The sequence below is a fragment of the Argiope bruennichi genome, chromosome 10, assembly GCF_947563725.1.
Source record: "Argiope bruennichi chromosome 10, qqArgBrue1.1, whole genome shotgun sequence".
NCBI classification, from domain to species: domain Eukaryota; kingdom Metazoa; phylum Arthropoda; class Arachnida; order Araneae; family Araneidae; genus Argiope; species Argiope bruennichi.
This window is the reverse complement of record NC_079160.1, coordinates 124,308,343-124,452,521: the sequence shown is the minus strand read 5'-3', so window position 1 is coordinate 124,452,521 and position 144,179 is coordinate 124,308,343. Positions and strand designations below refer to the sequence as shown.

Genomic DNA, 144,179 nt, shown 5'->3' with positions numbered 1-144,179 from the left:
AATTTTTAATTTCTAATTTCTATTACTGATATAAAAAAAAGAAGATAAAAAAGTGAAGAAACTGAAACTGTCATTGTAACAACAATTTCGCACTGTAAGCACGAAAATTTGCATGAACCCTTGATTTGCTGCTACTGTTCTAGGCGTAAAAGGGATAAAGCTGGGAAAATGTCATCCTTGTCAGTGATGGCTTCGCGCTTTGCTTGTGAAGTTATTTTATAAAAACAAAGGAAATGCTGCAGCTACACTTCGAGAGTTTCGTCGACTTGAGAATTTACGCAAAGGACCAGGAGTTACCAAAACATGCTCGAAAATTTTGTTGTACCCCGAATGCAACAGCGCCAATGTCTTGATTCAATTACCTTTATGCAAGATGAAGCGCTTCCACACAGTGGACTCCGAGTGCAGTCGTTTCTTCGGCAACATTTTATTAATGTTAGAGTAATTATTTTTATTAATGTTAGAGTAATTTATCGAGTTAGAGTATCGTGCGTTTTCGGCAACCTAACTATCGTGTTCTACACATCTTAATCCCTACGATTTTTGTTTTGGGGGATACTTAAAAAAATCTTTTCTTATCTCGAGGACGTTCGGTAGACTTCTCACTCTTTATGTGAGAAGCATCTCAATCGACCCATTACGACCCGCAGTTGAACAAGCTATCAACAGAATGCAGATTTTAGTTCTGGAAGAAGAGAACCATATTGAGCAGTTTCCCCTGCTTCGATAAGGTCCTTGTGATTGAATGTTTAGCGCGTTCGAATAAAATGTGTTACAAATGTGTATTCTGAGTCTTTTCAGCATATTTTTTATCTATCGGTGTGTCTGGAATTAATTTTTCCCCGTAATCTATCTCCTCATGTCTGGAATAGTATGTTCAACAATTTTGGTGCCTTTCCACTGAGTAGTTCGCTGTACAGAGCTGAGAGTCCGGGTGTTTTAATTTTGACCACCTTGTAGTTACTACATTAGAAATAAAGGTTATTCATTTGGCTCTTCAATATTTTATGAATAGTAGTTACTTAATCCATAATTTTCTCTGAACAACTGAGTGTTGGGAAATCGCTGAATATATTAGCACTTCGCTGTTTTATCAGAAGAAAAGCTTTCATCGTCTGATCACGTTAGCAGTGCCAACAATGGATGCGTAATCAAAGCTGCCAGATGGGCCAGTGATTCTTTTCTTGTCCGACTTATTACAAGGTCGCGAGAGCGGTTGTCATCCATCGGTAAAAAGAACAGTTGGACAAGAAGATGAACTATGATCTAAAATTCTTTCAAACGATTCTTTTAAACAGGTGATTTCAAAAGAGTTTCTCTTGAGCTATGACGGGATTCAAACCTCATTCATAATTTTTTTCTTATCTAAAAGATATTAATATTTCGAATTGTAGTTGCCGATAAGATTAATGATTAATTTTTAATGAGTAGATTAAACTAATGTAGATTGAATTGACGAGTTTGCTTCCTATGATTTTCATTTCTTTCAAAGTTTTGCTATTTTATACGTAAGTTATGTTGCATATGACTTAAATTTTCTTCGTTGTTTTAAAATGAACATTACGAAACAAAAATAGTAGCAATAACTGCAACATTTAACTATCAGTACTATTCATAAAAGAAAGCCTCAGTGAATATTAATATAAGGGATACAAACAAAGCTCTCACTTTTCTCAATTATGTATTTTTATTTGATATATAAAACATGTTCTTACTGTTTGTTTTATGCACTAAAAGCATAAGTGTTGTTATTTGTTTTAATACAAAATTGTTAGGCAAGTTAAAATTTCAAAATTTTAACAATTGTGAAGATTATAAATCCTTATACGGTAACTTTTGTTAGTTTAGATGTATTAACGTCCCGTTTTTAAAGCAACACTAGGGCTATTTTGGGACGGATTTCGTAATTTTAAACCACAGTCAGAGGTCGTGGACAGCATCTGGTCAGGCACGCCCCCCGCCCTTCAAATTTCCACACCCGCCACATCAGTGGAAGGACGTTTGGCCCCGACGGATTTAACGTACATCAGACCCGATTATATGACAATTCTTCGGTGGAATCGAGTTTCGGACATGAAACCCTCTGGTTCGGAGGCCGAGACCTTACCACAAGGCGACCGTGACCCTTTCATTATAAGAACTGTTATTTTCAGAAACATGGTACATATCAAAATTAGAAAAGTATTTTTATGCATACAATTTGTAGCTTATAAAATTCGTATCCAAATTTGTTATTTATGGCTGTAAGTAAGTAGTCTGTTTGAAATTTGAAACCGTACCTTTGATACCCGAAATCCGTAAACATTGTTTGTATCTAATAAAATGATCAAAATTTTAAAAATTGTGAAATTCTCTCAGATTCAAACTCCATTCTTAATCTGAAATATCATACACAAGTCTAAATTGCCTGTGTAAAATGTCTGAAATACGACACTCATTAATTCGGTCGTACCAGGCTATATATGTATTTGCCGTAGCTGTGCAATCATTTATCTTCAAGTAGTCTATGCTTATTTTTCACCATCGCGATTCCGATGTGAAATGTCTATAATTGGCGCTGCAATTAATCATGACTTCTGGCGCAATTTATTCTCATCGCCAAGTCCGTGATTGCGGATGTCGTTGCGCATTCAAAACAGCTTGACGGCTCTTTATCAAACTAGCTGCATGAGTGCTGTTGGCGATGGATCGTTAGCAAGAGCTGACGAGAGGCCTAATAGAACGGTAATGAATGCGGACAAGACCTTGGTGACTATTTCGTTATTATTCATTCTGAATTTCCATCTTCCTTTTAAAACTCTTCTAGCTTCTTAAAACTTAAACCAAATTTCTCAAAAGTTAAAAATATGTGAATCACTGTCGTTGGATTTATTATTTATAAATGAGCCAAATATTATTTGCATAGTGAAAGTCAGGTATTTTCATGTCTGTTCAATATTAAGTCGTTAAAAATATTAAATCTTGAAAATATTGAAACTGCATTTAAATATACATAGATGTTGCAAAAATAACTATATCCATATTTTAATCAAAAAGCCGTGATTATGTTTTTAGTAGTTTCACAAAATTTCTTTCTTTTGGCTATTCTCAAATACAATATTTTTAGTGAATCATTTTTAGACTTTTTTTTGTAGGGTCAGGATTTCTTCTTTTGCATCTTTTCAAAGACCGCTTTATATTTATATCTCATTAGACCTTCTATTGAGACTTCTTTCAAACAATTTTAAATCTCCCTCCGAGTGCATTTTTTAGATTTTTTAAAAATTTTTTTTTGTTTAATTTCTGCGCTGCTTAAATGTAACTTTAATGTTACTTATCTCGAAAATGTATGATAATATCGGAGAATACATTTTTCAGTTTCAGGGCGAACCCTTTTGTAAGTCATGGAAAGTTTCTCTGTCAGTTTTACAGATACCCACATTCTCCTATTATGGAGATTTTTCTAACTGGACATTTTAACCGATTCCGAGTTACTTTTGGCAACTTCCATATTTCGCCGCTAGAAGCGCTGTAACATGCCAAAATAAATTCACCAGAGCCACTTTACTATAGGTACACGTTACTTTCCTGGCTATAGGAGACGCCTTTTTGAATTTAAAAGGTTTAAAAGAACTTTCTTAACTCCAGTTGGAGTCATCTTAAGGCTTTGTTTTCTATTTTGGGAAGCAGATAGGGAATATAATAAATTTTTGCAGCGTGACAAATTTTCACATGTTTTGTTTTAGTTTGATATACTTCATTTAACAAATATATTACAAAATTACTTTGTTAGTCTATCAAGGTATAATATTGCAATTCTCACCAGGTTGTAGCATCGCCATCAAGAATTGATCTTATTATTTCGTGTCATAAACAATTTGAAAATTTTTATGACAGAAATTCCTTAGTAATGTTAAAAATAAGTGTAAAAATATATTGTGCGCATATGAAAAAAATTAAGAATTACTTTTAAAAGTTTAAATATGTTTTTAAAGGTATAGGTTATCAATTATTCTTATCTAAAATTATCTGAATTTGTTTCATAATTTATGAAAACTATAATTAAATTTTTAAACTCACTCTAATCTGAAAATGAAAAAAGTTATCCTAGAATATTTTTCTTTAGAAATATTGTATTTTTTTTTTCAAAAAACCTGATTGTCCTGCAGACTCTCATTCCAACATATCATCTCCAATAATATGATCATATTGAATATATAATTAAAACATTAAAAAATTTACTAAGTAAAATGCAATTAGACTCTAATGATATTAATACAATAATGAGCATACTTTTGCTTTGGTATAAGTTCTTTTGCCGTTATCATATAATCAGTATGAGAAAAAAAATGCATTATATTTATTTTCAGGACGAATAGTTTTTAAAAAGCTTTTAGAATGGCAATGAGAAATTATGATGATTTTAAAAAAACGTGACTTGGGATTTGTTAAATGTATCCTGTTTTTAATATTTAATAACTATTTCATGGATGTTTCAGAATGGGGCTTTCCATTTTAGTACCATATGAGTATTTCGTTTGCCTTTGTTAGTCACCTAAAAGTGACAATTTGTAAAGACCACAGATAGCCAATTTTACAATATATTTTACCGTTCCGGAACAATCAGCTGAAATATTGAGAAAGTATACGTAAAAATATAACTTTAATTAATTTTATAAACATAAGAAATTAGTTAATATAATGCTCGAGTTCTTCCAAATATCGTCTGGAAGGGGGAAAAAGAAAAATACAGGCAAAAAATTTTATAATAACATATCAAATAGCTGAAATATTTTCTTAGAGGGCAATTAAATTTTTGTTATTTCCTATATTTTTGTTATTGGTTCTTTTCTGACAAATGGCATTCTAGTTTTGAAATGTATTCTTAAATGATACACGTGTTTATATTTATATGGTATTTTACATGTATAAATAAGTTTTATTTAATCAAAATAAATGTTGATATTTTCTAAACATCAATAACTTTATTTCATACATATATACCGACCTATTTTTATTTAATCATCAAAATTATAGTGATGATTGGGAAAAAGGATTCCATATAGAAAAAAAATGCCTGTATTTTTTTTTTTTTTTTTTTTTGTTAGTTTGCTTACTTTGCATAGAATATGAAACTAGAAATTATTGATCGATTTTGATAAGATAAATTTTATCATTCTTCAAAAATTTACTAAACAGCTATGAATTTTTTTAACAATAATGAAAATTTGATGATTTTCTGCACTTTTTATAGTTTTTAAGAAACACGTGAGATGAGTAGATATATATCAAAGTTTTTAGTCATTATATTTTTTTATTATTTCGCATCTTGTCCGTGACTTGCTGATATTAAAAACAAATTGGTCTTTTTTTCCATCCTCCATTAATATGAAAAACAGATTAAATTTAGGACTTTCGTAAAATAATTAGAAATATCTTTTCGATTAATATGGGAATTTTCGACAAGTAATTGAAAATGCTGCTTGTTATATGTAAAAATATCGTTAACTATAAAAGAAATTCTCTATCTCATTAAATCGCATTTGTCATGAATAACCGAGACTTAATGAACTGGAAGAGGATTTCATTTAGACTCGGACATCGGAGTTTTTACAACTCTTCACAAAGAAATCTAACAACTTCATTATCGGAAAATTGCAGACGCCGGTAACGAGGAGAAGAGGCGACTGATGGCGAATCTTCGTTCCTTATTTGCTGATAGTTGTTCAAGTGCATATTAGATAATTTCGAAAGAATTAAATTGAGAAAATCGCATTGGACGTGGTCTTTGTATCATACTTCTTTAACATGAATTTGATCGCGAAGTTTTTCTTTTTAGAACTTCGTCCGGATTTTCCTTGGTGATATCTAAGTTACTTCGGTTTGTCAATTTAGAAACGACGAGTGCTGCGTAAAATTTTTCTAGACACATATAATAAAAATTACTTCAGATATTCCAAAATTTTAATTTAAATATTCTGCAAAAATATTATTTATTATTTGGTATTAATTCTCTAAATAGATAAAAGAAAAGGGAAATAAACATATTCAGTCATAATTCACAGTATTTAGTCATATTAAAGTATATCTATTATGTGAAATCGCTGGAAACGTAAACCCAAAAAGAATAGCTTAGACAAGAACATAAAAAAGAGAAATCAGATTTACTTGGAATAATTCATTGATATGCATTTCCTACTTCATTCTTTGTTTAGAGTTATATTTTAATTTACATTTGTTTTACATCCAAAATGCAAGTATTATTTTTAACTAAAAAAGGCTGCATTTATCATTAAATAATTTTAATTATCTTTTTATAAATTAAATAATTAAGATTTTAACATTTGAGCTAATAGTTGAATAATGTAATTGTTGAATAAAATTAATGGTTGAACTTTTTGAAAATTAAATAACTATATGTTTTTTTCTAAACTAAGCAATTACATCAGATTTCCATTTTAAACTAATTCAGCTATTAAAACAAAATAATTAAACGTAAACAATATTGGAATTTCATTTGAAAGTTGTTTTTTCTTCTGGGAATTTTCTTTTATGAAGAATTCAAATACTCTGGCGGAAAAAAATACCAGCACCAAGAAAGACTTGTGATATATAAACAAAATTTGGTAGGCGTGTTTATACAACCTGAAAGATGACATTGATTCAAATTTCGTGCTTCCCGCATAAGTGTGGCGCTAGTAGCGTCACTCAGAACTTGCATATCAGGTTTCATTTAAAAACGGGCTTTAAAGGTCGTGAGCGTTATTTATCGTTGAAATTTGACGTACTGAGTTGATGTTAGCCAAGAATGCCTTTAAGAAAAATGCCATTATCAACAACACCGAGTTTGAACGAGGTCGTGTAATAGGGCTACGAGAAGGTGGACTTTCTTTCCGAGATATTGCTGAAAGACTTGGTCAGAATGTATCCACTGTGCAAGACTGTTGGGAACAGTGGTCAAGGGATGGTACTGCCTCAAAAACACCGGGTTCCGGGAGGCCACGTGGCACTACTGAGAGGGAAGATCACCGTATTCGGCGTACGGCTGTGATGCATCGTACTGCGTCTGCAGCAGAAATTCGAGTTGCAGTTGGTATCACAGTGACCCAACGAACTGTTAGAAATCGCGTACTTTAAGGACAGCTCCGAGCCAGGCGCCCTGTAGCGTGTATTCCACTGACTCCAAGCCATTGCCCTTTTCGACGCCAGTGGTGTCAAGCCAGAGCTCATTGGAGGACTGAGTGGAGATCTGCTGTGTTTTCTAATGAAAGCTGGTTCTCTCTTGGTGCCAGTGATGGAGGTGTGTTGGTCTGAAGGAGACCAGGGGAACGCCTGCAACCAAACTGTCTGCAGTCTAGACACACTGGACCTACACCTGGAGTCATGCCCTGGGCAGCTCTATTTCCTGTGACAACAGGAGCACTCTCGTGTTATCCCAAACACACTGACTGCAAATTTGTACGTCAGTCTGGTAATTCAAACCTGTAGCGCTGCCATTCATGAACAGCATTCAAGGAGCAGTTTTCTAACAGGATAACGCTCGCCCTCGTGCTGCTGTTGTAACGCAACGTACTCCACAGAGTGTAGACATGTTACCTTGGCCTGCTAGATCACCAGATCTGTCTCCAATTGAGCACGTATGGGATATCATTCGACGACAACTCCAGCATCATCCACAGCCAGCACTGACCGTCCCAGTACTGACAGAACAAGTACAACAAGCATGGAACTCCATACCACAAAGTGACATTCTGCACCTGTATGACACAATGCATGCACGTTTGTACGCTGGCATTTGAAATTCTAGTAGATATTCTGGCTATTAATGCAACAGCATTTCACATTTTAAATGCATTTTCGTGAGCTTAAATTAACCTGTGACTTTGAAAATTTAATCAATTAAACATGTTAACTAAAAAATGCATTATCCTAATTTCATTACTCTACAATAATTTTTTTCTTGGCGTTGGAATTTTTTTTCTGTTAGTGTATAATTTTTGAAAGAGGTAGAAAGATCGATTTTGAGATGATATATAAATTTTGGTTTAACAGATAATGCTCCTAAATCTTAAGAAAAGTAACTTCAAATCAATACTTTGATCATCAAACTGAATATTGACCAAACATATGGATTTTTGAAAATTTATTTAACTAATATACATGCTCTATTAGCACACACAAAGTGCTTGTATTGAACTCTGTATATTGTAGACTGTAAGATACGGCTTTTCATAATTTACGGTGATAATTATAATTAGCTTATCAGAAAAATTTGTGAATGGTTGGACCTATTTTCAATAACCCAGTAAATAGAAGTCACGCCCCTCTCTGTCTTTACACCTAATTTCTCTCGTTACACTTTACCTTGCGCCACTTTTTCACCATACATTAAGACGGTAAATTCCATGTTATTTTAATTTTTCTTTTATTTCAAAATTGTAAGCAAATTTTTATGATATGAATATGCTCTGTGCCTATAAATTTGCGTAGGCAGTTATAAAAAAATACCACGATAGATAAGTAACAGAAAATGAAATGAATATGTTTTTGAATGCCTTTTTACCAACTGATTGCAACCGAAATTAGAAATTGAACTACAATTGGAGTCACTAGATCACATACCAAATCACACTCATTTAAGTCACTGCAACTACATCCAGGCGAAAGTACAAACCGACATATGGTCAATAGTTAACAGATTTATTCCAACATTTCAATCAAATTTCATTTACCTAAATCGTTAATTGTTTGAATTGTTGCGTTCACATGTACGCAAAGATACAGATTGACAGACGGCCGGTCGCTTGAGGAATGTGGCTATAAATTTGAATCGAATTTACATTTTAAATGCTAAACCTAAGGACCAAATTTTATCAATCTAATTCTTTAGGTTTTATTATGAAAATTTTTTCTCGGACAGAAAAACTTCTTTTAAATGCATTTCCTTCAAAATTCAGCAGAAGTCTACAAGTTTGGTGTAAAGTCCACTTTATAATTTTCAGTTTTAATTTATCGTGTTTACAATAGACATAATTAAAAAATTGTGTTTTCTGGTCTCAGAAATGAAACGTTGTGATTCGAGATTAAATATTTTTTCCGATTACATTTCCTTTTCTTTCTTTGTACTTCCTATACCAGAAAGTAAAAGAGAACGCATATTTCAATGATTCTACTACTCCTTTAATTTACGAAAATTTAAATAAAGATTGAATTGATTGCAAATAATCCTGATATAATGTGAACCTATTTGGAATTTAAAAAAAAAGAATATATATATATAGTAAAACTAACCAAATAGTAATAAAAATGAATGTGTGTTCAATGCAAGTCAGGGTTTCAATGTAAAGGTTAGTTCTGGAATTAAGAGAAAAAAATGACAGAAACCTCCTGAAGCTAGACTTATTTTCTCTGAAAACCAAGAAAAAAGCCTCGCTCAAAAACTGGTTAGAAGTATGGACAAATGATGCCAGTCAATACATTTGCCTTTTGATATCTCGGCAAATTTTGCAGAAAAATTGGTCTCCTTTTCGATGAATTGAGGAAAAATATTTTACTCATTGACACTTTTTCTGTGGAGGGGTCTGTAAAAAATTAAATTTTTTGTAATTTTTTTTTGTTTGTTTTTTGTAGAAGAAATATTTTAAGTCATTTGAGTAACTTATTTCATGAAAGTTTCCAATTCAAAGTAAACATATATAATTGCAATATTTAAAGAAATAATGCTAGTTTCACTTTTTTGAGAATACCTGTATACGGTAAAATGGAAAAATGTTATTTTGAATTCTTACATTGAAGTTGAGTTTCCTTTCAGTTGTAATAAGTTATTGTCCAACGAAAAAATTCATTTCTAAAGAAATAAAAAGTTCTATATAAAAATTTCCAAAATATGTAATTCTATTTCAATTAAACACTAAATTCCAATTCCATTTTTCCCCACACTTCTTCGTTGCCTAATTCTTGTATGTTCTTATGTCTATCTGCGACTTATGGAAAGGTGTTTAATTTTCCGCTCACATAAAGTGAAATAGAAATTAATCTCTTTTTTCATTCGCAGTGTTGATAAATTGGATTAATTTTATCTACCCATGAAAACTCTAAACATACTTGCAATGAAAAGTAATATTTATATCCATATAATTCCTTTAGATAATAACATCCACTTTTAGCCCCCATTGGCATATATTCGATTGTTAAGATGGTAATAATTATCATAGTATTTCAGTTGTTATCGAGCAAAAAATATTTCAACAGTCATTTCTGTTATTATTGTCAATAGCACTGCAATTGTTTGAATACTCAACAAAATTACAAGATGCAAACAATGTAAAAGAAGGAACAATGAAAGCATACACTGTTGCTTTCTGTTAAAATTCATTGACTGTTCTGCAACCGAACGTTGTGCGACTTTTTCTTCTTCTGAGAATGCTTAGTGCGTTTCTTGACTGTTTCAATGAGGCCACGGCCATCATTGGTCTCATCGTTTTTGTGACTCTTTGGGAATTGATAAAATATTCCCTATTTCCCCGTTTACCGTCTTCTGGGGATTTTGTTTCCGATCCTGATTTGGATCGATATGCGGAAATACCATCTCTTTCGCTTGAACCGCGAGTTGCTTTGGTGCGCTCGAATGCCGTGTTTCGATTTTGTCAGGCATTGGACATTCCAGCTGAACTGGCTCCTACTCAAGTCCAGAAAGCTGATGTTCCAGTAGTGAAATCATACATGGTTTATAAGATGTGCTGTGGATTGAACTTGCCGGCCCGATTGGCTCCCATTGGTGTCCCGAATGTGGAGTCTAATAAAATCTATCTGTTTTGCTTGGCTCTGGATTTGCCGGTGGAATACCGACAGCGGTAAGAGGCAGTTTAACATCGAAACTGTCTTGGAATACTATTTATGACTGATCCAAAGATTTTCTATTGCCAAATGTTCAAAGGCCGCTGTCTGCTTCGGATGCTGGTTCAAAAACTGTCACGTGCTTGGGGAAGCTATTTAACATCATTTTCAACATCAAAAACCGTGGTCGGCTGTCATATAAAGTTATGAAACAAGCATGTTGTCAACATCAAAAAAAAAAAAATATTATCATCAAAAAAAAAAAAAATGTCGGCTTCAGCGATGAAGGGAGGATTGGTGGGTGGGGAACGAGAGTAGCCCACCTCCACGTGGTGTTCCCCGGGCAACGGTACAGTTCATTGGAACTGCAACGGCTAAGAGGCTACTTATGCATGAAAAATAAAAAAAGATGTTTTATTTCGTCTTTTAAAACTGCTTAGATACCATTTGTTTAATTCTTTTTCATTATCTTGAATTTTTTTATAGGAAACCAATAATTAATACTTGAGCATTAGTTTCTGCATTTGTAGCCTGTTAATGTTTATACATACTTTCTACATATAATTCGTGCAAAAATGTATTATTAAACATTATTTAAAACTTTACTGTAGGTCGAATATTTTACCTCAATTTAGCAAATTCAGAAGAAGTTACTTCTAGGGCTAAAGTTTACATGTATCAGATTACTCGAAATAACAGACGATATAAAAAGTAGAGGCAGCGATCTCTGCAAAACTTACTCACACGTTCTCTAATAAAGCTGACATTCCTCTGACCCTGCATAATTACGTGCACCTTGGGTAGGACCACAATTACCTTGCATGTCATTGGCGAATTTTAATAAGGAAATGTATATCATTGGGTTAAATCTAATATTTGTATTGAATATACTGCCGAAAGATAGTATTTTCGGCGCCTTTTTTCTGACCGATTATAGCCGAAATGCAGCACAAAAAAATTGCATTCGCGAGATCACTTTACCGAATTCCATTTAAATCATTGTATTCATGAATTATTGCATACAAAAATACATAGAGAGACAGTCAACCCTTTGAAAGATTTGACTCTAAATCTAATTAGAAGTTATATTTTATATGTTTACCAAATTTTATGCATCTAGCTCTTTATGCTGTTCATTTATCAAGCTCGTTTGCACTCCGGACAGCTGGAATGGCATATTTCCCCTGAATGGATTACCTTCAAAATTTTTGTAAAAATCTACAAATGAAGTGTCAAGTCCATATACTAAATTCCATTCGTCTTTCTCAAATCTTTTTCATCATTTTTCGGAGATAGATTAACAGAACGATAGCGAGACATATTTCCAAAAATGTGCTTTTCCGTGGAGATCTGTGAAAAATCCCGAGTTTGAAATTCTGGACGATTATAATATTTTCTCTATGCATGACATCGCATTCAAGAAAGTAAAAATATAATCATTTTTTTCAATCTACGTTGTGATAAATTACAAATTTTACAGTTTTTTACACATTCTCGGTTTTTAGTTTTTTTTTTTAGTCCAAATTAGTAATATGACTTTAAATCTCTATGATTTTAAATAAAATGAAAGGTCCTTTCTATTGCGACTAAAAATGGGTGAGATGAAAATTTGAATATTAATAGCTTATAAAATTGCGAGATCTTTTACTAATTCCTTGAACATCTTTAAGATGGTACGGAAATTAATGCCCGGATTTTCTCCAAGACTAATTTACGTAAAATTATGAATTTTGATTGGCCTAAAATACTGATATTCAAAATTTTATAAATCGGTTACCAAAAAAATATTATTTTCAGTTTCTATTTAAATTTTGCAATGTCAAGAACTTTTCATTTCATAATTCCTTAAAATTAAAATTTAAGAACGATAGATTGTAAGGCCAAGTTATTTTTAACAGTGGCCAGATGAAGAGGATGACACCTGAATTTGCACCGAGCTCTCCAAACTTCCACATCTCACCAGCGAAAGGGCGTTTGGTCCTGACGGATTTAACGCGCACCAGACCCGCTTCCACGACATTTGTTCGGTGGAATCGGGTTTCGCACCTTAAAACTATCCTGTTCCGAAGCCGAAACTTTACCACCAGACCACCATGGTCTGTGACGTTCGTTTCGCTGATAGCTTTGAGAATGTGAAAAGCAAGTGTTTTCCTTAAGAATACTCAGCAGTGGTAATGGTCAGTCAAAACTACTAATTGCATTTTTTATCATGACATTATAATTTTAATTCGGAACAAATTAAAATAAAAAGAAAGTAATTTTGATCGTCTTTCAATAAGAATGCAAGATTACACCATAATTTTTTCTGTTGCATCATTCATTAAGTAATTGCACCAGCTAAGCGTTACAAGCATGTCAAAATCTTGCTTGGTGCATTTTCATTGATTTCTAATCTATAATTCTCAAACGATGGATTTACAAAATTTTCTTCTAAAAATAACTTTAAAACAAAATTCTAAACTATAATAATTTAAAAACTCTTACCAGGAATATATCCTTTAACAGAACATTTGTATCACATTAAATTTTATCGTACTATTTTTGCTTGGTTTCTGCTAGAACCAAACCCTCCAAAGAGAATTTACCTTAGCAACATAATAAATATATGATGACACACATATAGTTGCCTGAAGATAGTCATCATAATGATATATATCTTCCGTGGCATTCATTCCGCCATGCCTCGTATCGTTTTCTTCGCACATGACAATCCCAGACTGCTTCGCTCGTGCACAACTGTAGGATCAATCTACCAGATGGGTTGGAGGCTGATTACCCCCAAAACTGCACGCGGTTCGGATCGAATCTAGGGCTGGAGGGCATCGCACGAGCTGTGTTCCGCCGTCTTCGATTCACGGTGCTTGTTGAAGAAAATGAACTGAAAGCTGCCAATGTTCGCGAATCAATAACGCCGAATTCGGAAGACATATTTTATGGTCTCTCTAGCTGATACCCGGCGCATTGTTGCCGCAGAAGGAATAATTTTGAAAATATCATTTGTAATTTGAAAAAGCTGTCTTGTTTAATTAGGAATGATAGAAAGGATGATATTTATTTTCTGGTCGATAATGAAATAATTGAAATTGAATGATATGTAAAGGAGGAGTATAAATAATATTTATTCTTTTTTTAACTTTATTATTCAAGTATACTGTAGGATAGACATTATTTTTTTTCCGTCTTCAGCAAAAACAAGTAAATTTCGTGGCTATTCAACTCGTGGGCTCTTTATATCTGGCCATGAGAAAACTGGCCAGTTGAATTCTTGGAACAACATACTGGCCATGACGCTCTAAAAAAATAACAACTATACAGTCCCCATTGTGTAAGATCAGGGATAAATCCCTAACTCCCAACACATTTCTTCCAAAGATATCTAAGATTCTATTTACTGAATCGGCATATGTCAAAGAAATTTTTATAAAAATCCCTCAGTAAAATGAGCTGAGGGAAAAACTTGACACACTTTTCCTCGTGTATCCCTGTTCCGTGTTCTTCATCGGTTATCGCCGTGTATAAATTGTGCTCTCCCGTGGAAAAATAAATTGAAATTTTAATTCCAAAATTCTTCTCTTGTCTTCCTGAGATCTGAAAAAATGTGTTATATGTGCGTGTTTAAAACTATTAATATTTTTGAATTAGAGTTATCGTTTTTTAAAATATCTTATGAATCATCAATAATTAAAATATGTTTCCTAAAAGTATTATAGTAAAATTTTTAAGTGCCTCCTATAAAGTTAGTAATACTGTCTGTTCTTGTAATTTTGAGATATAAAGGATAAAACGTTCATTTCACTTGAAAATAAAGCCAAAAAATGCCATTTTATTACCCTTTATCTGTTATTTGCTTTTTAATAACAATTATTTCATTTTGAAAAGGAGTTGTTCATTTCATTGTTTATCCAAATTTTGTTGAAACTTGTCCTAAATGGTTACTCACGGAACGATCCAAAATTGCAGCGTATATTCGCCTGTTTATCGTTGTTGTTAAAATATAAAAGATAACATTGTAAAAAAAATAGCTTCCCCTCTCTAGTGATATTTCGGAGAAAAAGAGAGAGCTCCAAAATCAGTTTTTGTAACTTCAGTTTCGAGAAAATGGAATTTTAAATTCATTCTTGAAATTCTTTAATAAAATCAGAAGTTTTTTAAAAGGATAACTCGATTCGATTTGCTGCCTGCCGCTTTTCGATCGTAGTCTGGTAAGTTTATAATATATATTATAATTTTTTTCATAGCATTTCTTATCTTCCTGAACAAACGAATTTCATTTTCACATTTTATATTTTATAAAGTGTCAAATTGCATTTTGTGGAAAGCAGAACTGAAAAATTGAATTTAATTTTGCTTATTTCGCGAGTCTTCATCTATTTCTGTTATTTCCTTTTGAAAACTCTGTTTCCAGGACACTGCTTCTTTTATATTAAAATAAGATTTCTGGAAAATATGTAGACAAAAGAAGAGTTCCTTGCCATGTCATAAAGTCATTCATTTTAAATTCAGTTTGGTTCGTTTGCCTAGTTTTCATTTTTATAACATATATTTTAGCTTTGATTATAATGTTTCAGTTAATTCTCTTATTTATAGTTTTCACGAATATGACAACGGAAAATTATTGCATTTTCCTTTTATTTCATTTTGCTATTGATTGTCGTTTATTGCGCAGCAAGAAGATAAAACCTTAGTATTGAGTTTATCAAAGCAATGAGTCAATTAATTATCCAATCTGATCTGTTTTTTTTTTCTCCCTCTGACAAAAATATCGGATCATTCTGATGATTGCTTTTTCAAACAACAAGCAAAGTAAAATAGTTACAACATTCTCCACTTCTTACCCGATAATCGTAAGCAAACACAATGGCCTGTTTTGTATGGTCAACCCAAAATTTAAACCATAAAATTGCTATTATCCTGTATTTTATTTCACATTTTGATATTTTTCATGACAATTTGATTTGACTAAAAGAGAGAATTTGTTTTTCTGTAAAAAGACCGAGAAATTAGATTATAACTTTGTTTAGGTCTTTGACAGCCGTTTCTTTAATTGTCTGTTTCTCCAAAACTATTTTGAATGAACTAATGCTGCTGATATTTTCAATTCTATAGTAATAATTACGGGCAGGATCCGGAAAGATTACGTAAGCACAGATATGTTGTTCGAATTGTCCAGCTCAATATTTTTATTAATGTTGAATCCTCTTCAAAAATCTCTTGTTCTTGAGAAAGAATGAAAATAATTTTCAAAACGTTTTTCATGTTTTTGTTGGAATATATAAAATTATTTCTGAAAAAAAAAGCATCTCCTCCTCTTCCCTTCTAAATGACCAATTGGAGTTGGACGATAATGATGGCTATGAAAGGGATATATTTTCCTCATATCACTATTTCCTGATATCGAGGAAAACTCTTTTTTCCCTGACCTCCGGACACATCGGCATTCAACAATTGGATTAATTCTTTCTTTTTGTTAATCTTGAAAAGAAAAAAAAAGCTCTTTTTAAGGATAATTTAGAATATTTCACATTAGTATTAATTAATGTATGTAATTATGGTTCACATTAATTAGCAATAATTCAAAATATTACACAGTTTTTTTTTTTTTTTTTTTTTTTTTTTTTGTAATTCTTATTTTAAATGGCGAAAAATGTTAGGAGATTAGATTCTTGCAACACAATGCCCAATTTTTAAGATATAACAGAAAATTAAACTCTCATTTAAAAAAAATTCTGCCAAACTAACTGTAAATTAAATACATATTTAAAATATGTTTTTTTTTACTAAAAAATTTATTGCAAATATGAAATATAATAATTCTATTTCTTTGGTAAAATCCTAAAAATAAGCATTGCCAACCTTCAAGCACATCTTTAATCTACTGTTTCATCAAATTTTCACTTTCTACTAATTATTGTTATTGTTTTCATTCAATGTTCTGCGCAGTGAAATATAAAGCATAATCTTATCTTCAAACTTTTAATCACACATATTCCAACATCAAATTAATACAAACTGTTCTAATAAAAAAAATCATTTAAGATGTAGATTTTAAAAACATTATTTAAATAATTCATAGTAAAATACATAATTTATTTCACAAAATTGTACTCTTATCATCATTTTCAGGAAAAAAAAGGAACATTTCATAACATACAAAATCATTTAATAATCATATTTGCTATGATATTTCAATCTTAAACCCTCATTAAGTTTTACATAATATTAAAATGTAAATTAAGAAGAGAAATTCTTTCACATGTAATACAAAGCCATTCAAAATTTAAATGGAAACACTATTGTTTACAATATCCTACTGTAAAATGCTGCTGTAATGTGTTCCTTAGTTTATTAAACATATTTTATTGTATAAAACTTAGTTTATTAAACATATTTTACTGTATAAAACTTAGTTTATTAAACATATTTTATTGCATGCATGTGAAAAATTTCATCATATAAATGAACTGAAACTATATAATTAGTTCATAAATATCCAGTCAAATCTTCTACAAAAAAACTAGGATATTAATTATCTATGACGTAACAATGGTCCCTCTCAGTTTCAAGGCATTTTATAGAAGGCCTTTTTTTAAAAAAAATATTACATAGCCAAAAGTCTAAAATCTATTCTAAGTTCACTTATTGAGTTCTTTCTTTAAAAAAATCAATGTGCTTGAAATTTCAAATAACTTCTAAATTGTAGCAGATGGAAAACTCATGTTTCTTTAGGACTGTGTCTATAACTGTTGATGTTTGTATGCTCACTTCCTTTAATGATCTTGAATTCATTGAAGTGAGCAATGATTATCACTTCAAAAACAAAGGAGCGCGGTAAAGAAAATGTTTCGAATCAAAGAATTCGAATTTTTCGGTAGCTTTGAAAAATTGAGCACTAATTCCACCGAAGAATCACCGTGTTAATATGTTTGGTACCCGCCACATTCGTCGGGGCCAAATATCCTGCTGCTGGCATGTTGAGGAAGTTGGGGGGTGGGGCGTTGGCTCAGATATTGTCCTAATCATTTGACTGAGGCTGAAAATTACGAAGTCCTCCCAAAATAGCCCTAATGATGCTTTAAAAAGTATGCTGATATAATAAAACTGATCTAAACTACAAAAATTTCAGAGTGTATATAATCAAATTTCCAACTACGACTGCAGTGCAATGTGCTACATTATATGTAAACATACCAACAATAAAAATTTGCTTGAACCTATGACAAATTATAAATACTCACAATAAAAATTAGTGTGTGCTGGCGCTGTTCTAGTTAAATCATTTGACCTACAGCTACCAAATTTGATACACATATATACTTGGAAGGTGGAAATAAACATTCGTTCCATTTTTTTTTCTTTTTTGAAATTTTAATTAGAATTTAAATTAATTAAAAATCTGACTGATTTTTTTTCCACGATAGCTTTAGGAAATATCATATCACGAAATCAAATTTTACACCTTTTCAAAATTTGTCTGTTTGATTATACCAATTTAAAGAACGATGTATTATGGAATTTTGGCGATTTAAAAGAAAATGTCATATATCCAATATTATTACTCTAAAAGTAAAATTGTTATCATTATTGAAATAATTTTCTTCCATTGTTAAAATGTAAAGAAGAAGGTTTAATATGTGCACATCATAATATAAGGAAAAAAATTATAAAATATTGAAGATAGATAACCGGATATTTATATTTTTAATAACGCTAATTGTCTCCATTTCAAAGGTTCATGTACATGATAAACAGAACATAAAAGTAGAAATTAAAATTTGAAACAACAGAAATCTTATAAACAATTAAAGAATAAAATTTAACCAAAAGAAACTCTACTTGTATAATATGTAAACTAAAACTGCATATCATTTGCGCAAAATAGAAATCAAATCTGTATAAAAGAAAAAGTAATAAAACCGTACGAGTAAAAACAAATACCGTACGAATAAACCTAGCGAAATAAAACCGTAGAAATCACCTACTAAATGAAATTTTCAGAAACAAATGTTAGAAAAAGGCACTGTTTTTCTCGAAGCACTACGCAATTGATATCAGAAAAATATAAAAGTTGAATACATTTAGAGCATTAAAATCAAGTTAAAATGATTAAGTCGAAATTATAAATCATCAAGGAGTTCATTAAAATTACGAATACACCCAGAATGATTTTATTCTTGGCTAGTTCGGAACAAAGAGAAAAATTTCCGGCGTTTCAAACTAATGCGATGCATGTTGAAAAGTTGCTCGAACAAATGAAAACCAGCGAAACGCCCAATTCTGAAAGGAAATGGCTTTTAACAGCGAAATACTGCATCCTTGTGCAATTTTGTCAGATTACTCATTAAATTGAAAAGTCACTTACTGACGGGTACAGTTTAAAAGTACAAGTGCAACTATAGCAATCGAACGTGGAGAACAGCAAATTTTAATTTAATAAAAGGATGGATCTAAAATTCAATATAAGCAGGAAATTTGTCACAAATTTGCAATCGTTTCGAGCACACTATGCAGAGTTAAACAAATTCAGCAGATCTCTTTTAGGGTAGAACTTATCCTTTACGCACTTCCGCCAACTATATTCTGTTAGGTGTCTACCAGAAAAAGAGCCTTCCTTTATTCATTGTCTTTAAGAATGAAATCTATATATAGATACATCTTCATCCTGTGTTCTTTGCAGTGCAATATTTCAGAGAAAATTAATTTTGAATAAGGAAGACAGTATTAGAAAGTTCAACAAAATTATCGCATTTTTTAATGCTATGATTGGAGTGGTTAACATTTTAATAGCAACATCTTTTAGTATGCAAAAGAAAGAAGTTATTTTTCTGTTTTTACCTACAGTGTTCTTGACTATTCTTTCAACAATATTCCGTTTCCATCTTACCTTCAACATAAACAAGATGAAAAACATGGCCAAAAGACTCAATCAATTCCATTTCAGCAAACCCAAACGCGACAGAATGTGGTTGACAGTTTTTCTGGCAATCAGTACGCTATCTCAAATAGTTCTGCTCCTTTTTAAATTATGCATTAAAAAAGACTATTTTGATATGTCACTTTTCATTTTCGGTTATTCGTTCCAAAACAAAATTTACAATGACATAGCTTCAATGGCTTATGAAATTTTCGTGCTTTTCAATATCACTTTACCATTCATATATTTTTCATCCTATTACATATCTATTTGCTGTGACTTGAGAGATATCATACAGAAATGTGCGCTCATTTTGTCTGGAGAAAGTGCATATGAATATGACATCCTTCTGCGATTGTATTCTACCATCAAATCACTTGCAAGCAGAATCGATGACGAATTCTGACCCCTCGTCTTCATGGTCACTATGAACAACATGCTCGGGATATCTAGGTGGCTGTACCTAATGTTCCATCCAGAAATGTTCGACCCTCCGGTGGTACAGCTGACAGTGTACAGCGCTTCCCTCACAGATTTCTGCACATTCATGGCCATGGTAGCATCAGCGTCGACGGTTACTGAAGCGTCTTCAACAGTGGGTTCCAAAGCACTGACAGAAAACCAAAAAATATCAACATTTACCCGGCAAAAATCCCTTATGTGTACTGAGAAGGAAATTACTTTGACCGTATGGAAGATTGTTACTATAAACAGAAATGTTTATTTTAGTATTATGGGTGTCATCTTCACATATGCCATGGTATTGCCAAATGTAATTAGTTTGTTATGATCAAAGGGGAGTTGATTCGCCCCTTCTTTTGATTGATTTTGACGGAATATGTAAGCAATCATTTCATTTGAAATAATTTCTTTTATAATTTATTTTCTCAACCAATAATTTTTTTTTCTTAACTAACGTAATTAAACTAAGTTTAGAAAGGTAGGTTTTTCTGGAAAGGATTTCATTTATTACTCCAGAATATAAAATCTAATGTCATCGTACAGAAAGAATAAATTTATATTAGAGAAGAATTTTAAATAATGAAAGACGATTGTAATCTACTTGCAAAAATCTGTTCTTGCTATCTATCCACCCGTCTATTAAAAAACCAATTCTGAAACTAAATGTAAGGAATAAGCAAATTGTAAAAATTATTTCTAAAAGATGAATCTATTAAAAAAAGAATTTTTTCAAAACTAGTAAACTCTTTCATTTCAACTGGAAATAATGCAAACGAATTTGATTCCCAAAAGATATAGTCTTCATTATTGATCTCTGAGACAAGTAGTTGGATTAGAACTTGATGTAGAATTCCATATTTACTAGCTAGAGTAGACACCAGCTAAAGTAGTGTCCCCAAAACTTTCACGCATATTCTCTAATAAACTTGTGATGCCAGAAAACTCCTTGCATGACATTGTCCTATAATAGTTACGAAATATTAACTTTTGGCATGAACTTAGTATTTTTTCCGAATTTATCATGTCATCCTTGGCGAATTTTTAGGTGATTATTCACTAACATATGGTTAATAGTATCCAAAAATCGAATCTGTGCTTTAAACACGTTTTCCTCAATCGATTAAAATAAAGATTTGATACAAAACTGAACTTGTAGTCAAAAAATCCCATACCTATATATTAAAGTCATTGCGTTTTTGAATTATCGCGTTTACATATTTCTGAAAATAAAAACCGACAGACAGTCGACCCGTTGTTGATTATTTTCGCTTAAATATTGATAGGTGTCTTCACTATGGATGCTAAATCTGTGTACCAAATCTTATCTATCTAGCTCTCTTCGTTATGTAGTTATCCTGTGAACTTATATTGGAACAGCCGGTTATATGATTCTCCTCAGAACCGATTTTTCTCAAAATTTGATAAAAATCTGAAAATTTGGTGTAAAGACCGTGTACCAAATTTCAACCGTCTAGCTTCAAGCGTTTTTGAATTATTTTTGTCGCAGACAGACGGAGGGACATTTTCCAAAAATGTGTTTTTCGAACACAAGGAGGTCTAAAGCGCAGAGATTTGTCAAAATCTCGAGTTCGTATTTTTTGACGATTTCTATACTTTCTCTATACTATTTCTCTATAGGAGAAAGTAAAAAGGAAACACTTAGAAATTTTAATTTGCATTTAGAATTTATTTATGTTTTTAATATATGTTATGCGTCTTTATGTAAGCATGTTGTTTATTCTATTGGTTCGTTAGAAATTATTGCTCCGTACATCGAATTTCAAGAATTTTTTTGGAATGCTTCTATGGTTAATTCGCAAAGAAGAAATGCTTGAAAATTTTTTGGTATTTGAAACTGCTGGAATAATCCAATCCTCAATTATGTTTCTTCTTATATATTGCCCAGAAGGAATTAAAAAATGCTCTAAGTGTTACGCCTTTTGCGCAACAGAAAAAAAAATATGTAACTTTCGTTCAAAAATAGCCCAGAGATAACTATGTATAGCATTTAATATCAGAATTTGTTACATAGGCGAATTCTTTAACACGGAAAGAATAAAGCCTTAGGAATGAAATACATCAATTATTTAAAACGAATAATTATATTTTCTGAAATATCGTCAAATATTAATCTAAAATAAAAAAGAACCAATACAAATATTTTTAAAAAATGAAATGTCGGAAACGTGGGAAAAACTTAGGAAAAAATCATTGTAGCCTGTTAAGTACCTGTTATAGATATAGAATCATAAAAATATTTAAACTTTACTCAATAGAATGAGGTCTCATTTATTATCATTTATTTTTGTAGTGTAAACTTTTGAGAAGAAATTATTAAGATTTTCTACTCTTCAGCAACAGGTCAGTCAACAACAAGCAACAGGTCTTCTGGAATAGTTTCATTCAAATCGTCATCTACGTTATCTTCAATCATAGATGACTGGATTTCATTGTTAATCTCATTACCGATGAATCGCTTTTGCCGACCAGCTGGTTCACCGGTGATATTACTTGTATTTGATGTAATTTCTTGCTTAGAGGTAATTAATTTCCTGTCCATGATTTCTTCATACTGCAACACATTAAAGCACACATTTGATTCGTTTATTACATATACACACCTCTCTAATGAAGATTATTCTCATGCCGCCATAGCGTTATTAAAAACACACGTGTGGTTTTCCTATCTTCTAAGTTACGCGGTATTATAATACTTTTTTATTCGTCTTGAAAACTGCATAGGTATTAAGCATAGGTATCTTTAGCTTTCAACAATGGAAGAAAAGCATGCGATTAAATAATGGATGAATGAAAGCTATTTAGATTTCATTCATAACAATGAAAATTTTATTGTAAAATATATTTCAAAATATGCTTAAAAGTTATTAATTTTAATCTAGAGAATTTTATAGCATCTAAAAAATACTTTAATACTTTAATAAATTTAAATACTTTAATAAAATAATTTAAAATAATTAAATAATAATTTAAAATAAATAAATTTAATAAATTTAAATACTTTGAAAAGGGTGAAAGAAAAAATATTTGTGCGGAAATATTTTTAGATGTTATAACGAAAAAAACATCAAAATCTAACTTAAGTTTTAATTAATTTTTTTAAAAAAAAATCGTTTTGAGGTGTATATCTCTCTAAGTTAAACAATCTGGTCTATAGAGAGCCAATACAAACACACATACGTTCATCTATATTACTATAAGAGATGACTCATCTATTGGCATAAAGGCAGAATCGTAGTTTTTATGTCGTGATATAATTTCACCAGTATTTTCAAGGTGTTTTGCTGCATCTATTGAATAAGAAGCTTTCGCGTCCGGATCCTAATGAATGGCAAGTAGTCCTCCTCTTTCCCGCGTTTCGTGAAAATTTGGATCTGTATGATTTCGTTTTCGGAGATCACGAGCAAATAAATGCATCGTATTATGTGACTGATCCTCAATATTAATAACCACAAGATGTCCTGCCTTATCAAATTCGTGATTATTTACAACTAGAACTATGATTTTTTTTTCACGCGACTCGTACTGTTTTCTAGAAGCAAACGCTCACTCCGTGTTTTGAGTTAAATGGTGTTATGAATTATCAAATCGTGTAGTACATGGCTTTTGAACTAAATAGAAATACTATTTTAGTTACCCTATTTGTTGCTCTCCTCATTTTAAAAGAAAAGTCGTGGGATTTAAGAAAGGAAATGCTCTACATTAAATATTGTCCTGTCAAACAATTACAAAATAACAACTATAAACAAATTAACGCAAAGCATTGGAAATAAATGAACATCGGAAAAAACTTTTATAAACGGATGAAAAGGCTTCTTCAAGTAAAGGATTCTTCATTGTCAAAGTATATACAATAGACGCAGAGAGACATAGATTTTTTTTTTATTGTTTTAATTATTTTCTCGTATACATAGTATAGAGAAAGTGTATGAATTGCCAAAAAAATTGGAACTCAAGATTTGACGAATCTCTACGTTTTAGACTCTTTGAGCTCGAAAAACACTGTTTTGGAAAATGTCCGTCTGTGACAAAGATAACTCGAAAACACATTCAGATAAACGGATAAAATTTAGTTCAGGATATTTGCACCACATTTGTACGCTTCTATCAAATTTTGTGCAAAATCCATTCAGAGGAAGTCTGTCTCTCCAGCTGTTTGAATTTAATTTTACACAATAATTACGAAACAAAGAGAGCTAGATAGATAAAATTCGATACATAGAATCAACATTTATAGTATTGACACCTGTCAAATTTTGAGCCAAATCCAACAAAGGGTTGACCTCTTGTCCGTCTGTGCTTTCCAAAAAATATAAATGCGATAACTGAAAGTCGTGATGACTTAAATATATCAAATGAAGTACAGGATTTTGTGACTTCAAATATAGTTTTGCGTCACATTTTTATTTCAATCGGTTGGAAAAAACGCGTCTAAAACACAAATTCGATTTTCGGGCACTACTGACTGCATGCCATGAATGAATCGCCAAATAATTCGGCAGGGGTGATACGACAGATTCCTTAAAAATGCTAAATTCACCCCAAAAAATAGTTCGAATATATTGTACGTTAGTGCCATGCAAAGTGTTCTCTGGCAGAATACCTTCATTAAAGGGTTTGCGAGACCAGTGGGTGACCACTCCCACTGGTTTATATTTATGAATCGAAAATTTTGTGTATTATTTATTAGGATATTAGGATATTTTAACTTAAAAAGCGATGATGAAAATAATTCATTTAAGCATATTCTGCAATGAATGTGTTGCTACATTTTCTTTTTCTTTATTTTTTTATCAGTTAAAAAGTTTTTGCCATGTTAATAATGACTCTTTAGAACCCAATAAAGCATTGTATTGCCATTTAACTGTTTCTAAAGGATAATTTGAAATATTTAAATAATTTATTCATGACTAGCTGGTACCCGGCACGTTGCTGTCGCAGAAGATATAATTTTGGAAATATCGTTAGAAATTTAAAATAGATTTTTTAATGAGGAATGATGTTTATTTTCTTGTCGGAAATACATTCATTGAAATTGAATGATATATAAAAGAGCAGTATAAAAAATGTTTATTCTATTTTTTTTTTATATTTATTATTCAAGGGCTTTAGGGCAGACAGTATTTTTGGTTTTTCCGTCTTCTACAAAAACAAATTTCTTGGCTATCCGTCTCTTAAGCATACAACATACAACTGGTCATGTGAAAAACATGGATTTTCTAGGTTCAATTCGCACACTTGACGTGATTGACCTTGCGTCTTGTTGATGGTCATCGAGAATGCAAGTCAAATGGGGAACGGCAGTCGTTTGAAATCAAAAGGTATGTGGGAATAATGGGAATGCGTAGAATGAGCACATCTTCTTCAATCAAATTTCCGTTAAGAATATTTCGCTTCTCGCAGCATGTTGATCTTGAGATTCTGAAGCACGTGAATTTTCAATTCGTAAACGATCTGCTGCATTGCTCTCTTGTCGTTCCTCGTTTGTTTGAGAAGCTCGAATTGGCTTATTTCTAAATACTGTCTATTAAGTGACGAACGTTTCGGGACATATGTTTAGTCAAAGCAATCAACACGATATATGCTTGTATAACCATAATATCGTTTGTCGATTCACTGAATAAATAGAAAAATTGCTGTTTGCACTGGAAAATTCCCATCATATATAACTTAACTTAATCAGTATCGATAATAATAATTCTTTTTTTATGTATGAAATAAACTTTAAATAATATGTGCGGTTTGCCGCAGACAAAATATTGTGCACGCTGAATGACGACCTCCTGTATAGATGATTATTCATTAATGAGAAGAAAAATTCTGTAGTTAAAATAATCTATAAAATCTATTAAAATATATAGTGCGCTTGTACTATATATTTTCGATTTCTTTTCACTCAAGTTGATGGGCATCAATCATAATAATTTTATTTTGTTTGATAAATGTGCGATTAACTCCGAATGACATGTGCCTTTGTCTTTTGTCAATTCACCTTCGTGGCGCAAGAGCAAGCAATAAGTTGACTAAGTTTTATCGCAATCGGATGAACCTGTGCGGCAGCACATGAGATACGAACAAACAAAAATTCATTTTTATATATTAGATTTTAATGTATTATGAAAATATTCAATCAATGAAAAATCGTCACAAAATTTGAATATAATAAAGTTATAAAGAAAATACAATTATTTTAAGTGCATGAATGCTTTATAAAGTGATGACGAATTCGATGGAAAATAGACTAAAATAAATGATATTAAATCTGATATTTTAAAAAAGCAGAAGATTTCACTGTTTCTCAAAATCAATATAAATAAAATAAATTTTTCTGAACAAATTAATAACAGCAAATTTAGTAACACTTCAATGCACCACGGGCAAACCCCGTCATCATTCAAAAGTATCTAAAAGCTTTGATCCTGTTTAGAATAGAATAAGTAAATATGAGTAATATATTAATAATTGCTCCGTTTCCTTAAGAAAAAAAGCCTTCATTTTTTTTAAAGAATTCATATTATAACATGAACTATATCTGCTTGTCATTCTCCGTAAGTTAGCACAAAATTTTCTATAGCAACAGAACATATGTAACAACTAATTGTAAAATATAAAATGACTGTTTGTGAGTTATTACAAAAGGATGTTGTAGGTTTTCAGTTGCTGCATAAGTCAGACTATAACAGTTTTATATCAAGGCTAGAAAATCCTCCCTAAATCCTTTCTCTTAAAATTTAATTTTGAATTTTTATCGAAGGAGCTTTGTGCACTATATGTTCGAATGGAAAGAATTAAATTCCATTATAATTACATTTTTGTAATATTTCATTTTGGTGCACTGTTTGAGATGAAGCAAGCGTCTAACAAGAACATTAGTGCTCAATGTAATTCTTCGTTTGTTTAATGCTTTATTAATATCATCTCAAATTTCAATAGCAGCATCTGTGTGGAACCGAATGACAGAGTTTCCGCTTTTAGCAATACTTAAAATATTACTGATGACGAACTTGGACCTCTGATTTTCATAACCACTTTATACAACACTCTAGGTATGTTTGGTTTTTTGTTTCTAATGTTCAGTCCTGAACTGCTACAAAATTTTGTTCTTTTCTTTACCACTTTCTACGTGCTCTTGACTATGATAGCAACAGCCATGTAGGGTCGCAGACACGTCTTCGGCTGACGGTCGCAGAATTTTCGTCATGCCAGAAAGTAGAAAAATATCGAGCATTATGCAACAATAATTTCTAATATGTGCTGAAAAAGAAATAACTATGGCTGTATGGAAAATTATTCCTATAAAAAAGAAATGTGTCATTCAGTATCACGGGTGTGATCTTAACATACACTATGTATTTTATTCGCTTTGTAATGCTCAAATTAAAACTGGTTGCTTCGATCAAAATGTTATAGCTATTTTTGTAAAGCAATTCACAGACTTTTTGTACTTATAAACTCTTTTGAGGTGAAAAGAAGAAATTATTGCATCACTTCTGTTCTATGTACAAAAAGTTCCCTAAACATTATTTTTGTAATATAAAGGAAACCAATAATATCCTTCAAATTTATCAAAAATATATTCATTGTTTGATTACATAGAAAAGAAAAAATGTTGCAATCAATAAAGAACCAATTATCAATGAAGCAAATGAAATCAATTCTACATGGAATAAACAATTCACGGATAGCAATACTTTAAGTTACGTGAACTTCTCAAATTTAGTACTACAAAAAAGAAAAGAAACAGTATTAAAAAGATTTGTATAATGCGCAAAATTTTCTAATGTTTAAGAGTTATTACAATAAAATATTCTGCTAGACGTTTTTTAAAGAAAATAGCGAATTATTGACGTGAATGCTATATGCACATCTTTACATACAATAGTGGTTAATAGAATATAATCCATTTCATCTTTTTTATTTTTATCTTTCAACGATTGACTAGAAAATATCCTTAGATTTAACAAATCTCGAAAATATTATGTAAAATTGAACATGAGCAAATACAGTATCTGACAGACACAATTCAGTTCCTTTAATATTTCGCTCATTCAATGAATTTTTCTGTTGCGAATTGTAAATCTGGGAATTCCGCATTAGGAAAATTTGAATATTTGTGCATAAGTTTTGTTATGCGCTAACATCGTCTGCAACACAGCCATTATATCGGAGTCAAAAGGTACATTTATAAAGTTTCCAAATCATTACTCTAATGGAGTCCAAATCACCAAATCATTGCTCTAATGGCTCGCGCGAATCCATAACAAATAATATAGCAAAGCATGATAGGGGCAGCATTAAATTCTAAACCAAAAATCATTTGTAAATAAGTTTTTTCAATAAAATAAACCATGTCTTGGAACATATACTAAATCTCCCTGAACAAACATCAGACCTAAAGCATTATTACATTGATGAAGGTTGTTTTAAGTTATGTTTGCAGTGCGATCAAAATTATAATTCCATCATGAGCAACCACCTCTCATAAATTAATCCTATCTTTAAGTCAAAAAGGGCTGTTGATAATCCCCCAAGTTAAAAAAAAAGAGTTTAACAGAGCAATATTTTCGAATTTGGTTCGTGGAACCAGTAAACTGTGTAGTCACAACACACCTTTTTGCAAACGCCTCACATAATAATATGCTATCAATAGCTTATTTCCAAACTCGCTTTCTTTTAACGTCTATTTTCACAGGCTGCAGTTGTGAAGTTATGTTGAAGTCTCTTCTGAAATGGCTTCATTATTTGTACTTATTGCTGTTTGTGGTTACAACTGATCAAATTTCTTCAGAAGGAACTTTCTTAGGTCTGCAAGCCAATTATTATTTTAAACCTGCCATTTGTTCCACACTTTTTGAAACCAGAAATATGGATTGTTTCAGTCTTTGAGAGTGTAGTCTTCCATTTATTTCTCTAAGATCCTTTTCTTTCACATCATTTCAGATGCTAAGCAACAGAAATATATACTTTTTCGAATCTTAGAAAAATCTTAGTAAAAATGCGCTATTAAATTTTGATTTAAATTTTATTAAAAATAAAAGAACGAAAACACACACACACACACACACACAGGCCAAATTTTTTTATCGTCCCTTGGCAACAGCTTGCTCGCTCAAACTGTTTACATGCTTGCCTCGATGGAAACCAGGCTATTTTTTGTTGAACGCTGGGATGACAGCCTTTGTAGCTAAAAATCCCTTAATCCCCCTCATTCAAACATACAAAAAAAGGGCTATTTTTTTAGTTGGATAGTACAAAAAAAAGTTATTATTAACTTATTTAAGTGTCCATTATAATATAAGTGTCCATTATAAATTGAATAATCGAAAACAAGAAGTTAGAGCAAATGAAAGTGTGGAAAACTCATTGATATGTACGTCCAGGGGTAATGAAAGAAATACAAATGGAAGCGCATTTCTGCGTACGGAGAAAAGTTTTTGAATTGCAGAAACACCGCCAATTCATTTTGCCTTCTTTGATATGATATTAAAAATTATTACTTTGCATGCTGAGTAAACAGTTAAATGAAAAATTAATATTCTGAATGTTTTTGAAAAAATAATTACTGCTGCTTTATCTCATAACTAGAATCGAGACAAGTTTCTTTTAAAACTTAGATCGTTTCCTATCCTTTCATTCGCAAAAAAAATTATTGCTTTTTGAATTTTTTCAGTAGAGAAAAAAATTGAAAGCAATGAAAAATTGACAAAATGACTTCCTTGTAATTTCTCTTTCTTTTTTTAGTTTTACATCATGGAAAGAGGAGGTGAAAGTTTCTGTTTGATAAAAATCTTGGCACTCTATAAAAAAAATCGCAATGCTATGAAATCCCTTATTCGATTCGTTTTTATTATAAAAATTTATTAGCATAAATTGGTTAATTTCCAAATCAAAATTTAGAATTAAATTATATTGGCGTTCAAGAACTTTAGAAGGATTCTACTTAGCTCTTATTTCTTTAAGGAATTTGCATAAAAATATCGATTGATTTCAATACAATAAATCAAAAATAATTTATTTGAAACTATATATTTGACTTTTTTTGATAATTTCCTATTTAATTGAAATAATTCTTCTAATAATTCTGAACTAAAATGATGTAGATATTCCAATGCTGATGATGGATGTAGGTATTCCAGTTTTTGTTCTTAACATTTTTTTTTTTTTTTTTTTTTTTTTTTTTACGAAAATTGAAAAAATTTTCGAAAAAATTTCTTAGAATTCTGAAAATAGCATTAGGCATCAAAAAAATTTTTTATTAGAATGACAACTAATCGTTCTACCAGAAAAATACTGTATTCAAAAACTCGTAAAAAGATCATCCAAAACAATATAAAATATTGAACAAAAAATAGATTGAGTTATTTGACTTTCAATTTACATTAAATTCTTACTGCGATTATTACTGTACTAAATTCCATGGCTGTATGATCGATAGATTCATATGGACACATCCAAGCAAACGCTTCCACTTATAAATATAAATGATTTTTTTTTTATCGGAAGTCCTTTGAATGTCATTGTGTCATTCCTTAATTACGTCAAATTTTCGAGATTATAATTTATTCTAAATCTCAATGGAACAGTTTCAAAAAAAATGCGCCATTTTGTAATCTAATCAAAACATATTTTAGAAACATTCGATAGTTTTTAGAAAGCCATTAAAATGAAATTGCGTGCCTTCAATTCTTCCTCTTAAAATTGGAAGTCGACTAAATTTTCATTAATGAATATTTCCAATATAAAAAACAACCTTAAAACTGCTTGAACGTGAAAAGCTAATTACGATTAGAATAACTATTTTTATTGAATGAAAATTTCTGCTCTCAGTTTATTTTAAGTACTACTTTCAGGAAATTAAGAAAGTGAAACTTCAAGGAAGTTTTTCATATTTTAAAGTATATTACACATGATATTTGTCTGCAAGTGATCCTTTTTTGTAATTTAAAAATTTAAATAAATTTTGATCAGTAAAGAGAAGAATCATAATTCAGTGAATATTTTTCAACCTTAGAAAATTATAATAAGCGGCATTTCTATGTATTGAATTTACAAGCCGATACGGGGTTTCCCCTTTTCTAACCACATCTGACTTTTTATCTTCCCGCATTATTGCGTGTGCAAGCACACTCAGCTATACGTAGAAAAGAAACGAGACAAGATTTTTTTTCTCATTCAGATAAGAGTTTCGATGATTGATTCATTCGATGTGGCTGAACTTGAAAGCGACTTTTGTTTCGTATAATTGAGTGGGAAGGCTTTCATTTTGAAGCAGGATGTCAGTTTCATTTACCCGTTACTTGAAAACTAACGTAATCTGAAGATTATACTGTATTAAAACAGGTATGTACAATTCATTTAATGTTCTTAATTTCCTTTTATTTTCTACTTTCTTGGGGAAAAACAGTGTATTGGAAATTTTGTCACCATAAGCTTGTCTTAATTTGTTATTAGTGAATACATAATATATATTAATTTAATTTTGGCTTTTGTCACTAGTTTTAAAAAAGTCTGCTTTTATTTCAGCGTTTTATAATAATCATTAAAACAGTATAAAGCATGTCGCTGGACTTCGTGTCAACTATCTTTTGAAGTGAAAGAGGAGAAATAAATTTAATTTTATAAATAAGAAAAATAATTTTAAAAAATGAGTGAATAAAGCAAAGTAATGGTTGTTTTATAAAAAAAATAGATTGCATATAAAAAAGGCAGTATGTTATTAAATTTATTATTATAACAATAATGTACTCTTTGAAAATATTATGAGATTTTGTGTTTCATTTTAAAAATAATGTAGTTATATCTTTTTATATATTTATTCTACCCACTGCAACATCTAAAAATTATGGTCAGTTTTAAAAATAATAAATTGTTGGTCTGAGTGCAAGGAAAACGTCTTAAAATTATAATTATGGATGTAATACACGCCATATTTTTTTGGACAAAAAGATAATTCAATGAAAGTTAAAAATATATATATAATATCCCTGCAATTAAAAAATATTGTGCATTAGAGTACCAGAACTACCTTAATTTTAAATCTAAATTAAGTCGCGTTCAAAACTAATAAATAAAAATTCTAACTAAATATACATATGTAATGGCATTTTTAAATCTAAATTAAACCTATATTAAGAACGACTTTGCCAAAATTTCAACATGTTCTTTTTTCGAATTAGTTGCAATAAATAAATAATAGATTAATAATAATAGATTCTCTTGGTTTCTTTTCAGGAAACTTTCAAGGGCACATGAAATTCCCATAATAAAAATGAATGATATTTAAAAGCTGCACAAAAATTGTAGAGTTCTATGATATTTTTTCCATCTAACGGTATTTGGAAAAACTCATCTTCATCAAGATCTTGAGGATCTAGACAAATCTGTACAGTACCATTTACTTTTAAATTATAGCTAACTCATTTCTTGGGTTTGTCTATTTTAATAATAATATTTTTATCTTTTAATTTCTGAAACTTTAATCGCTTTCGTTTCATAATTAATAGTAATTTATGATCGTAATAGTAATATGTATCGTTAAATTTTTCTCATACTTTCAAATCCCGGGTGATCCAAAAGTCTGGAACAACTTTAAAAATTAATAATTCAAAAACGAATAAAGATAAAAATATGCGGTTTGCACCAAATAAATGATAAAGAAATCGGATTTTATATGACGCAATAAAAAAATTGCTCTGTTTTCCACTAACAGAAAGCGCTGTAGGGTTACTGATATCGGATTAAGCAAGCAACACAAATAATATAAAAAGAGCGGACTCATCAACTCGTACAAATTGAAGGCATTGAAATGCTATCTTTAGTGGAGAAAGCCGTAGTTCCAGTCTGGCATTGCGAGCATATCGTAGCATGAAAGGAATGCGAGATGGTAAAGGACCAATGACATGCTCTGCATTGACCAAAATGATTCAGAAATTTGAAGCAACAGGTTCTTTGGCTTCACGCCCGAGAAGTGGCCGAACTACAGCATCTGCTACTGCTGTCCCGACAGTCGAACATAGTGTTCAATCGATGTCAGCCGTTTCTGCACACGGGGAATGCAGCGCTCGAGAAGTGTCGAGGCAGACAGACGTGTCTTACGGATCTGTCTGGAGAGCATTGCGAATAACACTGAAACGATATCTGCACAAGCTGCAGCACAACTAAGAACTGAAACCTGGCGATTTCATCTGGGACGAGATTTTGCGAATTGGGTATTCATTAAAATGGAACAGCAGCACGACTGGTTTTACACTGGGCTTTGGATAGATGAAGCGCATTTCACACTGTCTGACAGTGTTAACACACATAATTGTCGTGTGTGGAGCACAGAAAAACCCACATGCATTTGTTGAAGAACCCCTGCATCAACCAAAAGTGTGTCTGGTGTGGTTGTGTCAAGGTTGATTCTTTAATCGGTCCATTTTTTTTTCGAGGGAGTCACCGAGACGGGTTTAAAAACGATTTCTGTCACTGGTGAGCGATATGCAACATTGTTGCAGAATAAGATTATTCCAGAATCGCAAACACGTCAGGCATTACAGATAATCGCCTTTATGCAAGATGGAGCACCACCGCATATGTTTGTGCCAGTGCAACGACTGCTAAGCTCAAAATATGGGGAGGATCACATTATCAGTCGAAACGAATGGCCTCCAAGATCTCCCTATCTAACACCTTGTGACTTTTGGCTATGGGGTTACTTGAAATCTAGGGTATACCGCTACAAACCGCAAACATTGGAAAATTTGAAAAAAGCCATCCGCCAACATATTTCTGCAATACTAAAGGAAATGTTGTTGAATGCTGTTAACTGTATTGTTCCCCTTCTGACAGCTGTGCTGCTGAATGATGAACAGCACACTGAACAGTTGTAAATTTCAGCTACTTGTTATTTGAGTCAGAGTTCTGTTTGTCAAATAAAAATTTCTAATATCATAATCTCCTTGCATAATCCAATATCAGTGACACTACCGCGACATCTGTTAGTGGAAAACAGAACACTTTTTTTTTAATATGTCATACAAAATCCGGTTTCTTTACCATTTATTTGGTGCAAATTGCATCTCTTTTTATCTTTATTCGTTTTCGAATTATTATTTTTTAAAGTTGTTCCAGATTTTTGGATCACCCGGTAGATTTATATTTCTTTGCCTAAGTCACAAGAACTTTGCCTTTCTAAGTCACAAGAACTTCTAAAGTCATCTTTAGAAATTCTTGTGACTTATGGCACTTTACAAGCCCACTGACAGTTGTCTGTCAGCGATTTAAGCAGAGAGCGTATCTTGTTTTTTCAGTAGCACTAGGGCAAAGAGTACGACTTAACTACTTCATGCGTCACATTCGCTTGCACAACACCTTTTTACGGGGGGGGGACATTCACACTACTCACAGATAGAACACAGAAGAAGAACCATGGCCGAACCGCGACTCGAATCCGAGACGCCCGGATCACAGAGAAGACGCTCTAGCCCTATGAAAGAAAACAGGGGGGGGGGGTAGTAGTAAATGACGCATTTATATAATGATCTGATTTTTTTTAACTATGAGGTCAAGATCATTATCAAAGTGAATGAGAGGCAATTTAGAGCATTCATTAATACCGAATAATTATTTCGTCTGTGGATTTTATACTATAATAAAATCAATTATATTATTAACAATACAGTTTAAAGAATAGATACAGGTTTAATTGCGGCACCTCCAAAAGCTTTTAACATCGCACCGCATTTACTCGTTATGGATTTTGAGGTAAATGGATTGAAAATACTAAAAGCCAACATATTCACTTCAGCACCAGTGTCTTTTTGAAGCGTTACGAGCTGTCCTTCGATGGCAAGAGCTTTATTCCACTCTTTCAAATTGGACGCTGATTCGCTTAACTTCCCAGTTCGTAGAAAACTTATAGGGTTTACATAATAATCCCTTTTGCCTTCAGATTCATAAAATTAGCACAATAAAGTTAGCTCTATAACTTGTTAAAGTGTAAAGTTAGTAATATAACTTTCACATAGTGTTAATGGATTAAGTATATCGTGTGTATAAAAATGTTCAATTGAAATTTAATTTTCAATTGTGCATTTCATAAACACTTCATGAAACTTTTCATATCACAATCTAAATAATATTTAATAATAGTAACGGGCATTTTTTTAACTTTTGATGCACCATACTTTTTTAGAGTTATAAAATAGCACAGTTGAAAACTTTCAAATGGTAATTAATTCAGAATGTTGCTAGAATATTGTCCACAATTTAAATAATATTTGAGTATAATTTAAATAAGTCCAATTGCATATTTTTTAGTATTAAATAACCTTCAAATTACAACAAAAAAGTCGCGGAGGCTCTACACCCTCTAAAGATGTAACCCCCCCCCAAGCAATTTCTTACTTTGCCTATTTAATAATCGGATGTTAGGGATAGGATTGCTTTCATGAAATTCTCTCAATCTAAAGGCAATAAGAACTCCTTTAGCCAGTTTTTTAATATATCGAAATATTTTTGGATATTCTACAACTCATTTTTGAATATATCAAGAAGTACATACATCTTCAAGATTAGAATTCTAACCGCAATTGAATCGAAAACCTGTGCTTTTGCTTATCAGACACACAATTAATATTTCATTTTTTTCAGGTCTTAATTATATGCTGTTTATGCATAAATCTGTTTTTAAAAAACCACTTAAGAAGGCGATAAATTTTCTACACATGTTCAAATTATGTTGAAAATGGCTACCTGTCTGGAAAGTTTGGAATTCAGTGACGTCGAAATCGATGATGTGCGCCTGAACAGGAATAAAGCCCATTACGGAGAAGTTCCCGGAATAAAAACCCGAAGTTTAAATGAACTGAAAAGTATGCTTGCAAGTATGTATGGCTTATCTGCTAGCGTAAAAATTGTTTAGTTTCAGTATCATTTCAGCAACAGTAGAAATGAACAGAAATTTTTAAAAAGTAAATCAACGCATTTCGAACTAGCTGACATTACTAAATACAATAAAAAGGAAATAGTAGTTTTTTAATATATAATATATGGCGGTTTTTTTCTTTCGTTATCGTTATTTATATTACTTATTCATCTTTATTTCTTCGTTTAAGTTCGTTTTAGTAAAATTTCCTACAGGATTTTTTTCCGTTCTTTTATACCCCAAAGCATTCAAAATAATTGATTGGCACATTACATTTTTTTTCAACACTCTAAAAATACAATAATTCATATGAGCCATATCTGGAGATTTAACTGGACTGTTATTAAGTGCTCATACTTAAATCGATAGTTTGTATCCCTTGTCTTTTTATTGGTTTATGTCGGCTGATGTGTTGAAGTAAGTTTATTCACTTCTCGACGAAGAAAAATTGCATTCTGAAAGCCGATGAAGTAAAATTAGAAATATTAAAAAAAATAACTCAAAATATTCGGACAATTTATTTTTATAAACATCACATTTTGTATTTTAGGAAATTGTAATAAGATATGTTAGCGATGTCATAAATCCTTTACTAAATTACAGCACACATTTCAAAACGAAACATACCCAATTTTCAAAATGTCGTATATCAAAAATTCTATTTGAATGGAATCCAATAATCGGTACTCGTTTGTATCGCCAATAGAAACAAAGTCGCCAATGCCAAAAAGGAAGACGGCTGCTTAAGTAAACAATGTAAAGAATGTATCATGTTTAAAAATTAAATCCTGAAGGTTTAAAAGAATGTTCATTTTAACGGAAGAATTCATAGATTTTTTTTATATTTTATTTTTGATATTTCAAAGATTGTGTATGCTCTGCTTACTATATATTTCGCCGTAGAATGCGGCAATCATGCTTTTTTATTTCAGCAACGTAACTTGCTTTCGCAGTACGAAAGATTACTAACTATTGGATTTCAGCTAAATAGAATTTTTAACATGCGGTCTTTTGCAATTTAAATGATGATACTTCTTTTGAGATTCGTTGTCATTTAAAATGTCGACCCTTTACTGTGTTATACAAGTGTGTTTTAAAATGTCTATATACGGTTCATAAATTGTGACAATATTTTCCATAGTTATCTTTTATCATCTCATCCACTTCCAGTACTCGATGTTTCGCCTTTCGTTCGTCAACATGTCGAGTTCAAAGCATTAATATTTTGTTCATTTAAAATATCTGTTAGTAATTGTTTTATAATCAAAGCAGAAGTGTTCTATAATGATACAGTAGCTTCTTAAATTTTGCTGTTTTATGTTTGGAATATTAGAACGGAAGTTCTGAATGTTTAATCTTCAATTCCATTTTGGGGTTTCTTCTGCCTAATTTTAAATATTAGCATTTCTTAATTTTAAATAAAACAAAATTACATTTATTTTATGCTCCGAATTTTGCAAATCGAGTCTTGTTGCTTTCCTCAGTCTGCGAAATGCAAGTAATTCTATTCCAAAATTACAAGAACTTACCTCCTTTGCATTCGCGATAACTTTAATTTCAACGGAGAAGATATTTCCGACAAATAAAAATCTTCTCACTGGAACTAGTTTTTCTTCTGTGTTGGCCAACTTATTTCTTCACTTCTATGAAATCCCATATGTTCTAAGTAACTCTGCTTTCCTGTGACATTGGCTATCTTATTATATTTAATTTCCAAGATTTTATCTCTCGTTGCAAAGCTATTTATCTAGAGAAACTAAGAAGATCCTATAATATTATTACGGGAACTCTTCCGTGGTTCTTTTCCGATTTTTTGGTCTATGAAGAAACCACAATCAGCAGGCCTCAGTAGAAAACACCGACGACGTTTATTAAACACGAAGATACTAATATACAGCCGAGACCAACACAGGCAACGTACAGCAGCACACTGCAACAAACAGTAGCCTAAAAGTAGTAATAACAACCACAGCATACAAAGCCGGCCAGGCAGAATTCAGCAGAAGGAGAGAATCTAAGTAGATTTTCTCTACGGTCTCTCCAAATGTCTACAATTCTCCACTGTTTCCTCACTTTAGCTATATCCAACTGCCGACTCACTACTACACTACTAGATGCTATTTCCAAACACCAGGACTCGGCACACAGATCAATTCAGCAAACGCTTGAGCTCCACACAACGTTTATGCTTCGAGGGATTGATCCAACTATTCGCCGTCTCTTTCCATGACTCGTTTCATGACTACCACTGATTTCGGCTTCGATCTTCGATGGTAGGCTTATCGGGGCACCCGTCTTTGGAATAGGACTATCCCCTTAATGACATAACTGGCTGATTACACTTGAGTTTTAGGTATGATGGCATGAACTGTGGTGGTTCCTGATAATACGGTGGGAGGAGAGAAATTGCCTTGATTCTTCACACGAAATTTGCTCTTTGCAGGTGAGGGAGAGTGGGAGAGATGTCTTGGCCAATAGAAAAGCAGGCTGTCAGGAGAGTAGGAGAGGGTGATGCAGGACGGTTTTCTGAGTTCGGTGAGGGATAAACTATTGTTCTTAGGTGACGAATCAGGACGCCGGGTTATTGCAGAGGGATGACTTTGCTTTTGGTGGGACTTAGCCGATCAGAGCGTTGAGGATAATCATCTTTTTCTCTTCTTTGTTGTCTGTTTTCTTTGCTAACTTGGCTGCTTCTATTAATTTAGGGAATTCTTTAAGTACTTCTCTTAGTTCTTTTAGGATTTCCAGGGTTTCTAGGAGGGAGGGGAATTCTTCATTAGCTGTCAAAGTAGGCTCCGTGTTCTGTTTTCGAGGTGGGGAGATGGGTTGAGGTTCTTGATTTCTTTGATTTTTTCTCGTTATTTCTGCGTAGGAGGGTCTTCCATTTATTGATGTTATCTTGGGGAATTTGATGCAACCTTTCCAAGCAGCTATATGTCCTGTTTCTTTGCAGTTTACGCAAACTGGGTCTTGGATTTTTTTCTGTTATGCTGCAACTCCTGGTTGCGTGTGTACCACCGCATTTAATACACTTGGGTGTTAGTATACAGTTCCTGGCTGAATGATAAAAGCCTGCACAGTTATAGCAGATGGTTGCGGTTGTTTTTCTTCGGTAACTTTCAATTTTGATTTTTAGATGGAGGAGGGATTTTTCGTTGTAGATATTGAGAGCACTTCTAAACTTCTTGATTTTGAGTAGGAATATTGGGTATAGGGTTTTCATCTTGTAGTTTCTAAGTTGAGATATTCTAATAATTATGTAGTTTCTTTCTTCGAGTTCTTTAAGGATTTCTTCCTTATCTGCATTTAGGGGGAGTCCTTTCAGTATAACTTTTATTGGCCTTTCTTCATAGTTTTCGGATAGAATGAATTCTTCCTTTTTCTCTGTTAACATTTCAATGATTTTAGTTCTTTCTTCTTCATTAGCTGGTTGGATTGCAATCATATTTCTGATCAGTTTATTTTCCGTCTGGGGGAATTATCTGTGTATCTCTTGGAGTGTGATATTGTAGTTACTTGTGAGTTTAAGGTTTATAGTAGCAGGTCTATTGTTGGTAATTTCTTGGGTATCTTGGTTTTGGCTCAATGCTTTCGGGTTTTTCTTCAGTTTTCCTAATTTTAGCAGCCTTTTTTGGGTTTACTGGTTGAAAGTTAACATTGTTTGTATCATCTTACTTTAGGTTTACTTGAGATGTGTCGTCGATGTCCATTTGTTTATCTTCATTTACAGCTAGGTCTATTTCAAAGTTGGGGTAATTGTCGTTGGTGTTTTTACTTAATTTATATTATTCCATCCATGCTTCTATTTCCTTTACATATTTGGTATTAATGAATTTAGGAGGATTCTGTTGGGTTTTTTTTCTTTGCAGTTAGAATAGCTACTTGCCCTGGGAGATGCAACAGTACTTGACTTGTTGTCCGTTCCCGATGGTACTGTGTGGTTGTATGAGTAGTTAGTTCCCCTTGGGGAAGGATCAGCGTTATCATTGAATCCTACTCATTTAATTGACGGACAAGCGTCTTTACTGCTCTTAGAAAAATTACTTGAGCATCTGCTCTCTCTCAGAACGTCCGTTCCCTTCCATGACTGGAGACGGAATGAGAAAATGAAAAAAATGTGACACTGACTTCGGCTTGAGACTACCGGCCTTTTATAGCTCCCGGGAGTTAGGAGGAGAAGGTTCTGGACCAATCAGACATATATCGGTTCCTTTTGGCTGAATCGCTAAAATTTTGAAAGTTTCCAGTATTATCTATTTTGTCACCAAACTCTGAGATCATTAACTCGGCACCCGATCAGCACCCAACAGAGCTGATCGTAAAACGGTCTTTCCAGTGATTGAACTAACCGTGCAGGGAGGCAACATTACAGATTTGTAACAATATTCTAATTATAGAAGGTAAAGAAATTTTAAAATGCATGTTTATAACAAAATTAATGAATTCAAACTTACTGTTTTTAGATACTTTTTTTAAATCTATTATCTCCTTCCAAATTTATTATTAGCACGATAAATCAGATTATAAAAAAGGATTAATATGTTACGGAACGAATTCAATAAAAATTCAAATCAAGAAATGAAAAAAATAATCTTATTGTTAGTAATATCCCTGCTCTGTCTTTGAACCCATCTTAATGATTTGAAAATATAAATAAGGGATTGCGTATCAAAGCGATGTGCAATCCCTTTTGCGAGACTTTGCAATAACGGAGACCTCAAACTGCAATTGCGCAATTGCAGTTTGCGGAAAGTCATCTATATCAACATGGTCTATTACGAACCTCAAAATACAAAATTTGGCCTGAATATTTCTTTTCTTTCATGATTTTTTTCCAGCCAACTTTTATACAAAATTTAATGTTTGTTTTAATGTTTTAATTAACTTGTTTCCTTATATATATTTTTATACCAAATTATTTCTTTTTATTTCAAACTTAGTTCTTAAAAAATTTCTATCGTTATTTTCATTGCACATACCCAATAGTTTTTACCACTCAAAGACGCCAAAGTCTCGAAATTTGATACATCGTAAATATCCAATAAACAATTTCTCTCAACACGTAAGGAGGTATGTTCTTTGTACTTCTCTTTTGTATTACACTTTTTTTTTCTAACTTTTTCATATTGCATGTATCCATATTGAATTTACTCGGTTTTTTTATGTAATCAAATAATGTAATTTTGTGTAATTTTAAAAGTATTATATTGTATCTCAGTTTTGTTTCGGATTTCAATCTTGTCTTTGATTTAATATAGCATTTGGGATGAGCGCAGTATCTTGTCTCTTAATTGCTCAATACTATTTACAGAAAATACCATAATCCCGTTTAAAGTACAAATTCATTCCATTAAGAATACATGTGTTGATGACCTTGAATTACCTTTTGTTTTTATGATTTATGAAATGTATACATGTAATATTTTAAAATATAATTTAAGTCTTAATTAATTTCCTAATTTTTATCTTATTTTTTATCTTAATTCTAAAATGTTCTCACAATTTCTGATCCAATTCCGCATTTTTTTTATTAATTCCACATCCAATTCCCTCTATAAAGATGTTTACTTTTCTGTTCTTCTCACGCTCCGAGTGAAGGGATAAAAATCTCTAATGCTTAACACATTCTTTTAAAGATACCTAAATTTCCCTATCCTAAATCGACACATGTCGAAGAAATCCCTATAAAAATCTCATTATAAAATCACTTAAGGGAGGGGGGGAGGTCTCTTCCGCTCTTTATTGCCCCTCTGCTCTTGTGTCGCGATGTAAACTGATGAATGTTTTACCGCTTTATATTTACATGTAAATTATGCCTCCCGAGGTAAAATAAATCGAAGTCCAAAATTTCAAAAGTGTCTTCTATTCGGCTACGCAACTGCTAAATTATGTTCACATATATACGAAGTGATTTTTTGTGCTTTAATAAAAGAGGCATTAAAATAATTTTTATGAAATTTGTTTAAAAATTTTGTTTCTTGAAAAATCTTAATTGGTTTTTATTAGGTCTTCTAGACAATACTGGTTTCCGACCTTGTCTTGATGACAATTTTTTGCTTCAATTTCTCATATCATCGAAGTATCGTCTCGACATTGCTCTAAAGTGGCTTAAGACATATTACATTAATCGGAACCTTCATCCGGAAATTTTCCGAAACTACCTTCCAAGTAACACTTTACCAGCTCAAGCACTTGACCACATAAAAGCCCTTCCGTATAGAGCTAAAAATTTATCAGCTGTGGTTATTATTAAACTAGGTGAGTCTCAGAGTATTCATTAAATTTGGCAGAAACAAACTTTGGAATATAAGAATGGGTTTCGGAAATCTCTTTTGGAATATTTTTTAGTTATAATTATACGATAAAAAGTTATACGAATAATTCGGAGTTTTCTTTTTTAACTTCGGAATACATTACAGTACAAAAATTATTCTGACACCGTATAAAATTTTTTTAAAAATTCTTTTATTTGATATCAATTTAGTTACCGTACAATTTTCTTCTTTTTAAAAATATACTGTACAGCAATACTTTTCATTGCTATAAATAATTATAATTATTTCCCATTGCTATAGCGTTCTCAGTCTTTTTTTTATTATATTGAGTAAATTGCTTGATAAAGTATAGTTTTAATAAAGATGTTGACTTATTTTAGTTTTAAACTTATATGTAATCGATGGTTTAAAAATCCTTTTATAGCTTATTCATTTGTCATCACGACAACTCATTTTTCTAGTATAATTTGACGTGGAAAAAATGTATTACCCTTCTTTAAACTTGATGTGATGCTTTTTTGTTTTTCTGCATTAAACTTTTACTTTTTGAATCAGTAAACCAAAATTTTCTTAAAGTATTATAAAAATTATTCAAAATAGCGCAAAACATTTGGACGTTCAATGATTTTAATAATTCCATTTCCACACAGACAACTTCCTTCTATCGTCATTCGTTAGATATTTATTGAATTTTTAAATGTCGCTGAACTTCTGAATCACCCTGAACTTAAATTTAAATTTTCAAGTAAAATTAATGAATAAAAGAATTTATTGCTTTAATTGATATTTCTTTATAAAAGGAATTTTCGAATTCGCAAAAAGACAAAAATATAAAAATTAAATCATATGATTTGATATATTCACAATGATGGCAGAAACGAAAATGTATAAATTATGCAGTGTAAGATTAATTTTTAGAACAGCTTCATTAAACATTTCTTCGTGTATCTCAGGGAAAGTTGACTTCCAAAAAGTACCATTTGTGGAATTAATACGACTGGAACTTATGGTGTTTGAAACCCTGATGCAAAATTCTGTTACACAACTCTGCGGTATAACTGTCATTGTTGATTGCGATGGTTTTTCTCAAGCTAATATGTCAGAAATTATAACATGCCTGCCAATTTGCTACAATGTATTTCACGTAAGTTTTTTTTTTTTTTAATCTTTAAGACCATTGTTGAAATTACGTAATTAGGTACATTGATACGTTTATTTTCCCATGTTGTTCAGTACTACTATTTGAAGTCTGTCATGCTTGTTAATAAATCCTATATTTCTTTTCTAATAAACAAGGGAAAACTATAGAATATGATGATTCACCATCATATTTGAAATGTGGACGATGCAGTGGTAATGACTGCTTCAATTCTTCAATATGCTATCTTATTCAACACAACAATTTATTGTATACATACTTGCGAGCCTTTTATAAGTTCAATTTTTATATGATTATAACTTTTCTGTCATCTTCAGTTGCATCAAGTAAAATTCCTTCAAGCGATCTCTTCTCGTTTTGTTGATTGATAACATATATATTTCTCTGATGTTAAACAATCTTTTCGCTATTTTTTTTCGTTTAAACATAATATAAAAAATATCTTATTTCATGTTCTTGTAAAACAATTGTATTTGAAAATAAATTTGGATATATGCAATATACTTGGATACATGGCAATAGCTCTGGGGGGAGGGGGTGTTGATTCGGTTCATAGCTCCACCCCAAACACTTATTTTTCGTCTGCTGCTCGTTCCTCTCTCTTCGGGCCATCGTCTCCATGATCATTGGGGTCGACTTCAGACCAGAATTGGCAGGTCATCCTTAATATAGTAGTCATTTTTTTATTTTATATCTCTTGAATTTGCCGCATCATATGCACCGTCCCATTAGCTAGTCTGACAAGAACTGATATGGTATATGAAGGATGTCCACTTAAGTCATGTGCAAGCCCTACAGAAAGAAGGCAGCCATTGTTATAAAAGTTGTGTCTAAGTGTAGTAAAATGTCTATGATCTATACAATGCAACCATTTGCAATGGCCGAGCTCCAGCGTTAATTTTCTTATAATCAGAATGGTAAAAGGTAAAGGAAAACTGCCAAGTACAAACTTGTGGAGTGCTTTCAATTTAGTACAATAAGAAACCTGGAACACATAAATATTAGGGACAGAAACTACCTTTTTGTATGTTCGAATTTTCGGAAATTGTGACAACTTCACAAGGCAGACAAAAAAAATGTTATTTTTTGGGTAAATATAAAATGGCTTCATTATACTTTTTCCTATGGAAGTAATTGAAACAATAATTTTTCTATAGCACTGTAGAACTTCCTATAATGTTTTATTGCAGTTTGTCTTGATATCATAAAAAGTGCAAATAGTAATGGACGGAGGTTTTATTTAAATCTTTACATCCTCCTTAACTTTAAAACGAAGATAATTATGTTTATTCATAAAAGACATGGTAAAATAATTATGCATTACGCGATATGACCAGTTACAGCGTTATATGGTCAAAAACCGATATTAGCGTTACTATCTTCTATGGTTTTATCTGCACAATCATGAGATAAATAATAATAATTACGATCGATTGATGTTTTTATTTAGCTGCTATTGATTTTATCGCACCACATGCGCCTATGACTGCAATAATTTGGCAGGAACTATTAAAGTACAAGATGTAATATAGTTATGAGAAGTGCAGAAGTAATCACTGCATGAAAAATATATTTTTTTAAAAAAATGGAAATAATTGATAATGAAAAAAAACAATCTCGATTTTATTCAGATATAAAATATTTTTTTCTTAGATTACATATGTTTGCAAAATAAATTTTTCAGCTCCATGGAAATTTTTTGTGATTTTTTTAGTTTCTTTCTTTGGTGTGCTAAAACCTATACTGACTTCTGTTAGCTATCATCAAGTAAAATTTTCTTTTAAATTTTTGTTTGATTTTTGTTAAATTATACCCGTGCGAATTTTAAAAAAAAAGCAATTTAATTTTGATAAAAAGTAACAAATGTAGAAATGTTAACATTATACTTTCAATTCTAAGTTCAAATTGTGATAAGAATTTTATTTCTCCAATCGAAGAATAATATGTTTTTGTCTTTTCTTACATTCTTTTTGTGTGAGAACTAATATCTGGATAAAGATTCCAGTTGTAATTTGCTATCATATTAACGTCTGTCTATATACTTTATATTTTTTAAAATGTTTCACCTGATTTCTTTCTAAAGATTTCTAAGTTCCCGGAAAATTGTCTACATGAGAATGCGGAAAATGAACTTTTAAGCTAATGGATATTGGCAAATGGGATATTACAAAATGGATATTGATAGAATTCCAAAAGCAGAGCTTTAAGAGTATAGAGGTTTGCTTTCTGAATTCTGCCAATATGCGTTTTTGTAACCCAAATCTTTGTTATTTCCCCATAATCTATATAATACATGCTTGAATTAGTTTAGCAATTCGTTTATAGTGTCTGACACATAAAAGTTCAATCCTACTAATCATGTAGAAGTCAAAGCATACAAATCTTCTGTCTTAACAATTATTAATTATTGCATAATAAGGTATTAATATCCTTGAAACATTCACCATTACTTGAAAAGACTTTACAAACTAATTTTTAAGCACTGATTTCAGTCATAGTAAAATTCTGCACGAGGAGTAAAGTTTTTCTCCTTTCAACATGGTTTAATGTATCATAAAGTTATCAGGCAGGCTTTTCTGCACTCTCGCATTTGAAATACACAAAGAAAAAGCATTGCAGTCGCTGAAAATTCGATTTCGAGATTTGACGTATCTCCACGTTTAAGACCTCCCAGAATCTGCGAATAGGACACAGAAATTCTATCTGCATCTGTGAACACTATAATTCAAAAAATTTTGAGCGGGACTCATAAAATTTGATATATGGCGTAGATTTCATATTTTCAGATTTTTATCAAATTTCGAATGAAATCCAATCTCAAGAAGTCTGTCTACGGGAGAATCTGAAAATAAAAAAAATCTAGTAGTTCGACTGCAGGTGAACGGCAAATTCAGTGCAGCTTTAAACTGTAGACCCACATCAAATTTTAAACCAAAATCCGCTCCTGGTTGGCCACTTTCTTAAGAATGTAAGAACGATAATCCAAAAATGCAATGATTTACATAAACGAAATGTGTATATTATCGTCTAATGAATAGATTTTCTCCAAACTTTGAATCGAATCTCCCTAACGGTTGACCGATCTGTACTTTCGAATCTATCAAAATGCGAAAGCAATAAAAGGCAACAACTTCTAAATATATGAATTTCGGTCTGTGAAATTGTTTCTAAAGTTGCAATTTAGTATCAAATTTTGCTTTCAAGAGTTCTGAAAAAAGATTTTTTGAACGCATACTCGACTTTCTTTCTTACTCTATGAAGCACAAAACACTCATGTGTGGGACTTTCAAGAAAAAAAATCTGGGTACTCACAGCTTTGTCCAAGATCCACAATTTTATCGAGACAGATGAGGAAATGATATGGCTACTAGAGAGCATGTTCCAGGGAGTTTACACTGGCTGATTTCTCATTAGAGTTATTCCTTTTCATCTGCTATTGTAAATGTCTGTGAAATGTTAGACAAAACTGAAAAATTTCTATATGAGGTATTTATATGACTGTGGTTTCTTTTTGTACTATTTAGGCCTTCTAAAAGCATGTACAATGAATATTCAATCTACCTGTAATGTGAGTTTTAATTTTGCTTAAGATATTATTAATGCTTTTGCTTTTTGTATAAATTCTTCGTCTTACAGTGCGATTGCACTTTGGGTGTAAGATACTTGCATGTCATTAAGACACCGGCACTTCTGCAACTTCTGTACCGAAATGTAATCTCTGCTTTGCCTCTTGAGCAGCAGACTCAGGTGAGTATGTTGTTTATTCATCATCGAGTATTTCCCCTTTTATTCGATAAAATTTTATAAAACTTTTATGCTGAGACATGAAATCATGATAATATGACAATGTGGATTGGCTGGAAACTATCTATAAATTGTATGACTCGTCATCTGACGTGCAAGAAATGAAGGAAATTCAAAACAGTTTATTGAGCTGTCCTTTAGGCGTAAAGTTATCAAATTTTTAAGTAGTATTTTTAATGAGATAATTATATAGGTTCTGTACAATAAAATCCACCAACACAAACCGTTTTAAAACTAGTATTACGGAAAAATTATCCGAAAATCAAAGATTCGGCGCTGTTGGTGTACTGTAAACAGAGTCCAACAGGCTAAATAACAAATGATGACGCTTTATTCTACACAAAAACACGAGCACAAGCCTCAAAACACAGTTGAAGCGCATACAAGAAAAAAAAATGCAATAAAAGACACAAGCAGTTACCACACAACCACACAAGCAGCAAAACGATTATAAATCATCACAACAAACAAAGATAATTGGCAGGAGAGAAACTTCGTAAGACTACTTACGCCTCTTTAAGCGTCTGATACTCTCAACTGCCAACTCGCTTGAGCTGAACTTGACTGCCGATTCGCTATTCAACTGAATGTCTCTCTGTATATTATAGTCTCCGTTACAGGGCAAAGAAGGTTCTAGCAAGGATCTATTTCGCGTCTTAATCTTTTCGCCATCCTCACTTTTCCTCAAAAATTTCTCCTCAGCAGTCCTCTGTTTTTCGCCGCTGGTAGTGTTGTTTTCTCTGTACAGATTAGTATTTATCTCTGTATACTAATTATATTATATTATTTATACTCTAATATAGACTAATTATGTACTCTAATATATAAGAATTAGAGTGATATATACTAATAATATATTAGTACAAATATATCTGTACAGATTAGTTTTTTTCTGTACAGATAACAAGTAAACACTTACAAAGCGTTCTAAAGGTTTAATTTATAAAAGAACGCTTGAAGCGCGTTAAGGCCGCCCTGCAGAAGTTTTACTTAAACGCTAGATGCTTTACGGACGTCGAAGAGATTAATAGAGCTTTTCTTACTTTTTTATATATATTAAATTTTGTCGCCTAACTCGCCTCATTCGTCGTTAAAGTCAGTCCGATATCCATTCACCAACCGTTAGAACTAATTGCAAAACTGTTTTTCTTGCCATGAACACGGCTTTACAGATTGGAATTTTTACTCGGTAACAACATTATAAATTCGCAACACTGACATCTTCACAAATAGACAAAAATAATTTAAAACATTTTTTTTCCCGTAGAGATCTAAAATATCAAAATTCATCGCAATCTAGAGATCGAATTCTTTGATGATTACTACATTTTCCTTTTCGAAAAATGAAATCCATTGTTTCATGAAAATTCGGATAATACGCTTAACATTCTTCTAGCTTACTTAATTATTTTCGATTAAACCAAATTAGTAATAGTTTAGTAATATTGAAATTTTCTTATTTCTATTAAAAATGTATACTGAAAAGGAATACAATTAGAAACAAAAATGTCTTAAATATGTTTTAATTAAAGTGACACTTTAAACTAAGGAAAGCGGAATGAAACGATTCTTTTCATTTCTTTTCAGGTAGTGTTTTATCCACTCGACTCGGATTTAAAAGAGCTTCGCGACCAAGTGTCTCTAGATTATTTGCTGGAAGAATATGGAGGAAAATTGCCATCCTTTAGCTTAGTAGATCTCAATCCAATAATAAATGAAAAAGAGAGCTACTTCCGAGAACAGCTGCAGTATGGGATATCAGATGATGAATTAGAGTTGGACTAGCTCTTCTTCTGTACTTGTATCCCCATCATGCTCAGAAAATAGCGGAAAGTTGTCCTCCAGTTTAATAAACTCAATTTAGTAAATGCAGAAGAAAGAAACTTCCGAGAGGAGCGCCAGTGTGGGATCCTGAATGATGAACTTGCGTTGAACTGATTTCCATACTTTTAAGAATAGTTTATGATCATCATGGGTTCCTTTAAGTAAAGGAAAGAACCAAAAAAACTCGTGTACCTCGCAATAAATATCTTAGCGAATCAAAAAAAGGGCTGTATGTAACAAAGTTTTTAATAAAAGTTCAACTGCTTTATTTTTTATGCCATCATTATTTAGCATCACAATCCCCTTAGGGAGGGAGACTTCAGGTATGAGCATTAGAAGCTTCCGGTATGGTGGTTGGTTCTCAGTGCAGAAAGAGATGGGAGTTGGCAACTTCCCACCGATGACGGGACGTCTTCCCAAGAAAAGGGTATATCGTGGCTGATGGTGGCCCTTAGGACAATACCACAGTTCTCGCCAGTGTTGTTGTCGCGGTGGTTTCGATCATACAGTTTTATCCGTGTGCTTTCGGGAGGATAGGAGGAGTCAATTTGTGATTACTCAACACCACAATCACCATGGTGAGGGGGGGGGGCACTTCAGGTATGGCCATTAGAAGCTTCCAGTACAATGATGGGTTCTCGCCAACATAGTGGGTACAAAATTGGTGTGCTGTTAGTTACCTGAGGGTATAAAATGTAATGAAATTAGACAATAAAATTACAACAAAAAGCATAGTTGTGAATTGATTCTGAAATTAAAATAATAAAAACTATTTTGTGTGCGTGTGTGTGTGTGAGAGAGAGAGAGAGAGTGCGTGCGCGTTTGTGTTAAAACAATGTAAAAATAATTTTTGAGCAATAAATATAATTCTGTTTCTAGAAAAAAAGAATCAAAAGATTTATTGTCTTTAAAATAAAAATCTAATTCAAAATTGCTTTTTTTTTTTTTTTTTTTTTTTTTTTGCTTAGTGAACCTTTGCTATCTAAGAAATAGATACAAGGGAAAATTGATAGGTCTAGATGTAATAGTATTTTCTGTAATTCTGTAGTATGTTTTGAATAATTTTTAGTCATTATATTTCTTGTCGGATAACGCAGTTAGATATAGTCTGCAAACCTAAAACATTATCATGTTAAAATTATGCCTATCACGCCAGTAGTAATCTGCAGATTTTGAGGAATGAAAGAAATTGAAACGTGTCATAACTCAACTGGAAGTCAAATAATGTTTATGATTTGATTTTCTACTATTTCATTTGCTGTCACTTTGAACTCTGAGAAAAGTTTTCTTCTTTTCCTCGCTTTTATCAATAAATATGTAATCAATATTTAGCCAATTATATGTGAACGCAATCATTATGCCTATAGAAGATATTGTTACGGATTCCACGGTTCGCTTGTAGTGGGTGTATGGTGTGAGAACACAATCAGCAGGCCTCAGTAGAAAACAACAACCACGTTTATTTAAACACGAAGTCACTAACACAAAGACGACAAATATACACAGACGAGACGAACACAGGACAGCACACTACAGTAAATAATAGCCCACAAGTAGTAATCGACCTCAGCACACAAAGCGGCCAGACAGAATCCAGCAGGAGAGGGGATCCTTGGAGCTTCGCTCTACGGTCTTTCCAAACGGCTGAACTTCTCGCTGCCCCTAGTTTTAGTTGTATAACTACCATACGACTGGCTACTCCACACACAACATGACGCCAACAACAACCGCTCTCACTGACGCGGCATCCGCTCAACACGCGACAGGACTGGTCGTAAAACGGTCTTTTTTACGATGACACTATTCATGATGGGAAGCAAAATTACAGGTTTGTAACAATATAAAGCGACAAATCCCGTAAACACCAGCAGGAGTGGTTCAGCAGGTTGTTATAGAGGTAAAGCGAATATTTGTCTGCGTCTGGTGATAAGGAAAGGCCTGGTTTTAAATCAGTAGATTTGCCGAATTCGATTGAGTTGGCGTCTCCGCTTCGTCTATTGTATAACTGATTAACATAACTGGCTTGTTAGTTTGTGCGCTTGTGTGCTTTGCAATGAGTAAAAATGGCTTAGTCTAAATTAGTGAAGTTAAGACAAATGTGATTTGCTTGAAGTTGAACTGCCTACTTACGAATCTGTTATGAAGTGCTACTACTATATTAGGCATAGTCTCAAAATTGCTTCAGAGAAGGATCCTTCTGTAAGTGAAATATGTGATACTTTAGTTCCATAATAGAACAAATATGGTCAAGAACTTCTATTCCCGTTGCTTCTAGCAAAAGAATTTCAAAAGTGATAATAGCTTATCATGCTAAATACAGGAATTTATTAAAGTCTGAAAGCAGAAAATGTTCAAATAAATTTGATTTCACCATCGTAAAATTTAGAGAAGAAACGTTTATTTGCTATTGCTGATTTGTACAAAAGAAAAAAAAGTGCCAATTATGAAACAAAAATTTCTAAACGATCAACGCTCTAACAGGAAAAGATTTATAGGTAATATTGGTATTGCTACCACAAGCGCTTTCAAGAAAGAGTACAGTACTACGAGAATAATTAAGTTAAATCAAGAACGGACAAAAAAACTTGTGTATCAGAAATGATTGCTAGTGACAATGGCAAAGTCGAAGAACAACAGTGTTCTTTATAAAAAAAGAGGCAAACCAACCAGATCCATGAAATAGACAAGAAGAGATAAAATTGCCATGTGCCTGTGTGGTTTAATATTATTAAAACCTTCATGTACTTATGATTCCAAACTCTTTTTAACCTTATCTCATATTCACGCTATCTCTCTGAGATCTTAAGAACGTTATAGATCAGATTGTTGAAAGAAAGGTGTACTTTGCTGCTCCAGAAAATATTCTTTTGTCCTTGTTAAGTGGTGAACGTAAAATTCAAAGAGAACTTTGTTCACGACCTGTTTTAAAAGCAAGAACAGAAAGTAAAGACAGAGTCAGAAACTTTAATGTTCCAAAGATAAACTTCAATACAAAGTATTACATCGACATGATCTCATGGCTTAAAAATGACGTAACTGAACCTCCCTTGTTAAAACATATGTTTTCAGTGACTCTCTGAAAAACTTTATACGGAAGGCATCTGAAGGTGAACCAAATAGTATGAGGGACTCCGTTATCGGCATTCCCCGGCTTCTTTGTCTTACGCACGCAGTGGAAAGAGCTGTGAAACTGATGACCGAATTGGCTCAAAATGTCTGTGATTCAATCGCGAGAGAAGGATACAGAAAAGCAAAGATTGACTCACGTGTGAATATGCCAAAATTAAATTTAAAAAAAACAACAGTTGAATGTGGCAGTGAAGTAGAAACAAATATTTTGCAGCTGTAGCATTTGTAATCATTAAGAATACAGAAGCTTTATTGTACCTCTTCTTTTCACTGGAACTTTAGAATCTCGAATATGGACTAAATCGCATCATCGGAACTGCTTTGTTACTGTTAACTGACAGAAACTTCATCTGGAAACAGGGTGTTGAGACTCTATCTGAATTTCATTTCATTCAGTCGTTTCTTCGCTAATAAGATTCAAAGATGTGGGATCGTAATGTGAAATAATCCACTCATTATTAATCTGACTCCGTCTTATTATCTCTCTATCTATATTACAATTCTATTTACATGTTATATATATAGTTAGTTGCTTGCTTTGCATAGTTGCCATATACGAAAACATACATTGGTTTCGCGCGCAGTTAATGCTGATTTTAGAGTTCTAAAAGCAAGTTATAGCTCTAGTATGATTAAAGTTAAAATTAGTTTTTAGCCAAAGGCGCTCGTAACACAGGGGATAACAGCCATTGTTGCTATAAATCCCAATCCCCTACTTCTTTCAAGTTCAAGGATACAGAAGTAAGAAACGCAAAATTTGACATAAAAATATTTTTTTCTATTGTTATACTTTGTAATTAATATTTTTTCCAGTTGTAATATTTATACATGTATTTAAAATCATCTTTTGTTACATTATATGAATGAAAAATTCATAAAAATATTTTATCAAAGTTTATAATTTTTCAATTTTTTTTACAAACTGTAAGCTCTTTGCAACACGTCAAGATATTGTTGTATTGCAACTAAATGTTTTTAAGTACTTTTTGAACCTAAAAGCTAACTTTTCTCCACTATTATCAAAATAAAATATAATAAAAAAATTTAAAGGCCCGTTTTAAAAATTTCCATTTTTTTCAATTCTTTTACAAAAATTTCAGGTTCTTTATAATATATTATTGCAACCAAATTTTTTAAAATTGTTTTTTGAACCTAAAAGACAGCTGTACCGCACTATTACTAAAAAAAATAATAAACATTTTCGTTCTACCCTATTTTACACCAAATGTGCATATTCCTGTCAAATTCGGTGTAAAATCTGTTCAGAAGAAGTCGGGATTTTCGAATTTGAGTTAACACGATGTCTTAAATATATCAATTTAAGTGCGGTATTTTGTGACTACAAGTCAGGTTTTGTTTCAAATCTTTAAATCGATCTATTGAGAAAAACGTATCTAAAGCACAAATTTCAGATACTGTGTATTATTCCGAAGTATGCAGAAATGAATAGAAATTTCACGATGCCAAGTTTTCAACTATCAATTGATATTGGCAAACCACATTTTCAGCAATAGATCACCAAGTCTTATGACTATCTTGGCAATATAATTGGCGACGAAATATATTGATGTCTGTCCCAAAAATCACCAAAAATTTTGTTATATTGCCAAACGGTGCCAAAACTGACATCAAGCATTCAAAATACTTCCAATTTTCAGAATTCATAACAATATAAAGAAATCAATCACATGAGAAAAAAATTACCTCAGCTTTAAAAACTAATTTTTATTTATTATTTACCAACTCAACTTTTATTAAACATAGGACAGGGACAATTTATTTTTAATTCATTTCTTCCCGGTGCCAGCTTTTCTCTAATTCATAACTTGTTCCCTGTTATATCGAGGGAATTCTGGAATGCAAATTTCAAAATGTATTAGCTTTTGTTATAAATTATTGTCATTTAAAATTTTTTTATTTAAAGTTTAAAAAAAATGAAATTTGCTATCGCAAATTTCAAGTTATCATGTGAGAACATTTTTTTTTTTTTTCGATGAATTGCTTAGAGCTAGAAAGCGATATTTGAAACTCAGAATCGAAACGGCGACATTTTGCGTTGAACGTTGACGATTGTGATTCAGAATCCAAATGGACACGTTCTGTGTTTGAAGTTGAATGTTGCGATTGAGAATCTGCAATTCACAGCATACGCTTTCTTCGTTCCCGTTGTAAAGCTATTTTACTCTCATGTTTAATTCGATCAGCTTCTAATTTTAAATTTTCATCATTCGTTTTTGATTAATAATAATAACGTAAGCGACGTAAATCTGATATCATTCGATAGAGGACATCGAATAAAGTGCATCGATACCATTCGTAATGAGAGTTTTTGCAAAAACGAGGTCGAAAATCTCGCTCGAAAATTCTAATTTTAACAATTTTGAGAGTCTGTAACGCGCGAATCACTGGGAGTAGCAACGTAAAACTCGTATCGTTACGTGCATTTCGGCGAGTACTATCTAACTATACGAGCAAATGCAATGTAACTGGAATTTGTAAATTTCGAAACCCGATCTCGGATTCTATCGAGACCAGAGATTCGGTAAAATGTCATTCGACTCTATTCACCGAGATGAGTGTTTAGACGGGTCACTCTCGTCTCAACGTTGCATAGAATCCGAGATATGACAACTTCCAGTCTGACCGGAAGTTGACGTCATCGAGATCCAGAGACCCATAGAAACTATGGTATCGATCCAACATTGATTTGACCAATATTAAGCAAAATCTGCACTGCGCATGCTCAGTGGATCCGAAATTTGGTGGTGGTGGTGGGGGGGGGGTTAGGGGATCCCCGAGGGTACTTCTACGTGAAAACCCCATGTCTCTAGCACATGTAGTTTACGAGATATAACGAAAACCATCTGCGCATGCACAGTAGATGACTCCATGGGGGGGGGATCTTCTATAACCCCGTAGGATTACAATGGTGAAAACTCTATGTCTCTAACATATGTAGTTTACGAGATATAACGGAAATCATCTGCGCATGCGCAGTAAATGACTCCATGGGGAGAGATGGACTCGTAGGATTACTATGGTGAAAACCCCATGTTCTAACAGCAGATCAACCTTTTAAAAACGCATCTGTTTTCAAAGAAGCATACATAATAAATAATGCAATACTGGAAAAAGCAGGTGAAGCAGATGAAAATGAAAATTGCCATTTATGCTTTATTCATTGCCTACGTTATTTCGAGCTTCAATTATTCGTTGCCTTCAGTTATTCAAAACCCCGTAACGAAAACAACATCATGTTCTCACATGATAAAAAAAAATGAAATAGAAAATGTACTTCGCTTTTTTTTTCAACGGATCTTCGTGAGTTATATATTACTTTTGAATCTTATTCCAATTCTGCTTTGAGATTGTTTTTTTTTTTTTTTTTTTTTTTTTCATCCTCTGGCTTGCCTTTGAAACATAAAAATAAAAAAATGATTAACAAGTTTCTAGACGTTTATTTCTTTAGCTTTTGGCTTGAGAAAAATGTAAAAATAAACTCAACTAAAAGATTCAACTCCAAAAAATTTTACTTTTAAATATGTGCTGAGAATTCCTCTATTTTATTAAAGTGTTGCAAATTTCAACTAAGATTAGAACTGATATGAATATTTTAGCTAAAAAGTTAAATTTAAAAAATAAAATAAATAAATAGAAAATAATAAACGATTAACAAGTTTCAAATAAATTATTTTTGATTTATTGTATTTAAATAAATCACCTTTTTTATGTAAATTCTTAAAACAAATGTAATCCAATCATTGCGAAGTACAGTTATCCTATAATTATCCAAAACTAATCAAATTTCATTTGCAAAAATCACTTTACAATAATAATTTTTTTTAAATCTAAATTGAATCAACGACTGGATTTAATAGTATTGCTATCTTTTATAAAATTCCAAGATTTTTATCAGATAGAAATTTCCACTTCCATTTTCGTTAATGTCCCTTCAGAAAGCGAAACTACGATAAGGTAATTTCTTCACATTCATTTTCTCATATGCATAGTATAAAGAAAGTACAGTAATCGTCCAAAAATTGGAACTCGAGTTTTTGACGAATCGCCATGTTTTAAGCATCCCTGAGTTCGAAAAACTCATTTTTGGAAAATGTCCATCTGTCTGTAAGATAACTCAAAAACGATATGAGATAAACGGTTGAAATTTGATATATAGTCTTCACTCCAAATTTGCAGATATCTATCAAATTTTGAGTAAATTTGTTCACAAGCTGAATTAATATGCGTTAACACAATAGTTAAGAAAACGAAGAGAGCTGGATAGATAAAATTTGGTATATAGATTTAACATCTATAGTGTAGAGAGTTATCAAATTTTCAGCCAAATCCAATGAGGGTTGACCATATGTCGTTCTGTACTTTCAGGAACATGTAAAAACTATTCTTCAAAAATGCAATGACTTAAATATATCAAATTTCGTACGGGATGTGATGTCTGCAAGTGCAGTTTTCTGTCAAATTTTTGTTTCAATCGTTGAGAAAAACGCGTCTCAAACAAAGATTCGATTTTTGGATACTATTAACATATGCCAGGGACTAATCGTCAAATAAATCGCCAAGGATTGCACAATACATTCTGTAAAAATGCTAAATTCACGCCAAAAGTTAATGTTTTGTAATTATTGTACGCCAATGCCATGTAAGGCTTTCTCTGTCATGACAAGTCTTTTAGAGATTATTCAAGAAAGTTTTGTGGTGACTACGCCTACTAGTTATATTCCAGGATTTTGTGAGCTGGCGATTATTTATCCATTAAAAAATTTAAGAAAGTGTAGTTTTTTTTTCACCAATGAGAAGATAGAAAACGATATAATGCTTTAAAAATGCCTGCATCACTCCTGGTTTCTGCGTTACCAGGGTCATAGGGGATTCCCTGTCTGTAACTATTTATATGATTGGTGCAACAAATGTTACGCAGTACCGAGGAAGGAAATTAGATTTGGCTGTTTATATAAAAAAATTTCACAAATAAGAGATTGGATAATAGGGTAGAACGAAAACGATTTTTTTTTCTAAGATTTTAGTTTGGGTAATTGTGGGTGGGGGGAATGTCTTTTAGTTTAAAAAAAAATTTAATTGGATTGCAATACAACATCTTAAAGTGACGCAAAGAGTTTAAAATTCATAAAAAAAAATTTTAAATACACAAATTTTAAAATGGGTCTTTAAAAAATTTGTTTAGATTTTAATTTGGTAATTGCAGAGAAAAGCTGACATTTAGATTCAAAATAAATTTTGAAAAATTTGATTGCAATACTACAACATCTTGAGTTGCCGCAGAAAGCTTAAGGTTCATTTTTAAAAAAAAAAAATTATAAACTTTGAGAAAGTACTTTTTTATGAATTTTTCGTACGTATAATGTTACAAAGGACAATTTTAAATACATAGATAAGAATTACAACTAAAAAAATTATTAATTACAAAATACAATACTAGTTATAAAATATTTTTTAATGTCAAATGTTGTTTTTCTTACTTCTGTATCCTTAATGATTACAAATGTTACAACTACAAAATGTTTGTTTCTCCTTCATTGCCACATTTAACTGTCTTTTTTGTGTTAACTTTGGCATACTCACACATGAATCAATTTTTGCTCTTATTTATCCTTCTATTGCGACTAAGCCACAGACATTTTGAGCCGCTTTGGTCTCCAGTTTCATCGCTCTTTCCATTGCTTGCGTGTGACAAGAAAACCGGGGAAAGTCGATAACCGGTTCCACAATACTATTTGGCTCAACTTCAGATGCCTTGCATATAAATATAATGCTTCTATTAAATATAATATCAATATTACCTAAATTTTTATAGGTAATATAGATACCTAATTAGCTACCACAAACCCTTTGAGGAAGAAAGAAACAAGAAAAAGTAAATAAGCAAAAAACAATTAAGTTTAATCAAGAACGGACAAAAAATACTAGTGTTTCAGAAATGGTTACTTGTGACAAATACAACACTATATAATAACAGTATTCTTTACAAAAAGAGGCCAACCAACCAAATCCTTCAAATATATCTTAAAACTTTGGCTGAGTGCATCGTGAAAGTCTATGAGTTTGTGTAGTTTAATATTAAGTTAAAACCTTCATATACTTATGGTTTCAAACATCTATTTAACCTTATCTCAAATTCAAGATATTATGACGATCTCAACAATGTTATAGACCCAATTATTCAAAGAAATGGGTACTTTGCTGCTCCAGAAAATATTCTTTTTGTCCATGATAAGTAATAAAAGTAAAATTTAACGGGAACTTGAACTGAACTCAAATTATAAATAACTGTAGAAACAAATATGTCAACTGAAATTATTTCTGGCTCTCTTTCTACATACATTATAACTACAAAAAAGAAAAGAGCTACATGAATGAAATTTGGTATGCAGTTTTATCACTAAGAAAACACAAAATTTACTTGTAAATTATGGAGTTTTTGGTACATTATTTAATAAATTATATGGTATTAAAAAGTGCATGGTGTTTTATATTATTATTTGAATTTTAAAGTGGTAGAGAATAGTTTTGTGGAATAAAAGGCCACGAAGTTATTGAGTAAAATTTAAAAATTTTGATCAATTTTATTTCATTAAAAATCTAATTTAAATTCCGAAAAATTCAATCCTAGCTTCAATTACTTCATACGTCTGCCTACGTCACTATAGATGGTCTGCCTTCAATGTTTTGAATCATTTTCGCATCGCACAATTTATAGATTGTCAATTTATAAAGATTAGCATGTTAAAATATTTATGAAGATGTATATTTCATCATGCATAAAAAAAGCACATAAAAGCGGTTAAACTGAATTAAAAGAGGACCACACTCACAGATGTTATAATTATCAGGTAAGTAGATACTATTCTTATCATATACTGGGAAAAAATGCAGAGAAAACTACAGATTTCTATAGCCAAGTCTTCTGATAATTGTGTTAAATAAAAATATAGATAAACACAAGATTACTTATTAATTCTTTTTAAATTATAACGTATTTTAAAGACAATTAGTGGTATTATAAATAGGAATTCAGTATCTCAGAACATGAATTATTTATAAAATTAACAGATGATGAGTAAACAATTTTTTTATGAGCCTCGCCCTAAAAACTTTTCTGGGATCACCAATAATCAAGCAATGCCTCTGTTAAAAAAATTAATTATTGAGTAAAAATTTAGGTTGTATTAATAAAAAAAAATCTCTTGCCTTCAAAAGGAAAAACTTTTCGTCCTCTTAAAGTAACTGAATAATTGAAAAACAATCAAGATCACAAATCTACTTTCGCTCAGTAACCCAAAGAGAAAATGTGGATGGGGGGGGGTGAATTGGTCAGAGGGTATATATTAATCTCCCTGGTATTTGTGTGAAATGCTACACACACACACAAAGAACTTCCAAGAATGTAGAAAAATAATTGCGAATGCGTCTTGTCACATTTCTTTCACGATTATGGCTACCATCTATACTTAATAGAACCAGAAAACATCAGTTTGGTCAGTAATGTAGTGAATCACAAACAACGAAAGTTCGTCCAATGCGTTCGTCTGCGAACGAAAAAGTTCAATTATTTCCTTCGCGAACGAAACAGTATGCTTTCAAATTCCATGTCATTCGTTCGCGAACGACGTGAAAAGAAAGGAAAAAAAAATGTTGAACGAACGACTGACATTGAATCGAACCATTCTCTATCTGTGCGGTTCAAAATACACCTTACCTCGCCAAGAATGCCAAGTCGCCAATCAAATGTGAACGTGATAAACAATCTTGTGAAACAGTTACAGTTAGCTACTTTTCTTATTAAAGCTATAATTTACATTGATTACCATGATTGTTTTATCTAAGAAGATTTTTTTTACCTTTTGTGGATATACCACTGCTTCTGAATGTTCTTTTCATTTTGAAATAAAAAAGTTTCGCAAGTGGGTTGCGTTGGTCTATTATTTAGACAATAAAATTAGAGTTCTTTATCATCTGAAGTCGATACCGGGCAAAATTTTTTAACTTACGACTTCGCTAACCTATTGAACATAAGGATTCTGAATATAATAGAAATAGCACATAATAAAAAAAAAAAAGAAAAAACGTCCATCTCTTGTAGTTTTGCTACTACGGAAGGACTTTTGCTATTAGTAAAATTATAATTATTATTAATAATAATACGTTTTTGTTATTAATATAATCAGATCTCTGGTGGAATGTTCATGAGTTTCAAACTATATCCGTAACGGTATCTATATTAAATGGTTTATTTACTTTCTGTTTCGACTACCTTGAGCTATTCGATACATCGCAACGAAAGAAAAATATTTAGAGAGTTTTTATCAAACTTTTTATTTATTAGAGAAGATATATTTTTATTCAGTTTAAATGTATTCCTATCATAATGTTTCGTGGTAAAGGTTGGTTTTCTGGAGGCATGTGGAAACCAAAGAATCCACACTCTTTGGAGCACTTGAAGTAAGTTCTGTTTTATTTTCATTGTTATAGTCGCCTATTAATATAAGAGTTCGAGCCATGATGGGGGCAAAAAGTTGTTCAATAAATGCTTTTAATTTTTTTCCTTTTTTGCGGAAATTTATATGAAATCAACATTAGCAAAATTAGAAGATATTATTTATATATATATTTTTTTTTTCATTTCTTTATTATTTTGCTTTTTTTTAAATTAATAACTGGGAGATATGAATATCTTGTTAATAATTGTTAGATTATCTTGTTAATCGAGGCATCTTAAAAAATTTGAGCTCCCTGAACTGGAATAATTAGGTGGCCTTATAGAATCTTAACTAAGAATTGAGGCACTATGGCTGACAAAAATAGCCGCACAAAATAATTGGAATGCCAAAATATAGGAACTTGCTTTTTTTACCAATGCTCTATAACTTTATTTTTTTTAAAAATAAGAATTTGCTAACCAGCTTCTGTTACTGATGATTTATGTGTGATTAATTTTAACATTTATCATATAAATATTGTTATTTTACTTAATTTATTATGTTTATTTTATTGTTTATTCATAATGATGTGAAAATTTTCAGAAAATGCGAAACATCCATTGTTGACTCAATCAAAACAAAGCAACAAAAATTTTTTTGTTTGGTGTCTGGGATTTTTTAATTGACTTTGTCTATATTTAGTGTGTTAATTTCAGATATGAAAGGATTTCATCAGTGATCTTTACTTTTTGAGATTTAGTGGAATTAAATATTTTAAACTTTAAAAGGAGAAGGTAATTCTCGAGCAACAGAATCATAATAAAAGGAAAAAAAATTAGTATGTGTTCTCATACTGAAATTCTTATGATGAATTGAAGAAACAAATGTAATATATATATATATATATATATATATATTTAAGAATGACTTTGAGCATGGTAAAGATAATGTTTACAAACATTAGTGAGTAATTTCTGTTAATTTAATAATCTATCTTTATCAGCTAGGGGCTTTTAATAATCTTTTATCAGCTAGGGGCTGTATGAAATGTCATTGTTTCTTATGTCTATGGGATATTAAAGTCATGCAATATGTCATATTTCATAAAATATTTTCCATCATTAAAACCAGTTTATAGAAATCTTGATGGATTGAATGAATGCTATTTTTCACTAAGGACAAAGACTCCAACTTTATAAATTTGACAATATTATTTAGTTTAACATTCAGAATGATACAGTCACATACAAGTCATCAATGCTTTTATGGAAAAAGATGAAGCAATTAATTATCCAACAAAATTTATTAATTCACTGTTTCTGCCATAGATGCCATTTCACATATGCAATTGAAAATCAGCATGTTAATTATTATGTTACGAAATATCAAGCAGCCAAAACTTTGCAGTACCATGCAATTTGCTGTAAAAAAATTAATAAGCAACTTCGTAAAAATAACTGTCTTAATAGGACCTTTCAAATTTGAAGATGTCTTTATTCTTCATATTCCTATGATTCCAAAGATTATCCCATTTCATTTTAAGAGATTATAATTCCTACTTTGATTAGAGTTTGCAATTACCATCAATATAGTTCGCTAATGTTTGCAGTTTAGAGTTAGAAATGGATTGCTTCTCACATGCACAATTATATATTTTATGTTCTTTAGTCAATAAACCAAACAATCTCTATATCTACAAAGGCAATGGAACAACAGAAAATATTGTATATCCATGAGTAATATGAAATTAAACATATTAAAACCGTGCACTCTCTCTTTTCTTTCTTTTCCATTTAACCAGATTCAGCCACAACAATGCATGGCTGGGTACAGCTAGCTTTTATTTTAAGATATCATTACTTTTATGAATTTATTTGTATTAGCTTCTTTTTTTATTTCTTTAGTCCTCCAAGTGGTTGAACTGATTTTTAACATATTATCCATTCTGATGCAAAAATCTTTTAAGTGTTTTCTCTTTGTTTCTTGACGTACAAATTTGCTTAATATTATTGCTAATTAAATTGTACGAAGGGTTTCTTGACGTACAAATTGCTAATTAAATTATACATTCTGCTTGGAACATTAATTGTTATTTCAATTCCTTTAATAATATAAAGGGCACTTGAGATATGGAAGCATTTCCAAGTGATTTAAAATTGCTTTATACTGTCATCTAATTGTAGATTTAAATATTAAAAATTCAGTATGTGTGTCAGGCATGTCATTGTAAATGAAGCCATAAAAAAAAATTTTAATAAACTCATTGTAATTTTTTTTTCTTATTACAATAATTTTATTATACATAAAATATAGCTTATCTATTTTAAAAACTCTTTCCTCAATGTTGAAAGTCATTTCAAAAAAATAAGCTTCCATTTGGAGAAAGAGTTATTGATATTAGAGTAACCAAATGCAATTTTGTAATGAGAATTACTACGTGTATTGTATAACATCAAAAATAAAAGTTTTTCCCCTCTTTTTAAGAATTTAAAAAGAGAGGAAAGAAATGAAATGATTGTTTGTTAAATAAATTACATTTGTTTCTTTTTTATGGCGTTTTCAGAAGCATAAACAGAAGAGAAAAAAAACATTGAATGTTGAGAGAAATTCAGTTGATTCTTATTCATATAGATAAAGGATCATTTTGTTTAATTAACTTTTTTAAGTCAATACAGTGAAAAAAAATTCGATACAAATTTATTAAATAAATATGTATTCCTTGAGTTTGTTACTTATATTTAAATCTGTCTGGTGAACTTTTTCAGTTTAACATCAGTTAACATATAATGCAAGAATCAGTCATGAGATTTCTCATTCACTAACATTATAGCTGTTAATCTTTTACTACTTTGTTTCTTGTACACTTTAGTACTTTCAAGAATTGCTGTTAGACTAATGAATTTATATATATATATATATAAACTTTTGAATTAGTCATTATGTATCATGATGATTTTTTTACTTTATGAGTTTTTATTTTTATTATAAAAGATTTATTCTCTTTTTTTCCCTCCTTTTTAGGTACCTTTATCATGTACTGTATAAAAACCAAACTGTCACTGAGCAAAATAAGGGTTTATTAGTTGAAACCCTTCGTTCAATTGCAGAAATTTTAATTTGGGGAGATCAAAATGACAGCACTGTTTTTGAGTAAGTTATTTATATTTTGATATTAATGAATATTTTTTTGAAGTGATTTCTTGTTAGTAATTTCTAGTATAACAAATCTGTACTATCTTTTCTTTTATTGGATTTTAATAATATTAAGCAATGATAGAACAATTTTTCTGCTTCAGAAGATGTTATTTTAATTATTTAATATACTTTAATAAATATTTAGTGATTGAATTTTTTAATGTTACCAGTTAAATGTTACCAGTTTTTTTTTTTTTTTTTTAAGTTTTGAAGATTATTTAATCAAAATAAAATTAAAAAGAACATCAAGCACGATTTTTTCCGATCATTTGAATCTTTATCCTATAAAAATAATTTATTTACAAAAGCCATTTGTCAAAAAAAAATCAAATGACAAATCAATTTTAACGATTATCAATCAAAAATAAATAAATGAAAAAAATTACAAAAGTTTTTGTGTGTCTGCTTGCTTTTGTTTTCATTTTAATATGGCATGGTTTACCATATACTTCCAGCTTTAATTATACATTATAATCGCATAATTCCCTAAATTAAAAATGAATGTTCGGAATAGAATCATCAAATACATTTCAAATTAAACTAATAATTTACAGAAGTAGTATAAAACAGTTTTATATAATCAAGTATTCATAAATCTCAAAGTTAATTTAACCATTCTACTGCTTCCTGTAGTCAAAGCTCCAACACAATTAACTAGTGATCTTTGCTGTTAATAACAGTATCTTTCTTGTCCTCGCATAGCTATCCACTAAATATCTTATTTCTAGGAGATAAATCCATTTAACAGGATGTATAACTTCACTTTTTTTAGCCACATTATTGAAATCACTTTATCTTGATAAACTTCAAGGACTTTATAATAATCTCTTAAAGTAGTGTTCAATTAAGACAATATCTCTTGACTTTACTTTGTAATAATAATTTTCCTTTTTATATGGTTGCATTAGTATTAAGCTCCCAAGTATTCATTTAATTTGATTTGTTAAATTGACAATATTATATAATGCAACCTGTTTCTTAAGTGTTTTCTGCAGTTCGATTGATGTTTCTAGTGCCTTGTAACATCAGTGCTATCAAGTCTATCCAAATCTGGCATACCCAACTTGCTTAACATTATTGCATAAATATTTAAGAAGTGAGAGAAAGGAGGCCATTAGGATCTTCATAAGGAAGAGGTCTTGATGACTGCTTCACAATCACATAAGATTCTTCATAATGCAAACAGGCATTCCCCAAGATTATTTTTTAAAGTTTCTTGATCATTTGTGCCATTCACTCCCAAAAGCTATCTCGCCAAGAAGCTGAGGGGAGTCTGAATTTCTCCTCTATGTATTCTTTGGATAGAAATTTCTTTCTGGATTGCATTCCAGTCAAGGTTCAATAGGAGATTCTTGGTACCAATGAAACTTCTTTTTCTAACTTTGAACCATTATAGGGAAAGGATGAAGGCTTTAGTAGACTGAGATAGCTCCAGTTCTGAATGTATTGCTCGATACACCTCATAGGTGAAAACTACTCAACAATTTTCATTTTCTTTCTATATAAAAGAAAATGAAAATTGTCACACAGCCCACTAAGGTCAACTCCACTCACTTCAAAAGTAACACTTTCCTCAATTCAATAAGGGAACAAAATAATTGGCTTCTGTGTCATTGCTATGATATCTCATGCATCTTAAACGCCTATTCTTCAAAAGGATCTCCTTCCATTTAGAATCCAGAATATCTCTCTCGGTTTCTCCAGCATGTCAGTTTTTGAAAGAGCATTTCTGACCAGAAATGTCAGTTAGTGTTTACCAGATAAAAGCATAGGGTAACTGAAATTCCTTGAATCAGCTTTCTCAATGAGCTTAATTTTTATTATCAAAATACTTTCTTTGCCTCTAAAGATGTTCAAAATCTTCAGCTCTTTAATTTATTCCTCTGTGCAAGTTTCTCTCTGAGTCAACTGAACAACTTTGTTCTCTCTTTTTATCTCCAATGTATCTAAATTTATTTCCTTTCTGCATCCTGATACAACCTTTAGAATTATGGCAAAATCATGATTAACTCCTCAACATTATAATGATTTTAAAGTAACTTGAAAACCACGAGAAAAAATTTGCAGTGCCATAATAACTGATTACAATATTGTGCAATTTATCATACTTTTCTTCTGAGGCTGCTCCTTTGTTACTAAGATAGTCAAGTTTAAGCCCTAAACTTTCATGCAAATGTAGCCATAAGGGTCTTTCTCACCATCTTAAACTTAGTAATTTAAACACAGATCATCCACAAGAGAAAGATCTGCAGGAATTAAGGATCCTGGAATGTGCCTCCTTTCCTTTTACATCTAGTAAGCTTCAAATTTCTCTTACTCTGTTTTCGAACTAATACATTCCAAGGTTCATCTCTTTTAATCCATAGACAAATGAGGGAGGAGGCATCCAAATCTCAAACTCTTTCACAAATTCAGAAAATCTTGAGCCAATATAATAAGCAAGAAGTTCCATTCTTGTTTTGGTAATAAATGTCAGAGGAACTATTCTGCATTTAGCAGCCAATAGTTGGATGATAGATTCATAAGCTACATGATATCAGATGAAAACAACTGCTTCATATGAAGTGCCATTAGCATTGCAAAAGTGTTAACTTAAACCAGTGTCAATGTTATGAAGAATTTTTTGTGGAATCTTCACAAGATGTAGCATTTTTTATACTTTCTAATGACTTAAAAATGTTTTCATATCAAAAGATATTTCTAAATCTGATCTTATTTTTGATTTTCAACTATCTTGTAACAATATTTTAGAGCCTGGTAAGACTGGACGAGTGAATCCAATATTAATGGATTAAAAATTCTATTACCGAATGATAATATACTAATAATTACTTCTGGAGGTGCTTCCAACAATGATGCTTCACAGAATAGAATATCATAGGATTTATTCCTTCATTTGATTTAGGATTTTGAACTTGTTTCTCATCTGAATTTGCAACCTTTAAGATTCAACTTAGCAGCTGACATCAATTCAATCCATTGTTTAATGAGTTTCTGTAGTTCCTGATCAGAATCTTCCAAAATCATACAATTATCAGTATAAAATAAACTCTTCAATTTCATAGCAATATCTTCAAAAGGAGTAGCTAAAAATTAGTCTTAATGATGATGAAGCTACTAACATTATATTAATAGCAACACTTGTGTTATAATAGAAATTATAAAAAAAGGTATCAATTTACATCTAGTTCTTTTCAAGCAGCATGTTTGCCATATAATATTATCTGAAAATGAATGAATCGCCCAAATTTTAGGCCTATTTTCTTCAAAATAAATATGGTAATTTAAATTTATTAATAAATGTTAAAACATATGGAAGGCTTAATGATTACTATTTTATAAAAGAATCGTTACTAAAAGAGTTCAAACTGACCGCTTTAAACAAAATTTGTCTTTTTTTTTTACTTAATATTTTTATTTTATTTATTTTTTAATACTTCAACTGTAGTACCTGGTCAGACTTATCATGAATTATATGTCTACTTTTGAAGGTTGAACTTCAACCTGAAAGATAACTTGGTTTGCTCTACTTATGGATTTGATAAGCACCAATCAAGTTGGAAAAAAAAATTCACTTATCTTTGATGATATTAAATAAATAAATGTTGTAATATAGTTGGTTTTCTTGTGAAGTTGGTTGAGAAAATTGTTGTTTATGAGATTATAAAAATTCTGCAAAAGTAATTTTTAACAATCAACATGAATGACCTATTTTTTTTTTTGGGGGGGGGGATGCAATGGGTATTGAAATCCTTACAAAATAGTTAGGAAAGATTTTTCTGGAAATAAATATCCTAATAAGTGTGGAAAACAAAGTTCAGTAAAATGTTACAAATGTGGAGACAACAAATATCCAAGATCTCATGGCCATAGATTAATCAAGCAAAAAAGTCTAACATTGATAAAAACAGTCAACAAGAATGTGAAAATATCAATATTACACAAACATGTTTTTCAGCTTTGAGAGAAAAATCATAAATTAGAGATAATCTTAAAAAAATAAAAATTGTGTACTCTTGCTGACACAGATAGTTTTGTATATTTTTTGAGAAGATATATCTTTCTTTTCGAGATTCATTTGCTATATTTATTTGAAATAAATATAAAATGTATGTACTCCTAACTGTTAAAGAAGGTCTTCCAGCATTCAGATTTTAATCCAAAACATTTACTATAGAAATTATTCAAAATAATTACTGCTGTCATATTTGAGTTAAAGCAAACATTAAGTATGTACTTGTAAAAACCAAGAATCACCAAGCAGTAACCTTTCTATGTCACTCTTATACAAAGATATATGTAGTAAAGTTATTGATGTTTTGATACTTTTTAATAAAGTCTCCAAATTTTGAGAAAATTGCAAGTGTCCATTTAAAAATCTTTTCACTTGGAAATCTTTGATGGAAACCAAGCCCATTAATATTAGCATGAGGTGCTGAATTCTACAATTAACATACATGTCCCTTCATTAAATATGGGTGATATCTTAGATTGCTTGTATATGTCTAAAAGTCTTGAAATGAGTTGACGATTTTGTACTCTTTTAGCTGTCTTCATAAATCTTCAAGGAATGAAGGTTTAAAAAATTTGGCTTCAGTCATCTATCATCGAAACAACAATTCCAATTTCCAAATCACTGTAACCCAAAGTCATGACTTCTTTGCTCTTTATTATTATTTTTTATGTTCAGATTTTAAGTCATAATCTGTCATAATTGCTTAATATAAAATGGATTTCATTTTTTTAATGCTTAGTGAATTTCCTTTAGAAATTAACATTGGTTAGTACTAAAACATGTACTACAAATGTTGGTGCATTTTTTTTCTAGCATTATTTTCTAGTGTCACCTCTAAAAACTTGAAGGAATCTGAGGAAGCTTTCACAATGTTATAGAAATAAAATTGCATGCACAAAAATAAATATATATTAGGCATTTCATTATAAAAGTTAAAGATTAAGGCAGAAGATTGCTGTACTTAATATTAAGTAAAGAATAACTAAGTTCAATGAAGGATTGGTAAAAGGATGTCTTAGATTACAAAATCCAGAAATGTAAAATTATATTAATGTGAATGAAGATAGCCAAAATGTTTCTCTTTCTTTATATTGTTCTAGGTGAAGTTTATTTTTTAAAATTATTTTAATTTCAGTATTAGCTTTGGCATATTTCAAAAGCATGCTACCTTATTTTTAACAATCTCATGAGTGAGTGAGTATTTGAAGTTTTATGGTGCAAAAACTAATTTTGGTTATGTTGCACCAAAGATACGGTGTATATTAAGCATAAATGGTGGATTAAGAACTCATATGATAAGAGATATAACTGGGTTTATAAAAAAGGTGAAATGATTTAAATGTGATTTATTTCTACGACAAAGTAACAATGAAACGTTTACAAATATTATTAATTTAAAATGCACATTAAAAATAATCAAGGAATGATAAAAAATTTAGATGTATGTAGAGTTCTCTTGACAAATGCTAATGTTGTTTGCAACAGTTCAACTCCAAATGCTAAAATTAGTGTTAGCTTTAATTTTTCCTTGTGTTGATGTTTGGTGTATTTCTTTTTAAAAGCTGGGTGAAAGCGTGGATTAATGTCCGACTGGTTGATGGCTGCTATCTATAGTCATTTATCGTGTTTTTCTCTATGTTTCTTCAGGATCATAATCAATGAAATCATCTGCAACTTCTGTATCTCAGGGGATTGGTTGAACAAGGTAATTCGGTTGTATCTTGGACATACATGTCATTTGAATCTCTAAATTCAGAAAATCTGTATTCTGATATTTTGTAATATTTTCATTAGAATCAATAGTGTTATGTTGCTTGGCCTTTTTTGAGGCTGTGTGACATTACAAATTTTATCATTAGTGCGAGTTGAAACAGAGATTTTAGGTCCACAGAACAGGATGGTAAAACATAAATCTGTTTGAACAAATTTTTCAGCTGTATCAGAGGATTTTGTTTTTTGCAAATGATGGGACAGATGGTGGCAGACACAATTTTCATGCTTTGGTATACAAAATATTTTTTAATGATTTCAGCTTCTGGATTTGATTTTCCTGTTGCCAAGTAGTACAAACTTTTGAATTTCATTCATGCTGCTGTGTAGAATTCGCACACTTTGGCAGTCAGTAAAAGAATGTCCAACTGAGGTGATTCTAGAACATACAAGATTTCCGCAACAAGCAACTTTTGAATGTCTAAAGCGTTGACATTTATAGCATCTAATCGGGCTTGAAATAAAAGACCGTACACGACAATTCAAGTAACCAGTTTTAACTGATTTGGGCAATTGAATTTTATTGAAGATTAAGATTATGCTATTAGTCGTTGTAATTCTGAACCTTTCTTCACTAAAATACAGCAGACATAAATAACGCCCTGATCGGAGAAACCTTCCAAGTTATCCGATTATGAAGTGTTGAACAATTTGGGGTTCAGAGTTAACACCTGGAATAAAATTCAAACTTTTGTAGGGGGTTACAGATATTGGAATGGCAAGCAGTGTTTTAGCTATAAAAAAAAGACTTTGTTTAAGACAATAAGTAAAAGAATGAAGACAAAGTTTTAATTAAGAAAATAAAACATAGAGATCTCATGAGCAATGTTGTTGTGTTTATTTAGTTATATGCTTTGATAATTCATGAGTAGATGAAAATAAATGTTTACTTATATGCTTTGATAGTATGATTAAATGAAAATAAAAGTCTGTAAATTGTGTTTGAAGTTACTTACAGTTGTGGACTGGGAAAAAAAAGTTTAAAACTGTCAATTTCTGTCAAGAAAATCAGAATTTTTATGTTGTATTGTAAAGAATAGCATTATTTTCCCATATCCTACAAAAATGCTCCCAGTTGATATGTGTCTGATGCTAATCATTATGAAACATGTCCAAAGATTCTTAAGACTGATAGGTTATTTTAGAATGCTCTCATTGATAAACTTTTAAAAGATTTTTGGGAAAAGATTATTTGTTTTTGATCAAGAACAGGAAGGAAATGTATTTGCAAAAAGATAATGTAATATTAAAATTTAAAAAAAGTTTTACACGTTTACAAGCAAGAGAAGCAAACAGAGCGTCTCATGAATGAAATCAAGCATAGTTATGGAACTGTATTTTTATAAGAATCATTACATCTTATACATGGTGTGTACAAGAAGAGTTTTTCTAAAGTGTATTAACTATCAGCTCAAAGTTTTTGTTATTCAATAATTGAATAGAAACACCCTCAAAATGTCGGTGTTTATTTGTTGGATTCCAAGGTCAGATTTGTCTTTATACTTATCATTCCAAATACTATGGTCAAAATGATCTTGTATCATATATTATAAAATATACATTATTATTAGAAACCCATTTATAGACGGCGACATATAAATTATCTTAAGCAGATGCTCATAATGTTAGGGAATGGCACTAATTGCTGGGCTGAATATAATGCAATTAGAGGGCAAGAACGTTTTCTTGATGAAAATGCTTCTTAGCAGTTATAAGTGTCACGTATTTTTGGAACAAAATACCATCTTGCAAATTTTTGAGTAATCTTTTGCTTAATATAGCAGCACTAAAAGGCACACAAATTAAATCAAAATATAATTATATTACATTATGCATATTAGCCAATAAAAAAGTGAAGAAAATGAGAGACCTTTTTAATTTTATTCTGAAAACAAATGTGCCTCTAAATACTTACAGACCAGTTATCATCAGTCAATCAGAATTATCTTGACAGTAATTGTTTATTTATTAAATTGATAGTTATATTGGTTAAAATTGTTTTCATAGTTGATACATAAGATGAAATTATTAAAAATTATTTTGAAATCCTCTTGGGATAATTATTATCAGCTTTTACCTCAAAATTTGTTTTAGTTATGGCCTTGATGAAAGTAATCAACATTTAGAGAAACTTTTCAGAAAATATTTACTGTTTTATTAGCATTTCAAACGTCTGTTATATGATTCATATATACATGACTTTATGATTTTTTTTGTTTGGTTATTTTCAAAAATACAGTAGATGTACAGGTTGTAGATTTTATAGACCCTTATTTGAGATTGCAAAATTTTATAATCGCTATTGATATAGCATAGGAAAGCACATCCTTTAATATTTCATTTCCCAGTTATAGATCATGTATATATGGACTTTTAATTGTTTCTCTTTTTTTTTTTCCTCTACAGATCTTTTATCTTTTTGATTTAGAGTATATTGAATTATACTTTTCCTTGTCTGTTTGCAGCTTTTTCCTTGAGAAAAACATGCTGTCATTTTTCCTAAAGATTATGAAGCAGAAATGTGGACGTTATGTGTGTGTGCAATTGCTTCAAACTCTGAATATACTTTTTGAAAACATTAGGAATGAAACATCACTGTGTAAGTAAATTATAATAATCTTTTAAGTCTCATTTTATATTTATAAGCATTTAGAATATTTCAAATTCCTCTTAATTTTGGGAGCTCATTTAGAATCTTTTGAGTAACATGTTATTTAATATGTTTATTATTATTATTATTATTTAATAAAAACTAGGATATATGCTGTAAAGAAGTGAATATTTTTCTGGGATATTTTATTTTATAAATAGTTATTGAAAAAATTATATTTTATACTTGTATTTATGAATATTTTATATAAACATTAAGTGGTTGCCTAATATATCCCTTGGCATCTAAAATTTATGATAAAGTGGGATGCACTGTTGTTCACATCATGAATAATGAAGAAATAATTTATTGAACATATAGACTGGGCTATATATATATAAGTACACATGGTAGAAACTATTCCTAGAGCAAACATTTATCTATGTTATTGACCAACAATTTGAAGATATCAAATTAATGTCAGATCCCTTTATTGGTGAATTTGCAATCATTAATGGAGAAAAGGCAAATAATGAATGAGCTAAAATATAGAGCACTGAAAAAGAAACTGAAATACATTGAGGGAAAGCCCATCAATGATTTCATAGAAACAAAGAAAGATATTTTGGCATAACTAGTTATTGAAAAGGAAGTAATTGATTTGAATTTCCCTATGTTATTTATTCAACTGAGAAATATATGTAAAAATGAATTTAAGAGAAAACGGGAAATAAAATGACCATCTTGAACAAATGATAAATAGACAAAGTTTTTTATTTATGCTTTCTAGTGACATAGCTATTAAACAAATGCCAATTTTATATTTTTTTAAAATCTATACTAATCAGGCTATTTTATGAGTTCACCAAATAAGATTCTTCGGGAGGAGGAGGGAAGTATCCATGTCAAAAAGAAATAGGAAATGTCAAATATGTGCTGTGAACTCTGGAAAAGACAGAAGATGATTTGGTCATATATCTTAGAATAAAGCAAATGGCTTTATTAGACTTATACTGCATGTAATGTTCAGAAGAATTGTAAAGAATATTTCTGCTGCCCTTATGATTTTTAAATTGGCATAATATTTGTCTTTTTTGTTGTCATTATTTTATGTATGTAGAGCTTTTAAAAGTATTAATTCAAATTGTTAACTAATATGAGAAATTTATATTGAAAATGAGGTAGAAAAATGAGAGCCATTTGAATCTTCTTTTGTGAATCAAAGAAATTGAGAGAGTTGAATGGATCATTAGAATGGGAGAGATTTATTAATAGGAGACATGCTGATTTATATATATCCTTCCAAAGAGATTTTGATGTGAATGAACCAATCTCCATTGTTGATCAAATGATTCCAGTATCTTAATTGTTGGGAGGGATTTCTGTGAAGCAATTCATCAGTTTATCTGCATGACTTTGACAGTGGCAGTATATATATTTTTGCGTGCATTCTTCTGCTAACCATGATTTTTCTTGTCACACTTATGATACTCGTAAGTAGATAGAATTGGCCTAATCTCACAATTAGCTTCGGCAGCTCATCAATTTTGTCTACCTTAGAGACTGCAATGAAACACTGTTATCAAATATATCAATACATCTTTGTTACAACTTTAAACATCCTTTAGTTTTGAAATGAATGCATGTGGTAACATGTCGAATTAAAAGTTTAAAGACTGTAATTCCCTGTAATTCATCAAAATAGGGGTGAGAGAAAAGATTAAAGATGGAGATGTTTATATTTAACAATAAAATAAACTCAGATTACTCTCAGACTAAATTGAAATAAAATAATACAGTTTGAAACAACATGATGCTCACATAATATGAAAAAAAAAATTGAGCAAAGAAGTATTTAATAGGGCAAGAATCAAGCTCAAAGAATGATGAATTCTGGAAATTTGCTGATCCTTCCACGTCTCACCCCTTAGTGAGGTAAAATTGTCAAAAAGTGGCTGTCTGAAGATACTGAAATGAACAGTAGTATTATATTCTTCAGCTGACTTTTGGCTTGTCATACAAATTCTGTGTTACATGTTTCTGATTTTAGTATCCATCAATCTCAATTTCAAGAAGTGGTTGTTTTTCATTATCATAAAATTCAGTTCCTGATTCTGAATATATTCTAGTCATGAATAGTAATGATTGGAATGATTCAAACTTTCTAATAATAGTTTCTGTTAATAGAATATATGCTTACAGAAACAAGAACTCATATGTGCATGCCATTGAACATACCATGTAATTTTATCCTGTTAGCTTAGAAGCAAAAATTGTGTGAATTGTAATTTTGTTGCTTTAATCACTTATTTGAATTAAATAAATGGTATTTTTTTTGTTCTATTAATTATGATAAGAATCTACATTTTATTTACATATAAAACTGTAACTGTAAATTGTCAAAACAATCTATAGCTTGTCTTAATGTTGATTGTGAGATTTTTATTTATTTATTTATTTTTTAGATTATCTTTTGTCAAATAACCATGTGAATTCCATCATTGTCCATAAGTTTGATTTCTCAGATGAAGAAGTAAGTTGATTTTCTGTTGTGAAACATAATTCAGTTTCATCCTGCACATGAAATATACTACTAAAATTGGAAAGATTATTTTTAATACCACAAAACTAAATAAATATCTTTTTTTTATATATAGGTTATGGCTTATTACATTTCATTCTTGAAAACTTTATCTTTAAAACTGAATACTCATACTATTCATTTTTTCTACAATGAAGTGAGTATGAAAATTTATGTATCTATGAATAAATAAGTACTAATACTTTTAATGCTAATTGTTATTTTTGATGTACTGTAAAGAATAAATGATAGTATTTTTATAATTTTGATACCAGTGATAAAAAATATGTATTACATTATAAATTTTAAGTTTATTATTCTATTCTTTTCAGTATTATATCTCTTGCATTTAATTATATATCTGTAATATAAATCAATTAACTAAAAAGTTTATATATATATATCAGCAAACAAATATTTCTTAACAAAGATATTTGACCCATATGATCTTGAGAGACAAAAGCTATGACTAAATTGTTATTTAAAAATCTAATCTTCCTCTTCATTTTTTTCTTTCTTAAAGATACATATTGTTGTTTATTTATTCAAAAAACAATTATATTTTTTTTTAATTTGTTTTTGAAATTTGGCATCCTAGTTTTTAAAAATTAGGTTAAATTAAAATAAGGTTTAGAACTTGTAAATATGTTTTTGCACATGTGCAGACCTCAGACACATCTACATCAAGTATTCCATTTAAAGCTCTGTGCACAAACAAAAAGTGTCTTTTTTTTTTACATCAATTTATTTCTCATGTTTTTTTAATATTACTAATCTTTTTTCCATCTTGACAATTCCAGTTATGACATTAGAGCCTAAATTCTGTTTTTAACATTACAAAAGGATAAAATATTTTCTGAGATATTATGTATAAATCAGTATTCATTACATACAGCTTTTTATATATATATACAGCTGCTTTGTTATATTGTTGTAAACAGTTTTTAATTGTCATACAAGCATCAAAATAGAAATTTTTTTATCCTTTTTTTTTTTTTTTTTTTTGAAAACAAAAATAAGGGTGGGTTTTTATTTGAAATAATTTTTAATAATACTTACAAATGGCATTTGATTTTATATTTTTATATTAATTTTATCATAAAAATGCTATGTTAATTGACAAGAAAACTATTTTAATCATGCACTATAAATTTTAATAAGGGAAATAATCTGTACCTGTAATGAAGTGACTATGCTGAATATACAGAAACAGGGGGATAATACCTTTATTATACAGTATGCAAAAAAGTTTGGGGAAAACCATTCCTATTGGTTGCTTATATTTTTTCAAACAATATTCTTCTCTCCTGCTACTACTTTTCAAAGAGAAGATAAATGTTCTTTTGTGTGTGTATTTTTAACATCTTTACTGGGGTTTTTTTTTTCCCCTTGAATGAATAAAGAATGAATTTAGTTAAATTTTCTTAATTCTGTGACTGCTGAAAATTTAAAAAGCATAGAGCTAATATGATCATACACTGACTGCCTAATTCTGATTCTTTGCTCAACAATTTTGTTTCCTCTTGATTATTTCTGTTAATTAAATTTCATGGTATATGCTAATAGGAAATTTTGGTTTCAATATCCATAAGTAATTGTATATTCTTATTTATTTTTTATCAAAACTTGTATCTAAAATTGGATTATGTCTGAAACTGATTGGATCTAAAATTTTTCAGCATACAAATGATTTTCCTCTTTATAATGAAGCCATTAAATTCTTCAAACATAGTGAAAGTATGGTTCGTATTGCTGTACGAACATTGACATTAAATGTTTTCAAAGGTACGTTAATTTTATGCAGTTTGTTTTTCTTAAAAAACTAGTTATGCAATTTTGCTCATCTTACAAATTTGAATAAAAGTTGCTACATGTTGAGTTATAAATTTCCGTATTCTCATTCCAATGTATGATTTATAGTTTTTTATTTAATATTTTTGTTATTTATAAACTCGTATATTATGTAAAATATATTTTTAACTGAAGTCTTTTATATAATGTGAAAATATGAGAATTTGCATTACAATATTAACCAATTTTCATAGTTATTCAAATTATTAATTACCTATTTTATTTCATTTTGCTATTTCTTTTTTCTAAATAAAAATGCTTTATAATGCATTAAGAAAAGCAAGTGTGTTTGAATCTTTTCAGCTTAAAAAAGAACTTTAAATTCTTATATGTAAATACATCAATGCATATGTATCACTATTAAATATCCCTTAATTAGCATTTTAGCATACTATTGTGACTCGCTTTTTCTGCCATTTCTCTCTCCACTCCAAGCAATCAATCTTTCTATTACAATTTTCTGATAATTCACTGTTGATTATAATTTTCTGAGTTCATTGTGACAGGTTAAGATACCTTCAACCTCTGTTTGAGTTTCATATGAGCTTTGAATTGTATGTCAGATGATTCTATAGATCTACATTCAGATTGCAGAATGCAACACTAGTAACTTAATACTAAAGTCACATGATATATCATCATTCCCAAATATTTATATCTGAAAGTAATTGTAACATATTTAAAAATGGTTTATGTATTTGAACAATTTTTAGTTTTAAAAACTAATAATTGATATTTTTGAAGAACATGCAACATGTTTTGTTATTCACTGCTGATCAGATTGCTTATAACTACCTATGCATTTTCAGCTCAAGTAATGATTGACTATAGATTTTATTTTTCCTTGGAAATTAGTATTGTTTGTAGAGACTGTTTCTGAAATATTTCTTAATAGATTTATTTTCATTTATTAGTGGATGACAAAGCAATGCTGAAATTTATCCGAGACAAAACAGCAGCTCCTTATTTTTCGAACCTTGTATGGTTCATAGGAGAGCATGTCATGGAATTGGATAAGTGTGTGAAATCAGCTTCAGAGTAAGATCAAAATCCTTGTTATAGACACATAGCATATTGTATTCTTTCTTTTTATTTTATGTTTAAACATCTTTGTGGACCATTTCAGTTTTACAGGTTTTTCAAAAATTTGGAATTTTATATTCTAAATTGTTAAAATTGCAATAAGTTATAAAATGATTTATTGAAAGTATTAGTGTTATATTTTTTATTTATTCATTGATAAATTTAAAGCATGTGTTTGAATCATCTGATTCAATAATAAATTTTAATATTTAAATTATTATTTAAAAAACCCTGTTCATTCAGCTTTAAATAAACTTATATCATTTTAAAAAATAATGTGACTGTGTGAAGTATAAACAAAGGCAATTAATTTTGTTTTCATTAAAATTTTTTCATTATAATTAGATTTATAATGAAATGAATTATAAAAATTAAAATGTTTAAACAAAAAAAATATATCTTTTTCTAGAAGTATTTTTAATTATACTCCCTAAAACATTTATCAGTATGCAGTTATAAAAATATTCCTCTTTTATTAAGATAATAAATAATAGCAAGTTTAAGTTAGTGCATGCTAAGGTATAATAATTTATAAATTACCCAATTACAAAAATGATCTAATTATTATTAATGGATGTTTTGTATTTTCCAATATAAACATTTTTATGTGTAAATTACTTTTGAATAACTTATCAGTACATTGTAGTCTATTGACTGTTATAAAAATACAACACATATGTTTCACTAAAATCGTAGTCAAAAGTAAATCAAGTTCACAGAAAAAAATATTGTTAAGCAGTATATATATTGTCAGTTTGTGTTTATGACACTCAATAAAATAGTCCCAAATATGATCATTGTTCATTTAAAAGATTAATTTTGCTTTAATCACCAAAAATCGGTTCTATGTATGATGAAATTATTTCTGAAACTGTCTGATGTAACTAGCATTGCTTAGAATAAAATTTTTACTTGAAATATAAATATTCTCAAGTTTAAGTATTTACACCATTTTGTACTTTATGAAACAATTTTATGCTGCAACATCTTATGCTCTTTTTTACCTATTGTTCATAGTCCTCTTTCCTGTCATCTAACCCCTTGGCCAGTAGACAATTCTGTCTTCACATTTTGAGTCTATGTTCCATAAATCTAGTAAACTTAATATTACATTTAACCTTCAACATAATTGCTGTAGTAGAGGTTTTTTCATATCATGATTTTTATTCCAATAATCTGATGCACAGTCGTCAAAAAAAAACAAAAAACATTCTGTAACTTTGTTATTTTCTATTGCATTTTCACAGAATTGGTGGCAATGGTACACTACAGGGACAGGTTTCTTGAATTTGACAAACTAATTAACTAAGTTAAATAGCTACTGTCCCAAAAAATTTTCTCTAATAATTCGATTTAGCTAATTTTTTTTCTATATATGTGTATCAAATTCATTCTGAAATTCGCAATGGTTCTTAAGATATACTTAACTTTGTTTGCTGAAAGTTCCATCCTAAAAGGGCCAACTCATCGGGGAACTTATATTAAGTAAATATCAGCTTGTTTATCGCAAAGTAAGATTTATTGCATTTTTAATCCTGGAAATTCATTTTTGTGCCCACCAATCCAAGAAGACTAAGTTTTTATAGCAAAACACACTGTTATAATAAGTATTTTCTCACTTCTTATTGAATACTAAGCCTTCCATTTATCTCAAGCCACGTAGAATGTGAACATGGCCATGACTTGGTGAATCATAGAAGCGGTTGCTGATATCAAGTTAAAATAGAAGGCTCTGTACGGGTAGTTTCCTCTCTGTGCTGCACATTTCAAAAATTTATTATGAATATTGTATGTACTGTTAATTGGGAACAGCGGCAATAATTGAGGTCCGTTACACAGTGGTGAACAATGAACAACGAGCATAAAACTGCTCTTTTCCTATCACAACTTGTATTTTGCGCATGGCTCATAGGAGGATCATAATAGATACCCTCTTCAAATGCCTTGGCAATGTTGCCAATACAGCACCTTGCTTTCTTCATTTAATTACAGTAAAGGAAAACTAGGCCGGATAGTAGCTAACCAAATATTTGAGAGTTTACTATATATAAATAGTTGTCATAGAATAATTATTCGGTTTTTAATTGGTAAAAACTGCGGGGGAAAATTCATAAGTTTGGCTTGATTTTTGTTATTTAATTAAGGAAGAATTCAATTTGAAATATGAAAATAGCACAATTGATCTTGAAATGGCCAAAATAGCATACATTTTTTTATAAAACATAAAAACATGTCATTTCCTAGTACGAGGGTGGGATGAAAAGTGTCCAGCCTGACCTAGAGGTGGCACTATCAGAATTACTTTGACTAAAGCACTTCAAAGTGCCATTTTTATTTAATACTTCTTGCATATTTTGAAAGATTTGTGTTCAGTTGTTTTTATACTGTGCTGTTTTAGAAACGTCTTCTTTTGATCTTAGCCATGAAGAAAACTGAAGTGCGAAGTGTGACAAAATATTTTTTTATAAAACCTTATCCCCATTAGATATTAAAACTGAGTTAAATACTATACTGGGGAACTGCTCCTTAATTTACAACTGTTAAAACATGGATTATAGACTTTAAATGTGGTCGTATAAGCACTCTGGAGGCAGAGCGTTCTGGAAGACGAAAATCAGCCATTACAGATGAAATCGTTAGAAAAGTTCTCAAAAATATTATGAATGATCACTGATGGAAATTGACAGAGGTTGTTGAGTCTGTTAGTATATCTAAAAAACGAACATATCATATTTTAATCAATATTTTGGGTATGAGAAAATTGTCAGCAAGATGGGTGCCGCATTTGCTGATATTGGATCAAAAACTGCAACACGTGACGATATCAGAGCTGTACAATTCAAACCCACTTAATTTTTTGCGATGTTTCCTTACTGTGGATGAGACATGGATCCATAACTATACGCCAGAGGCAAAACAGCATTTAAAACAGTGGACAGCAAAGGACGAATCAGTACCAAAACAAGGAAAAAGTGTGCCATCTGCTGGAAAAGTTATGGCAACAGTTTTTTGGAATGTTAAGAGAATTTTATTAATGGATTATTTAGAAAGAAGCAGGACAAATGCTGATTATGCTAATCTTTTGGATAAATTGCATTCCAGTATCAACGAAAACAAAGACCAGGTTTGACTAAAAAGAAAGTCCTGTTTCACTAAGACAATACTTGTGTCGAAGAGGCTATCATTTTGATGGCAAAACTTCACAATCTGAAGTTTGAAATTCTTCCCCAAGCACCCTATTCTCTTGATATGGACTGCAACCTCTTCCCCAACCTGAAAAATTTCTGGCTAGTAAGAAATTGTGTTCTGATATCGAATTCATCTCAGCAACTAATATCTACTTTGAGGTCTTAGAAGAAAGCTCTTACAGAGAAGGGATCCAAGCATTACCTGTCAACTGGAGCAAGTGTATGTCTTTGGAAGAAGACTACATTGAAAAATAGGGCAGTCATTAAGCAGAATTTTTTTATTTTCTTTGTTTGGCCGAAAACTTTTCTGCCCACCCTCCTATATTGTTTGTTTGTAGTTTTATAGGTATTAATTCATCATGCATTTAAAAATGTTTTTTCTCAAATTGTATAAATATTTTGAAGCATGGTAATTGCCACAATTTGCATTCTTTTAGTAAATTTAACTTGCATGCTCTAAGTAGTGATTTGATAAGTTTGTGAGTAATGCATTTTTAATTTTGCGTTCTACAGGTTTCAGATAAAAACAAAACTGGCAGATTTGGTAGCTGAACATCTTGATCATCTGCACTATCTGAATGATATATTGTGCCTACACATTGATGCTTTGAATGATGTTTTGACTGACCACTTGTTGAACAAATTGCTCATACCATTATATGTGTATTCATTAGTTCAAAATGAACAAAGTGCCAGTAGTGAAGTAATTATTTTTTATTTTATGTAAATTGTTTAACAAAACTTTTTGTAACGTTTTATTTAAAACTGTTACTGTAAGAATTACATATAAAATTTTAAAAGAAAAAAAAAATTGCTTTTCAGTATTTTCTGGATGCTTTTTATAATTGATCTTTTATCAAAGTTGAAAAAGAAATCTATGCAAAAGTGGCAACAGTAATTTTAATATAATCTTTCTTATCTTAATATATTTATATAAATATTAAAATCTTCATTTTAGGAAGAAAGGCCTCAAGTTAGTTGCATTGTTGCTTTATTCTTGCTCTCTCAGGTAATCTTTGTTTCAGCAATTCAATTATTTTAAAAATTTGATTATAATCTCTGTAAATAAAATCGGTGCTTAGTATTCACAGGATTTCCACTTTCCCCTTCTCCATACTATGCTTTTGACAAATCTTACTTTTTACCCCTTCCTGCACATTTCACTTAGAATATGAAGCAAAAAGTTGGATATTCTGACTACTATTTGAAAGTTTATATGTTACTGAAATATGTACTAACATCATGATGATTTTCTATAATGTTTAATAAGGGATTTATAAATATTTTAATATGATTATTTTTGTCATTAAAAATTAAAATGGCAATGTAAGCAAACATTTGTCATTGTTAAACTTGAGATATTTTCTTCAGTAAATAAACATAAAAAAGAATCTAATGAAAATTTTACTTAAAATATTGTACAATAATTAAAAATACTTGTTTTGTATATTAAACTTATTTTTGTTATGCATTTTTTTAAAAAAATTGTAAATTTTGCTATTAGCAGTCCACATATTATCATTACATACATTTTTATTTCTAAAAATATCTTAAGTATGAAAAAATAGGTGCAATAGATACAGAAATAATTACTGTATTATCCAAAAATAAAGAGTTGAATTTTTAAGAAAATTTGATGAAAATAAATTTGTTTAAGAAATGTATACTTTTAGTAGCAAACACATGTAATAAATTTATATATTTAAAAAAATAAATGCATTTACTTTTAGTTATAATTATAATTATTAGAGTAAATGTTTGCATTTTTCATTTTAAAAGAAAGAAAAGGGTTATAAACATAAAAATCTCTAATTTAATAGTTCTCGATTCTAAAAAAAAAAAAACCTCATCAAATTGATCACAATCCTTTCAATTGCATCATCTCTAATTCCAGATTTCATGAAATTCCCTTCTTGTAATTTATTCATGTGTTTTCCACATTTTTTCCACTTGCCCAATGTTTTGTTTAACATTGCGTCATCAAGCAACTTCCTAATGTCTTAAATTTTGAAAGATTTTTCTTTACAATTTCACATCCGTCCAGATAAATTTTATTGCATCATATTGCCAGTGATATAAAAGTTCCCGTTGCTTTATTTCAACAGTTGATTTCTGCATCTGTAAAAACAATTTTTTTACTGAAGAATTTGGTTTAGACACATTAGCTCTTTTAAATGATTGTACATATTATAGACAACCATCTTTGTTTGGCTCCTGGCATCAAGTCTTTACATGATAACAGAACTTTAAAAACAAACATTTTAGCATTAATTTATGAAAATGAGTTAACTTTATTGAGAACAGAAGTCAAAAGATCAAACTTTAATTCAAGAGGAAGAAAGCAAAAGGTTATTGAAATTCAATAACAATCTAACAAAAAAAAATGGTTGCTAAGGTGGAGGAGTAGAAAATGTGGCTTTGAAGCGCCAATTTTATTTTACATAGATTATTCAGCATTAGAATATCCAAATAACTGTCTTCTTATAATAAATATTCTTTTTTTAATATGCAGATGAAAGAATTAAATGTTATTGACTGTGAAAATGTATTGTCTTTGAATCACAGCTATGTTTATGATGTTACCGTATAATCTCATATTGAGACAGAAATAGAAGTATGCATCTTGAGCTTTATAATTTGTGACATGTATTTTTCTACTTGCTGACATTAATTTTCAAAGTTTTTTTTAAATATGTGAAAATTTCATTTTTTTTTTTTTTTTTTTTTTTTTTTGTATACGTTTAGGTTTTTCTGATTGTCTCACACAAACCTCTTGTTCAGCAACTTGCTAAAATAATACTGAATGCAGAAATGTCTTTGTTCAGCAATGGGGTTCCAAATATTACAGTAAGTATTTATTATGTAAAATTGTTGGATCCTTTTTTTTTCTTTTGTTGTATAATTATTTTCAATAAACTACTTACAGCAATGGCTCTAAAGTGCATGTTCGTACTCTTTAACTTATATCTATGCCATTTTTCATAATTTTAGGCTAAATTGTTTGGCCTTTAAGAGCATCACCATGAATTCTTTATTTTTAATAGGTTAAAAAAATATCCTCAAACTCCTTATTGCCCTAATTTATTTATTGCAATCAAACAAACTAATATTTAAATTAAATATTACATATAAAATGCACAATGTTGCATTGCATTTTTTTTTCCGATTAAATTATCTTAGTTTTTTTTTTATTAAAAGGTTGAAAAATTTTCAAAATGTTTTGAATTTTTTTTCATTTTATTCAATATATTTATATATTATGGTCAGGGCTGGTATTTTTTTTTATATAAATAGGATTAATTACAAATTAAATAATAAGGTAAATATCTGTTTTGGGTATAATACCCTAAAAAGTAAATATTTGAGTATTTATATCATTAAATATGATTTGAAAATGGCTTTCTTGGGAAAAATTAAAGGAAAATTAAATTAACATTTGAAATCTAGATAATTTAAAATAGGTATTAATAAAAATATAGATAATAAGTTAAAGAAAAAAGCAAAAAAAATTAAGATGGTGTATTTATATGGAAAACAGCTTTTTAAGAAGTAACTATTAAAAGCATTTTAGCTTTTGGAAAGCTGAAATTTTAAGTAAGTATTCAACACCTCATTTTTTTCTATATTTCTGTTTTCAAATCAGTATTTAGTTATTAATATATGATATTCACTTTATAAATACTAATATAAGAAACCTATTAAAACACTAATGTTTAGCATTCTGACCTTTTAAAATTGATTTGTGAAAGATTTATTGATAATTTTAAAAGAACTTTATATTTGCTTTTATTATTATTTTGAGATATTTTCTGTTATATGGTTTTCTTTCCATAAGTGGACAACTATAGTTTTTTTCTCCCCTTGAAAATAGCATTTTTAAATTTTAATTTTATAATTTTAAAAAATAAGGATGTTAGATTATTATTTATCTAATTACGTTAACATCATATCGGTTTAAAAGGCTTGATTATTTATTTATTTAAAATATGTTGTTGGTGAAGTTGACAAATTAGTTATAGTGTTTTGTAAAAATCTGTTAAAAGGTCTTAGTTCTTTAAATATACGTAATTTTTATTAATGGAATTTTCCAGATGAGTGAACATTGTACTTCTGAAATATCTGCAACTGCAGAAGCCTCTCATAATCAACAGCATAGTGAATCAACTCTTCAGGGTATTAATAATACTAACTGTACCAATGGAACCAGTGTTGAAGGTATAAAAAAATTCATCCATTTTTCCCTTATATGATGGTTTTTTTTTTTTTTTTTGTATAAAAATTGATTATTTTATTTTATATTAATGTAGTAAACTCTTTTAGTTCTATATAAAATTTCTGACAAGAAAAAAACTTAAAATATCATTTACTTCATTTCCCTATATCTTTGTTCAATCTCCCTTTCTATGAAATCTGCACATTAAATTAAAAATGTGACTAAGCAATGACTATATTCCGAAACTAAAAAATTTAGCAAATGTTTACTTAATAGTTTGCATGGAGTATGTGAAACTAATATTAAATCAAATTTCAGGCTTTTTTTTTTTTTCATGAATTTTTGTGGACTTGTTCTCTGAAATTTGTCTGTCAGATTATTTAACCGTTTTTATTAAAAAATGCTTAAATGTTCTTGGATAGAAAATGAATGATAAAAAATATTACTCTTATGCATAAATTATATATGTGACTTTTCATGCCTTATCTGCCATAGTAAATATGATCATGAAATCAAGTTTTTTATGAATTTGAATTGGATATTTTAATTCCTTTAGAAGGATCAAATATCACAGATGAAGAAAAAGCTGTAGCTGCTAAAATGTCAACTCATTTTGAAACTATGCAAAAAGGTTTTTCTTTGTCAAACAGGTTTGAAAAAAATTCATATTTTGCTCTTAAAAAAGTGCCTTTGTGTGGCAAATAAAATATTACTGATATTTATTTTTCTGCATGTAATCTCTTTTTCATTGCTATTGTGTACCAAAGATATATTGTTGAAATTGTATCCTGCTCTTATTTAAATGATAATGCTATTTTCTATGTAAAAAATTTTAGAAATTAAAAATGTCAATTTATCTAAGTTTTAATTGCCGTGATAAACTTTCTTAGTTACTGAGTTTTAATAGTCGGTATATATACACATTTGGCACATTTTTGCCATGAAATTTTCTCATTCTTGAGATCAATTAATTTTCATTTATGTAATAATTCTAAAATGCTTTTAATAATTCGAGAATGTTTTGTATAAATTTATTTTGTTGTTGAATTAATGGTATTTTACTTCTGAGTGTTTATAATTGGCACTATTTTATTCAGTTTAGCTTTTTTTTTTCAATCCTGTATCATGTTGATATATATTATTATTGTTGTTATTATGGCTAGACATAATATATAAATTTTAAAGAGAATCTATGCAGTTTTTACAAAAATAATATTCTACTTGTCAGAAAGACCCCCACCTCCCTCCCTCCTCTCATCTTACATAGATTATTTAGAATTTGTTTCTAGCTTATATTTTCTTGTATCTGATATACTTCTAAAAGTAATTTCATGTGTTTCTATAACTGTACTTTTAGTTTAGTTAGGGTAAAATAGTTAGTTCATTACAATTAAATTAATTTAAGTAGTCTATGTGTTTACTTTATGCCATGTGACTGACAGAGCTTGTATTTGATACACTTTTGTGTTGAAATACTATTTATTTATGTCTTTTTGAAGAAAATTAAATCATTTTTAATGAAGTTATTCTTTTATTCTTGTTATTAGTTTTAATTTACCTGAATTGGTTTGGTAAAAATTGGTAAAAACCTGAATTGGTTTGTTGCAAAATCTGTATTTTTTTAGTTTTAAGATATATAAATTGAATGAAACAAGCTCTGAATCTTGATATTTCTAATTTTCAGTTATATTTTGATATAAAGTGGCTGTAAACTTTAGTATTTGATTGATAGAAATTTTGGTGACGGTTTCTCTATTTTCATAGTCTTACTTCTTTACAGGCCATTTTTGGAAGCAATTTTTAATGCTTTAGACTGCACCGAGAATGACCATGCAGCTCTTTTTGCCTTGTGTGTTTTATATGCTATAGGACACAATCCAGGTGGAAAAATATTTTTTTTTCTATTTTACTTTTTATTACTGTAATTTAAAACATTATAGTTTAAGTGTATATTATTGTAAATGAAAAGTATAATTTTCTTTGAAAATATTTTCTTACTCTTTTTCTTTCTTATTTAAGTTACTCCCCCCCCCCCAACCCATCATATGATGTAATAATTCATTTAAGTTCATGAATAAAATCTTTTTGTGCTGCTTAAAATAAATAATATTTGTTCATGAATAAAATTAACACTTTGGATATCCAAGGCTGTGATGACATCTAACAAAAGGATTTTAAATTGAAATTACACACAATATATCAAATAAATACTTTAAAAATATTAAACTTAAGATTTAAAGAATGATTTCTTTAAGCCAAGTAAAATGTGGGGGGGGGGGGTTGGAAGTGAAAACAATTCAACATTTCTAAATGAAGTGTTGAATTGTTTTCAAATGGATCAATACACTTCAGAAGTCTAAAAGCAAAGATAATTGCTATGAAATTTGTTGTCTAAAATGAGTTTTTAAAAAATATGAAAATTTTAGGCTTATTATTTAAATATATCTTTATTTATGAAGTTGTGTAAATCTACTGTGAGAATCATTTGATTCCTCTCTTTTTATTCCAACATTGTTTATCAATTTTTAGAGAAAAAAAGAATTTGCATTAAAACAAAAACAAAAAAAATTCAATCAGCAGCTGGCTACATTCTTGAATATTTAGTTTACTCTGGAAAAACTATTTACTTTTACTTTTTGCATATGATGAATGATATATTGTATGTTGGGAAGTATTGATTTTGGTAGATGTTGATGCTCATAAGCAAAGCAAAGTTTCAAAAGACATCTTTATGATTTCTATTAAAAATTAATAGAAGTAACTAAATGATATATTAGTTTTTACACAGTATAAAGCACTAAATCTATTTGGTACAGTTAAAAAAATTGAATTTATTTGCATTTAATATTGTTTTCTACTTTTAGTCTTCGGTTTAAAAATAATATCAATTTTTGTTTTGGTGTAAGGTTTTATGGTACAAGAACTAATATGAAGGTAATATTGGGCCAAACGGGTTTATTTCCAGTTCCCAAAGTTCAACAAAAACGATCTCTATTAAAATGGTACAAAAATAAACATTGATAAAATGATGACAAACTACAAAATTCATGTTAGCAAAGCAATTGTAGTGGGATTTATAAAATGCATTCACAATTCTGAAATTTGTAATGATTTAAAGTATAAAATACCTCTACTCTTAACTTATATGTTTAAATGATATTAAATTCTGACAGTAATTGGCTACAAAATATATTCTGTTTTTTTTTTTTTTTTTTTTTTTTTTTTTTTTTCACTTTAAAAAATTGGACATTTTTGTAATCTATAAAATTACTAAAAAATGTGTGAAAAAAAATGAGATATTTCTGTATTTTTATTTGTAATAATTCTTTTCCTTGAATATTATTTATATAAAAAATCTTGTGTTTTAATTACGTTTTACATTAATTAGTTAAAAATAACAATTTTACATTTTTAATGCTTTCTTCAAATGAATTCATCAGCTGGTAAGTAATATTACATTAATATATTTATTTAATGATAAAAAGCATACATAATTAGTTTAAATATGGATAGATAATAGTTGAAAAGAGCCTTACTGTGAAAGTTATATCAATTACTATTAAATTTACTTATCTTTTATAATGGAGTATTGCATTAATATAAAATTTATTATTTTAAAAAAATTTAAATGTTAGATTTGGCTTTTATTATTTATAGTTTTAAAAATTCCTAAATATTATAAAATGCTTCAGATTTCCAGAATCAAAGTAAGTTTTGACATTAATATAATTGACTAATGTTTAACAACAAAACTGTAATTATTTTTATTTGAACATCTGTTATTGTCATTGTGAAAGGAAATAATATTTATATTTAAAATTTTGTAAATGCACTGAAATTCTATGTGAGCTCTTTTAGCATTCTAGCATAGCAAAGATTTATATATATAATATACAGGGTGTTGCCGAATTCGATCGACAAACTTAGAGGGGTGATAGTAGGCATCAAGAGGATAAAGAATCACCATACAACATGGGCTCCCAAACGACGTTTAGGGGGTGAAAATCGCAAAAATATAGGGAGTTGGAAACTGTAAAATATTAATAAAAAATAAAAAATGGTGTTTCAAAAGGGAATTTTTTTTTTAAGTGAAAGCATATTCTTAAAGGCTATTTATCATGTAAGTAACAGGCCGATTAGATGAACCAGGTGGTCGTAAATTCTTGAAAACGAAAAAGTAGTTAAGAACCTTATCTACAAAATTATTAAAACTTTGAGAAAAATCAAAGCTTGAAAATATAAAGAATTTTATACTCTTTAATTTAATATAAGTCTGTAGTGTGAAAACTGAGGAGGTTTTAAGATATTCAAGAAAAACGAAAATGTTTACCGGGAAACATCGCTGCAACATCGGCACCAATGTTTACAGAAGGTGTTGCTAAATTCGAAAGGTAAATTTAGAGAAGTGATAGTAGGCATTAAGAAGATGAAAAATTATCACAAAACATAGGGTCGCAGGAGAAGCTTTCCTGTATGTAAATTTTCCATGCTTCCGAGGAATATACAAGCAGGGAGCATTGCAGAATTGATGGTTCGATGAGTATAAAAGCAACTTGTATTCATTAAAGAGCAGTGTAGATATAGTCGATAAGTTTCATTCATAAAAAATATGTCGGATTTCACGAATGACGAATATGCGGATATGCATTTAATTTACGGCCGAGCTTATGATAATGGACGCCTAGCACAAAGAATATACCAAGAGCAATATCCAAGTACGCGTTGTCCACACCACAGCACCTTTACAAATATTGACCGACGGTTGCTGGAGACAGGATCCTTCAAAATAACGTGGCCAAATGCAGGATAAGAACGCAGTGTGCGCACGCCTAAAACAGAAAACCGAGTTTTGCAGCGTTTTGCCGATACACCATCGACAAGCACGCGATCAGTTGCAGCTGAATTGGGTATTCGGCACTCTGAATGCTTGGTGCCACACAGGAAGATGCATTCTTTCATGCAAGAATTTTATTCTCAGATTTTATCCCAGACCTGTCGATTGTCCTCCACGTTCGCCGGACATCAATTCCTTGGATTTCTTCTTCTGGGCCACATGAAATATCTAGCTTATCAGACACCTTTGGATACAGTGGAAGATCTCGTAGCACGGATCGTCGTCGCTGCTGGAGAAATCGCAAGCACGCTTGGTATGTTTGAGCGCGTCCGGCGGTCCTTTAAAACATCGGTGTCGGTTGTGTAATGAACTTCGCGGTCGCAACATTGAGTAATTTTTATAAAAGTTTCCCATCGTCTCCTTTCTTATATTAAAATGTCTGTGCTGTAAATGTATGTTGTATCTATATTCCAGCAAATAAATTTTAACCGTCGTTTGCGACTTTATATTTCTTTGGAAATTCTTATCGCTCTGATGCCTACTATCACTCCTCAGAATTTTGCAATACCTTTTGTAAACATCGGTGCCGATGTTGCAGCGATGTTTCCCGGTAAACATTTTAGTTTTTCTTGAATATTTTAAAACCTCCTCAGTTTTCACACTACAGACTTATATTAAATTAAAGAGTATAAAAATCCATATATTTTCAAGCTTTTACTTTTCTTAAAATTTTAATATTTTTGAATATAAGGGTTCTAAACTACTTTTTCGTTTTCAAGAATTTACGACCCCTTGGATCATCAAATTGTCATGTTACTTACATGAAAAATATCCTTTAAAAATGTGCTTTCATTTAATAAAACTCATATTTAAAACACATTTGTTATTTTTTTAATTAATTTTTTACAGTTTCCAACAATTCTCCGACTCCCTATCCTACTGTAAAAAAATTAATTAAAAAATAACAAATGGTGTTATAACCATGAATTTTTTTAAGTGAAAGCACATTCTTAAAGGCTATTTTTCATACAAGTAACATGCTGATTTGATGAACCAGGTGGTCGTAAATTCTTGAAAACGAAAAAGTAGTTAAGAACGCTTATCTGCAAAAGTATTAAAACTTAAGAAAAATAAAAGCTTGAAAATATAAGGAATTTTGTACTCTAATTTGATATAAGTCTGTAGTGTGAAAACTGAGGAGGTTTTAAGATATTCAAGAAAAACTAAAATGTTTACCGGGAAACATCGCTGCAACATCGGCACCGATGTTTACAGAAGATATTGCAAAATTCTGAGGAGTGATAGTAGGCATCAGGGCGATAAGAATTTTCAAAGAAATATAAAGTCGCAAACGACGGTTAAAATTTATTTGGTGAAATATAGATACAGCATACATTTACAGCACAGACATTTTAATATAAGAAAGGAGACGATGAGAAACTTTTATAAAAATTGCTCAATGTTGCGGCTGCGAAGGTCATTACACAACTATCGATGAGGTTTAAAAGCCCGCCGGACGTGCTCAAACGCACTAGATGTGCATGCGATTTCTCCAGCAGCGTCGACGATCCGTTCTACGTGATCTTCCACTGTATCCAAAGGTGTCTGATAAAAAGAGATTTCAGGTGGCCCTATAAGAAGAAATCAAAGGCATTAATGTCCGTGGAACGTGGAGGCCAATCAACAGGTCCGCCGAATCCAATCCACCTCCCAGGATATGTATCATTTAGGTAGTTACCTTCATGCATTTACCACATGTTCTGGCGTGCAATGGTCGGTATTCCCTGTAGTAAATCCGGAAGGGCGTGCTGCAAGAAAACAAGGTGCTTTGCGCCACTGAGGCGTTCGGGCATAAGATACAGTCCCAACCGATGATATCCGAGAATTCCTTCCCAGATGTTAATACTAAATTTGTGTTGCACGTTCGACGAAATAGTGATTTGGGGATTTTCGGATTACCAAATATGTGCGTTGTGCATGTTGAAGACGCCTTTTCTATTAAAGCAGACTTCATCTGAGAATAAAATTTTTGCAGGAAAGAGTGCATCTTCCTGTGTGGCACCAAGCATCCAGCGTGCGAACTCCATCCGCCTTGGGAAAGCGTCATCGCATAGGAGTTGGACTTTCTGCAAGTGGAAGGGGTACATGTTTTCAGCACGCATGACTTTCCACGCCATTTCGTTCCGAATACCCAATTCAGCTGCAACTGATCGCGTCCTTGTCGATGGTGTATCAGCAAAGCGCTGCAAAACTCGGTTTTCTGTTCTGGGCGTGTGCACACTGCGTTCTTACCCTGCATTTGGCCACGTTATTTTGAAGGATCCTGTCTCCAACAACCGTCGATCAATATTTACAAAGGTGCTGTGGTGTGGACAACGCCTACTTGGATATTGCGCTTGGTATATTCTTTGTGCCAGGCGTCCTTTGCCATCCGCTCGGCCGTAAATTAAATACATATTCGTCATTCCTGAAATCTGACATGTTGTTTGCGAATGAAACTTATCGACTATCAATTCTGCACAGCTCTGTAATGAATGCAAGCTGCTTTTATACTCCTCGCACCATCAATCGCTGCTTTTATATTTCTCGAATGCATAGAAAATTTACATACAAGAAAGCTTCTTCTTTTAGACTACCTTGTTCCAAATCCTCGCATTCATAGGGCCATTCTCTTCGCCAGGCAAATTGTCTCTTCGATGTCTGTTTTTACGTTTTGCACAGAATAAACGTCTCCTGCGACCCTATGTTTTATGATAATTTTTCATCTCCTTAATGCCTACTATCACTTCTCTAAATTTACCTTTCAAATTTGGAAACACCCTCTGTAAACATCGGTACCGATGTTGCAGAGATGTTTCCTGGCAAACATTTTAGTTTTTCTTGAATATCTTAAATCCTCCTCAGTTTTCACACTAAAGACTTATATCAAATTAAAGAGTATAAAATTCCTTATATTTTCAAGATTTTATTTTTCTCAAAGTTTTAATATTTTTGTAGATAAGGTTCTTAACTACTTTTTCGTTTTTAATAATTTACGACTCTCTGGTTCATCTAATCGGCCTGTTACTTACATGATAAATAGCCTTTAAGAATGTGCTTTCACTTAAAAAAAAAATTCACAATTGAAACACCTTTTGTTAATTTTTATTGATTTTTTTTACAATTTCCAACAGTTTTCCGACACCCTATATTTTTGCGATTTTTACCCGCTAAACGTCGTTTGAGACCCCATGTTGTATGGTGATGCCTACTATCACCCTTCTGAATGTGTCGGTTGAATTTGGCAAAACCCTGTGTGTGTGTGTGTGTGTGTGTGTGTGTGTGTGTGTGTGTGTGTGTGTGTGTGTGTGTGTGTGTGTGTGTGTGTGTGTGTGTGTGTGTGTGTGTGTGTGTGTGTGTGTGTGTGTGTGTGTGTGTGTGTGTTATATATACACACACATACAGAGGGTGGTGCCATAAAATATTAAAACACTGAAGTTTTTTCATTCTATACTTGTTAAATGAATTTTCAGATATGTTTTTATCTTTCATGCTTTATATTTTCTACAAATTTGTTACATTTATTTATTTCTTATATTAATGTTGTAAAAACTTATTGTTTTCTTAGGTATTAATCAAGATCTTCTAGATTCAGTTCTAATGCCTTCTGAAAAATCTGAGGTGATATTTAGTCCTGACTTTTAAAATTATTCTTAATCTGTAGATTTAAATATATATTTATTTAAAAATTACTAATTAGGTTTAATTTTGCATATTATTTAGAAATATATTTTAGCTTTATAGTATTTTTTTTTTCTTTTTGATTCCCTTTTCTGTTTAATTTAAAAACAAATTATATGTGATTCAATGAAATTAGTCTGTGTTATAGTTTTGTGGTGCATTAAATAACTAGAAATTTCCGACTAAAAAGAAATTTTGACATAAGGCAAATAGAAATATTAAAATACATTATTAAAATTAGCAAACTTATCTATCATAATAAAAAAAATGAATTTGATTGTAGATTGTTCTCTAAATTATTGATATCAAATTTTCTGTATAAAATTTTTTTCAAGCTATTAATTAATTCTTTGTGTTAATTTACTTTCCAGAAATGGGTTTTCTTCATTTGATATTTTCATTGAAAGACTTATTGGAACATATTTTAAAATTTATTTTTGATCCACTTCTAAGTAAAGCTGAGACCCTAAAAGTGCAGTATCAGAAAATGTTGATACAACTTTAAAAATAGTTGCACATGTATATTTATTATTAAGCTGTTGGCTATATCCATATTGAGGAATTTTTTTATATTAATTTATTCTAAAGTGGAATTCAAGATTTGATAATATTTTTTTTTTTTTTTTTTTTTTTTTTTTTACTATTTACTTAATTTTTCCATTTCTTATTATAGTAATTAAACAGTCTTTCCCATATTGTGTTTAAAATGTATGAATCATTAATATTTTTCATTTAAGATATGAAAGATGTATACTATCTGTGAAGTTTAGGCACAGTTTAAAATATTTGTAACTTTGTAAATATAAGCAATAGAAAAAACTTATTGCACGAATTCTATAATTTCTTCACTAACACCAAGTCAACAAGATTGTTTCCACTGACAGAACCAATTTATTTGAAATTTGTCCATCTCTGTGTATGAAAATCTTGTGTGATGCTTTGTTCTTGTATTAGGTCCTTTAACTTCTTTGGGCAGTTGTAATAAATTTATGTTGAGTCAACTAAGGAACAGTATCTACTTGTTCTTCTGATTAGACTATGTTTTACCTGCGGAGGGGGGAAAAAAATTTTAATATTAAATTGTAGAGAAAAATAAAGCGTCATAATCTTTTTCACTTATCCTTTCAACTACTTTGCTTATAAATTTCTTTGGATAGTTTTGATTATTTATGGATGCCTTGTATTGGACTTAAATGTAACACAGATTTTTTTTTTTTTTTTTTTTTTTTTTTAGACAAAATTCTGTTACAACGTTAATTTGGTGGAAAGATTGATTCAGATCATTAATCTCAGTTGTCAATATAGTAAGTGCAGATTTTGTTTACATTTTTTAGTATGATTTATTGAATATTTTAAATTGATATCTTTATTTAATTAATGTTGTGAAATAATAGTGAATGATAATTTAAATAGGTAAGAGTTAAATTGTGTTGCATTCAATTATCATGATTATTTTTATGATTGTATAATAAATTGATTATATATATATATATATATATATATATATATTGGTTCTTAAAATACTGACAATTCCCATTACAATTTTTATCTTTTTTTTTTTTTTTTTTCTATTGACAAATTGTTTTTTAAAACAAATAAGTTCATAGAATGTTACCTGATTTAATATTTTGACAGATCAATTTATTTCAGCTGTAAGATTAAAAATTTAACTCTAATAATTTCATTTGGAAGATAATTGATGCCATTAAAATTAATATTATTTGTAAATAATATTTGTTAGGAAGTAGAAAAATATCTAGACCTTTCTGATTTTGCTTGTCTGCCTTTTGCTTAAAATAAAGATAAAAGTATATTGTTTACAATTTAACAAAAGTAAGGTGAAGGACTGACAATGAAATCAGCATGAGTTGAAATTTTCAAGGGAAAAAAAGTAGATCTTATTTTTAATTTATTATTATGAAAAAGTTATAAAAAGATTGTTTGAAGAAATATCTTCTTTGGTGTTTTGATGTGCAGTTGGTTATTGAAGTTTTTGATTTCTTGGAGTTCTCATCCTCTGAGCAGTACTATTCCTGGAAAAAGTAACATTGGATCACTTAATAAATCTATATGTTCTATTTTAATCTAAACGAAATAAATTAAAAATGTAACTAAGAACATATAATATTATGAGGGGGGGAGACAAAAAAAATCCATTAGCTTTAAATGATTAGTACATTACTGCTTAATGTTTTTATATCAGCAATTCATTATTGTATGTGGACTTCAAGATTTGGGAAAGTTAGCTGTTAAGCTTTTTTGATCTTTTTTTCTTGGGCTGGCTGGCATCACTTGTAGTATTCAGTTTTTCAAAAAATCTTTTGAAGATATCTTTTTGGATATTATTTTTCTGAACAAACCATTACTTGTTACTAATTTTGTGTGTTGTGGAATATTTGCTGCAGTTGTCCAAATGGAAAAAGCATAATTAATTAAAGATTAAAACAATATTTTATGTATGAGTAATGGTTTTTTCGTGAATTTTAATTCAGCAATGGGGACAAGATAAAGCAGGGCTTAGGCACCTTTGAAGTTTTCTTTAATTTTTCTTCCTTCCTTTTATAATTCTTTAAAGATATATTCCTTTTATATTTTTCCATGGTAGATTACTTTATTTTTTCATATGATGCTTTTGACTGAAAAACTGAATGAAAAAAAGATTTCTTTTCCATGAAAGAAAGACAGCTTGACATTAACTTAAATTAATTTGAATCTTCATTGTATTTGGGGGGGCGGATTTCATTAAGTTGTAAATGTTGAATGAGCTTTTCAGAAATTGTTTGATTATATTGATGATATTGTTATACCATATGTGAATTTTTTTGTGAATGTGGATTTTTTTTTTTTTTTTTTTTTATGGTTTGTTAAAATTTAAGTCACTCTTTCCTGTTTAACAGGTAGTAAAATACGAATTGCAACTCTGCAGATGACTATTTTATTACTAAAGCAGTTAGCTGTAACAGAAACTGAGAGCAGCCTTCTAGATCAACATTTAGCTGCAATAGAACAAAGTCAAGAAGAAAGTACTTTAATGCTAAGAAATTTTTACAAAGTATGTTAATACTAATACTAATTAATCTGAATTAATACTAATACTCTGAGCCTAATACACTGAGTATTAATAATAATATTAATACTCTGAATTAATACTAATTTCAGAAATTTGTATTCATTGCAATTATATCTTGAAAATTATATTAGTAATAAAATATATGCATTTTGTTTATTAATAAAAAATATTTCGTGCAGGTTCAATTAATTATAAGTCATTGGTATTGCAAGTTGGTATAATGAAATTAAGAATCCTGCCTATTTGACATAAAGTGTATCTTTACTACATTTTACTAAGTTTAATTACTTTTAATATATAATTTAATCATTTATTGAATATATTAATCTGCCTATTCAGTAACAATTATTTCATTTCATAAATTTGAATTTTAAAGGAAGAGTTTTTATGAAGTTGGTAAATTTTAAAATGAGTTTCTGTATAATAGAAAAAAAATTAGCTAATATGTAAAGTTGTTACTAAACTTCTTTGTAAGAGAAATTTTTAAAAAAGATAACCATATTTGTTGGTGCAATATATCAGTGGCCACTTCTCATATGATCATCAAAGCTGAATATCATTTCAACCACTCAATATTTAAATAAAAAAACTATTGTTTTTTTGTTTTCTTTCTTTCCCCCCCCCCCTTTTTTTTTTTTTTTCTCTTTATCCTTGAAATTTGGTCATATTAAATCAAGTGGAATTAATTACTACAGCTCCATACCTGAGGTTTTTTTTTATTTTAATAATTTTTAAAGAAGATTTTAAAATATATTTCTGAGTAATATTTTTTATTGTTGTGATAATTTGGTTTCCATTGTTTATTTATTTATTTATTCTTTTTCTGTAAAATGTCCTGGAAACAAATATTTATTCTTTCTTAATTTAGAATAGTGGCAAATATGAGGAAAGTATATGTAGAATAGGAGTTATTTTAAATATGGCTAATAAATGTTATAAATAATGTTATGTCAGATTTGGAAAAAAAAATTAAATTAAAATATTGAAATTTATAGATTAAATTTTTGCAAGTAACAAAAGCTTATTCTTTATGAAACTTGCTGCATTGATGTACTTTAATCTTATTAAAGATAAAACAGATATCATCTTACTTTGATTTTAAAATCATAAAAATTGAATGAAATTTAAAATTTTGCTTAGGTCAAATGAAACCAATTTGTGGCATTTTTTTCTACATTTTTAAATGCATATGACCCATTACATTAGGCAACTGTTAAACTAAAACTAGTCTATTTAATGATGTTTGTATTGGATTTTCAATTTTATCCTGAATATGTGTGTTTGTGCAGCATCTAACATTTTTCATTCTAAAGAATGTTTAGAAAGGAAATTTGGAAAAACATTTGATGTTACAATTATAGATATATCTTAAAAAAGTAATATCAAGTTGATAATATTTCTAACATAGCTGTTTGATTCAAAATGTCTAAATTTCAGTTTCATAAAAATTTTAATCATGCAGCTGCAAAGAAAGAAAAAGGGGCATTTGAACAAGAAAACAAAGCAGTGTAGTACAGATTTTTTTTATCTCAAACTTACTATAAAATTGTGAAGGTTCATTTTATATGTATCTTTTTATTCTCTAGATTTTTAATAATTTTTGGAGCTACATATCTGATAACTTTTCGATTAGCTTATAATTGGATTTAAATTGTTGATTTTGAATGCCCGACAACAATGAAGAATTTTAAACAAAGAACTGTTTAAAATTCTTCATTAATGAATAGGACATCTTCTAGGCATATGGAGATTTAGCTTTTTTCAGTTTCTTGCTAAAAGATGAATTTTGTTATTGAAAATTGTAGTAAATATATTGCCTCTGGTTAATTAAAATAAAAGTATGGGTGATTTAAAATCTAGCTACTTAAAAGCCTAATTTAAGGAAAATCAAAAACATCACAGGCCTCTGGCAAAAAAAAAAAAAAAAAAAAAAAAAAAAAACTGAAAAATCTTGGCAGTAATCATTTCCTTTAAATATATATATTATTACAAACCTGTAATTTTGCTTCCCGTCACGAATAGTGTCATCGTGGGAAAAACCGGTGTACGATCTGTTCTGTGCCTGGTGAGCAGGTGCCGCGTCAATGACCTCAGAGCTTGGCGACAAAATGGATAATGCTGGAAAGTTCGAGAACTTTCATGATCCATCCACTAAGAACCGAGATACACCCAGATATGCCCTGATTGGTGTAGAAGTTTCTAGCTCTGCCTCCCGAGAACTATAAAAGGCCGGCACTCTCTAGCTGACTTTAAAGAAATAATTGAAGCCCTTAGAGAAATCAAAACCCTCCTAAAAGAATTTCCTGGAATACTGCAAGCAGTCAAAAACTTGAAGCAAACAGTTGACAAAGAAGAAAGAAAACTTATCCTGATTAACACTCTACTTGCCTAAGATCTCCATTTCCGCCCACCACAGTTCTTGTTACCCCCGATTGGCCACTGACGAACAATAGTTTATCCTGCTACCTTCACCCGAAAACTAGACGACTTCTGATTGACTCTGACAACTCTCTCCCTCTCTCCTACGCCCATGTTTACAGACTCCTCGACTGGTCCTCGGTTCATCTCATAAGTAATGCTCAGTCAAGGGCATTATACGACACCAGGTGGTTACGTCGCCAGGACCTTGGAGATAGTCTTCCTCCGCAAGACGGGTTCTCCAAAAATCTTCCATCTCGCTGTGAAAAGAAGTCGTGTGAGTGAGTAATTGGAGTCGCCGGCAAGTGACGAGTCTTCTAGAGGATAGCGAAGCAATGGCGAATTACCAGCGTTGTGCGGAGCGAGTACTGAACTGCTGTGTGCTGAATCCTGTCGTCTATTGTGTTCGTCTCTGCTGTAAATATTTTTCGTCTGTGTGCTGTCATGTCTTCGTGTAAATAAACGTCGTTGTTTTCTTACTGAGGCCTGCTGATTGTGCGTTCTCCACATCATATCACTACCATTATCCAAGCGAACCCGTCAATAAGGAGAAAATCCGTAACATTGGTGTCAGGAAAAACCTTGGACGGGTCCAAATCTTGTCGTCGTATATGTTGTGTAGTAGCCAGTTGTGAGAAATAGTGAGTCGGCAGCTAAAGCGAGAAGCTCAGCCGTTGGAGAGACGGTAGAGCGAAGTTCCCAGGATCACCTCTCCTGCTAGATTCTGTCTAGCCGCTTCGAGTGCTGTGGACGATTACTACCTGTGGGCTACTATCATCTGTAGTGTGCTGTCCTGTGTTCGTCTCGGCTGTAAATATTTGTCGTCTTCTTTGGGTCGTTGTTTTCTTACTGAGGCCTGCTGATTATGTGTTCTCCACACCATATCAGTACCACTATCAAAAGAAACCGTCATCAAGAAGAAAAATCCGTAACATTATATGTAAGTAGGGATTGCAGTATCGGACCAAAAGTTCAGTGCCAGTATTCGGTATTTTTTAGATCTTAATGCTGGGATACCGGTACTAGAAATTTTAGAAAAAGAAAGAAAACACAGGTGTTTCTTTGTTTTATATTCCAGTTTTATTAGAGAGTGTAAATATCACAAAAAATAATTTGTAATTATAATAGTATATAAAGAATCACAAAAAAATGTAAATATCATTATTCAGTCTGTGGTACTATTACAAATTTTTGAAATGTGATCTTAAAAAACATAATGCATCAATTGTACTGTCATTAAGCTTGGAACGTAATTTTGTGCAAAAATTACCAATGTCAAAAACGCTGTTTCGGCATCTACGCAAGTTGGTAGTACTGTTAGCAGTGTGCGATATACGTTTTCCTAGCATTTACCTCTAAATCCCTCATCTTCAAATAAATCGATTTCTCGTCGGATGGTTTTGGATATATTGATTTCTGTATTGCATTTTTGGTTTGTAGAATTTTTTTTTATTATTTATTTATTGCTAATTCTAATTTTTGTTCAAGAGACAATTCCTTTTCACTATCGACATTAGCGTCATCATAATCTTCGATAACTGTACCGAATTCTTCTGAATGTGGATTGGTTTGTGGGTAAAAAATTTTAAGAAAATTTACTATTAACTTGATCAGATTTGAATTGGTTAGTCTCTTTTCTTCTTTTTAATTTTCATTATTATTATAATTATGTAAATACCGTAAGACATTTTCTATTTCGGTATGCCTTTCTTCTGTGCAATTTTTCAATGTAATAAATAATTTTTCAGATAGTGATGTGTGCTGTTCCTTCAATGACTGCAACATGAAATTTATTGTTGCATTAGCTGTTAATAAATTAGAATCTCTCCGACATAATTTACTCAACAGCCAGTTTTATTGGAAGTAGAGCTAATACAGTTCTGGATATCAAGTCGAATTCAATATCTGAAAAATTAATTTGCAGGTTTTAGTCGATTATTGCTTTTTGGATTTCTCAGTTTCAAAAATCGTTCCATCATTAGGAGAAAACTGTACCAACGTGTTTTAAACTCTAATATCAACATATATTTTTTTAAATTTCGGTTTGTATATATTTTTGTAATATGGCATTTCTTTTAGGGGAACTTTTAAATATCTTAATAATTTTTCGAACTTTATAAATTATAGGAAGCAATTCTTCTTCAACAATTACATTGACATTATTAATTAGATACTTTCCTCTTTAACAAATTTGTATCATGTTTCATTTTATGTTTCATATCATGTTTTAAATGTGTATGGAGTCCGCTTGTACTACCTCCATTCATATGAACATTTTTTACATTGTGCCATCATATTCTTTTCATCATATAAATAATGAAATCAAACTGAAGTATTATCAACTGATTTTTTATGTTCTTTAAAGTTATTCTTATTCATTGTTATGGGTTATTTTTTATGAGTATATATATAATAAATCTGAAAAATATTTTGAACCCTAAAGTATGATATGCAAGTACAATATGATTAACAAACTCACCAATTTAAGAAATATCAAAATATTACGCACTTTCTTCACAACTACAACCTTGTTTGCACCGATACGAATATTAGACTACGAATCCGGTGCGTGTGCAATATCGCTCGAAGATATATCTGTGTGATTTTGAGAAGTTATTGAATGTGTAAGTTTGAGAATTGTTCATAAAATGCATTCAACATTTGATTTGTGCAAACTGATTTTGGCTTTAAAATGTTTAGCTAATTTATATGTCAACATTAAAATAACATTTCTTAAATATTTTGTTAAAAATTTCTTAAGATGATAAAATATATATATATATATATATATTTCATTTTTGTTGGTGCCAAAGAAATGATTTTTCTTGATTTCATTCATCTGAAATGAGTTTTATAATTTAATATTTTTTTAGAGTGAAGAAATTTTTTTGGACATGTTTGAAGATGAATATGAGAAAATGAAAGTAAGTTTTAAGTTCATTTAAAGATTGTTAATTTTTTAATTTAATTTAAATAAAAGTTATTTATACAGAACTCTCATTTCTGTCCTAAAAAAATGGCAACTCAATTAAATTTTAAGAATCAGAGTTATTTTTAATTTAATAAGAATTATTAGATTTTTGAAAATAAAAATATTTTTGTATAGCACTAATTTTGTCTACCACAAGATCTATGTTTTTCAGCCTAAAGTGTCAAGCTATTAAGATGCGAATAAAGGTTTAACATACAAGCTTATTTAAATTAAATAGAAAGTGATTAGATTTTTCTGTAGAGAAAATTACGTAGGCAGTTTCACCCAAATTTCGTTTGCAGGTTCTCTCGACTAAGGGATTTCGTATTTTGTGAGAAAGACTAGAGAATGGGGGATTGCATTTCATTATATGCAATTCACATTTCTTAACATGCTCACCAATAATCTTTAATGTTCATTATCGTGTAGAGATTAAATAAATACCGACAACGAAAAAATTATTTAACATGTAATATTTAATAAATTATATAATAATAGTTTAAAAAAAAGATTTGCACAATAATTTTATCTCAATTGCATGTGGAACCACACTATCATCAGATTAGATTCAATGTGTCCTCTATCTCATTGTCAGAGATATTGCATTCAATGCACGATACATTCCATGATAGAATATAAATCATTCTCTTGGAAATGCAATACATAGTACAAAATTTCGTCTTGTAAGATTGCAAAATCTGAACATTGCCTTTAAAAACACAACTTATTAAATATCATGTCAGCCAAAAGTAAAAAAGGATTAGATTATGTTATTGGGGCGATCAAGATGCTAAAAAAATAAGCTCCTTTTATCCATTCATCTGAAAAGTTTTACCTTAGTAATATTTGAACAGGCAATGCAATGTGCAAGGGTGAACCATTTTACATAAAGAGAATGGTGTGATGACAGTTTTTTTGTTGTGTGAGTGATATGGAATAATAAAGTTTTGGAGCATGAGTGCTTACCTAGAAGCAATATTAGACCTAAAAGCATGGTTAATGGCCCCATAACCATGTTTATCTCTCTAAGTAAAGATCAGTGATGAAAGCTAAGGCGAATCCTCATAGTAGGTCCCTTTTGGAGAATGCAGTGGAATTAGTTGATGAACACGGGATTTATGTCAGACCAAATATGACAGTTTAGTGTGTTTGCAGCACCAATCAAATGGAAATGACCTCGTCACTTCTCAGTAACTGCCAAATCCATTCATTATCAGCTATCATCAAAAGCAATTGTCTTCTGCTCCTCATTACAACCAGAAAGCAGTTGCTCAGTGTGGAATATCTCACATAGATAAAAAAATTTTCATAATTTTGTACGGGGGGTGGAACTTTAATAGTGGCAACACTGCTGTAAAAACGCCACGCAACAAAACCAAAGAATGTTTCGCATACTTCACGTTAGCTACATACCTACCTTACCTCTCGGTAAAATGACTCGTCCTTCCTACGTCACGCGCATGCGGGGTGACGCGAAAAACTGATCCTTGTATTAATTTGCTGTCTAAAGTAAGTGTTGCCAGAATGTTTTCAAAACAAGAACAACGAAGTTGGATAAAAATTGAATGTGCCAGAGGTCGTACAGCGCGACAATGTCATCTAGGACTTCAAGAGCCTTGCGGGGAATCTGCTTTGCCTTATAGAACTGTTGCAAGATGCGTAAAATCCTTTAATGAAGGACGCCAAAATGTGGCAGAACGGCCAGGTCATCCTAGTGTCAGCGAAGCAGAAGTGTATGCTGTTACCGCACTAATGGACAGTGATCGATGCCAAACAATTCGTGAGCTGGTCCGATAGACAGGATTTGCGCATACGACTGTGTGGCACATTCCGAAGGAACGCCTGGGCATGAGAAAAATTGCTTCACGGTGGGTTCCACATCATTTGTCAGAAATGGCTACGATACGATGCTGCTCAAACCCACCTGGAGAGCTATGAGCGCGAAGGGGCTTTTTTACGCCGTATCATTACGCTGGATGGGACTTGGGCCAGATCGTACCAACCAATCAAACGAATGGGTCACTACGAAGTTCGAAATTTCTTCAGAACCCCAGCAATGTGAAAGTTATGCTGATTCTCGTGTACGACTGTGATGGTGTCATCCTAACGCATACCGTTCCCCCACAGCAGACCGTCAATGCGCGGTATTACTGCTCGTTTATGGAGCGCCATCTCGGACCAGCTTTGAGAAAAAAACAGGGACACTTTCTGCAGAAAGTCCCTATCATTTTGCATTGCAATTCTCTGCCGCATGCAGAGCAAGTTGAACTGATTTGCTCGATCGATGGAGTTGGGAAGTACTTTACAATCCACCATACTCTCCAGATCTAAGCCCTTGTTACTTTGACTTAGTTACTAAGATGAAGGAACCACTTCGTGGCATTCGCTTCAAAACTGTTCCAGAGATTCTTGCGGCAGTAGACCGGTCCATTCGAACTATCAACAGAACAGGCGCTGCTACAGCAGGTGTTCTGCGGCTTCCACATCGTTGAAACCGGGTTGTACACAATGCTGGCTACTATATTGAAAGACTGTAAAACATGGTGACATGAATAACTTTTGTATTCCATGTAAATAAATAGTTGCCACTATTAAAGTTTCAACCCCCGTACATTGTTGTTTATGGCATGTCCAGTTCCTAAGATGTTGTGCATGTATCCTTTTATGTACACTTGCTGCTCCCAGCTCCATAACTATAGTTGTATCCTCTTCAATTTCTTTCAATCAAGTTTTTTTTTTTTTTTTTTTTTTTTTTGAGCTTATCTGAATTTAATAGCAAATATTCCAGTCTCTTCAAAATACAAAATCAACCTTTGAAGATTTGTGATTAGGGTTTCTGCATAAATCCTTTAACTTCTAAAGTGCTTTAAATACAATAGAAGCATTACTGTTTCTTTGATAAAAAGAATTTTACAAGTACCATGCGATCTGGTCAAGTCAAGTTTATGATAGAGTCCTCATTTGATAAAAAAAAATTCTTCAAGCTTCTTCTTTCTATAGTTAAAGTATGTTTTACAAGCTGAGGGGGTGGTGGGGGAATAGAAAAATTGTCTGCTTCCATTTCCTTCCCAAGTCATAGAAAAAGGATTTTTTAGAAATCATGATTGCATTCTCATAAGAGCATGTTTTACATGGGTAAATTTTGATGATTAGTTGTTTTCCTCTATATAGATGTATAAGTTTCTGCTATTTATACGAGACCATCTTGTACAATTTTCGTTTAATTTCATATGTGCTACAATAATTTATATAAAACTTAAATTTTTTAAATTGTTATTACTTATGCTCTTATTTATTAAGATGAAGATTTTTAAAATTAATTTTTATAATCATAGGCTGTTCTTTTAATCGGCTGAATTTATCAGTTGAATCATAATAATTTGTTTTTCGAGTCATTACCATCTATTATTTTTGTTTGCTTTCATGTAGAAGAAGGCTTTGAATGTGGAGTATTTGATGATGGATGCAAATCTCTTGCTGCCACCCACTGGAACACCAATGTCTGGCATCGAATTCCATAAAAGGCTGCCTTGTGGGGAAGTTGAAAGAGCAAGACGAGTAAGTGACATTCACATAAATGTTTTTTGATGTTGTTTATTCTCAGTAAATTTTATATAAATGATTTTATTTATAAATCTGTCTGAAAATGTTTAGGATGGTTATATTCATTTCTTTTAAGACATCAATAATATTGTATGAATGTGTAAAAAAATCACAAAACTCAATTTATTATCTGAATTTATTAGCTTAATTAAATTTGTCTGAATTTTAACAGTGTAAGTTTTCATTGTTAAAACACTTTTCACTTGATTTATATTATATAGCATTGATAGTTATGAAATGCTATTTATTTTAACACTATTTACAAAGAATTGACATGGTACAAATTGCTAAAATTTTAAATATGGAAACTTAGTCATATGCAATAACTAGACATTGATTGAATTTAATAGGTATGTAGTCTAAATGTCTGCATTTACTTCATTATAAGTACTTCATTGATCTGAACAAAGTATTCACTTAAAATTATTTGTATTAATAAATCATTTGCAAATTATATTTAAACATTTAATTATATTTATTATGTAAGGATTATTATTTTGCCACTAGAATGACTTATGAATAAAAACGTTTTTATAAATTTATCGCTTATGCCAAGAACCTGTGGGGTGGGATTGAGCTCTTGAATCATTTTTTATATCAAATAGTGCCAGCTATTCTACCAATTCGCGTGCATTTCTGCTTGTTTCTTCAGAGTACAAAGTTAACTGAAACTAAATGAATATCCGCCGCTGACAATTAGCTATATGCCCCAAGTGAATGCAGCCAACTTTTTTTTTTTTTTTTTTCAACTATCAATAGAGTTTTATCACAAACATCCAGTGTGATCATCTTTAAGAAGATACTCAATGATTGATTTTTTTTCCCCCTTATGAAAAATACATACAGAAAATCCTTCAAATTTTAAATACACTTTTATTACTTTTTTCCCACAACATGATTTTTTTAGATTACTTTTTTTAGACATATTTTTTTATTGATGTCGTTTTATTGAAAAAAATCACATAAATCCAAAATTCTAGCAGAAATAAGTGATAAGCAATTTTTGTGTGGTCAAAATTTTGCAAAACTTTCTTTATAGAAAACTGCATATTCTTTGGAGTGTTGAAGATCACATATAGACGTCAAAGATAAAAATAAATAAATGAAAATAAAAAGTTGGGAATAGTAAGGAATTAGGTGTAAAATAAAAAATAGTCTCAGCTTCCATGTATTCAAATATAGAAGCTTTTCCCTCATTTGGAAAGTGAAATTACAGAAACTGTTTTCAATTTTTTGGGGTCTGAGATCTTATTTGGGCAACCAGATTGATATCAAACAATTAAACATATAATGATTAAATTTTAATAGTCGTGCAAAAAATCAAAAGCTTACATGACTCGAAAATTAAGTAAATGTTTTATTTGTCTGAATTTGAGTAATGAGTTAATTTGTATTATGTTCTAACGCAGAAAAATCAAATTCATAATAGGTATATGTAATTATATTTGCATTTAATAACCGAATACATGCTTTGTACCAGTTTCAGAATACTAATACTGTAATTGGTACATATTTTGTTCCAGTTTCAGAATACTTTTCCTGTCCCAAAATGTTCCGGTTTTCTTGCTATGTATTATTTAGTATAGCATCAGCTGAAACTATCTAACTAAAATACTTTGTTTTTTTTTTTGTCTTATCTCGCTGTTTCTTAACATATTTATCAAAGACTTTTCAAATTAATGTAAATTTCATAAAAGAAAAAAAATTAAGTTGCAGTTTTTAAAAATAAATTATATTAGTGTACTAAAAGGTACAAGTTGTTTATTAACTATTGTCTGCTCCCCACCCCCACATACACTTTTTTTTAACGCTATATACATTATAAAATCTTGAAACGTGGGGGGGGGTCTCTTCCCCCTCCCCCTCCTCCCTTCAAAAGTTAAATTAGAAGGAAATGTCAAGTGGTGACTGTAGTATGGAATCGAAGTTTAATTAAATGAATGGATTTAATGATAATTAAATTTTTTTTAAATAATAATATATTGTCAATGATAATGCAGTAATGCACAAACTGAAACTCTAACAGATCATAAAAGTTTATTACAAAATTATATTTTTGCAAATATGAGAGAAGACAGTTTATATAAGAAGTATTTAAAAAATCTGTTTATTGTTTATCTGCTGCTGCTTTAAATTGTCTAAAAAAATCATTGATTGTTAAGTTTGCTGCTCTCGTGCTTAAAGTTAAGTGGTTGAAAATAATTTAATTGTTTCAAATATATCAACTTTCTTAAATCTATCATTAAGTAAAAGTTAAATATCTTTTTCCTCAATCCATCATAAGGTTAGTGGATTTCAAAACTAACTTGTTTTAGAAATGCACTAATATTTTTAAGAAATTTCCTTATTATTTCATAATTATATCTTTGTAGAAAAGTACGTTTTTGCTAATGATAAGTAATGTTCAACACTTCTAGGCTATTAGAGTGTTTTTTCTCCTAAGAGATCTATCTTTGACACTTCGGAGTGAAGAGGAAAACCAGCTTCCCTTGACAAATATTTCTTCTTGTGTTAAAGTGAATGATGCCTTAGATTTAAGTAAGTTTGTAATTTGGAAATATTTTTTTAATGTTTCTTCATATTAGTAGGATTAAATGTTACTTTATTGTTAATTATATTCATGATCCAGTGTGATTATAATCATATTTAAAATGTGTATTGAAATAATTGTGGCTCTACTTTAAAAAAAAAATTTTTTTAATGAAAGCAGCCTTGAAATTTATCATTATTTCTAGTAATTCAAATTCTTAATATGATACACTCATGTCTAAATATATGTATATTAAGATGGTCAAAGACACAAAGAGAGAATATTTGTCACAACTTCACATCTTAAAAAATTATCAATTGTAATAAAAGTTAAATTGACAGAGTTAAAATTTACCTCATCAAGCCACAAGTATTTGGAAACAACTTTTTCCTCTAAAAGTTGGTTATTTCTTCTATAACTTATAAAGGTTTATTCCAGGAATATCTTTTATATTAATTTTGTAAAAAATGTTCTCAACTTTTATTTCCATTATTGCAACACATTTGGCAAGTATACAGATCTAAAGATAATGGTATTTTCATGGAGGAAAAATTAATTATTTCAACAAGCAATAAAATTTGTAATTTAAGAAAAAAAAAGTAATCAAATTTTTGTTGCTGTTTACATTCAAACATGCCAAAATAATACTTTAGTACATAATTTAGTATATAATATTTATTATAAATTACCTTAATTATTATTATTTAGTATATAATACCAAAATAATACTTTAGTAATTTTTTTTTTTTTTTTCTGTTTCATTTTATCCTTTTCTGCTCTTCATTTAATCATTTAGAGAGAAAAAAATGCCTAATGTTATACTGACTAAAATTATGATAAATTAAAATATTAATCAATATATTATGAATGATCAAGATTATTTGAAATTCTTTGTTTTCACGTTTAAGAAATAAATGTGTGTTTTGTATCCAAAATATTAAATGTGTTGTCTAATAATATTTTGATGCCTGATTTTCTTTATTCCATTTATAATTGTTTACAATACAATAACAATTATAATTAGGCAAGATTAATCTTATGAAATTTTAGACTTGTATCAAAAAATATTAAACACTTTAACACAAATTGTTCTTTTCTTGTTACAAAACATAAAGTTCATTATGCATTCATTATTAAGAAATAAAATTTCCATTTTTCAGTAATTTCTAGTATTTTGTTTGTGACCAGCCAATAAGTAAAAAGTTCAGTTTGCTACAAGGATCGAGACTATAAATTATATTTAAAAGTAAAAATATTTGTGAAATAAATATGGCAATGGAAAGCATTCTTTTATTTTGGTTCCATTTTTTTTATCCCTGTCAGAATTGTTTATATATATTCTTACATTCCAACAGTGTGGTGAATAGAACATTGAATAACAAATAGAAAACTGCCAACATTTTGAAATTTGTGAATGTGCCACTAATTGCATCTTTTGAGGATCACTATAGAAAATTTAATGTAACAGAAAAATGACTTGTTAGGAATGAGTTAAAATTTTGTATGCCTAAATAAAATGGCTTCATCCAATAAGAAAAATACTTTCTTCTCCAAACTTAATAACTTGTTGAACATAATGTTCTAAATACCTTATTACTTATAATTCTGAAAAACATACAATATATATTTTAAAAGTGTGTACAGTCGTGAAGGGGAAAAAAATGTTGCCATTTAAAAAAAATTTAAAGTCTAATTTTAAAATTTATATTTGCATATTAAAACTTTTTAATAACAAATATGCGTGCCAACTATATGTAATACCTTATATTTTAGATTACAATACAAAAAGAGTTTGAGTCAATAACTGTGTAACTTTTTAAGATATGAATAAAAGTTTTAAAAAATCAAAATTTTGTTGGGTCATAATTTTGAAACAAATAGATCTGTACTAACGAAACTTGATTTCTTGGAATAATTTTTGATGTAGTTTTAAAATTTTGGGAGAAAAATGAGTGTTGCTATTGGAAATTTTGAAGTTTGTTCATATTTCTATATGCTGTTGTTGTTGTTTCTAATGGCACTTGTTCTAGACAAGCCCACTAACTTTAAGAAGTCATTTGTGGTTTTAATTGAAAGTACGTCTCTTGGGGGGGTCCCCTTTTTCTTTCGGTAACGCCATCTAGGGCCAAGAGAACGACTTAGCTACACACACGTCACAACCCTTTTTACTGGGCGGACTTCAGTCATGCATTTCATTCACTCATCCTCAGATCGTAATTTAGACCTGAATCAGAGAACGATCACTCCTATCCAGTACCCCCAGTGTTATTACTCTCGACATGGGGGACTTTGTGATGACGACAGATTTATACGCTCGTCAGCCACAACACATGTGGGGAGGCTTCGGCCGACAGGGTTCGAACTCGCAACCCAAGCGACGCGAATCCAACGTCCTACCAACAAAGCTATCCCAGCCTTTCAATATATAGATGGCCCCAGATGAAATTTTCAAAAGTCTTTAAGGGTGCATTAATTCTTCTCAAATGATACTTTTCTAATTATTGTAAGATGAACAATGCTAGAATAAAGTGACTTTTTTTTCTGAGACTGTACATATTTTTTTAAATATATATATATGTTTTTCAGAATTATAAGTAATAAGGTATTCAGAAACTTTATTTTGCCCTCTACAGCTGTAAGCTATTAGGTTGGAAAAAGAAATATTTTCTTATTGGATAACTGTTCTACCCAATTACTGGCAGTGAAGTTGTCATCCAGTAAATTTTTATTTTAAGGCTAAGTTAAACTAGAAACTGGTGATGCTGTATGACTCTCATAAGGAAATTTGCTTCTTCAGCAGAAAGCTAAGACTCCTACAAAACATTTGAGATATTATATTGTAAAGCTTGAGAAACTCAAGGAATAAAGAAAACTGCAAAAGGGCTAATGAGGTGGTCTAAAATTTAGTGTATTTGCATTTAATTAATCTTGATAAAATCTCTACTAATAATAAGTGTGTGTGTATATGCGTGAATGCATGCGTGCATGTCAGCACCCTACAGGCAGACCATTTAATCTAACAAATTTGCCACATATATACCTTAGGAGGTGTTAATGTACTCCTCAGAGCAATAATTTTGAAATTTTAATTAGTATTTAAGTTCAAAATTAAGTTAAATTTTGTAGTTTTTGCACGTTAAATCCTGAAATTATAATTTTCTTCTTTTCAGCTAATAGTAATATTATAAACTGTACTGTCATTACCAAAGATGGGCAAAAAATAAAAGGTTTCATGGTTATCGAAGCTTTACAGTTGATTTTAGTTGATCCAGATAACAAACGTGGTGGTTGGGGTATAGCCAAATTTGTTGGATTCTTGCAGGTATTTAGAACTTTACTTGAATTTTTGCATCATTTTGTTTAAAGAATTTGAAACTTACCTTTCTATAATTACCTATATATTTATAATCATTCAAACATTAATAGCTTTTTAGAATCTAGTTTTAAATTATCTTTCCATTTAACTCTGATCTACCTTTTTAAGATGATTGGCTCTAATTTCTGATACATTATCATTTTTCTTTTTAAAATTTATCTTTTTATTGGTTTTTATTAATCCCCCAAATTTCGCAGGACATTGAGGTAACTGGTGATAAAGATGATAGCCGTTGTCTCCATATCACCATCCATCGTCCGTCCAGTATAGCAGGGGGGAGCATTCGATCTCCTCTTCTGGCTGCAAAATTTGTCTTTGATGATCACATCCGATGCATGGCTGCTAAGCAAAGGCTAAGCAAGGAACGACAAAAGGCTCGGCAATTGAAGCTGCACCAAATCGCTCGTCTTCTGGAACTACCAGACCACATACAGCCATGTCCCTCTCCTCTCAGATACAGCCTGCATTCAGTGAAGAGTGCAGACATTTCATGTAAGTGTTTTTTGTTTGTTTGTTTGTTTTTTAATAGTTAATACTAGTTCCAAAAGGCCCAAAATTCATAAAGATGCTTCAATTTACAGTTGAGAACTAGTATCAAATAAATCATTTTTTTTTTAATTCCAAAAATCCTTCCAAAATTTAATTAATTTAGTTTTAATTGAGAAATTTATAACTTTCTTTGCAAAAGCTCTATTCTTAGCTCTCTAGTGCTAGACATATTAATTGCTAATTTGAATAAAATTTTTGCAAAAAAGTTTTAGTAGTTTTGAAAACTGCTGAATTGCATTTTATGTACAGAACTATAAGAGTATAATGTAATGCAGTGTGTAGTAATGCAGCTTAATTTAATCTAAATCAGTCTATAATTATGTAACCTGCAAAATCTTATGAGATTGAAGAAACTATAATTACAGCCGTTATAAAACTAATAATAAATTATTTAACTATTATAAACTCAAGCAAAGAGCTAGATATTTTTTTTTTCAATTATATAGTTCATTTTAATTTTTTAACATAATTCTCTTTCTTTATAAATATGCATCTACTATGTAAATAAATATTTGAAGGCACATTTTCCCAGTTAAGGAAGTGAGTAAATGAATAATTATTCATAAATTTGCATTTTCTTTAACCACATTTTTGCGTAGACTGCTGTATTAAAAAAACATCTGGAAATAATGTTTTATTTAGATCTTGTAGAAATGTTTACAAATATTTTAAAGATTTTGTGTATAAATTGCCTAAAAATAGGCAAATTTCTCAAAAATCAAAATAGTCATATAAAAAGGGCACTAATTAATAGCTGGATGTAGAATTGCCTGAATATGCTTCATTTTCAACTTATGCTGCTTGCTGGAATTCAGAAAACACAGATATAAATGTTTATTTATCAGATTGATTAGAAATATAAATTTCTTGGAGGTTTGATTCTCATTATTCAGATCTTATATCACCCTATATGTGATGAATAAATTGAATACTAATATAGGAAAATCATGATAGTAATCCTATGGTCAGTCATCAAAGTACATGAAATTTTAATTGAATTTTGTTATCAAAATATGTGAAAAGACTGAAAAGAATTTTTTACTCTTTCCTTTGCTGGAATTGTTTTTAAAAAGGTATTCAGATATTTCATTCAGATATTCATCATCTTTTGATTAACCACAGGAAAATTGAATAATAAAAGCCTAGTTATTATAAAGTAAAAACTAATGAATAATAAAAATGGAACCATTTGAAGTAAAATAAATCTTTTTTAAAAAATTATTTTCTTTTAAATTGCATTTTACTTTAATTTACTCCTCATCAGAAAATATTGTAAAGGATGTAATATTTTGAGTTTAATGAAGACTCTTAATATTTCATTGAAATCTTTTTAGGTCTGCAATTTCTTTTTGCTTCATAAATTTTTCTGAATGCTCTCGCCAGTATCTCTGTTTGTAGTGAGCATTTTTAATTTCTGTAAGCCTTTCATTTTAATATTTAGAGTATAGTTTATATTTTAAAAAAAAATCCAACTGTCTGTAAAACTGGTGGAATTAAAAAATATTCCTGCCATTCATGCTCTGTATTATTGTAGAATGTGAAATCCCAACTTCTGTTTTGGTCTCTAGCACATGAAGCAGTCTTTTTTTATTTATTTATTTAACTGATTTATTTTTTATTATTTATTTAACTGAATAAAAATTCATTATCAGATTGGAAGCTTCACATTTTATTTACACTTGTTAATGCTGGATTGTAGTGTAGGTATATGAGCTGCGGTTTGCAATTTTATGATCAAACTGATTTTACTTATTAGTTTTGATTTGAATGTTAACATTATAAGTAGGGAAGATCCTACTATAATTAAACAGCAGAGTTGTAATAGATTTATGTCTAAAATCGATTATCAATTATATATTTATATATCATATTTTTCACTTTGCCAATGTGATTGAGATTATCTACTATAACTTTTGTTGGTTAATCTGTGACAGCAATATCCAAGATATTGCTTATAAGTAGCCTATCTTGACAGCATGCCATCTAGCACTTAATAAAATTTGATTAATTTTATGTTGATTGAATCTCCTTTTATTTCTCAGTAATGCACCGTAGCCAATCTCAAGATACAGGCCTGAGAGGAAAGACTGCTTCTAGTTCTCTACGTCCCACTTACTGCCACCACCGCCCTCTACTTCCTTCCTCCAGCCGAGTCCCAGGACATGCAGCCATACTCAAGCACAGTGAACCAGAAGAGAAACGTTCCTCTGAGCGCAGGCGGACTAGCAGCAGTCCCTCATCCCCTAGGAGGCATGGCTCTCGCTCCCGAGAGTCTTCTCCTCGACAGAGTGTCAGTTCAGAGGAGATTCCATTAGAAGATATGTCCCGAATCCACAATGCTCGTCATGGCAGCCCCAGTATAAGACGACGTAATTCGTCCGGTTTGCCACAGGTAACATGATTTTTTTCAAAGCACATTTGTATGCTTATCTTGCTTTACTGTAATACTTGGCAGTAACAATACAGAAACTGCAAATGGTGTGTTTGCATTTTTATTAAATCTCTTAAAGTTGCCTTATTTTGAAGATTTCTTGAAGTGTTTATAAGGGTTTCAATAAATTGTATTTTCAGCATTAATATTTAAAATTATATTAAATATTGCAACTTTTTCTAGTACTCTCTAAGAAATGTATCATCTTATTTTTAATTGTATTTAATTCATTGTATCTTGTAATTGAAAAGTAATAATTCTAATCAAAAGGCTTGCTTAATGAACTTTCTTGACTGAAAAAAATGAAATAATAAAAAAGAATTTTAAGCAACATAGTTCGACTGAAATGCACTTAACTGTAAATCAAGAGTGAAATATAGAAGTTTCAGTGATTATATTTATATAAAATTTCCACTCTTATCATAGCCTAGTAGTAAACCCATAGGTAACTTCTTCATATTCAGTCTCTCTGTCCACTCTCCCTCCTATAAATAAATTAATCATTTGGTGAATTGTTAGGAAAAATCTGCCCAGCAAAGACTGTACACTAAATAGCAAGGACAGTTTATTAAAGTACATTTATTTTCAATACTTCTTTGTAAACAATACTTAATGTGAGAATGTAATCATGTTGAAAGTTCCATTAGTGATTTTTAATAATTGATACAAAAAAAAATTTATATTAAGTTAATTGTGAAAATGCCAAATGGAATTTTCATTGGTAAATAGATGGCCAAAGTGAGGTAAAGTTGTTTGGTTTTTATGATTAGTTGTGTAAAATAAAAATAAAAAAAAAGTGCAAGGGAGCTGTATATCTTTGATGTAACAAAGCTTATAATGTTCTAATATTTTTAGCTTTTATTTTAAACAAACAATGCATTTTGAGGTAAATTGATTATGCTGTAAATATTAAATCCTTCTTAATGGTACTTATGTATTGCTGCAGGCTTTGTATCATTTGAGAAAAGGGGGGGGGATACAATAAAAATAGCACATAGAATAATAAATAAATTTTGCTATTTGTTTTTAAAATGCTATAAATTATGTTCATTCAAAGTAATGATTAAAATGTATTCACAATTATTTCTTTCATATTATTTATTATTTTTAATTGGCTCTTAAATTAGTGTTAAGATTTTAGAATAGCAATGAAAATTCACTGACATTAAAAATTCTTAATATTCACCTGAGAAGCAATACAAGAATAATTGTTATAGTTTTATTATCACAGTGTCACCATTTGGCATTTTGCTGTTATTATAAAACTTTTTCTTTTAACATAAAAAAAAAAATCTTGTTTTACAATTTTATCATTCTACAAAATAACAGCTAAGCTATACAGTTGAAGTGTATTTGATGCATGAACTGACTGATTTCACCCATTATTTTATGAAACAGTGAGATATTTTATAAATAGCAGATTTAATATTCCAAACATGTGTTTACTTTTTTCTATAGTTTTTATATGTGCAAATTTTATGCTCTTTAATTCGAAGTTTGTGCAGCACCAATGACATAGCTGCTGCTTTTTTATAAAAATTAAAATTTTCAACTAGAATTATTTAAAAGAAATCCTATTCTCCTGTTGATGTGTTCACAGAAATAAATTTTGAAACAGTTGGAGTTTCCATTCTTAAAAAAATCTTTTCACAAACAATCAAGTTAAAGTGAACTTTATCAAGGCTTAATAATTTGTTGCTCAAACTGAAATCTGAATCGTAATAATCTCTTTCAAATTTTCCACCTTTGGCATATGTGCTCTTCAGGCACCTTGGATGAGGGGGGGAAAAATTATTAAACCAACATCTCGTAAAATTGAAGTAGTGGAGTGTTCCAAAGTAAGCAATAATAAAAGAAGAATATCTTAGAATAGAAGAAGTAGAATCTTTATCAGCATGGCAACATTGCATCATTTGGCAACTTTTTCATTTAAACCTATGTTTTAATTGGAGTTTATATCTACAAGCCCTGTTCAGCTAATCTTAATTCATTTTAATTAGAGGTTTTTTTCAATTTGATGTTTATTATTTTCAGGTATGCAATTCCATATTTATTCAAATTTAAACTCTTTACAAAATTCATAATTTTGAGCATGTACTTTATGTTGCATTATCTTATAGGCAAGGATCAGTGCTCCACCTGGTCTTTGCAACATTCACCAACAGTTAGTGCTCGGTCAAAATGTGAACTCTACTAGTGTGAATGACAAAACCAATACAGGCAGCTCTACTGAGCGGGGTCCTAGATCCAGTGATGAACTTTTCCCCAGAAACATTGTTAAAGAAGAAATGAGTGAGGCACCTACTGTTGCAAGGAATCCAACAAATGTTACAGATACTCCTTTGGCTATGCATAGTCCTACTGAAGCTTGCAACAAACCATGTTGTGTTGCTGAACAATCAGATGAAAAATTCCATCCACCTTCCTCTGCCCTGAATGCTTCGGAGACAAACACTCAGGGTTCTTCTGGGAGCAAAGTCAAAGGAGCCATACAGACTGTATAAAATGTACCATTTCCTTGTTTTGTAATGTATTGAATCACTTGTGTGGGCTTATATTCCTTTGGACTAGGCCTGGTTTAAAACTATATAATAGGTTACTTTACAGTGAGGTATTTATTTTTACTGCAACAAAATTTTGTTTCTAATATCTCTCTAATTATTCCTTTAATGGTTAAATTGAAGTTTTGGAGTTATTCATTGAGTCTGTGCTGTTTTTCTAAATAAACATAAAATTTTATGGTATGATTTATTTAATTATGTAGTGATCATTTTGTTCCAGATTTCTTCCCCCCCCCCTCCTCTTTTTTTTTTTTTTTTTTTTTTTTTGCATTTTGCATTTTGCATTCAGCTGAGTATGAATTTTTAACTGTAATAACAAACTTCTTGAACGAAATTTTTTAATATAACAGTATAAGCTTCTTTAGGTTGCTGATTTACACAATGAATACTGGAACATAATTGTATGACACTTGCATTTTATTAACAATTTTGACTATCTCATTCATATTGTAATAATTTGTGTCAAACAGTTTTTTTTTTTTTCCCTCAAAATTATAAAATTTTAGTAGATTCCTTGAATGCAGTATATTGAAAATAATTGAATAAAATTGATGAAATTTTGCAAATTACTTTTAGCACTCAATTCTATATATGTATATATAGGTCTAATTATATTCTGTCAGTGTAATGAATATGTCCATTCGTTTGAATATTTGTAAAGAAATCACTTTGAAATGTTCTATTTACAATAAATGAGCAACGTGTCAATCAGAAAAATGCTTCATAAACCTAAACTAATACAATTTTTTTTTTTTTTTAAATGGGAAAATTTTTCGTCTTTTTTTTTTTCAGACAAAATTACTTATACAATAGAATGATAAAAAAAAAAAAGGAAATATTTTTTAGTGTGTAATATTTACCATATGTGTAGCAGATATATAGATTATTTATATAAATGCTGTAGAACTCCCATTTAACCAAATTAATTGGGACCAGATCCAATCTAACTAATTGGATAATTAATGCAGGGTATGAAATCTCTTTTTAATATATTGATTTAATGACTATAAAAACATAGTTGTATATATTTTAATATAAACTATATTAAAAATATTGCTTGGACTTATCAATCGAAGTAGGTTGTTCCACAACTTTTATTTGTTTTTACTGAGAAAAATTTTATTTCCATATTTCTTATATAGCATTTTAAATGATTTTCTATAAAAATATTTAAAATTGTAACATATTTTTTTAAGAACTATTAATTTTCGTTACTTTTTTACCTAAACATTTCACAATTATAACTTCACTGGATATAAGGGACAATAGGTGTTGTACTTTCATATCTTTCAAATTGTATAAAAAATATATTGAGGAACAAATGTCTTGGATTTTCTAATTTTGGAATCAGACAACAGTGTGGATTTAAAATATCTTAAAAGAATGGACAATTAACATGAAACTCCTTTTAATATGTTTTGTCTTGCAGTTTTTTGAATTTTTTGGGAAAACTATTGAGGAATTTACAAACAAATATCTTGGATTCCTAAAACTGAAATTAGCCAACAATATAATTTTGCCAGTTTCTTAATAAAATAGAAAATTTTACATTTTTAAGAAATTTTGTCAAAAAAGTAAAGAAAATTTATTAAATCTAATGTCTTGTTGGGTATTTCCAGAATTGCACTGAAGTCACATTTCATACCTTTTTGAAAAACTGCACAAACTCATTGGCCAAATCGATATATATTTTTTAACTTTTAAAAAATTTATGATTAATGTTATTTCTAAACAAGAGATTTGATTTTGATAGGTTTTTATTTGTTTTAAATAGAAGGTTTGAAGTTTCACTTATGGAGATGTGTTGTATAAAATTTCACATTGAGTAATACCATAGTTAATTGCTAAAATAAGTAAACAGCTTCTTTTTTTTTAATTGTAAAATTAAGAAGGAAACAAGCATATAGATTTCAAACATATTAGGAACATTTCAGAAAATATAGTTGATGTATAATTATTTATACATATGTTGTAAATAATCTTTTCCGCACTGACTTTGATTGAATGTTTGCTAAAAGGTTCTAATATTTTGTGATGAAGATAATTTTATATTTTCATTAAATCATTTATATATATATAAATTATTTCTTTTCTTGTATAATAAAATGTTTATTTTCAGTATGAAATTCAGAATTATTAATACCAGTAATTGTTATACTAATGATTTATAGCGATTGAAATTTAGTGGGGTTTTTTAATTGTAATGTATAAATCAAAATTTATTTTTTAATGTATGATAAATGCTGATGTATAATTTGTAACATTGACTGTTGTACAAGATTTATAAAAGTTTATTTTAGTCATTGTCAGTGAGTGTATATATGCTTTTACTCATTACAAATCTCTGAAACAACATAAAGAGAAAAAAATTTCTCAATTGCAGTCTACAAAAGGAGGATTTTCACTTAATATAAATTTCTTTGTTGCACCAAACAATATGGGAACTGATATATAGCGAAACATGTTTCTTTTGAATTATCACTAGAAGTTGCATCACAAGATTTTGTTCATTGTATTTTCAGGTTTTCCATTTTTTACACAAGCAAACAAATGCAATGTATTTTTATAGTTTCTAAATCTCCTCTTCTGCCCAGCAAAAAAAAAAAAAAATTAACTATCTCTATATTGTTTTTGTTATATCAAAATATTGTATAAAAGTTTTCAAAACATTTTATTGATATAAGACACTTGTATAGATTAACTGTATCTGTTTCTGTATTGTTATATGCAATTGTTGCATTGTATTTGTTATTGTCATGAATGCCATATATCGTTAGTGGTGCCAACTGTTGCATCAAATTTTTGTATGTTTTACAACATTTTGGTGTAACAGTGGCGAAATATGCCCACCAAAATGGAGAATTTTAATCTTTGTTTGGTTACAGTATTTAAAGCCACTGTAATATACTTCTGAGATGCATACCTATTGTATGGATTGTACTACACAAAAGGATAAATTTGTTTAACTCAAAATAAACTCAAAATAATTTTATAATTTACATCTTGGTTTTGTGTTTCTTATACTTTATAGACACTTTGTTCAATATAAGTAAAGTAAAAATACCCAGTTAAGTGGAAAAGTCTGATTAATCACAACTTCTTCCTTATGTAAGATTTGTTTAACAACAAGGCATTTCGGACACAGATTGTGAGAAAATGGGAAATCTTATTAAATATATTTAAAATTTTTGTTGTTTGATTTGAATAATCATAATTTTTTTAATTGAGGGTCATTGTTTGGAACAAATGTTAAGCTTGCAAAAATATTAAGATTAAGTAGATTAATATTAAGTAGATTAAACTTATATAACAAAATGAAGCAACAATATAACTGTGAAAATCAGTTTTTATAAAATATCCAGTGTAAATAAAATAAAATTTGCATAATGTAACCCAATTTTATAATTTTCCTAAGATTGTAATTCTTAATGTCAAATGACTTTGCTGCAGAAGAAAGTAACTCAAGTTAACACACAGCCTTGTCACAATATTATGACCACTATGAAGATTGACGCAGACACTGTTGTGGCAAAACACAAGTAAGACTTTGAAACTTTTAAAAAAAAAAAAAAGCTTATAAAGGATTTTTCAGAATACGTGTCCGCATAGTATTATTTGCAGTAATAACAGGTAAATCAGGCGGTGGCACATTTTTGAAATCGCAGCTTTTGTGAAGTGTTCACATATCGTCATAGCAAAAGTGGCCCATAACTGCAAGAATGAAGAAGGTGTGAAGTCCAGACGTGCAAAATATGAGGCACTACAGTATTAATGACATGAATGAGTAAGAGGGATCAATGCACTACCAGCAAAACAATAATGTACAAAGTACAGAAATTGAGCTTATTACTAAATGTAGAATGGCAGTAATTAAATATAAACAAAATATCCTATGAATTTCAGGCTGCTTTATTCATTGGACATTTTTATAGCTGTGCTGAATCCAATGCTTCACTTATCTAATTAATGGAGCTGCATAATATTATTAGATGTGTTATGGATATAATTCTCCATGTCACCAAAGAGGACATTCAATCAGAGGAAAGAAGATATAAAAGAAATCAAGAAATAGGCTTCAAATAAAAAGTTCAATCAAGTGCAAAACTAGGCTTAACCATTTTTAGATAAGTAATGTGATGAGACTTAAGATTAATGTACGGTTGCTCGCCACGCACATCAAAGTCATACCAATCCTGCAATCTTGAATGTACACCAGAAATGCTAACAATCAACTTTAAAGTTGCAATAAAAAATTGTCATGATTATATTTAAAACAAAATTGCTAAAAAAAATTTTCAATTTTGGCACCCATGTATTTAAGTCTAGCCATAATCGCTATGATTTGCCTTCAGAAAGTGATTCTCATATCTTCCAAAACAATTTTCTTTTAAAAAGTGTTTTATCTTAAGACTAAAAAAATTATCTTTTTAATGACATTAATTTCATTTTCGTACAATTTTTCATTTAATTTAATAAAATTTTTAATTCAGTTTGATACATTATCAGAAACAATGTTTTTACAGGATTCAAACTATCCATCAAAATATACAAGCACGTGCTTTTGCCAATCATTCAATCCATTGTAAGATTTTCATTTTTGCTTTTATTTCATAACTAGCCGCCTTTGGCGACCAGCCGGTTTGCCAATCTTAATGCTCGTTAAAATTTTAATAATTAAATATTTTATGTAATTCCTACTTTAATAGCTTCTTCATTAAAATATTTTAAAACTTCAAATTTCAATTCACTCATAATATTATAAAGGCCTTCAGTCATAACGTAATCTGTATCTCTCTAATTTTCTGTTAGCTCCCGTGGAATTTATGCTTTAAATTAAAGTGGAAATGATTAATCTGCAATTAATATAATAATATTTTTTACTAACACAAAACATTTTTTTTTTTTTTTTTTTTTTTTTTTTTGTAATATGATTACTGAAAACAGAATCACTGAGCATTTAAACCTATGGGCACTAAAGAATATCTTTCTTAATTTATGTAATATCTCAAGAATTTGTCAACAAAACTTTTTCAGATTCATCATGAGCAGGTCTATTAATTAACAATATTTAATTTTAAATGCATCAAACACTAAGAAAATAAACAGAATCGTTTAAAATAATCGGTCGAAAAAAGGTAAAAAAAGATGAACTGAAACTAACATAAATATAACTTAATTACAAAAGCATACAACTAACCTAAAAATAATTTAAATCAAGTCCGCTTCATAGAGAAAAAGATCTCCTCTCTGTGGTCCGCTTCCATTGAAAATAGATATAAACAATCAGAACACAATGCGCATGCCTGAATTTTCAACACCAGTTATGGTAACGCAAATGTGTGAATTTTTCTACGCCAGTTGGGGTAACGCTATGCAGATTAGAAATTTTTAATTTCCTTTATTCTGTTTTATTTTAGTTGAAAAGAACTTCAGAATGAATCTGAAAGATCGATTAATTCACAATGTTTAATTTTAAATGCATTAAGAAAATAAATAAAATCGTTTGAAATAATCGGCCGAATATATGTTAAGCCTATCCTCGTTAGCTTGGGAAAAAACTGAAGCCTTACTCATTTGGCGATGGGGAAACGAAATATTTTTTTGTCTTGAAAGTTATTTTTTAATGAAAATTCTAATTAAAAATTCAAAAAAGGGACCCCAGGTGCACATTCCCGACCTCCAAGGTATACATGAACCAAATTTAGTAACTGTAGGTCTGGCCTGTAGAGTGTCAACACACACACGTTGGATTTTATTATAGATTTGCCGCCTTTGGCGACCAGCCGATTCGCCAATCTTAATGCTCGTTAAAATTTTAATAATTAAATATTTTATGTAACTCTCATTTTAATAGCTTCTTCAGCAAAATTTTTTAAAGCTTCAAATTTTGATAGTCATATAATTTATTCATAATATTATAAAGGCCTTCAGCCATAACGTAAAATGTATCTCTCTAATTTTCTGTTAGCTCCGGTAGAATTTATGCTTTAAATTAAAGTGGAAATGGTTAAATTGCAATTAATATTTACTGAAACGAAGCATTTTTTTTAAATATGAGTACTGAAAACAGAGTCGCTGAGTATTTAAACCTTATGGGCACTGAAGAATATCTTTCTTAACTTATTTTATATCTCAAGAAGTTTTCTACAAAATTTTCTGATTCATCATGAACAGATCAATTAATTAACAATGTTTAGTTTTAAATGCATGAAACTCTAAGAAAATAAACAGAATCGTTTGAAATAATCGGTCAGAAACATGTTAAGCCTTCAAAACTCCGTATCCCCTGAAAATAGAGTTGTCAACAATCAGAACGTAATGCGCATGCTTGAATTTTCTACGCCAGTTGGGGTAATGCTACGCAGATTAGAAATTTTTAATTTCCTTTATTGTGCTTTATTTTAATTCAAAAGTACTTTAGAATGTATCTGAAAGATCGACTAATTAACAATGTTTAATTTTAAATGCATCAAACACTTAGAAAATAAACAGAATCATTTGAAATAATCGGCCGAATATATGTTAAGCCTATCCTCGTTAGCGTGGGAAAAAACTGAAGCCTTACTCATTTGGCGGTGGGGAAACGAAAAAAAATTTTGTCGGGAAAGTTAGTTTTTAATTAATAATTAAAATTCTAATTAAAAATTTTAAAAAAAGGGACCCCAGATGTACTTTCCCAACCTCCAAGGTATGCATGTGCCAAATTCGGTAGCTGTAGAGCGCCAACACACATACACATATTGAGCCTTATATAAGTATAAATATAGACTTATATTTCAGTAGATGAGTTAAACACTTAATTGCTATTGATTTGCCTTTAAACTTTTTGGATTATAAAAAGAAATTCCTATGAAGTATTCTATTTCTTGAAAATACTTCAAGAAATGACATATTATTGACAAAGCATATCTTTGCATATTATTGACAAAGCTGGGTATTTAGACAATTATTATTTTTTTAACTGTTCCAAACAACTGATGACAAAAGGAATAGACTTAGGAAATTTATCTTGAAATAATAGAGCAATATAGTGCTTTGTACTTTCTTTTTAGTGTTCCTTTAATATGTATTAGTTAAGCATTCTGTATGACCAATCAAATCAGAATTTAGTGCTTAATTAATCAGGCACATTTTTGTCACTTCCTTTAACATTTGCTACTCTCTGAAAAGCTAATCAGAAGCTTGCCTTCAAATAACAATTGTAAAAGAATACACCCACTGCATGCTTTGTTGATTAACATATATTATTTTCCAATTTTATTTCAAGTAATATTTCCTTTAACCTTTATATGTTTTATGTGAAATCCTTAAGTTTTGAAATAGCAATTAAATAGACAATGAATATCTAATGTAGTTATTTTAATGATTAATTTCCAAATAGTTCATTTATTATAAAAAGCATCAAATAATTTGAAAGCATGCTTTTTTCTTCATGTGCAAAATTCCATCTTAGCCTGAATGACTGACGTGTCGAGTATTTAAATTGTTATAAATTATTCCTAAATCCATCAACATTATTATTCTGCATTTATGCAGATTTTAATTCCCTATAACTTTGGTTAACCATTCTTAGGATCGAATTTGTAGTTTCTGAGTAATTTAAGAAAATGCCTCATTTCATTTTACTCCCCCACCCCACACCCCACCCCCATCTAAGAGTCGAATTTCCTCTCTCTGTTGGGATTGTCAAACTGAACTCTTACTGGCGAAAAATGGGAAGCGTGTAGTAAAATGTTTGAGATATCATTTCAAATGACAGAAATAAACTCTCTGTGGGTGGTGGTGGTGAGAATCTTGGCTTAAAACTTTCCCCAAGAAACACTTATTTTATGGCTGAAGTAGCTGGACTAACAAGGACATACTTTTCTATGATATTTTAATTGTTGGCAATTTTTGCTTTCTGATTTCTTTCCAATGCAGTATTGGGCAGAAACACATGGTAATGCGATGCTTTAAAAGGGTGATAAACTCCTTGAAGTAGTGTGAAACACTCACACTCACACCCCATAATGTGATCACAATTAATGTTATAATTTGTTTTAAAACCCATTGGTTCCGAACCCACGCATTCAAAGATACACACCACGTATTCAAGTATTCATTGCGACCACCACATTGTGTAATGTTATCAGAATTAAAATAGATAAGCAACCGATCCTTCATTTTCAGCCAGGATTAATGATTGATATTTGTGGAAATTCTTCCTGCTCTTGTAAGAAAACTTCTGGGAATTATATATCCCATGCAATGGGGTTTCACATTCATTTGTATGGACTAGAGCTATCTAGATTAAACAGACAGCTAAGCTGTCAGATATCTGAAGTTTGTTGAACATCCATAAACCACTCCGAACAGTCGCCTGTAATTGAATAATAATGGCAAAATGGGCTTAAAATAAATGGATAGAGAGAAGTGATTTGAAAATTTGAAGTTCTTAATGAGCATTAAAATTTATTTTAAATGAGTCAGCATAATGCTCTGGCGCAGCTGGAAAATCAACTATAAAAATATAATTGATTTTATCTAATTTGATTATTGTTATCAATAGGTTAATGTTGTCAAAATTCTAAAATCACGAAATCATTACATTAATTAATTACATACGAAATGTTTATATTACATCGAAAGTTATATCGGAAAAACGCCAGAATTTTGTTTAATTTTAAGTAAAAATTTTACAAAAAATCGCTCTAAGCTGCACAGGCCAAAGAATATAAGGGCCAATTTGGTGTTCTAGGTCTCGCGTGTAGAACGCCAATACATACAAACACAGACATACATGCGTCTAATAATCAGCCTTGGCCACTGTTGGGCATATCTCCTTGGTGGATGGAAAATCAGTTTTAGCGATTGATTTAGTTGACGGGTGAAATTCATTTTGTTTTAATTATCAGTGTCTCAAAAATATTTTGTTAAATATGATTCACAGAGCAAAGGATCTATGTAAAAATTTAAAATTCTTAATTCACCAGAACATTTATTGACTCATTACATTTAAATGTAACTATTTATTTCATCAGACCATTTTGTTAGCAGACGCCTGTCTATTACTAAATATCTACAAATTAGCTGTTGATCTTTGATTAGAATGGATACCATGCATATATTAAACCATGTTTGTTTTAAATAAAACTGATTTATTGAGTTAACAGTATAGATGTTATAAAAGATCACAAAAAACTTATTCTCGAATTTATCTTTAAGAAAATATTATATTTCATATTAATTTCATTTCACAGACGCGTGTGGAAAATTAGACATTTGCATGTTTAATTTGCTATAACAGTTGACTTATTTTGTAATTCGAGCTTTTGTCTGTGTGAGGGCAACACGTTGATGAAAGCTAATTTTTCCTATGCACGCGTAACTTGCTCGTACAGGTTAAAATTTATTTTTATTTTGCGCGAAATAAATTGTTAAAAAATATGATTAAATTATACTTTTAAATTCATCAAAAATACAAAATTAATTTATAGGTCAAATCATTAATATCATTGAAAAGATTATTTTTTGAACTTCATTATGATGTAAAAATCAATTTTGTGCAATAATATTTTCGTACATTATAGCAGGAAAATGCCGAGATTTCGCTTCATTTTTAATTGATTAAAATTCTAATTAAAAATTCAGAAAAAAAAACCGCAACGAGGTATATATCCTCCCAAACTCCAAAGTATATATGTATAAAATTTGATAGTTATTGGTTAAACGGTCTGGCCTACAGAGCGCCAACACGCACACGTACACATTAAGTTATATTATATCTATAGAATAGACAGATTAATATTGCCTTCTCGCATATCTAATATAGAAAAAGTGAAAGTAAATCATCAAAAAATTCGACCTCAAGATTTTGATGAATCTCTACGTTTTTGACCCCCCCCCCCCTGAATTCGAAAAACACGTTTTTGGAGAACGTCTGTGACAAAGATAACTCAAAGATGCTTGATCTAGACGGAAGAAATTTGGTATACGGTCTTTATACCAAATTTGTAGATTTCTGCCAAATTTTGAACAAAATCCATTCAGAAAAAATCTGTCCGAATATAATGTAACACGATAACTACAAAACGAAGAGATTTAGATAAAATTCGCCTTGTAGAATCAATATCTATAGTCTAGATACCTATCCAATTTTGATCCAAATTCAACAAAGAATGGACCGTCTGTCGGTCTGTACCTTCAGAAACATGTAAACACAGTAACTCAAAAACGCAATGCTTTAAAAATATAACATTTGGTTTTGCGATTTTGTGATGTGCGATTTTGTGTCACATTTTTGTTTCAATGTGTGTTAAAAAACGGATCTGAAACACACATTCGTTATCTAAATATGAATCGCATGCCAGAATTCTATTGCCAAAAAACTCGCCAAGGCTCACACGATGTATTCAGTAAAAATGCTAAATTTACGCCAAAGGTTCATTCAAGGACGGCAAGCCAATGTCATGCAAAGCTTTCTCTGGGATAACACCTTTATTAGAGAATATGCAGGAAATTTTGTGGGTGATCACTCACGATGGTTCATTTTTTTTATGTCTCTTTATTCAATACTTTTTTAGTTACATAGCGTGAGCGTTTCCTTTATCGTCGTCATTTGAAACCAGGCGTTTCTTTTTCCGACATGTTCTTTTCAAAAAGTGCTCTTCATCGTGATTCTAAGTTTGACAACTATTCTGGCTGTAATATGGACCTAAAGATAATTCCCAGTAGCGTCTGTTTAATGAAATACACCCGTTTCATAACTTCTTACTCATATCGCGATGTGTTATTTTTCCTTTCTTCTCCGTTTCTGACTCCCTCTAAAATTCACAAATTATTATGAACGTTTCATTTATGGAAAATGGAATGCGTAATAACGCAAAAAAAAGAATAATAATAATAAATAAATAAAGCGACATAATTATAAACATAGAAGAATTTTTATATATTTTTGCTGCTGAGAATCGAATATCATCTATCGAAACACTCATTTTAAAGCGCACTATTTAATTTTCGGTATCGGCCAACGCTGAATTGGATTTTAGTCCATATGATCTGCATCCGTCGCTCTCCGCCATATTAATAATAACGAAATACTTTGTGCGTTTGCAGAAAAGCAAACGCAGGACAAAAGTTTCATCTATAGCACGACTCTAATAGCAAGTACGTTTATTCGAACTTGTTGTTTCATTTTTGTAAAGTCATTTGAAACAGCAAAATTCTGAAAAAGAATCCAAATTTTAAGTCAGAACTGCAAAACACTATAAGAAAATTTTCCGGAAGGATTAATAGGTTTTTTTTTTCTATCCCTATTTCAGTAATGATTTAGCAAAGCAACCAGACTCATTAAAAAAAGAGAAAAGCTGTTATTAAATCAGCAGGATTTGTCTTCTCGAAAATTTCTATCTAATGAATGTTTCATCCTTCCTCTTCTCGTATAAAATCGTGGACCATAAACAGAGACATGAGCGAAATGAAAGAACTAAAATTTTTAATTTCACAGTCCCGTAGATTCTGCTCCGAAGTATAGTAAAAGAAACCAAATATGCATTTCCTTCTTGCTCCATTGAAAACTAAAGTTGACACAGAACTATGATTACAGCAGCACGATCGCACACACATTTACCCAAGTCGTGTTTAGGAGCTATCGTGGTTATATGCATACGAAAGTACGCGATATGATAAAGATTGATGGACAGTTGACCATTTAATGTATTTTGTAAAAATGTCATGTAAATTTGCATTTTAAATGCTGAACCTGCGTATAGAATTTCATCCGTACAGATCTTCCAGTTTTGTAGTCGTCGTGTCCACTTGTATTCCGGGCATGCGGCCTTCATTCAAAATTTCTATGAAATCTGCACATTTTACACATGGAGCCTTTGTCCAATTATCGTGTTCGCAGACATAATCCCGAAAAATGTGCTTTCAGACTCGGTAAAACGGGGATTTTAACTCGAGTTTGACGATTACAATCATTCCTTTTTCTATATTTCATATCCATGAACATAATGAATAAAGTTTATCTGTGCAAAATACTTATAATCAATTAAAACTTTTCATTCCGGCATTTAAAAGGAATAACGACATACACTGGTGGACAAAATTAAGAGATGGAAAGCATTTTCGCACATTTCTCTAAAAATACTGCACAAAACCTGGACAGTTGATTGCCATATATGGTCACTGTAGCGCTATTGGCCCTGATATAAGTTTACGTATTCTTGTGGGCGTTGCTAAGCCAGCAGGAGGTATAAAAATCCGCATCGAGCATTTTTTGAATAATCGTGTTTTTTCTTGCTGGTTTTTAGGTGAAATGAGTGAACATCATCGTTTAGACGACGATATGAAGAGGAGAATTGTGGGTATACTTGAGGCAGGCCAGTCCCAAGCTCAGGTTGCTAGGGAATTGGATATAACACCAAGCATCATTTCCAATTTGTGGAGTCAATTTAAAACTAGTGGGACAATATGCAGACGACCAGGACAAGGTCGCCCGAGGGCTACAACGGCCAATGAAGACCGGTATTTGTTCGTTTCAGCTAAGCGCCAGAGGACGGCTACAGCCACTCAATTGTCTAGGGACCTCGCGGCTGCTACAGGAACATCAATTTCGAGTAAGACAGTTTCCAGAAGACTCCATGAAAGAGGGTTGTATGCCAGGAAGCCCGCTATTTGCATCCCACTCACTCCTTCCCACAAAAGAGCGCGTGCAGAATGGTGCAGACAACATCAGAATTGGACACAGCTTCAATGGGCTAATGGGCTTCACCGATGAGTCCTAATTCAGTCTACAACCTGATTCTGGACGGTTATTGATATGGAGGGAACCTGGAACCCGATACCATCCCAGCAACATTATCGAAAGGGACCATTTGCTGGTGGAGGACTCATGGTTTGGGCAGGGATCATGCAAGATACCAGCACACCGCTCCATGTGTTTGACAATGGTTCCGTGAATGCCCAGAGGTACAGGCAGGAGGTCCTAGAGCCCTATGTGCGTCTTTTCAGGGGCGCTGTTGGCCCTGAGTTTTTATGGATGACAATGCGCGACCACATAGGGCTCTCATGGTTGATGAATAAGAAAAGCGAGGACATTCAACGAATGGATTGGCCAGCCAAATCCCCTGATCTGAATCCTATTGAACATGCTTGGGATGCTCTTGGGAGAGCTATTGCGATGCGCCAACCTCCCCCCAGAACCATTCTAGAGTTAAAAATTGCTCTGGTGGAAGAATGGGAGGGTCTTCCACAACCCCTCCTTAACTCCCTTATTAACAGCACGCATACTCGTTATGCATGCTGTCTGTCTGTCTGTCAGGAGTGACCATACACCATACTAGAGGCAACACACACTGTACAAGCCTCACTCTTATTGTCATCTTTTATCCTTAAGTTCAGACTACATTGGATTTATTGGCAATAGGTCTTGCCAGTGAATGGCACTTTCATTTTTGTTTTGCATACTCTATTATCATGGTATAAGCTACGTATATCCATACCAAATTTCATTTATTTATATTCAGTATTTTTTGAGATATTTGGGAAAAAGTTTCCATCTCTTAATTTTGTCCACCAGTGTAGTTAGTTTATGTCATATTTAACATAGTTTTTTTTTTTTTTTTTTTTTTTGTGGAACTATTTGAAATAGTTTATTTTTTAGAATATTTAAATCTGTAAGATTTATAATGATCATATCTACATATTAACTGTTATCTGTAGAAAACAGAATAGATATACCATATAAGATTTGTTACATTAAACTAAATTTATTAAAAGAATTTTTTTTACTTTTTATCACTGACGTTATTTTTGGTGATCAAAAACCGCTTGCGTATACTGAAATAAAAATCGTAATGAATCATATCACCGTTATTAAAAACGGATTGTAACTGTCATTTCTTTGAACATGTAACTTTAATTTAGAGCCGCAGTTTAGGAACATAGGATTCGACGTGACAAATTCGATTCCACCAAAGTGTATCTGAATTGGATGGCAGGATCTACTGCACGTTGAATCTGACTTCGAGATGACAAACATCTTTTCGATGTTGTGGCGCAGATGTCTGGAGAGAAGGTTCTAATGCAGATATCGTCCTGTTATCTAATAAAATCGGAATTTCTTTATACATCTTTAATTGTTGTTTTTTAATTTTTAATAAAGTCCGCCTACACAAATAGGAGTCATTTCATCTCTAGAAGTGGAGATGTAGTGTGATGTAAAAACATTAAGATGACCGACCAAAGTCGTTCTTAACATAGAAAAAATGCCATTGAAAATAGTCTGATACAGAATAAAAATGGGCTTCAAAATGGCTCGTCTGAGAGAGCGTTGCCCATTGTCCATGTGAATGCAATCTTTTTGAGTAGAGGTCATTAGAACACACTGAACCTTTTTAAGCTTTTACTCATCAAAATATGGTATCTTATATATCGTAACCGCTTCAAAATTTGCTAGACTATCTATTGGTATAAATTTCATTCTGTACCACTTATATTTTCTGGTTTCTTGATAAATATTAGTGCATCTTTGGCGAATTATTTATTTTTGTGATGGTATTTCGTGTTTCTGTATCCCATGTAATTCATCTTCACTTTGGGATCCTATTATTTTCAAACTATTTAAATATTATGTTAGATTTCGTACTAATCAGATTTAGAAAATTAAATAATGATTTCAAATAATTTCAAATGATGGTTTGGAATTACACTGATAAACCAAGTGTTTCTGGATATTATTATTGTTATTATTATTTATAAATCGAAAAGTTAAAATTTGAAATTGATAAATGAATATACCTTTGGAAAACTTTGGTGTTTTGTTCCGAGCATAAATTTGCATTAATTATTTCACGTTTTCTAGATTCCAAAGTTACATGCTGAGGAAGCTTGATGAATAATGCAAGTTGAAAGCGTCTGTTGGCAATGAGAAAAGTTGCAACCCCCACTTCTTTCCGGCTGAACGATACAACGGTAACACAGGTAGATCCGTCTAAAATCCACTGTTCCAGTGTGCTGCAGACCAAATATCTTGAATGGAACCAAGCCATGAGATTTAAAATACTAGTATATCTGTTTAGAATTTTTGATTTATGCTATATTTCTTGTTACTTATCTTGAAATCTCATACCTTTAATATGTTTTTTAAATATTTGGTTTGAGTTTTATTTTTTTATTGTCAATTAATATAATATATATGTAAATATTGTTATATGTACACATGAAAGAGAAATTTTATACTTATTACATAAACATATTAGCAAAAGTGAAACAAATGAGCATGGTGTAATGTGTTAGTAGAAATTAAATTCTAAGATACCTCTTTTCATTCACCTAATGAAGAAACTTTATGTGAGCAAATACGTAGAAACACAATTAGTTTGTATGATTCTTGAAAATTTTGTTTTAACTGGAACTAAAGAAAAGTTTATACGCCTTGTGATTTATAAACTAGAGCATTTTAAAAAACTTATTTAAAAAAACTTCACCCCTCCCCTATTTACTTACTTAATGCAGACACCAGTTGCATGCATGCTTTATAGTAAAGAGTTTTTTAAGTATCCTACTTTAAGATAATATTTATGGATATAAAAAACATATCGTATGTTTGCAGCAAAATCTTTCCTATGTGAAAACCTTTAAAGAGTCATTTGAATATGCATGTAAAAGAGAAAGTGCATGCATGTGAGCATTGTGATGAAGCATTTTCACGGAAAACAAGTTTTAAAAAACATTTAGCGACGCATGTGGGAGAGAAGCAGAATATATCTGTGAAATATGCAAGAAGGCATTTTCTCGGCAAGACACTTTAAAGATACATTTTCGGATACACACAAAAGAAAAATCTTATGTATGTGACATTTGTAATCAGGCATGTTCAAATCGGACATGTTTAAAACTGCATTTACGGACTCACACGAAAGAGAAGCCGTATGTATGTGACATCTGTAATAAATGTTTTTCTCAATCACAGCATTTGAAAGGACATTTGCGGATACATACAAAAGAGAAACCGTACGCATGCGATATTTGTGATAAGACATTTTCATGGCAAACTAATTTAAAAGTTCATTTAAAGATGCATTCGGACGAGAAGCCTTATGGATGCATCATTTGTAATAAAGCATTTTTACGTCCGACAAGTTTAAAAAATTATTTAAGGACGCATGCGAAAGAAAAACCTTATGAATGCGACGTTTGTGATACAACATTTTCACATCAAACAAGTTTAATAAGACGTTTAAGGAAGTATTCGAAAGAGAAGCCTTATAGATGCGTCATTTGTAATAAAACATTTTGTTGTGTATCTGGCAACAGCCAGATTAGAGAAAGGAACTGTTATGTATCTGGCAACAGCCAGATTATAAAAGAACCTTCCAGGCTGTGTGACGCGCGCCTGCTTTCTTACCTTTTTGTTTTCCGTAGTTCTTAGTTTTGTACTTGTTCGGTGTAGTTGTTGTTATGCTCGTTCGTGCCTGTGCATCTTAATACTAATAAATATTCTTTGCATGTATGTAAAACGAATTGTATCGTCTCTCGGTCTACCTGGCATACATGACAAAAGAGTTGGCGACGAGGATGGGATCTTCGAACATTAGTTTTGAATCTTATGATGCGTCTGTGGAAGACTGGTCCAGTTATGTGGAACGTTTAGAATCTTACTTCGTTGTTAATGGGATCGAAGATAAAATGAAAGTCCCTGCTATTTTAAGCCTTATGGGAGCAACAACGTATAAATTGTTAAAGAATCTGGCCACTCCCAACATTCCTTCTGAATTGACTTATCAAGATATCGTAAAATTACTTTCGGAACATTTGAATCCTAAACCACTGGAGATGACAGAACGGTTTCGATTCTACAAAAGGAAGCAATTTGAAGGTGAGTCCATTGCAAATTATTGTGCCGAATTACAAAAACTGTCGATACACTGTAACTTTGGGAACAATTTAAGTACGATGCTTCGTGATAAATTGGTGATGGATCTCAAAAACGAAAATATACAGAAAAAGCTGTTAGCGGAGGATAAGTTAACATACGAAAAAGCTAAGAGCATTGCATTCGCGATGGAATCTGCTCAGAGAGATGTGTGTGAAATTCAGAATCAAATGGTATCGATAAAAAAATTGCATAGTTCGCAAGATAAAGCTATCAAAAAAGATTTTTCTAAATTTAAGAAATCTGAACCTACAAAGAAGTTTGATAAATCTCGGAAATGTTACAGATGTGATAGTACTCAACATTTAGCTCACGAATGTAAGCACAAGAACACTCAGTGTAGTAATTGCTTAAAGAACGGGCATTTGGCAAAAGTCTGCCGCTCAAAACGTAACGAAAAAGTTAAACAAATAGAATCTTGTTCTGAAACTGTACCAGTTAATAGCGTTAAATCACCACGACATGCAAGGGATAAGATTTTATTAGAAATTTTTGTTGAAGGGAATAAGGGTTTATTTGAATTAGATACTGGAGCTGCTGTTAGTTGTATGAATGTGAATGAATTTAAGAAACTTTGTCCGGATGTTGCCATTAAGCCTACCAAATTATTGCTTAGGAATTTCGATAATTCTATGATAACAGCAGCTGGCCAAGCAGTGGTGCAAATTCAATACAAAGATCAAATTAATACAGAAACTATTTATTTGGTGCATGCAAAAGTAAACGCAATTTTTGGTCGTGAATGGTTGAGAAATTTCCAATTAGACTGGAGCTCAATTAAAGCAGTTCGGGTGGGAAATTGTAACTCTCGAACCAATAAATTAAATATCTTGCTTCAAAAGTATGAGAAAATTTTTTCTCCGGGTATCGGGAAACTGGAAAAGTTTTCTGGAAACTCTCTGGAGGTCTCCTGATTCGGTTTGAGCGTCGGAGTGGCACACATTTTCCTATCGGTCAAGTTTAAAAAGTCATTTAAGGATGCATACGAAAGAGAAGCCTTATGGGTGTGACATTTGTAATAAAACATTTTCACATAGGCCAAGTTTAAAAAGACATTTAAAGACACATACGAAAGACACAATTTCCATTCCACATCCGTAATAAAACATTTTTACTTCTGACAAATTTTAAAAAATAATTTAAGAATGAATACGAAAGAGAAGCCTTATGTGTGCAACATTTGTGATAAAACAGTTCTTCAGAAGTCGAAGAAATTACAAGTACATTTACATATGCATGCGAAGAAGAAATCATTTGAATATAAGGTGTGGTTCAATCTCTTTTTCCCTTGAAATCAGATTTAAAACAACATTTTTGCCTCCATATGAAAGAAGAACCGTTTACATGTGACTTTTATGGAGAAATTGTGTTGCAGATTCTGTTTGTGTATGAGGCTTGAAACGAACAAAAACTGATAAATTGAATTTCAGGGTTTGATTTATCTCCATATATTCTACGAGCATTTATTAGATCAGCAGTAGAATGGCTAATGGTATCTTATTAGGGCATCGTAGAATATCTTTTTGATGATGACTCAACCTAACATCAAGAACAAATTTCCTAAGTTAGTACACATGAGTGAACTGAAATCATCGTCGGTAGATTTCGAGATTGACCGCTTTTGGAAAATATTTGCCCAATAGAATGCAAAGAATTTTTCTTCCTACTCAGGCTCACAACAGAAACTTTTTTTTCCCCCTAATAGAAAAGTTTCTGCGAGAAAGACCTTTCATCAGCAAACAGAGGAAACAAAAAGGGAAAAGGAATATTCTCGTTCATAAATGTTATCTTATCAGATCATTAAAACGAACTCTAATAAGATTTTTTTTATCATTAAGACTTTTGAAATTGAAGATAATGATTGTTTCTGATAACTTTGGATTAAAATAAAATTATCTTTTTGTTATTTGATAATCAGTTATTGCAAAGAAATCTTGTTTAGTTCAGTACTTGTGGAATTATGTTTATAAAGTAAAAAATATCATATTTTTCGATTAATTTTTAATTTTCATAGTTTTTATTGTATCATTTCTTACAGATACTGTGAAAAATGTAATTCGTAATAAATAAAATTTTATTCACTCTTGCCAGTATTGTTTGTTATAATTTCTGCTGTTTGAATTGTTTTGGGAGGAAAAATGAGAGAACAACTCATTTAATTAGTTTGCAAGACTCCATAAATATAATAATTGTACTGCCTTTAAGGCAATTGATTCAAACAATATAAAACTTTAAAATCAAAGACTAAGAATGTGTCTTTAATTTTTGTTCGATGCATTCAAATCATAAGAATATATAGTGACGTTTGGTTCATTCAAGAATAAATAATATGGAAATTATATATTTAAAAATGTGTCTTTCATCTGCTTATAATTGGATTCATTCGAAACTAAAGAAATCCCAATAAAAATGCATTTTTTCTCCAGTAAATTCAAATTAGAAAAAAAATTTGTTTTAAAATGTGTAGAATGTAACAATATTAAGTACATACAAACAAACTGACAACGGCCGTAATAATTTATTTTTTATTTGTTTAACTACTTTAAAATGTAGTGCTTAATATAGCCAGGATTACGATATCTATACTTATATAAAGCTCACCAAGTGGTGAAATGATATAACCTTTGAGTGTGTGTTGAGAGTGTTGAGAATAAAGTAATGGAGATACAGTCCAAGAGTTTGTGTTTCATTTATATGTGATTGAGTTTTATAAAAAATGAGCTATCGTGGGCCAAAACACTATCAATTATTATTGTACAAACCCTTCATTTGAGCTGATAAAAAAATTATGCATTAATTTTGTTAATCTACATATAGGAAATAATAAAAGAAACAGAAAGAAAGTGCAAAGTTTATTTCTACTCTGATTTAATACTACAAGCAGTATTCTACACAAATCAGAATTATTGTGATGTTATTTCCAAATATATATACATTTAGTAATTTTCTTTTATGGTTAGTATGTAATTTCTTTTTGATAATTGTTCAAATGATTATTTAGTAAGATAACTTTAAAGAGTATTATTTTTAATACAATTGACAAATTTCAGTAAATTTCATAATAATAAAATATTATTTAAAAAAAACTAAAACTAAATATAATATTCAGAAATAATTTCTTCTATCAAAAAATCATTGTTAAGAAAATTTTCAAAATACTGAGGAAAAAACTTAAAACTCAATATATGAATGCAATATCAACTGAATTTTATGAAAAAAGATGCTTTTAAAAAAAATTCGTTCAAATAATAATTATGTCCTATACTGCATAAACGAACTTCATTATGAAGCAAAATTGAAAAATAATAAATCCGTTAAATATTGCAGGATATTTATATAAATTTTAGTTAATTTTTTTAATGATTGAGCAACAGCAACTACTTGTTCTATATTCTAGTAGTCAATGTTAATTTCATGAGAATGTTGAATATTTAGAAATTACAACAATTAGTTTCTCTTTTTTTGTTCGCTGAATTTCTTTTCTGTTTTAATAATTTTAAAATAAAAAAATATTTAAAAAATTATTAAAAACAAAAAAAATCATTATTTTTTTTATTTGCATTAATTTAAATAATTATCAATTGTAAGTTAAAATATTATTCATGAATATCTAAATTCAACACTAAGATGAACATTATTGAAATAAAATAAAAAAATATTTAAAATCATGAGTGTTTGTGAAAAGAAAGTTAAGAGAATTAATCAAAGTTTGTAAAAAATTTTTAAAAAAATCAATAAATTAAATAATTCATTAAAACAGGCACAAATGTAATGGAAATTTTTTAATTACTACACAGTATAAATTATTACGTAATAAATAATTGTAATTGTTTTCTTAAAACCTTTTTAAAAGCTAGGAATATAGTGGCATTCATAACATATTGTGAACTTACTGTTGTTTATAACCATTAAAAGATTTCTGAAAATGTTATAGACAATATGAAAATAATTTTAAAAATGCCTGTTATGGCTTTAAAGGTTTGGAAGCATGAAGGCAAAAACATTTTCACGTCTCATCTTAAATATATCTAGATAAACAATAATTTATTAATACATTTGATTGATTTAATGAGGGGATTAAAGGATTTTTAGCAACAAAGGCTGTCATCCCAACGTTCAACAATATCTCCAATTAATGAATGTCAAAGAATTTCAAGTGTTGAAATAAAATATGGAGAGACAGTTTATCTGCAAAAGCTTTGCTCATGAGTTGTTTAAAATTACAAGTTGAGGCCCAACTTCGACCAGAGGCAACGTCTCATGCTTGCGTATTTTCGGCAAAGCAGTAAGATATAATCCAAATTATTCAAAGAGTGGCATGTTTCACAATTTGATTGATTCGACAGGTTAAAACGATGTAGAAGGCCAGATGTAATGAGTGTTTTGGTAGAAATTCTAGCGCAAATGATGTCTTCTCTTCTATTTCCTGTCCATTTAGCAATATTTTTTATGTCTGGGATTTCTCCAAGAATTTCATAATATTTGCTCTGTCTATAGCTGTCTGTTGTTTTTCTTTTTGAGATTTGTTTGATGTGTGAGGTGATGTCTTCCGATGCGATCCATTCAATGCATGGGCTGATTTCTGTTACTGATTTTGCGATCAAGTCCGCTTTTTCATTCCATAATATTGTCGAATGCCCTGGGATCCATAGAAAAAGTAAAATGTTGATTAATCTGAGATTTTTCCACAATTTTGCCCACAATATTATGAATGATGGATGGGGATTTATATGAAAATTTTTGAAGTGCTGTAAGAACTGAAAGACTATCTGTAAGAAGAAGTTAAGGTTCCTCAGGAACGGTGAGATAGTCAAAAGCCAGACAAATTTCAAGAGATTCAGCAGTACAAATTGAGTTGGTATTGAGGGTTCGAAAAACAAATTGAGACAGATACGAAATGCCGGCGATTGAAATTAAGTTTTGCGATTTCGATTATAAAACATTGTTTGAAGTCCTTTTGTAGCGTTTCTTGAAAACTGCCATTAATTGCTGAGTGTGGGAGAGATTTGTTTTGAAAAGGGTATTTTGAAATAATAATACTACAATTTTCTCTTGGAAGTTGTAAAAAATGTTGATTAGAAATAATGCGATTCCAATAAATGTTTAGATCAGAAAATTTTTTATCCTGTGCAAAAATTTATCCTGTTTTGTTTTATCCAGACAAAATTTTTGTCCTGTGCAAAAAGAACAAGATTGAAATGTTCTAAATCTAATTTGTAGATGGCGGAGAAGGAACTGATAGAAATCTGCTTAATGAGAAATTGAGAATTTACTGATTGGAGATGTAAAGGAGAGCTTTATTTGGTGTTCACTGTGGAAAACACCAAGTGCAATGCGAAGTGCTTTGGTTTGAATAACATTACATGCTTTCATGTGAGTTTCTAGAAATTTGGTGATAATTTGACTGGCGTAAAAAAATAAGCTGCAAATGCTATTACTTGTGATTTTGATTAAATCTTTTGTTCTTGGGCCATAATATTTATATGCAAAACCCTTTAATACGTTGATTTTTTTAAAGCTTTATTTTTAATTTTATTTAAAATCGATCCGTTTTGATTTCTTTTTGAAAAAGGAATTCCGAGGAATATAATTGAATTTTTCCATTGGATGTTCATTCCTGCTAGTGAGATATTTGGGTGGGTAAAATTAATTTTGTTTGAAAGATCGGCTACGTAACTTTTCTCTGCATTAAATGAAAGTTTTCAATACGTACACCATTGATGTACGTTTTCCATTGTTTTTTGTAATTTCTTAGAAATAAGTTCAATAGACTGGTGCGAGCAAAAAATAAATGTCGTCCGCAAAGATCAAACAATCAACTTCATTTCCAAGAATTTCAAAAAAATCCGATATAAAAATTGACCATAAGATTGGCGAGAGGACACTACCTTGTTCTAATCCTTTGTTTGTAATTCTTATGTCGGAGAGTGTTTGTCTCCATCGCACTTGGAAAATACGGTGACTAAGGAATTGATGCAACCAAGCACATATCTTCCCGCAGATGCCCAATTCCAAGCATTTATAAATCAGTCCGTCAATATAAACTGAATCCTAAGATTTTGCGATGTCGAGACTAATATCAATGAATTGTTTTTTTTTTGTTTGTTTGTTTTCCCTTCTTTGCATTTGAAATGCTGTAATATAATGAGTATGTAACTGCCCTATTGTCCTTGTATGGAAAAAAACCAAATTGTTTTGGATGAAGTTTTTTGTTCTCTGTAAGAAAATCGGTAATTCTCTTACATAAGATACGTTCAAAGATTTTGAAAAAAACAGATGTTAGAGCTATTGGCCTATATGATGTTATCTGAAGTTTGTCTTTGCTTGGTTTTGGAAGGGGAATAATAAGTGCATGTTTCCATGTTTTGGGAACATATGTTGTGTTAAAAATCTGTTGCAATATTGAAGGACGTAATAATTTGCATTTTTGTTAAGTTTTTTGAAAAAGGATGCAGGGATATTGCCTGGACCTGGCGTTGTTGTTTTTGATTTTTTAATTGCGAATTGTAATTCTTCGATTTGTAGAGCTCCGTTTAATTCGCTTTCCTGATTGTCCGTAAACTGGATTGGTAATGGTTCGCGTGAACTGGAATTGCTGGCATAAAATTCTGCGAACAGTTTATTTTGCACGAATGGGTTTGTGATAAAAGAATTGTTAACAGAAATGGTGTTGAAGGAGTTATTATCTTCATATTACTGATTCAGTTTTCTTAAGATAGAATTGCGCTATTACATAATTTATCAAAAAATTTTTGTTTTGCTTGTTTACAATAAAATTTGAATCTGCTTGCGAATTTTTTGTGAAGAATCCAAAATTTAATTGATATGCATTTTAATGCTTTCTTCCGATATATGATCTTAAGGTTGTAAAGTTTGTGACAGGTTTTATCCCATCAGGGTGGGTATTGTTTGTTATTCAAAGGTATTTTTCTAGTATTATTGGATATGATTTCTGAAAAGTTTGATGAAACTGAGTCTAGGTTAAGACTAAGTTCAAAACTTTTTTCCGATTGGAATAGAATAGATTGCCATTTAATTTCTGTGAGGAACCTTTGTTTGTTGTGTAAAACTTTAAAGGTGGAAATTACGGGAAAATGGTCGCTGTCAAATGTTGATTCAGCAACAAAACAATCTGAGCTACAAAAGAGTGATTTGGAACAAAGGGTAAGATCCAGAAGTGACTGGTTACCTGCAGGAGTAATGTATGTCGGCTTAGAAGTATTTAAAATGACAAAATTTGAATCTGTTAACCAATCGACAAAATTGTTGCTGATCCCCAAAAAAGAGTGATGTAAATTAAAGTTACCAAAGATGAACGTTGGTTCAGAAAGTGAATTTAAAAAATTCCCGAAAATTTCAATGTCAAAACCTGTAGGAGCTTAAATGTTAACTATACAAAAGTTTAGAGAAGCTATAATGATTTTAAAAGGGTGGATTTCCACGTCCGAATTTTGAAGTGCATCGGAAGGGATTGTGTGAGCCAACAAATGTTCGGGGATTCCAATTAAAAGGCCCCCTCCCATCTGCCTTCCCTGTGAGATCTAAAAAACCTTTTATTATGAAAACGAAAATCTTCTTCAGCATAAAGAAAAGTTTCTTGACAAATCCAGAAATCTGAAATTGAGAAGGGTGAATATCAAGCCAGATTTCTTTATTCCTAATACTACGGCAATTCCACAGAACAAAACGCATCCTAATAGATTAAACCAACAGAAAAGGAAAAAACAATCTGCAAACACTGCAAGAGGTTAACCAAACACCGGGGTGACACACACGCACTAAAAATCCTAAGCATTTGGGAAAGATAAAACTGAAGCAGCGCTTTGCAAAGAAGATAAATAAATAAGAGGCAGTAAAACGGGAAAGGAACAGAAAACAGCAAAAAGAAAACACAGGGAAAAAAAAAGATTATTTATCCGAAGTTCCAGCAGGGCCACCGGCATCCCATTGCATGGGTGGATTAGTAGAACTAGCGAAGTTCTTCGAAGCATTAAGTAAAGTTTTTTTCTTCCTGGATGGAGATTTAATTTTTTCACCTTTGTCAATCACATGAATTAACTGTAGCACCATAGACTCGACCGTCTTTTGAAATATTTCCAATACCGCATTGAAATGTTGCTCCATCTTTTTGTTGATGTTTTGGATGATGGATTCCATTTCGTCATTTAAAGATTTTTCAAAGTCTATGGGTTCCGTGTTCGATCTAGTAACAGTCGCATAAGTTGTATTTGATGATGTATTAAATATGCGTCGTGCTTGCCCCTTAGTGAGGTGGTTACGACATTTTAGATCCAAAATTTGTTATTCTTTGGTGTAGAAGGGACATGCTTTTGATGTTGCTGTATGAGAACCTTGACAAATAATGCATTTAACTGGGTTTTGATAATTACCGAAGTGTTCTGTACCACATAATTGGCGAACATGACTTTCGAACATATCCTAGATGGGTGTAGGAAACAGTAGCATTTTGAACACTGTCTAGGCCGATCGATAAAAGGTCGAATTTTCTGGATTATAAACCAAAGTTTAACTGAATCTGGAAGGGAAGTGCCCAGAATTGTTACGAGTATTGGGGAAGTTTGCTGTGTCGAATTTTGTTTGACAAAACGTCTCCTCTCTCTAATTTCAATATCATTAAACTTTCGCAGTTCGTCTGCAACTTCTTTGAGTGGAACACATGTGGGCATATCAATAAGCAGAAATCTAGAAGTAACTCCCTCCCAAATGATGTTTGAAATAACCTTAGTATCGTTGCTCTGTTCTAAGCTAAGAAGTTGTTTTGCGCATCCCGTATCCTTTGTAGTAAAAATTAGGTACCCTTGCCGGGTAAATCTCATGTTCGTGATATTTGAGTGCCTGTCGATATTTTGCTTTATGAAAGTTTGCATCAGAATGGGGTTTGTGCGCGGTATTTGAGAAGGAGAATTTGCATTAGAAAAATAACGTTAATTTCCTCGTTAATTTCCTTAAGCACAAGATCCTTGGCAGGTTTATCATTCAAAAATAAATATCAGTAATTTCAAGCATCGTGTTGAAGGGGAAAGATTCAGAATTCAGTTGAAAGGACTCATCGCTAAAGTCTTGCACTGACACAAATGTGTGACTCAGCCTGCAATAAAAAAAAATTCCACAAAATATAAAGGAACAATCTTACTCGGACAACTTGATTTAAGCAGAGTAGAAATAAGAGGAGAGAGAGAAAAACTCTCTAAACTTGAGAGTAAGATGCTAAAATAAAAAAACAAAAAAAAAAACTGTAAAGTAATCTTAAGCGCAATTTCCTTGACAACACCACTTCAAACACTCTATTCTAAACGCTTCTAGTTCTCAACATCGAATTCTTATTAATACAAATTCCTCTCTTTACTCTCCATCTGTAATGTAAATAACACGAAATCCTCTAACCAATCACCATCCAGTAAGCAACAAACCACATAGACGGAGAAAGAAAGCCTATGACTGGATTCAAAAGGTTGACATACAGAGAATCGATTTCTACATTCTGTTTCCTTTTATGCACGAATCTGAGAAATCAATGAATTTTCGATGAATTCGTTTTGGACTGCACCAAATACTTGGCGATTATTTGAAGTAGTACATTATTTGGCGTAAAGCAGACATATCGTAAGAAATATTTTGTTTATTGAATAAGAACGACTGGAGTGTTCTTAAGTAAGGTTTAAGAAAATCATATTTTTCTTTCGTTTAAAGAGATGATTATCTTTTCTATAAGTTTTCTATACGTTGTGTGTGTTACATGTTATAGAATAACAAAATTGTTCAAAAGTTTGAAATTTAAACATTTATAAAATCAGGTACGAAATAGAACGGGGAACGACAAATATAGTTAGTAATATTTTAACTAAAGGAATAAAAACTTAGCGGTTATTTTGAGTGTTTGATGTCTCTGGAATATACATACTGACAATACTAAGATATATTTAAAATTATA

At 30.6% G+C, this 144,179-nt stretch overlaps 2 protein-coding genes across 4 annotated transcripts; both read left to right on the top strand.

Annotated features, from left to right (window-relative positions):
• The first annotated feature begins 31,408 nt into the window (after window positions 1-31,408).
• On the top strand, window positions 31,409-49,394 carry LOC129988934 (alpha-tocopherol transfer protein-like). 3 transcript variants are annotated; one of them, XM_056097218.1, is made up of 7 exons: window positions 31,423-31,546; window positions 32,438-32,588; window positions 35,840-36,072; window positions 42,120-42,371; window positions 43,342-43,532; window positions 47,184-47,294; window positions 48,939-49,394. In XM_056097218.1, the coding sequence occupies exons 3-7, from the start codon at window positions 35,925-35,927 to the stop codon at window positions 49,134-49,136; spliced, it is 900 nt and encodes a 299-aa protein (XP_055953193.1). In that variant the 5' UTR covers window positions 31,423-31,546; window positions 32,438-32,588; window positions 35,840-35,924; the 3' UTR covers window positions 49,137-49,394. The 3 variants fall into 3 exon arrangements, with proteins under 3 accessions (XP_055953194.1, XP_055953193.1, XP_055953195.1); XM_056097219.1 differs by lacking the exon at window positions 32,438-32,588 and having other exon boundaries at window positions 31,409-31,546; XM_056097220.1 differs by lacking the exon at window positions 42,120-42,371.
• Window positions 49,395-60,499: 11,105 nt separating this feature from the next.
• LOC129988032 (protein CLEC16A homolog) lies at window positions 60,500-120,308 on the top strand. The gene is made up of 23 exons (XM_056096118.1): window positions 60,500-60,782; window positions 63,782-63,910; window positions 72,206-72,339; window positions 74,796-74,863; window positions 74,988-75,068; window positions 76,591-76,696; window positions 77,677-77,800; window positions 81,547-81,736; window positions 81,992-82,042; window positions 83,779-83,880; window positions 85,125-85,248; window positions 85,803-85,896; window positions 87,027-87,127; window positions 93,688-93,740; window positions 95,035-95,104; window positions 96,698-96,852; window positions 102,162-102,212; window positions 105,689-105,817; window positions 108,280-108,400; window positions 111,563-111,714; window positions 111,966-112,260; window positions 114,360-114,709; window positions 116,869-120,308. The coding sequence occupies exons 1-23, from the start codon at window positions 60,709-60,711 to the stop codon at window positions 117,250-117,252; spliced, it is 3,138 nt and encodes a 1,045-aa protein (XP_055952093.1). The 5' UTR covers window positions 60,500-60,708; the 3' UTR covers window positions 117,253-120,308.
• Window positions 120,309-144,179: the final 23,871 nt, after the last annotated feature.

Excerpts from the sequence above, each read along its gene's own strand:
- LOC129988934 (XM_056097219.1), top strand. The coding sequence starts at position 35,925 with ATGTTGAAAATGGCTACCTGTCTGGAAAGTTTGGAATTCAGTGACGTC. Across the intron at positions 42,372-43,341 it reads TGTGGTTATTATTAAACTAG|GGAAAGTTGACTTCCAAAAA; the intron begins GTGAGTCTCAGA and ends CGTGTATCTCAG. Across the intron at positions 43,533-47,183 it reads TTTGCTACAATGTATTTCAC|TGCGATTGCACTTTGGGTGT; the intron begins GTAAGTTTTTTT and ends TTCGTCTTACAG.
- LOC129988032 (XM_056096118.1), top strand. The coding sequence starts at position 60,709 with ATGTTTCGTGGTAAAGGTTGGTTTTCTGGAGGCATGTGGAAACCAAAG. Across the intron at positions 74,864-74,987 it reads TTGATTTCTCAGATGAAGAA|GTTATGGCTTATTACATTTC; the intron begins GTAAGTTGATTT and ends TTTTATATATAG. Across the intron at positions 75,069-76,590 it reads TTCATTTTTTCTACAATGAA|CATACAAATGATTTTCCTCT; the intron begins GTGAGTATGAAA and ends AAAATTTTTCAG.